Source organism: Lynx canadensis, chromosome E3 (genome assembly GCF_007474595.2).
Source record: "Lynx canadensis isolate LIC74 chromosome E3, mLynCan4.pri.v2, whole genome shotgun sequence".
Lineage (NCBI taxonomy): Eukaryota > Metazoa > Chordata > Mammalia > Carnivora > Felidae > Lynx > Lynx canadensis.
In genome coordinates this window covers 21,763,007-21,902,961 of record NC_044318.1, presented here as the reverse complement: position 1 = coordinate 21,902,961, position 139,955 = coordinate 21,763,007, and the positions used below count along the sequence as shown (strand labels likewise).

The 139,955-nt window shown below is 53.4% G+C and overlaps 3 protein-coding genes across 13 annotated transcripts in view; 1 reads left to right on the top strand and 2 right to left on the bottom strand.

The window, feature by feature from the left end:
• Nucleotides 1–13,204, top strand: part of GTF3C1 (general transcription factor IIIC subunit 1) — a 74,816-nt gene extending 61,612 nt beyond the window's left edge. Inside the window, exons 28-38 of one of the 2 annotated variants that reach the window (XM_030301242.2) lie at nucleotides 1–48; nucleotides 887–980; nucleotides 4,946–5,118; nucleotides 6,483–6,770; nucleotides 6,941–7,200; nucleotides 8,185–8,465; nucleotides 9,632–10,121; nucleotides 10,779–10,830; nucleotides 11,624–11,816; nucleotides 12,197–12,410; nucleotides 12,700–13,204. The exon at nucleotides 1–48 is cut by the window's left edge and continues 15 nt beyond it. In XM_030301242.2, the coding sequence (XP_030157102.1) occupies nucleotides 1–48; nucleotides 887–980; nucleotides 4,946–5,118; nucleotides 6,483–6,770; nucleotides 6,941–7,200; nucleotides 8,185–8,465; nucleotides 9,632–10,121; nucleotides 10,779–10,830; nucleotides 11,624–11,816; nucleotides 12,197–12,409 (2,092 nt within the window). In that variant the 3' untranslated portion in view covers nucleotide 12,410; nucleotides 12,700–13,204. Of the gene's footprint in view, nucleotides 49–886; nucleotides 981–4,945; nucleotides 5,119–6,482; nucleotides 6,771–6,940; nucleotides 7,201–8,184; nucleotides 8,466–9,631; nucleotides 10,122–10,778; nucleotides 10,831–11,623; nucleotides 11,817–12,196 lie in introns of both variants that reach the window. The other variant, XM_030301241.2, reaches the window with a different exon arrangement.
• A 7,695-nt stretch (nucleotides 13,205–20,899) lies between these two features.
• IL21R (interleukin 21 receptor) lies at nucleotides 20,900–55,323 on the bottom strand. Of its 4 annotated transcripts, none has more exons than XM_030300829.1 (10): nucleotides 54,765–55,323; nucleotides 33,581–33,645; nucleotides 30,653–30,755; nucleotides 28,539–28,738; nucleotides 28,325–28,435; nucleotides 26,565–26,710; nucleotides 25,517–25,694; nucleotides 25,141–25,234; nucleotides 24,056–24,137; nucleotides 20,900–22,423 (listed from the first exon to the last, which is right to left on the bottom strand). In XM_030300829.1, the coding sequence occupies exons 2-10, from the start codon at nucleotides 33,627–33,629 to the stop codon at nucleotides 21,659–21,661; spliced, it is 1,728 nt and encodes a 575-aa protein (XP_030156689.1). In that variant the 5' UTR covers nucleotides 33,630–33,645; nucleotides 54,765–55,323; the 3' UTR covers nucleotides 20,900–21,658. The 4 variants fall into 4 exon arrangements, with proteins under 4 accessions (XP_030156689.1, XP_030156690.1, XP_030156691.1 ...); XM_030300830.1 differs by having other exon boundaries at nucleotides 28,325–28,423; XM_030300831.1 differs by lacking the exon at nucleotides 28,325–28,435 and having other exon boundaries at nucleotides 54,765–55,320.
• A 30,049-nt stretch (nucleotides 55,324–85,372) lies between these two features.
• Nucleotides 85,373–128,907, bottom strand: IL4R (interleukin 4 receptor). 7 transcript variants are annotated; one of them, XM_030301442.1, is made up of 12 exons: nucleotides 128,821–128,900; nucleotides 110,829–110,980; nucleotides 108,791–109,165; nucleotides 106,165–106,252; nucleotides 104,998–105,136; nucleotides 103,580–103,731; nucleotides 102,294–102,445; nucleotides 97,176–97,332; nucleotides 93,682–93,778; nucleotides 91,680–91,758; nucleotides 90,247–90,296; nucleotides 85,373–88,910 (listed from the first exon to the last, which is right to left on the bottom strand). In XM_030301442.1, exons 4-12 carry the CDS (start codon nucleotides 106,232–106,234, stop codon nucleotides 87,350–87,352), a joined length of 2,457 nt encoding a protein of 818 aa, XP_030157302.1. In that variant the 5' UTR covers nucleotides 106,235–106,252; nucleotides 108,791–109,165; nucleotides 110,829–110,980; nucleotides 128,821–128,900; the 3' UTR covers nucleotides 85,373–87,349. The 7 variants fall into 7 exon arrangements, with proteins under 7 accessions (XP_030157302.1, XP_030157301.1, XP_030157304.1 ...); XM_030301441.1 differs by lacking the exon at nucleotides 110,829–110,980 and having other exon boundaries at nucleotides 128,821–128,907; XM_030301444.1 differs by lacking the exon at nucleotides 110,829–110,980 and having other exon boundaries at nucleotides 108,854–109,165; nucleotides 128,821–128,907.
• Nucleotides 128,908–139,955: the final 11,048 nt, after the last annotated feature.

Below are 139,955 nucleotides of genomic sequence, written 5' to 3'. Positions count from 1 at the left end.
GATTGGAGACGAAAAGGATCTGACCAGGAAAGAGGATGAACTTAATAGGTAGGTACTGATTTACTGAGTGCCTTTCCCTCAGCCCATGATCCCGGCTGCCTGTGGCCTAGCACAGGAGTCACCCCGGGCCCTACCTAGCCTGCCAGCCGTCTTTGAAGGTGAAGTTGTGTGCGAACGCGGCCTGTTCTGTGGGTCGTCTGTGCTGGTTTCATCCTGCAACATCAGGTCGAGTGACTATGGCAGAGACCACACAGCCCTCGAAGACTGAAATATTTATTATCTGGCCCTTTCCGGGAAAAACTTGTCCACCTGAGTCTCACATAGCAGTGGCTCAGCCTTAAAGTGAGTTGAGGAGACAGTTACAATTCTCAGCCCGTGAGCTTTCCACGCAAAGCTCTGGTTAGAAAGCTCAGCTGGTTTTTCTCATGTTGGATAACCAAGATTCAGTTTGATTTTAGCTCTACATTTCAATGAGAAGCCTCTCCTTTTTGGAGAAAAACTTGTTAGAGGTTGGATGAAAATGGGGCACGTGGCTGGGCCGGTCAGTGGAGCGTGCTACTCTTGATCTCGTAGGTAGGTAGGTAGGTAGGCGCACTGAAAAAAATCTCAGCCCTAACTACATTTGTCAGTTGTCACATACACCTGTTTCCAGGGTACGGCACCACTTACCCACTAGACTCAAACGTTTTTTCCTGCAAACATGGAGCAGTTAGTAAGGCTTAAAAACCACCATGTGTTTTGTTTTGGTTTATGAATAGTCTAGGCATTCATAGCACTTTCATGGGAGGCAGCACTTTTTGAAAACAAGAACTGAATCCACCCAAAGTGAGCAGTGCCCGTGGCCCGCGGCCTCACGTGCTCTGCCGCCCACCCCACTGTCTTTCAGCGTGGATGACATCCACTTCCTGGTGCTCCAGAACCTGGTCCAGAGCACGCTGGCCCTCTCAGACAGCCAGATGGAGTCCTGCCGGTCATTTCAGGTGGGTAGTGGGCACCCGGCGGCAGCTTTGCGGGAGCGCTGTGGGGCTCGCCCTGTCAGAGGCGGGAGCCGAGGGAGGCCCTCCTCGCTCACTCTCTTCTCAGCTGTGCGGTCTCGGGGGGTCCGATTTCCCCTGAGACTCGCGCCCTCACTTCTTTGATCTTGGAAGTGTGGCGGCAGGATCCAGTGACCATCCCCCCAAATCCTTCCTGTGCTGAGGTTTTCGGTCTGATGTTTAAGGCAGAAACTTAGGCAGAAGAGGAGGTGAGCCATGACAAAGGACTGAGGCAGCAATTGAGCTGTATAGCTTATCTTCTCAAATCAGAACTTCTAAATGTCGAGATACTTTGATCTCTGGAGATCACCGTGCGGGAAGCCTGCCTTTCTCTGGGCCGAGAGCTTAGATCTCTCCTGAGAACGTCTTAGAACGTAATGCTGCTTTATCTTGGCTGAGTGAGGGTGGAGGGCAGGCAGGCGCTTCTCCTTGAACCCCATCCCGAGCCTGGGGAGGTGCTGGTATTAATTAGCACTCGCTGCAAACAGGAAACTTGTGTTTCCCAGGGCGCGAAAAAGCAAATGCCCACGATCGCACGACTCTCCGTCGACCCAGAGTCCATGTGGCTCCAGGGCCCCAGCGGAGAGGTGCTCAGAAGGACCTGCCCCCCGCCCCAAGCCAGTGCCTCCCTTGTTTTTGATGGTCGCACAGGTGTATTCCAAGTGGAACCTATTCACTTTTGTATTTAACCTCCAAATCTGAAACTCGGCGCTGGTTTACATTACCAAATCAGCCCAGTTTGGAACACGAGAGGGACAAATATGAAAAAAGGGGATGGTATTATTTCTTTCTTTTTTTTTTATTTTCTTCTATTTTTTTTTTTTTTAATTTTTTTTTAACGTTTATTTTTGAGACAGAGAGAGACTGAGCATGAATGGGGGAGGGTCAGAGAGACAGGGAGACACAGAATCTGAAACAGGCTCCAGGCTCTGAGCTGTCAGCACAGAGTCCGGCGCGGGGCTCGAACTCACGGACCGCGAGATCGTGACCTGAGCCGAAGTCGGACGCTTAACCGACTGAGCCACCCACACGCCCCTATTTTATTTTAATGTTTCTTCATTTTTGAGAGAGAGAGACACAGAGCACAAGCAGGGGAGGGGCAGAGAGAGAGGGAGACACAGAATCTGAAGCAGGCTCCAGGCTCCGAGCTGTCAGCACAGAGCCTAAAGCAGGACTCGAACCCACAGACCACAAGATCATGACCTGAGCCGAAGTCGGACACTCAACCGACTGAGCCACTCAGGCGCCCCTGTTTCTAATCCCACTGATGAGTTCAGACAGGTAGTGTCCCAAACTTTGGGTACCTCCTCATCCACCAGGGAGCCCTTGCAGCATGTGGCCCCCAGGCCCCGCGCCCAGAGACCGCAGAGGGGGTGGGATCCTCACAAGCATGCTGCCGGCCCCAGGATTCTGACCAGGGTCCTCGGAGCACCCTGGGGGAAGACACAGTGTAGACCCAGCTTGGACACTGCACGTATTTGGCCACAGAGGAGATGAGGAGCACTGGGGGGAAACGGAGCGATTTAGGGAAAATACGTGACCCCATGTGACCTGGTAGCGCTTCAGAGCACCACCCCGGCCCGAGTCCTTTTACAGCAACGGCCAGGCCTCTGCAGACTCAAGACTGAACGCTCTTTCCATGCCTCTCTCAATTCGTCACCGTGAGATGCAGCTGTGGTGGAGGGGTCCCCAGTCATCCTGTTCTTGCCCCCCTCGGTGCCACGCAGCACTTGAGCCACGTTTATTCACACAACGTGTGTACGTCTCGGAGTGGGAGGCTGGTGGTGGTGCCTCGCCCCTCCTGCATCCCAGCACTTTACAGATAAAGAGGGCAAAGCCTTGTGGGAGCCTCAACACACAGAGAACAAGAATGGAACGGGGGGCGGGGGGGGCAGAAGTCCCAAGCAGACGGCCCTGGCTCTGTCTCGTCAGACCCAAGCTTGTTTAAAAAGAAAAAAAAAAAATGTTTTTAATTTACTGCCAGCATTGCCCATAAAGATCCCAATTTCCGACTTTGTACCTGTGGCCATGGAGGGACCTTTTGGCTTTTCTGCCCAGCAGGGATTCGAGCTGGACGGGACCTCGGGGGTCAGTCCAACCGCTCATCACACAAGCAAGCCCAGCCCCAAAGTTAATGGCCAAAGCCAGGTCCCCGCGTTCCAGCCAGGGCCTCGTCCCCCGCGTCATCCTGCTGCTGTCCCTCCTCCGGTTCCGTTTGCAGGCGGCGTCTGGGTTCTGGTGGGTGGTGCCGAAGGCCTCATCACTCTCCTTGCCCCCCGGGGGCGTGGGAAGTTGCGTGAGGCAGTGCCTGGGCCACAGCAAGAGGCGGGTGCTTCGTCCGTGACTGCCCCGCTGGCACTGAACGCTGGAGGGCCATCAGGGATGAGGTCAGAGGCCTTATATGGGACCCCACAAGGCTCCCTGCAGCCGCAAACTTCCGGAGGTGCTCTGCAGGGAAGCAGCCACTCCCGGGGGGCCGTGGTCGACTGTCTGCCTCTCGCATATCTGGCAGGCTGGGCCACACTCGCTCACTCCCCAGGCTTGGTGTGAGTGCTCCTGCACCAGCAGTCATCTGGGGAGCATGCCCATCACACAAGGCTTTTCTTTTTTTCCTTTCTTTTTTTAAATACAATTATCGTCGAGTTGACTAACATACAGTGTGTACAGTGTGGTTTTGGGGGTAGGTTACAGGGCTTTTCACAGGAAGTGGTGGCCAGCTCCTCCCTCCCCAGAGGAGAGGAATGATGGCAAATTGGCCCCTCCCCCGCCTCTTTCCCTCTGCCCCATGCAGTGCTTTCCCTTCAGGCCTGATGGTCTGTGCACCATGCCTGACGTCGACGCTCTGTCTAGAGACATCGAGGGTGGTCTGTGGGCCTCAGACTGACAAGACCCAGTGTGTGCCCAGATCCCCCTCCGGCCAGCACCCCGACTGACTCCTGCCTTGGCTCTGCTGATCTCCTAAGTCCCTCTGCCATGGCACAGTGGTGAGGTCACTGGACTTGAGGGCGAGGCCTCGTTCTCGCCTCTTCTTGGTCCCACCCCTGCCCAGCAATGTGGCCTCGGAAGCTCCCTCGAAGTCCACAAGCCTCTGTCTTCTCTGGCACTCGTGGTTCTGGGGGCGATGTGGCAGAAAACCTTCCGAGCCTAAAATGCTCAGACTGTGACCATACTTTTTCCTGGCCAGCACTTTTGAGGAGACAGGCCTAGCAGGAACTGTCCTGGGGTCTAGTGGATGCTGGACATTTGCCATTGGGCCAGTTGGCCAGATGGTGTGGACGGAGTAAAGCGGACGTGTTTGGGAACATACTGTGTGGGCGGAGCCAACCAGACGTACTAATGGGCTGAGTGAGGAGTAGGGAAAAGAGTGATATCAGAGATGATTCTGCGTTGACTCCCACTGTCTTTTTTTTTATTTAAAAAAAATTTTTTTAACGTTCATTTATTTTTGAGACAGAAAGAGACAAAGCATGAATGGGGGAGGGTCAGAGAGAGGGAGACACAGAATCTGAAACAGGCTCCAGGCTCTGAGCTGTCAGCACAGAGCCCGACGCGGGGCTCGAACTCACGGACCGTGAGATCATGACCTGAGCTGAAGTCGGCCGCTTAACCGACTGAGTCACCCAGGCGCCCCAACTCCCACTGTCTTTTTATCCAAGACTTAGCTGTGGGGTGCAGAGCAGTCCTTTCTCCCAGCTGCCTGTCCCTCTCTGTAGTCTCTGGGGTGAGACGTGATGGGAGGGAGAAGTTTGAGGGTCGGAACTGCTGGCTTCCTCTGGGCACTCTCGCACCACACCCCCAGGTGTCCTTGTCCCCCTGTGGGCCCCTCCTCTACAGACCAGCTGTAGCGTCTGCTCCCCCCACCCCCCAGCTGCGGGACCACCTTGCTTACCCGCTGCCTTGCTGTGTCGCAGACTTTCCGCCTGTACCGGGAATACAAGGACCATATTCTGGTGAAGGCCTTCATGGAGTGCCAGAAAAGGAGCTTGGTCAACCGGCGCCGCGTCAACCACATGCTCGGCCCGAAGAAAAACCGGGCTCTGCCCTTCGTGCCCATGTCCTACCAATTGTCCCAGACCTACTACAGGTGAGCCCCCCGGGGGGGGGGGGGCTGGGGGGGGCGCAGGGTGTCACCTCCAGGGGGTGCCACCTCCTGGGGGGGGCGTCACCTCCAGGGGGCATGGGGCCCTCCCGTGGCCGCAAGTGCCACTGGGGTGCAGCTTCTGGAACGAGTTTCCTTCTCTGCTCCTGTGCCACCTGCTGTGGGGATAAGGGCAGTGCTCGCAATGGTTTGTTCTGGGACATTTACCAAAATGAGTTTCTAACGTAACAATTCGACTAACGGCACAGCCTTGTGGTCAGGCCTAATCAGTCATTCTCACAGCTCAGAGCTGCTCCGGGCTTCATCTTGAAGCCATCCCATATTTTCCAGACTCCGTTTGCAGCACACCAGCCACCTGAGTGGTGGTTTGGGATGCTGTGAGTCACCTTCCGGAGCGCCTCCTGACGGGAGCACTCCTCACGGCGTGGCTGGTCTTGATCACCCGCTCCACATTTTGTGCCACTGGCCTCCTTAACCACACACATGGAGAGGGAATCTGTGGAATAGTCCCAGGAGTGTCCTCTCCTTGGCAGCCCTCGGCCTTGGCTGGCCTCCTCTTCCCCAGGCTGTTCTCCTTGTCCGTCCTCAGATCTGCACGGAGGTCGTCAGAAACAGAAGAGCAGCAAAATGGGGGGGTTTGGGTTTTCTTAGGCGTCCCTTTGCCCGTAACTCCAGACGCTCACGCCTTTCTTGAAGGCCCCTCCCGAGTGACCTGCGTCCTTTGCCTTCCTGGGATGCTGCCTGCTGCAGTAAAAAGAGCCGTGGCTGGGGAGGCAAGAGACATGGGTCCAGGTCCAGCAAGGCCACTTCTCGACCGTTTTTCCCCTGCAGCATTCTAGTCTGTGAGCCAAGGGGTGGTGTTCACATCAGGAAGACCTCTGGGTCCCTCCCTGGGACCTGGGCCCGCATTACAGCGATATGGGAAGGCACACTTGTGGACAGAGACCAGGCCTTGACTGTGCAGCCGCCTCATGGAGACAGTGAGACGGACACACTCGTGTCCTCTCATCTCCCCGTGGTTCAGGGCTTGCCTCGCGTAAAGGTTACCGTTAACAAAACGTGCATCCGCCTTCCCCAATTCGGCGCCTGTTCATAGCGAAAGGCCGCGAGGCGTGGAGTAGAGGGTTAGATGAAAGGCCACGGCCCCTCCGTGCGGGTGTCCGGTGAGCAGGGAAGGCGCATGCAGAGGGGATTGGAACGCGGCGCCCTCACAGGCGGAAAAGAGGGCTTTGCGGGGGTGCTGGCGTGGCCAGTTTTGGCGAGGGTCTGAAGCGCCCATAGCCCATCCACGCGAAGCCCTCCAACATCCCGTCCTCAGTTTGGACCTTACCTCCGTTTCGTCCGCACAGGATTTTTACTTGGCGATTTCCAAGCACCGTCTGCACAGAATCGTTCCAGTTCTTCAAGAAAATCCTGGCTGCCGGCAAGTTGGACCAGCCTGATAATTTTTCCTTCAAAGACCAGGATAATAATGAGCCTGCACACGACATGGTGGCATTTTCTCTGGACGGCCCCGGAGGACACTGTGTGGCCGCCCTGACCCTCTTCTCTCTGGGCCTCATTTCCGTGGACGTCCGGATCCCGGAGCAGATCGTGGTGGTGGACAGCTCCATGGTGGAGAACGAGGTCATTAAGAGGTAAGGGCTGGGGTGTAGGCAGGTGGGGCACGCACGCTGCTCTGAGCGCAGCCGGGGCTCCGGCACCGGGGGCTTCCTCTCACGGCCACGGCGTCACAGCGGCCACGCCCTGGGGGAGTGGCCACGCCCCGGCTCTTGCGCGGTCCCCTAGGTCCGTTTTCCTCTCCCAGCCTGGGGAAGGACGGGGGCTTGGACGAGGATGACGACGAAGAGGAAGACCTGGACGAGGGCTCTGGGGGCAAGCACCGGGCCATCGAGGTGAAAGCCCGCCAGGCCTCCCACACCAACTACCTGCTGATGCGGGGCTACTGCGCGCCCGGCATCGTCAGCACCCGCAACCTGAACCCCAACGACAGCATCGTGGTGAACTCCTGTCTGGTGAAGTTCCGGCTCCGCCGCACCCCGGCGCCCACCCGGCTCTGGCCCATCGGTGAGTGGCACCGGCCGCCCCACGCTCCAGCCCCCCTCGCCCACCCCCAGGCCTTGCGGGGGAGCCTCCGCTGGCCAGCCCTTCCCCTCCTGGGCCACCCCCCCAGGGGCCAGGGGCCGCGTTAGAGCGGACCCCATCTTCTGTTCCTTTCCCTCAGTCCCACGTGCAGGCCTACACCCTCAGGTGGCCCCCTGGGCCCCGTGTCCTGGCCCACTCGCCACGCAGCCTTGTCATACTGCCGGTTCCCTCCATCGCTTGAAATCACATACTTTCACAAACTGCTTACGTGTCACTTCTGACCTCTTGCTAGGACAGTCGGGTGTTCGGCTGATATTCATTGTCTGTCACCTCCCTCATTTACACTTTTTATACTCTTTCTGTCTCTTCTGTTAATTACGTCTGAAGCTCTAAGTAGCCTGCTTAAACCTTCCGTTCCCACATACCCTGAACGTGAGGCAGTCTCTTCCTCTCCCCCCACAGAAAGTGAACACGTTCGGGCCCCTTCCCACCCCTTTCCTGCCTCCGCCTTTCCTTCGCCTTCCCCCGTCGGGCTGCACGGTGTTTACTTTCAGTGTCAGAACCCCAGTTAGTGTTCTGTGCTCTGTCTGGAGTTTGGCTTGGGCGAAAACGTGGTCTGTGTGACCGTGGTCGTGGCAGAGACAGCTTTTACGGGAAGAACGCACACCGGCCCCGCTTGCGAGAGCACACGTGGGAGTTTGGGGCGGGGGCCCGCGATGTCTCCCGGGGTCTGAGGAGCAGGGAACACGGGAGCACCGACAAGGCAGGGCCCCCTCCGGGGCTCCGAGGCTGCACTTCTCACACCCTGGCCCCAAGGGACATCAAGGGACACGTGTCGGGAGCCCGACTGCCAGGGGCCGTGCCCTGTGCAGCCAGAGGGTGACCCCTTGCTGTCCGGGGGGCAGTGAGCTGGCGTTGGAGCCCGTGCTCCGGTGTGGGCTGATTCGGGTCTCCCTGTCTTCACAGTCACATCTCTGGAAGAGCTCCCCGTGGGAATATCCTGCCTCCCCGACACGTTCACCAGGCTGATCAACAGCCAGGAGGGCCCCTGCAGCTTGGATGAGTTTGTCCACCAGGTGGAGCTGTCCGGGTATGAACCTGGAGACGTGTGCGCGGCCCTGGAGGTCCAGGGGGCCATTGCAGCCACGGGGTGCTTCGGGGTAGACCGAGTGGAGCTGAGCAGGTGGTTCTCCGCCTTCGAGGGGACAGATGGCGAGCGCACCAGGACCTTCGCAGACTACGTCCAGGTGAGCCGTGCTCTCGGGTCACCTGGGGCAGCTGCAGCTCGGGGGCCGGATGCACACAGTGGGTGGGCGTGGCTTGGGATGCGTGGTGGAATTACTTGCCAAGATTAAAAATAGGAGATTTTGCCTAAAACCCAGCTTTGGGATGTTAGAAGGTCTGGCAGCCTGGGCCCCGTTGCTTCAGCCACACAGCACGGTTGGACAGAGCCAAGTAGGGCCATGTCCGCGGCCGTGACTCCTGGGGATCCTGCCCCTGGCCCCGCGTACTCACCCCTCTACCTGCCTGGGCCCAGTTTCATCAGGCACCCTTGAACCCAGAGAATGTCAAAACAGATGGACCTCTTAAATCAAGTGCCGTGGGGCCTGGCTCGCCCTCCTGTGTGTCGTCCGTAGTTGGAAGCAGTGGGATGCACGTCAGCTATCGGTGATGTCACAGAGATGCCTGCCTTGCAGCGTTCATGGTGGGGGAGGAGAGTAGAGACCAGTGTTCCTGGTTATCAAACCAGTTTTTAGGAGCACAGGACAGGAGAGAGGGGTCGTGACGACCATTCACGTGGTGTTTCACTGTTCACATAACTCCTGCCTCTGGAGCTCTAGGAGGTAAACCGACACGGGTCAGGCGGCTCCCTGTGTTCCCTGCTGCCCAGCCCCGGGCCCCAGGTGGCGAGTGCCCACATGACCCTTCCCACCAGTCCTGCCTGACCTGGTTTCGGGACATGAACTGGGGCAAGTTTCTTGAACCCTGACCTATGGGTTTTCGAATCTGGAAATGAAAAGAAGGACCACCCAGCGTTGGTGCAGTGCCTAGATCAGAACAAGGACCTCGGAAGCAGGGCTTGGCATAAGTACGAGAGGAGTTCCCATCATTCGTGTGGGAACGGTCATGGCCTTTACAGAGCTCGGGGTGTTGAGTCCCCTGGGAGGATGCTTTGATGGCCGCGTCAAGGGCACAGCTTCGGTTCCCCGAAGTTTACACCAAGCCTAGAGAGGGCCACACGGCCAGCTGGCACCCACCTGGGGCTGGAAGGCAGACCTGGGCCCTGAGTTGTCCGTCCTGGAGGGACTGGGCTTGCCGTTTGCTCAGGGCATTCAGACACATCGGGCAAGGGAAGCGGGCGTGAGGATCGTGGGGTCCCCCACAGACCCAGTGTGTCCCCCGCTTCTCCTAGGACCTCTTGGAGTACCACCAGGTGGTGGAGGTCGGCGGCAACACTGTTCGCCTGGTGGCCATGGCCTCTGCCCAGCCCTGGCTCCTGCACTCGGTGCGGCTAAAAGGCAAAAAGGAGGATGTGGACGCTCAAAGAGAAGACCCCCGGAGCCCCCGGAGCACCAAGAGGCGTGCCAGCTGGACGAGCAGCGATGTGGCCCATCAGGGTGGGGAAACCGACCTGGAGAGTCCCCAGCAGCCCCCCGCTAAGAGGCCCGCGCTCCAGGATGTGCGCTTGGCCCTGAGCCCCAGGCCCAGAGCAGAAGAGGAGCTGGAAGCCCCGGCGCCTGCTCCTCCAGCAGCTCCTGGAGACGCGGGCGTGAAGGAGCCTGCCCCGGGGGTGCTGGAGGCCGGGCGAGAGTTCCAAGAGAATCTGAGGGCAGCCAGCCCTCTAGGCCAGGAGCCGCTGAGCTGTCAGGCCCAGCTTCCAGAGGGATCTGAAGACCCCAGAGGTACCGAGCCTTGTCGCCGGCCCACCCCCCCCCACCTGCCCATTCTCTGCCCTCGGGTCGAGCAGTCCCCACATGCCGCTGGGAACCTGCCCCCGGCCACAGAAGGCCGTTGCCTCCAGCCTTTCCTGTCTCCGCGTAGAAAGGTCTCGCCTGCGTCCGCTTACTGCTTCCACTAGAGGGCTTCAGACTCCTGAGTGGGGGTGGGGGTTCTAAGCGTGGTCACCGGGGTGCTTCTGGAGGGCTGTGTGTGCCAAGGTGTCCCGTGCGAGGGAGCGGTGCCTGAAATAGGAGGCGTCTCGCTTTCCGTTGGGACCGGCTGACGCACGGGGACTGAAACCTCCCCCGTGGCGAAAGCGCTCCTGTCTGGGCTCAACGCGGGCCTCTTCACGGGGCTTCAGAAGGTCTTTGCCTGGGGTTTATGCACAGAGCTCTGCGGTCAGGGCTTCTGGGCAGGAGGGGCTCGCTTGGCTCCCCTTGTGGGGGCTCCTCGGGGCCCTGGGAACACCCCTCACACTCCGTGGCCCAACCCGGCTTCGTTCTGGGTGTGCCGGCTTTGTTCCCTCAGCCCCAGAGCCCGCACGTGCGTGTCGCACGGAGGGAGGAGGAAGAGGCGGACTCCGCCCCTTAGTCTCCCTTGTCCTTTCCCTCTCCTGTCAGGTTCGGCAGAGAGTTCTGTGGCCGGCAGCCTGTCCCAGGCAGCATGGGAAAAGTGAGTGTGTGCCCAGATTCGGGGGGCCTGGGCAGGGCATGGGTGCGACGGTGGGGAGTATGCCCCAGGGTCCCCGTAGCGATCATCACGTGGAGGTGGTTCACAGTCGGGCACAGTGGTTCTCGGCGGGGGGACCTGCAGACTCATGGCACGTTGTCCCGCTTGCTGGGGGCACAAGGCAGGAGCTTCTCGCGTGCGGTGGGCGAGGGCCCGAGGTGTGGGCTTCTGTAGTGTGGGTCCATCTGGAACCGTGGCCTTTCTGGTGGGGGGGCACCCCCACAAGTGCGTACGCGGCCCTCAGCTTGGTGGGGCCGAGCGCCCCCGGCTCAGATGCAGCCCTTCCAGGGCCCAGGCAGGGCGGGCAGAGCCAAGTGTCCAGCCGATGCCAGGCCTGTCCTGTGCCTGGACCCCGCGTGGCAGACCGGTCCTGGGGATAGAGGGCGGGGGGGCTGCCAGATATGACACGGAAGTAGAGCTTCCGCATAAGGACCCCAGCTTGGCCCAGTGTGCAGGCAGCCATTGCCTCAGGGTCCGGGATGGAGCTGGTGAATCCAGAAATCGAAGCTCTTTTCCGTCCCCAGCCAGTGGGGGTCCGGCGGGGGGCTCATCGAGGCCTCGGTTGAGGCTGAGGGGGAGCGGGTCCCCTCAGCCAGTGATCCTGGGCCCCGGGGCCGGGACTCCTCCGTCCAGGTGGGAAGGGCCTCGGCGTCCCATCTGTGGAGCGGGGGGTCCGCGCGTCAGCGAGCCTGTCCCCTCGCCCGCCAAGCCCGACAGCGGACTGCCGTCCCCGCAGGGACTGCGAGGGCATCTCGTTCGTCGCCCGCCCGTGGCGCATCGTGGACGGCCACCTGAACGTGCCGGTGTGCAAGGGCATGATGGAGGCCGTCCTCTACCACATCATGACCAGGCCCGGCATTCCCGAGACCTGCCTGCTGCAGCACTACCAGGGCGTCCTGCAGCCCGTTGCCGTGCTCGAGCTGCTCCAGGTGCGGCCGGGCTGTCGGGGGGGGGGGGGGGTTTCTAGGATGGGCCTGAGGGTGCCGAGACTCCCCCCCCACCCACCCCGCCCCAGAGAGTCCTACCCCCCAGCCCTGCCGAGAGACATGTACTCCCCACCGTCCCATGAGCCCCATGCCTGTGTCCTGTCCCAGCCCTGGGGCCCTGTGTCCTGCCCCGGCCCTGGGGCCCTGTGTCCTGCCCCGGCCCTGGGGCCCTGTGTCCTGCCCCGGCCCTGGGGCCCTGTGTCCTGTCCCGGCCCTGGGGCCCTGTGTCCTGCCCCGGCCCTGGGGCCCTGCAGCTCCCAGGATGGGGCAGAGGATGCGATCCACAGGTAAGCCCGCCAACCTGGGTGTCCCGCTGTCTCCAGGGCCTGGAGTCGCTCGGCTGCATTAAGAAGTGCTTGCTGAGAAAGCCCGCGGCCGTCTCTCTCTTCTCCAAGCCCCGGGTCCAGGAGGCCCAGGCGCCCTCCAGCCTGAGCGACAGCCCCACGGTATTCTACGAGCCCACGCTGGACTGCACCCTGCGACTGGGCCGCGTGTTCCCCCACGAGGTCAACTGGAACAAGTGGATCCACTTATGAGGCGCGTGTGGTCACCACGACCCCCCCTCGCACCACTGGCTCCTGAGGAGGGGGTGACCGGTGGGGGGGAGGGCCCCACTTCGCCCCCGCGTGCGCCCCACCCTGCCCAGCGCACAGGGGCAGGTCAGCGCCAGGCCTCCCCTCTGTCCCGACACTCAGAAGAGGCCCGCGCGCCTGCCCGCTCCGGGGCTCCCTCCGGCTGGCCTGACACCCCGCTGGGTCCCAGCGGGAGCTGTCGGGGAGCAACTGCCAAGAGACTCCGGCCCCCACTCTCCCCCTCTTGTTCCCAGGGCATCTCGGCCCTTGCTGCCCGCACAGACACTGCCCTCGACGCCGCAGCCTGCCTCCTCTGGGGAGGCCGGGTCGTGGCGAGTTTGAGCGGCCCTCGTGGGCCTGGACTCCGAGGGCTTCCGAGTTGTGGCCGCCGTTGGGGAACAGAGCCGCCTGCCCGGGCCCCTGGATCTTCGGTGTGGGCCTCGGCCTCATTGTCCTTTGGCCAGTGAGAGATCGGGAGCCCACGCCGCTCATGCCTCCGACGCAGATGACAGCCACCGTGGCAGAAAGCCCGAGTGCCCCTGAGTGGCAGGGCCCCAGCGGGGACTTCCTCCGCTCCAGGCAGGACATCTGACCCAGCCACCCAGAGAGGACCCTGCGCTTCCCTTTTTATTAGCCTGGCGAGCCGCCCGGCAAGCCTGCAGCGGGATGGGCGCCCCTTCCTGCTGGCTGCAGCCCAGCAGCCAGGGAGGCCTTGGATTTGTTTGTTCTTTTCACCTCTTTTCTCTTTAAAAAAAAAAAAAAAAAAAAATATCTCTTGGCATGTATTTATTTTGGTGTTTTTTTTTTTTAATTAAAGTGAAGTCAAATGCATTTAGTTTGATGTGTTTCCTAGAGACTCTCTGATCCCCTGGGGGATCCCCTGCTTCCACTTGCAGAACAGCCAGAAATAAATGTTCCCAGTAGAACCAAAGGAAGAGGGGGTGGCCAGCCCTGGGCACCGCCTCGCCCGCCTGCCTCTGCCCTGAGAGCCTTCCTCCTCCTCAGCTGGGCCCGGGCCTGTCCTTGACAGAAGTGACTGGAGGTGTGCCAGGCCAGCGGGCCGCAGAGGTCACAGGCCTGTAGTGTGGGTTTAGGGAATGAAGTTCTCTTTCGCTCTCTTCCCTCCACTCCCCTTCTTCCTTCTGTGTGTGTGTGCGCATGTGTTAATTGCCAACATTTTTAAAAAATTGGGCATTTCACATTTTTTAAAAATCCAGAGTTTTACTTCAAAAAAATGGAGAGATCCAGCAACAACTGTATCCACAGCCAGAAGTGTGGCACGTGCCCCCCTGGTCCCCAGGGTCCTGGCCCGGGCCCGGCCACATGCCCACCAGCTTCTCCAACTTAAAAAGCAGCCCATCTGGGCCATGTCTGACCTGCAGCACCTGACCTGGCCCAGTGTCTCTATCCTGGGACCTGGACCCTGGACCCTGGTCACTCCGGGCCAGACTCCAGGGTGACAAAGGGCAGGATGGGGCACAGGGTGGGGAGTCAGGGTGAACCCCAGCACAGCCAAGAGCGGGCCATGTCTTACCATCATTTTTTTTTCTTTTCTCATTTTTACTCAAATGTAAAAGAAATAGCATTTAGGGGGATTTTTTGAGATCAAATAGAATAAGAAGTGTTATCTGCTCTACAAACAGAAAATACTTTACAAATGCCAGGTGCTTCCCTTGGGAACACATCATGTGGTAGAAGGAAGGTGGGGTCGTGGGAACCCAGTGTTGACATTCACATCTCAGAGCCTTAGTTTTCTCACTTGAAAAATGGGGTAGACTACCTCTCTCATGGGAGGACCAGATACACTGAAGAACTCCCAACCATGAGCACATGGTAGGGTTCAGCAAAGTTTATCTTCTCTTTTGTTTCTCTCCTGCCCCCTGCCCAGATGAATGATGGTTTGGGCCTGTGTTTGGGGGTTAGCACATAGGGATGAGGGGTGCAGCCCTCTGGTGGAGAGATGGGCTTTTGTGACCACTATTCCACATTCCACAGCCAGCCATTCTGTGCAAGGATGATCTGTTCCTCCCACTACCTACCTGTGCATCTGTCCATCTGTCCATCCACCCATCCATCCACTTGCCCACCCACCCATCCATCCACCCATCCACCCACCTACCCATCCATCCATCCACCCATCTATCCATCCACCCATCCACTTGCCCATCCTCCCATCCATCCACCTATCCACTTGCCCATCCTCCCATCCATCCATCCATCCACCCACCCATCCATCCATCCATCCACCCATCCACCCATCCATTCATCCATCCACCCATCCACCCATCCATCCATCCGCCTATCCACCCATCCACCCATCCACTTGCCCATCCTCCCATCCATCCATCCATCCACCTACCCATCCATCCATCCATCCATCCACCCATCTACCCACCCACCCATCCACCCATCCATCCATCCATCCACCTACCCATCCATCCATCCATCCATCCACCCATCCACCCATCCATTCATCCATCCATCCATCCACCCATCCATCCATCCATCCACTCACTCACCCACCCAGTCATCCAGCCACATCCATCCATCCACTCAAGGTAGCTCTGCCCTTCCAAGTTCTACAAAGTGTTCTAGGAACCACAGCAGAGACCAGAAGGTCTGAGCACAGATGCCTTCAGGGGTCAAGCAGGTAACATAAATGACAGGAAGAGGAGCCCTGTGTTAAATATGAGCACTAGGGAGTGGTAGAGGCTGTGGAAAACTAAATTGTGTGTGAAGGGTGGGAAAGAGTTCACGTTTGGACTGAGCAGCAAAGGCGGGGGTGAGGAGGGACGCTGAGCCCAGAGGGCAGACATCCTGTTCACCCTGGCCTGCCCCTCACTGGGGGCTGGCACCACAGGGCCCGGACACCTGTGCCTCTGTCTTCTTGGTGTCCCCAACCTGCAACATGGTAATCCAGTCTCTTTAAAACACTTAAAACAGTACAGTAAGACTTAAGCCTCCGAGTTCCTTTCCCCTGAAGACCTTTCTCTTTGTGCTTCCCTTTTATGCGCCCCTGGAACACGGGCCTGTGATGCCATTTTTACATAAAATGTCCCAGGGATAAAGCTCACTCCGCTCCCCCCGTGGGGTCCCTGGCACACCCACACATCACATCTTCCGCTAACCGGCAGGAGTCCTCGGCACAGGCCCCCATGTCCTGAATGTCCCCCCTCCTTTCCCTGGGGGTGAGCACCGTCGTTCCTGGTTTCCCCCACCGAGCACCCTGGCAGCTGCCTCCCCGGACTCCGCCTCCCTTCTGTCTTGAGTCCTCAGATCTTGTCCAGCCCTCCTGGGTGCCTCCACCTGAGTCCTTCTTCCTCCCCTTCCTGCCTCGTTTCTCACCTGGGCTGAGAGTGATCTCTGCCTTCTGACCCTTGACGCACTTCTGCCAGAGATTTTCCAGTTGTGCTTGTATGCGTGGATCTGTGTGCAGACGTGTAGGTGTGTGGACGTGCATGTGCATGGGTGTGCGTGCACACGTGCGATCTCCCTGCTTGGTGAGATTTCACCACCCCCACCCTCCCCGTGCGTGTCCAGCCGCCCAACGCGTAGCAGTCAGCCCGTGTTGAATTAACGAAAGAACCCCATCAGCTCACTTTGTGTCCTCACCACCATATTCCCACTGCGGAGGGTTGCTGTGTCCATGGTACACAGCCATATAAGCCACCTGACCCCAGCCTGAGGCCGCTGCCCTCCAGGGAGACGTCAGCCTAGTTCCAGTGGTCACCAGCAGGTGGCAGCACTGTTCGCTGCTCGTTCAGCGGGCTCTCCAGAGGTCTGTCCAGCCTGGGCTGCGGTTGAGATCAAATCTCAGCCTCAAATCTCTTGCCACTAAAGATGGGGGAAAGACCCCATGGTGTGAGCAACAGGGGAGGGTCTCCTGCTCCATTTACAGACTTCCAAGCAGGCCCCTGTCTTCATCTCTGTATCCCATTCTGTGGCACTTCCAGGGTCGGGGCCAGGTGGCCCTCTCTTGGTCTCAGTCCCCTCCTTCCTCTCTGCCCACTGCCTTGTCAGCGGATATTCTGCCTTTGATTGATTCACTCATTCACTCATTCATTCATTTACTCAGTATTTGCTGAGCACCTGCTCTATGCCAGGTGCTATTCTAGACTCTGAGACATAGAAGTGAATGAAACAGACAAGACCTGGGGCGCCCGGGTGGCTCAGTCGGTTAAGCATCTGACTCTTCATTTTGGCTCAGGTCGTGATCCCAGGGTCATGGGATCGAGTCCTGCGTCGGGCTCCCTGCTGAGCATGGAGCCTGCTTGGGATTCTCTCTCTCCCTCTCTCTCTGCTCCTCCCCCATCCTCTGAAAATAAATAAATATTTTTAAAAACTTGTAAAAGAAAGCAAAGAGCAAAATTATCTTTAAAAACAACAACAAAAATCCCAAAAAACAAACAAAAAAGACAAAACCCCTGTGCTAGTGGGATAGACAGTAAATAAAATAAATCAAAGATATAGTTTAGAGCTTAATAAAAGGTTATGGAAAGAAAGAAAACTACGTCAGCGGGGGGTGCTTTGGCTTTGAGTGAGGGGCCCTGGGCAGGTCCTGCTGAGAAGGTGACATCTGAGCGGAGACGTGGTTCCTCTTGTTTCCCATTCCAGGGTTGATGTTTCTTGACTGCCGAAGATCCCTCTCCCGTTTCCTTCCTGCTGAGAACGCAGCTTGCTTCCTCCTGCCTTCTGGGTGTGATGGGCTCCCGGGACGGGAAATGCATGTGCTGACTCTCCCATCTTTCCTGTCCCCGGTTTTCCGAGAAACGTCCGGAGCAGCCGCGGTTGGATGTGCCCTACACGGTTCCGGTGGCCAGTCCCAGGTGGGAAGGGGGCAGAGGCTTCCCCTGCAACAGGGAGCCTCCAGGAAGAGGCTCTGCCCCTGCTCTGCTTTCTTGTGTGTTGGCCTCATCCCAGGTGAGCGGCCCCTCCCAGCAAGCTGAGGGACTGATGGCTGTCCCCCACCCCCTGCCCAACGACGACGGGGAAATTGAGGCTCAGAAACAGAGAGCGACAGCCCGAGGCTGTTCGTGAGAAGGGACGGAACCTGGTCCTCTGGTCTCAGAATGGGAGGGGAGTCCTCACGAGGCTAGGACACTCCCCACTGCAAGTGACACAAAACCATCTCAAACCCACGGAGGCCAAAAAGGGAAACTCACGGCCCCTCAGCCCAGTCGGGCCAGGCTGGGTTGTGCTGAGCTAACAAGCAGCCCCCTAATCTTGGTAGGTTACAACAGGGATTTATTTCTCACTCACGACTCGTGTCCCTCTCGGGGGGCCTGGAGACTCCGCTCTCCGTGTCTCCTGATGGAGCAGCCCCCAGCTTACCCGTCACGGTGGCAGAGAGGAACAGCGCTCTGGAGGACATCACGATGGTCAGGGAAATGCTCTGGTCCAGAAGTGAGACGTCACCACTTCTCCTTACGACTCACTGGCCAGTCCCGGTCACGTGGTACCACACAAGAGGAACCAGAGAGGGAAGAGCTGGAAATACTTGGTCAACAGCATAATGACTTCCGTACCCGCGGTTTCAGGCATGGCTGGATCCAGGAGCTCAAGAGGTATTACCAGGAATCTCTCTCCACTCCCGGCTCTGCTTTCTTGGGGGTTGGCCTCATCCCAGGTGAACTGTTCCTTCCTGGTGCCCCCCACCCTGCCCCGCGGCCCCAGGCTTTGTTTAGTCCGTCCTATCGTTCAGCGGTTCCAGCAGAAAGAGCACACAGAGCTGCTCGGGTCATGTGCATGTCCCTGAACCAGCAGCGTGGCTGGGAGGGGCACAGAATGCTCTGTCAGCCAGGCCCGGGTCATGCAGTGGCCACTCCCAGAGTTGGGGTCAGCAGCCCCACACGGACGCCGCACAGGCAGGAACAACAGGCAGCCTCGGGTGTTTGCTGAGAGTTTGTTACCTCTTGACCTCGGTCCCTTCCAGCAGAGCAGAGCTATGCTTGGGACCAGGAGACTAGAGTCCAAAGTGGGGCTCGAACACAAGAACCCTGAGATCGTGACCTGAGCCGAAGTCGGATGCTTAACCCACTGAGCCACCCAGGCGCCCCGATCCTCCTGACTCTTAAAAGAGTCTTAGCGGGGTTGAGTGTCTGACTCTCGATCTCAGCTTGGGTCATGATCTCGTGGTTTGTGGGTTCGAGCCCAGTGTCGGGCTCCGTGCTAACGGGAAGGAGCCTGCTTGACATTCTGTCTCTCCTCCTCTCTGCCCCTCGCTTGTTCGTGCTCTCTCTCTCTCAAAATAAATAAATAAACTTAAGAGAGAGAGAGAGAGAGAGAGAGAGAGAGAGAGACTCATTGGCAATTCTGGCCCCACCTTCCCCAACTGCAGATGCTCAGGGCTCCAACATACCTCCAGGTCCTTCCTCAACCTCTTCCTTCTGCCTGAAGGGCTGGTGAATCGAACAGCTCCTATTCGTGTTTCAGAGTGCAACAAACACCACCTCCTCCCTGAAGCCCCCCAGCCCCTCCTGATGCCCCTCTGGGCTCCCATCAGTGGGGCGCGCTGCCGGGGCTGGCCCGGCCCAGCCGGGAGAGTCGATGGCACGCCCCCCTTTCCCGATCCCGTTTAGAGTTGTCGGGTGAGTAGCTGGGAATCGGCCGTCTACACCATGGAAACAAGCACATGCCGCACACTATACAAATCGGGCTGTTTTGAGGGGTTCGGGTGTGCCGGGCTGCAGATGGAACAGTGAACAAAATCGAGCAAGTCGCCCTCGTGGAGCTTAGAGTCGACTTGGCGTCTTTGTCTCCAGCTCCTGTTTCCAGAGTTCTTCCTTCGAGGCTTTCACTGTCCCTGTCTCCACCCATCCGTGCCCCCACCGGCCCCTCTGTTGTCCATCCACCCACCTCTGCTCATCTGTCCTCCCAGGAGGGCCAGCTCTTCCTCTCTTTTGCACCCGAGTTTAGGAGCGGAGTCCCCTTCAGAGACAGAGGCAGTGAGGAGCCGTGGCAGGGCCAGGCCCGAGCCCCCCACCAAGCCCCAGGCCTGGCCTCCGTGACCCTGGTGCCCCTCCCCTGCACCCCGGCCCAGAGCTCTGTCGGCTGGAGAGCTGGGCTGCCTCCCCAGGGAGCTGGTGGCTCAGGTGGCCCCTGGACCCCATTGCCCCCGAGAGGATGTGAAAACCACAGCACAACTTGGCCCAAGTGTCCCCGGGGGGATGGTGGGGGATGGTGGGGGGTGGTGGGGGATGGGGAGGGCTGCTCGCACGAGCAGGGCCTCCGGTTTCAGACTCCAGCTCCTGTGTGAGCCTCGCTCACTTTGATCCCGGGTCCGCAGCCCCACGGTTGAAGCCATCAATGTTCTAGAACTTTCAGCACCAAGGAGTCGCATGTGTGACTCTCTCGGGGACTTCCCCAGTCACCCCGTCTTACAGATGAGTCACAGCGAGGCTTTCAGCAGGACCGACTGACATCTACCAACTTGTAGGTCAGATTCATCCAAGAGGAGAGACAAACCAGAGCTTTCTCCTTTAGAAAATGTCACCCTGCGGCCTGGCCTCTGGGGACAATGGCAGGAGGACGGGCTCAGACAGTTCCAGGCAGGAGTGGGGATGCCCCCAGGGCTCTGAGAGCAGGCCAGCTGAACCCCACTCTCTGCCTCCTTAACCCTGCTTGGTGGTCTTGAGAAAACCGTCTCTAGGGGCACCTAAGGGGCTACGTCTGTTAAGCACCCGACTTTGGCTCAGGTCATGATCTCGGTCTGTGGGTTCAAGCCCCGCATCAGGCTCTGTGCCGACAGCTCAGAGCCTGGAACCCACTTCGAGTTCTGTGTCTCCCTCTGCCCCTCCCCTGTTCAGTCTCTCTCTCTCTCTCTCTCTCTCTCTCTCTCTCTCAAATATAAATAAACATTTAAAAAAAATTTTTTTAAAGGAAAAAGCCATCTCTAAAGGTGAGCACCCTTATTGGAAAAACGATCTATGCTCTTGTGGGGTTTTTTGTTGTTGATGTAAAAGTAGGAGGTGACTGATACCCAGCTCCCGTGCAAAGCTCATGTTCAGGAAGGTGCCTTCAAACGTGGCTAAGAAGTGTTTTCTTAGCTTCTTAATTCACATTTGAACAGGCTCTCTGACAAATCATCAACAAGAACTTGACTTCCCCCTGAGTCCCCGGAGGGGAACGGAGGGCTACACCATCACTGCCGATTCCTGCCCGCCCCTCCCCCAAGGGAGGTTTCCACCCCCAGCGCTCCCCCCACCCCGCCGCCGGGTACCCCAGAACCCGGCACGTACTTGTGCCCCATGAATATTTCTTGGGTGCGTTAAAGGAATAAGTGGGCAGCAGGAACCAGAAACAGAAATCTTGGTTGGTGGGGGCTGTTTCTAAGAGACAGGCTGATGTTAAGCCTGGAAACCCCCCGTGTGCCCCTCAGCCTGATGGGACAGCCCACAGGCGCCCGGGCTGTGGCTGATTTCTCAACCCCGCCCACCTCCAGCACCAGGCTTGGTCTGGGCAGCAGAAGGAAGGAAACTGAGTTTATTGAGGGTCTGCTCTGTCGCACCCTGTACCCTGGGTGACCTCACCCATTTCTCCCCAAGATGGGTCACGCACCCCCACACCCTAGTCCAAACGGGAAACTCCAGCCCAGAGAGGGGAAGCGGCTGGCCCAAGGCGGCACAGCCCAGAGGCATCACAGTTAGGAAGCAGATCTTGACCCACCAGGCTCCCCCCAAACCTCCCCACACCCAGGATCACGGTGGGCCCCCTCCATCCTCTTCCCCGCCCCGAGAAGTGAAGAGGAACAGTATGGACGTCCTGCGGCTCCTGGAGGCCGGATCCGGAGGGCTGGAATTCGGACGCCGCAGGCAGTGGCCTGATCCCGGCAGGGCCGTGAGTAACCCTGGACCAGCCCCTCGGCACACGACCTGGGGCCACCCCACGTGTCTGGCGAGGAGCGAGGCTGGCATCCCGTGCACACAGTCACGGACACGTGCTTCTCACATCCGTACACACGGGGACCTCGTGTGGGCACAGACGTGTGTGGCCTCGGGCACGTGGCTTCACCGCGGCACGCTCCGTGCCCTCTGGCAGCTGTGCTGGTCACACACGGACACAGCAGTGTGCACCTGGGTCGCCGTAAACACCGGGCCCGGGGGCCCCGTCGGGGGGACGGGAGGTTGCAGGCCGCTTCACCCTCCGGCCCAGGGGCCCGCAGCTCTGGCTCAGGGCAGAGAGGCTCGGCCGGCCCCGGACGGCCAGTCGGCCTCGCTAGCTGGCCTGCGGCCCAGATCCCTCAGGTGGAGGGGTCATGACGACCCACTGGCGGAGGTAGCTCCTGGGGGGCCCTGCGTCCCCGGGGCCGGCGAAGTCACACTCCACAGGGCTCCCGCAGTCAGAGCCCGCGAAGCCGCTGTCAAAGGTGTCCATGTCTAGGCCGGCCGGGGGCGAGCCTGCCTCGCTTCCAGGCACCCCTCGGGGTGGCCCGCCGCTCCAGGGCGGCCCCGGGGTCCAACCCGCCTCATCTTTGAGGGGCAGCTTCAGCCTGTCGAGGAGGCTGCCCAGAGGGCTGTCCGGCCCGCCAAGGCCACCAGTCGAGACGCAGCCGCAGGACAGGACTGTGGTCTCTGTGTCCAAGAGCGGGTCCCCAGTGCTCGAGCCAGGCTCCAGACTGGCGTCCAAGTTCAGGGCTGGGTAGCCATCATCTCCGCAGGTGCAGGACCAGGCACAGGGCCCCTCGGTGCCCGCCACGGTCACCGTGTCAATGGACACGAGGCCGTATGGCCGGTCCCTCTCCTGGCTGTAAGCTGAGCCACCGAGGCTGCTGACGACTGAGTGGGCTGGGCCCCAGAAGCCCAGCTCGGGCACCCCGTCCACCTCCACCAGGTCCGCGGGCTCCGGCAGCTCCGTGGGCTCCGGCCCCTTGCTGGCACCCTGCGGCGGGCAGCCGGTGTGCATCTCCAGGGACGAAAGCGCCTCTGGGCTCCAGGGCACCAGCTCCAAGCTGGAGGCAGTGAAGGGCGTGCCCACCCATTTCTGTACAAGAGAAAAGGGGCCGGTCATGACGGGACACGGGCGAGGACGGTGTGAACAGACACAGAGACCAGACAGAGACAGCAAGTGACGGGGACACCAGTAGATAAAGAGAGTGACGGCGGCCAGAACCCTGGTGTGCCCCGTCCAGACAGGCTCCTCACCACCGTCCCCTCCTCCGCGGGCCTCGGTCTCCCCACCTGCAGTGGCCTGCCAGACCACTGGTGTTCAGAGGCCCGGGGTCTGCGTAGGGCCTGGGTAGCGGGGGCCAAGACTCCTGAGTGGCGGGGACATGGGGGCGGGAGGGCCTGAGTCCAGGGTGACAGAGCCATGGCCTGGTCCCCCGGTTCACTTCCTCCGGGACGCTTCTCGATAATGACCATTTTCCTGTTAGTGTCCCCACTAGTGTGGACGCTTTGGGCGCCAGCCTCGATTCTTCCGGTCGCAGCTGCGTCCCTAGAGGCTCACACAGCGCCTCGCACACAGTAGGTGCCTAATAAATGCTTATTAACTAAACGAACGCACAGAGTGAATCAGTGACAAGCCGCTTGGAAAGGCCTCTGTGCGCTTAGTGAGTGAAGGATGTGGGGCGATGATAAACCGAGGCGGCAGCCCCCAAGCTTTGAGAACCCCCCTGCCCTCGCTGGCCGGGGGTCCCACTCATGACACAGGGCCCCCACCCAATGGGGAGTGAAAATCCCTGAGGACCCGGGGCTCCCAGCTCGGGCACCTTCTGCCTCAGAAAACCCATCTCAGGACCCGGCTGAGGCCCCCGCGACTGATTTGAAATTACTTTGGCCTTTCTGTGCCTCAGTTTTCTCCTCTGCAAAACGGACCTACCAGTGGCACCGACCCCACGGGGTTGTTGCAAAGAGTGAACGGGTTCCTATCTCTGAAGCTCCTGAGGGTCGGTCGAGGGAGCACCAAACAGGTGCTCGAGCTTCAGGGCAGGTGCAGAGGGGAGACGAAAGTCTCTCTCCCGTGGGGGAGAGGGGGGGAGCCCGGGCCGCTCCCCTGCCTCCCTAAGGCCGTTTCCCCACCCCGAGCCTCAGACGGAAGGGGCAGGGGGCAGAGAGCGCTCAGTGCAGTGCCAGCCAGCCAGCAGGGGCTCAGCTACTGCTCTGGTCCGCGTTTCCTGACATCCAGGTTCAGACGGAGGAGGCGGGCTGCTCCCCTCCCCACCCCCCCCCACCCCCCGCCCCGCCAGTCACCACATCCTCTGTGCGGCGGGCCCTCCCACGCTGGGTGGGTGTCGAGCGGTAAATGGGCACAGAGCCCCGTGGGCGCCAGCGGGTGCCGGGTGGGTGGGGCTCAGCGGGAGATCCGCGTGTTTTGCAGGTAGCGCCAGAGGCTCCCCAGAACCCGCTCCCCGTCTACCTCCCTGTCAAGGGCTCCCGACAAAAGACCCAGGAGGCCAGCTTGTGGCCCAGCTGGGCTCCCCGGTCGGGAAATGCCGCCCGGTGTCGTGTCATTCTTACAACAGCTCTGCCCCACCGGAATGATTTCCTGCACTTTGCAGGTGCGGCGACCGAGGTCTGGCTGGGGCCCGGGGGCTCTGGGCCCACACCTGGTGCATGTACGCCCCCAGGGGACGAGAGGTTTCGAGGGGCCTGTCCCCGGGGGCAGGGCACTCACCCTGAAGTCTCCGCTGTGGCTCACGTAGAGGGGCTGGAAGAACTGCTCTGGGCTGGGCACCTGTACCCACTCTTTACACAGCCTGGGAGGGCAGAGACAAGGTGAGAACCCAGCTCCCCAGCCCCCCGGAAGGCAGCCCGGCCTCCCACTTAGGTGCCCCCCCCCACTTTGTCCCGCAGGAGACTCAGCCCCTCCCAAAACACACCCCGGCACCTCCCTTCCAGTCCTCTACTCCCGGGCCTCAGTTGCCTCATCTGTAAAATGGGGGCAGGGAGTCTCGTGAAAGTGCCCAGAGTTTAAGTGCCTGACTGCCTATTCTCTGCAGGGCTGGTGCTGCCCCTTCTGAGCCTCGACTCCCTCCTCTGCCACCAGGGACGCCACAGGGGAGTGAGGAGCGGTCGGTGGGTGCCCGCACGGCACCCCGGCTCCCCGGCAGCCAGACAGTGCTCCGTGCTCTCCGCTGTTATTCGTGTCGCTCTCTCTCCCCCTCCAGCTTCCCTGCCTCTGGATGAAGACGAACGAATTGAACCGCACCCGGGGCGGGTTGGGGGCTGTGGGGGCGCGGATCCCCTGCCCAGGGCTCGGCACGCGGCACCTGCATTTCCTGCCTCTGCCAGCAGCACTCATGAAGGCCAAGGGCGTTTAGGTTTTAACGTTAATCGGTGGCGACCTTCAGCAGAAACCTTTCACCCCCACCTGGCGGCCCCACGTGACCCCCCGCCCCCAAACCCCGGACTCAAAGCTTAAACTTCACCAGACGAGATCATAGCCTACGTCACCGTCAGGAGCACAGGCTCAGCCCCTCTATTTCAGAGCTGTGCGGCTTTGGGCAAGTTCTTTGACAGCTCTGCGCGTCCTCGGTTTCCCCATTTGCGCAGTGAAGGCTGTCACCGAATATCCAGCTCATAGGGCTGCTGTGAAGGGGTGAGTGGGCACCCCAGCTGCACCGTGCCCAGTCAACAGGAGCCGTTTCCTATCTCCGTCACTGTCATTATCGCTGTCGCGATGACAGGTTGTGTCCCCCAGCCGTGGGTGGGCACAGAGAGGCCGAACCCCTCCCTGCCTCCCCGAATCCCTGGCCTCACCTCCAAGGCAGGTCGATCTTCAGGCCCAAGAAGACTATGACTACAATGACCAGGAAGATATACAGCAGGTAGATGTGGCCGTCTCCCTTTAGCTCTAGGAAGGAAGCAGACCCTGGGTAAAATGGAACCAACCTCCAGCGGAGGCCACAGGGGGCTCGGGGGGGGGGGGGTGGTCGACGGGTCGGGGCTGGTGTGGGGGGGCATTGGAGGCTGCCGGTGCCTCGAAGTGAGATGGGCTGGCGGCCTGCTCCCACCCCCGCCCCAGACAAGCGACTTCATCTCTCTGAGCCTCCGTGTTCTCAGCTGCAAAATGGGCAGATGCCCCTAGCATGGAGTGACTAGGAGCAACCGGATGCCTCACAGGAGTCCTACCCACCTTCTGGCAGGGTGTGAAAGGTGACTGGGTCACTCCACTCGCTCCACGTCCCCTGGAAGGAAGAGCCGGGCTGCGGCCCCGAGCGCACCTGGACCTCGTAGTCCGAGTCAAAGCGGAACTCCAAGGGAAGGAGAGAGACGCTCCTCGCGTCCACGGAGACCAGCTTTCTCCCCGGACTCTGCCGGCACAGAGACAGGATGCACCGGGTCAGCCCAGGCCAGCCCCCACCGGCAGCAGAAGCACCCTTCACCAGCTGCCACGAAAGGGTCCACGTCTCTCCTGCAGAGTCCCTGCCCCTCTACGAGGACCAGGCTCAGCCTGAGTCCCGGCCACTGCAGGGTGGGGGCAACACGGAGCCACGGGCACTGCCTAAACCTTGCATGTCATACAACGCCTTGTTCTGTTTCTCTGTGACCCCAGCTGTCCTGGCAGGGGACCCTCGCCGCAGGGGCTGGGGACGCCCCAGGAGCAGCGGTGGCCCCCTCCCGGGAATCTCTACCCAGTGGGCACTGTTGGGATTCTCCCACAGAGGGCCTTCTCAATAGCAGGCATTTCTGGAAGCCTTCAACCACAGGCCTCCCAGCAACGGATGCCTCTGGACGTCTTCCCCTGGGGACCGTCCAAACGACCGCACGTATGGAATTCTTCAACTGGGACCCCTCTGAAGGGTGGATGATTCTAGAGGTCTTTGGTCTTTGGTCTAGATGGTTCTGAAGAGAGGGCCATTTGGGATCTCTCCAACACTCTAAACAAGGACACCTCCAGAAGCCTTCAGCTGGGAAACAATGGTCCCTCTAACACTGGACGTTCTCGGTTATTGAAACTTCCAGCGTTCTTCAATTGTGGCCGTTCTAAGCCCAGCGGGAAGGTTCCGGATGGTGCCCATCTCTGAAACTTCCTCTACTGTGACCGGGCTCAAGGTGGAGCCCGGGGAAATGCCAACCCCTTCCTCTCTGGCACGCTGTCTCTAGGAGCCCCCTCCCCACCGCCAGCACCCAAGCTGCTCAGCCCTGTGCCTCCCCTCCCCTCTGTCCCCCGAGAGCCTCACCAGCGCCCAGGGGTCTCCCTGCCTCCTGTACCGCAGCTCATGTTGTAGCTTGCCCTTCAGCGGATAGGAATCGTGATTGGAGTCCCAGGAGACGTTATAATGTTCCGAGAAGGTCACGGTCACATTGAAAGGGGGGGATGGCTTGACTTAAAGGAAAAAGCCAGAAAGATAAGAAGGGGTGAGACTGGGCAGCCGCCGAGGAGGGTGTGGTGGCGGGAAGAAGTTCCCCGACCCCGGCTGGGCGATGGTGAGGTCGGGATCCGTGTCCCCCCCACCCCAAGTGACTCTGGGGGAATCAGCCCCTGTCTCCGGGCCTCAGTTTGTTCCTCTGGAAAATGGGAGGTTTAGACTAGCGGGGGGCTGCAGCCGCAGGGGCAGGAGGGTGACAGGAGTGGGCAAAGCCTGTCTGGGGACTGAGGCCATGTAAAGGGCCCTCCCAGTGTAAAGGGAGATGCCATCACTCAGGCTGGGCAGGACTGCAGACCAGGGTGGCCAGAGAAGGACAACCTGGAATCCCAGACGGGGGAAAAGCTCTCTCAAGCCCTGAAGGAGCCACTAATCCAAAACCTTGCTAAGCAACATGTGAGCCAGAGGCACCCGTGCCTAGACGATGACATCATTTCCGTTCTAAACGATGACATCATTTGCTCTTAGCTCCAACTTCCCTGAGAAGCCCAAAGATTCTCCATTAGCATCAATGCTAATGAGCCATCGTTAATATTAATTGATGCTAACGTGCGATCGTTAATATTAATTAACGCTAATGACAAAAGCGATCACTTCTGTACAGGAGCAGAGGCACCACCCGCCCCTTCTCCAGGATCTTAGCTGCGTCGGGCAGAGGTTGTCCTCTCCGGGGTCAGTGTCGCTCCCACGGCTCCCAGGACAGGGCAGGAGCAGGATGTGCCCTTGAGAAATCTTTGTAGATCAACAAATGAAACTTGCAGGGGCCGCAGGAAGGAACCAGAAAGGTGGGTTGCTGCCTCTCGCTCAGAGGCCGGAGGGTGGCCCTGCTCCTTGAGCTTGCCACGCTGAGATCCAGAGGGCCCAATGAGCATGTGCGTGCCCGTATGGGCGTGTGTGGACATGCACGTACACGCGTGTGCATGCATGTGCACGTGTCTGAGACAGTCTCTGTCCATGCTGTCCAGGCCAGGGTTGGGGGGACATCTATGCATTTGAGGGTGTACTTATGACTGTGTGTGTGTGTGCACGTGTACAAGTGTGGGTGCATCTGGATACGTGTGAAGCTTTGCTCACCGCTGTGTGCCAAGGGGTGCAAACATGGACCCCCAGAGTGTGAATGACGATGGCCTCTTATCTTCTTGTCCCACCGCCGGGAATCTGGGGACAGTAACTCCCAGACCTCAGGGGCTGAGCCTTCCCAAGGGCAGGTCCCTCTTGGCGGTCTGTCTGCACGCCTCTGGGCACGGGGCTCTCACTCGCTCCCTGGACCCTCCACTTTGGGTACACACGCACGCACACACACACACACACACACGCACACAGCTGCTTCCTATGCCCTTCCCCACCCCACCCTATGGGTTCTGGACCCATAGAAACAACAGTTTCCACCAGGGTCCCTCCCTTCCTCCAGGGTGGAGGGAAATTCTGGGCCTCATAAATGGGAGAAATCTCAGGGAAGTTTTTCCCTTGTGACAGTCTCCCCCGCTCGCCTCATGATGGGGGCAGAATCCCAGAGAGTTGGGATTTAAAGGGCCCTCATTCCACAAAGAGTGAACAAGTCCAAGGTCACCTACAGGCAGGTCCTGGGCCCCGGGCCAGGCCCATTTCGTGCCTCTGCTCCCTCTCTCTGGTTAAGGCCCAAACCTGGTTATCAACCCAACACGACTTCACATCTGCAGAACAAACTGTAAGGTCAATAAGGACACAGGACAGGTTGGTTTCGATGATGGGGGAGGGCCGGCCCGGGGGGCAGGGGGACCTGTGCTCCGGGTCCCGAGGGATACTCACTGCTCTTAGCCAGGACAAAGCTGCCACACTCCTGGGAGCGATTGCCGGACTGATCTGTCATGTTGACACTGAAAATGTCGTCGGCCATGAAGTGGAACACATCCATGTGGCACGTGTACTCTGTGTGTGTGGCATTGTGGGTGGACCGGCGGAGGCTGCAGGAGGTGACCTCGTCCACTAGTTCTCCGTATAGGTCTTGCCTTCAAGGACAGAGCAGCCGATCATGGCTGGAAGCCAGCGGGGCTCAGTGCACAGGGCCAGGGAGGAGGCCCCGAATCTTGGGGCTGGGCGGGATTTGAGGCGAGGCTGGGGGTCACCTGGTCTACCAACACTTTCCCAGGGAAGGTATTCCTTCCCCTGCAGCATCCCCGATGGGCTGTCTCCAGGCTTGGCTTGCATGCCTCCAAGGAACCGGGAACTCACCGTCTCACATAGGGCAGCAACTCTCAGCTTGCCTAGACTGAGCCTAAATCTGTCCCTGTCGATTCCATCAACTGGATCACTGTCCTACGGGAAGGAGGCTAAGGGCCAAATGAACCTCACCCCCTGCTCTGGGTGAATTTCCAGGGAGGCTGTGGAGAATGGGGTTGTCGGGGGGGATGCTCTGGCTTTTTAACTCCCACTGGGCAATAAACAATGGGTCTTGAAGTGTGCATAGGAGTTCGGCAGATACTTGTTTCCCTGCCTACACCTTCAGGCTCTGAACATGACCACCCTTCAGGGCCAATGAACATGACCACCCTTCAGGGCCAATAGGGACGTGTGGACTCTGTTCTTTGCTAAATATTTCTTAGAACAGAAACGTCCGCTCTGGCCTCTGCCCACCTCTCACCTTCTTTGCTTGTTATTCTCGCTCACACTGACTCACTCTACTCGGGCCACACTGACTTCCTCACTATTCCTCAAACTCGGCCGCTCTCCCTCCCTCTGGGCCTTTGCACGGGCAGTGCCCTCTGCCTGGAATGCTCTTTCGCCAGCTCTCCGGCTGCTTCCTCATCCAGAGCGGCCTGTCCTGACCACCTGCCGCCATGTCACTTGCTCTGTACCCCCCTGGCCCAGGTTCCCGTTCCCTTTCATTGTTATCAGAAAGCAGCCTGACGTTGTTTGTGTGATTATCGTCTGTCTCCCCAGATACTTCCCACACTGCAGAGCTTCTGGGACCTCATTGGTCTTGCGCTCTGCTGAGTCCCCCAGGGCCTGCAGGGGTGTAGCATTAATTATGGCAAGACCCCTGCTAAGTCAGGTGAGCCAGAATCCCCCGGCCCTGGATGTCTGACGAGGCTCCTCACTTCCCACCATCCCCCTGGGCGACACCCGACCAGCCCGAGCTGCCGTCAGCAAGAACCCTATTAGGTCATTTAGCCAGAAACCCCCTTACCCTGGCCTCGTCCTATTGGTAATTTTCTATCCACTGACCCCACCCCTGCTCCTTGGCTCTAAATCCCTGCTTTTCCTGTCCCACCATTCTTAAACGAGTGTCGTCAATGAGCTTTTCTTTCACCATACGGACGGATGGGGGCCCCGCGGATTTTGGAATCAAGCGGCCTGCGTTTCAACCCCAGCTCCACCAGTCACCGGCTGTGCGACCTTGGGCAAGTTGCATAACCTCTCTGAACCCCGGAGTCCTCGTTTGTAAAACGGGAGCAATAATCGTGAGGACTGGAAGGGATCATTCACAGGAAGCCCGGAGCAGGGAGGCACGGAGGGCTCAAAAAAAAAAAAAAAAAAAAAAAAAAAATCACGTGGGAGTCTGGTCATCCGCGGGTCTCAAAATTACAATTGGGCTTCCGTGGGCGAGAGAGTACGGCCTTTGGAGCTGGACCGAACTGCCCCGTTCATCTCTCAAGGGCATGCTCCGGACACATCGGTGGGCCCCGTGTGGCCGTCCCTAAGACCGGCACGGTGATTCCGGGCTCACAGTCTTTCTTGGGGCTACACCACATGCTGCTGGTGGCATTGCTGACAGGACTGTCCGGAGGTGGCGGCTGTTATCTTAATTGCTAAGCCACGTGCCCGGCACACAGTGGGTCCAGCTCGGCCTGTGGTCTCCCGCGGTCCCGCTCCACCCAGGCAGTCCCAGGGCCGGTGAGGCCCGGCGAGGCCCGGCCACTTACCAGGTAAGGGTGAGCGTGCCAGGGTGGAGGGTCCATGTCTCCAGGGTGCAGGTGACTGTCTTGAAGTAATCGGTGTAGCAGACGAGGTCTAGGCAACCCCAGGCTGGAAGGTTAGGAAGAGAGAGGCCGTGGTGGGGGGCGGGCCGGAGGTCGAGTGGAGCCTCACTCCTTCACCCCCTCGAGGGCTGGAGGGCGAGTGGAGGCGGGGATCCCGGGGTCAGGACGAATATGGCAACCCAGGAGCCACTGAGATGCGGGCTTGGGGAAGGGGGTCCCTGCCACCTAGGAGTCCCTTGTGTGACCCCCGAGTTTCAAGGCTAGCTATGGAGACAGGACACTCTGAATGTGAAACGTAACAAACGAAGCGGCCCCCACCCCCCTCAGCCCTCTCTCCCCTGAGCCCCGTGTCCAGCCACCAGCTCTGTGTCCCTCCTGGCCAGTCCCCTTCTCGGTGGCAAATCCTGAACTCCCCAGACGCAGGGGTGAATCTGCAGGTCCTGCGAGAGGGATTTGTGAGGTCACCGGGAACACAGCTGGAAAATGCCCCCAAGCCCCCAACAAGGAGGAGCCCTCTGTTTCACAGCAGCTGGTGCGGGACAGGGCGCGGACCTCCGTGGGGCCAGAAGGGCGTCGAAGGAGTAAGAAAACATCCCCCCAAACCAAGAAGCCTTCAAATACTTTGGCCAAAACGTATTATCCTTCTGGCCACACCGCTGCCTCCGCCGAGTGACGTGGGCCGTTTTGTTGGGAGATTTCATGCTCTCCCACCCCCGACATGAATCGCTCCCCTTTATTCTAAAGGCGTAGGTGCAATCGTAGTCTAAATGCACCTAAACGTTTGACAACACATCTAATAACCTTTAGCTTCGTTTTGTTTCGTAAGATCAAGGGCCAAAAGTCCTGTTTCCCCTGCCTCCAACCCCCCAGCTATTTACCAGAAATTTGTTCCCCTTTTTAAGCGGATTCATTCTTAGTGGCTATTTTCCTATGTGTCCTTCACTAATGAAGGCCCAAGGGGGTGGTGGGTACATTCCCTTCCTGGGCCTCACTTCAGGCCAGAAGCCAGATCTGCAGCCAAGGAGGCTGTTGCCAGAAAACCCTTCTTCGGCTGCCCCTGCCATCTTATAGATGAAGACCTGGAGGCTCTGAGACCGGACCACACCTCCAGCCACTCTGGGTCCGGGTCCGGGTCTGGGTCTGGGTCGCGGGGACGCTCACCCAGGAAAGGAAATTCTCATCTGAGCTACCGACTGACATCCGCAGGCACAGCAGACATTACTAATCGATCACGGCACTCTCTCCCCTGGGCGACCCTCAGAATCCTCCTCAACACAATTCTCCGTGTGGCCATCACCGAGGGCGCTGAGTTGTGGCGGGGAGTCCAGCTCTAGGAGGAGGCATCCCCCCCCCCCACCCCGGGGAGGAACCCAGGGGCCCCGCGCCAACACTTGGTGGTGAAAACCCCTTTTGTCTTGATCTTGGCAGGGCCTAGACCCCGGGGCCTCAGAAGCCACCGTGCTGGCCACGTTCATATACTCCTTGTTTATGCTCGGGTTATTCTCCCTCAGGGTTCCAGAAGTTGGAGGGGAGCTGCCATTCTCAGCCAGGCTCGAGGTCACCAGGGGACAAAGTTTGTCCCAAACTTAACATGAGACACTGGGGAGGGGACAGCAGCCACGAAGCCAGCGTGGATGTGCTTTCAGGGGCCCAGTGGCCTGGTCGGTAGCCCAACCCCCGGGCCACCCCCTGGCCCGGGTCAGCAAAGCGCGCAGGAGGCTGCGAGAGGCCGGAAAAGTGGACGTGTGACTCATGACTGCTCCGAGTCCCTGATTGTAAGCTGGGGACACTGGCCCCCGTGGAGGGTGTGGGAGTATGCGGGTGGCATCACACCAGCACAGACCACGCTGCCTGCCCGGGGCACTCAGTTAAAGCAGCAAAGCAAAGAGGCTAAGCCCACGGGGATGAGACAGACTTAGGGTTCCAGCGGCCTGGCTGTGTGGCTCTGGGCCTATCCCTCAACCTCTCTGAGCCTTGGTGTCCTCAAGTGAGAACCGGATGTCCGGGCAGCACGGACTGCACGGGGCGGTGAGGTGATTCCCGGCACCCAGTACGCAGGGAGGGATTATTATTTGCACCCACGGGGCGTGGCCCCCTGGCGGGTGACCTAGCACGGGTGCTGGTCACTCAGAAGAGGAAAATAAAAGAGGCAGACATCTGTTTCCTGAAGAAACTATTTGAAGCTCTGGGTCTTTCGGTAAAAACCAGAGAGAAATTCAGAGTCAGCAGAGCAGCGGCCGAGGGACCCCTGCTTCCAGTCCAGCCCCGCTGTTGAGCCTGGATGCCGCGTCCCGCCTCCTCCGGGAAGGCTTCCTGGATCTCTCAGCCCCGGCTGTGCCTCCAAGTCTAACCTCTGGCCTTTCCCAGCGCAGGTCTCTGACTTCTGTCCCTCCGAACTGCAGCGTCCTCTAGTCCCCTGGGGCGCCTTCCAGGGTTTGGCTACTTTGGTCTCCACCTCCCCTCCTCCCCCCCAGCTGGGGACCAACCGTGCCTACTGGGGATCCTGTGGTTGTTGAAAAACATCTCTCAGGAGAGCCAGTCCATCAAGACAAAAGGAGGTTAGCCCAAAGGCAGGACTTCCTCACTCCGAGGAGCGGCAGCTGCAGAGACGAAGGAGTCTCTTACCCCCTCAGGGGGACCCGAAGACCCCAGCTGTTTGCTGCAGAAGCCGGGCCGCCCGCGGGACTCAGCACCAACCCCTTCCGGCTAACGGAGCCCTGCGGTTGCACGGGTTCAGCGTGACAGAGCGGGCTGGTCCAGCCCAAGCGGGCAGACACCGCAGCCCCTGCCCCGGAGCTTCCAGCCATTCCCCGGATCCCACAGGCCGGCCCGGTCCTCCCCACCCGCAGGCCTGGGGGCGCCCCTACTCACCACCCTGGAGCATCAGCAGGGACAGAGGGGCCGCCCAGCCACACAGCATGCTGGCTCTCGGGATCCTGGAAGAGACGCACAGTGAGAGGGCGGGCCCAGGCCTGAGGACCCAGGGACCCCGAACAGCCTCCCTGTCTCTGGTCCTTTCCCTCCCTTGGAAGCCTTGCCTCGGATTCTTGCAGAAGCCAGAGTTTGAGGAGCCCGTGGACGCTCCCAGGGGAGGGGACGCTGGTATTTGACAAGCAGAGATCTTGAGTCCTGTTCTCCACGAAGCACCCGTGTGGATGCTAGTTGGCTAGTTGGCCGGATGCTAGACGGGCTCCCCACTGAATAGCAGATCCAAGGGTTAGCCCACGAAGGAGAGCCCTCCTGGATTCCAAAGATAAGGTGAGCCCGGAACGAGACTTCCGCGTCGGTCACAGAGCCCAGGTTAGTGAGTACGCCAGGAAGCTTGCGGGGAACCCAGGCCGGACCCCCCGGAGGACCCACACCCTGACTCCGGGACCCGGACGAGACGGCGGAGAGGCCTCTTTGGAGAACTGCACGGACCTGCCCGGGAGGAGCGACCCACCAGGCTGACGCCGCAGGCCTCTTGCGGGCACTTTGCCTGCTGCATCCCAGCTCTGTGTCTGCTTAAGCAGGTGCCAGCCAGAGGCCCCGGGGTTCACCTGCCCAGGCCCGGGAGCCCCATCCACACTGGCCCCTGGGGTCAGGATCGTAGCTGGAACGGGAGCCTAGAGGGATGACCCATGCAGGGGCTGAGCTATACACGCGGCTTCTTCCAGACACGATCCCTGAGCCCACAATGGGAAGACACCCCCCCTGCCCCGCCATCCTGGGTTTCCCCCCACCCTACTCTGGCCCCACTAAGAGCTCCCTCTGAGCTCCCTAACGAGTCACCAAGCAGGCAGTGGCTAAGCGCACTCAGAGGTTGGGATCACCAGCTGCGTTGCTCTGGGCGGGTCACTTCCCCTCTCTGAGCCCTAGAGAGACGGTAAAGCCTGCTTCCCAGATTCTTGGGAGAGTTCAAAACAGCATTTTGCAGACAGCCCTGGACGTGGCCCCTGACACATAAACACCCAACACACAGCTGTGACTCATACAGACTTTAGAGCATTCGAAGTAGAGGGACCCCGGAATGCTCTAGCCAAGAGGTCCCTAAATTTCTCACTTTCAAAATGTGGGCCATATTTGTAGGTCGTGTGTACTTCATTTATTTAATGTTTTCTATAAATGAGCTCCCTTAAAAAAATCTAACTCCAGCGGGGCGCCTGGGTGGCTCAGTCGGTTAAGCATCTGACTCTTGGTTTCAGCTCAGGTGGTGATCTCACGGTTCGTGGGTTTGAGCCCCGCATCGGGCTCTGCACTGGCAGCACAGGGCCAGCTTGGGATTCTCTCCCTCTCTCTCTCTGCCCTTCTCCTGCTCTCTTTGTCTCTTGAAACTAAATAATACACAAAATTGTTTTAAAAAATCTAACTCCAGACTCATCCTAAGCAATAATATCCAGAGCTCTTGTGTTTTTTCCTCACACACCTTAAAATAAATAGCATAGCTATGAAAATAAAATAATGTTGGCTGCTGAGCGCTGGCTGTTGTACGTACGTGAAGATAGAACCAGATAAAATAGTGTTGAAGACAAAAACTTTTCAGTTTTTACCAGCCTGCAGGAAGCTGGTAATCTTTTTTTTTTTTAATTTTTTTTTTTTTTGAAAGACAGAGAGAGACAGAGCACAAGCAGGGGTGGGGCAGAGAGAGCGCAGGGGACGCATAACATGAAGCAGACTCCAGGCTCCGAGCTGTCAGCACAGAGCCTGACGCGGGGCTCGAACCCACAGACCTCGAGATCATGACCCGAGCCGAAGCCGGACGCTCAACCGACTGAGCCACCCGGGCGCCCCTGGAAGCTGGTAATCTTTATCACCTCTTAAGGACAGCCTGCCTGAAACTTTCTCAAAACCTGAGAAATACAAATCCAGAGTCCCCATGGCATTATTTGAGGACCTGGATCCAGCCGTATCTGATGTCCACCTCTGGCCTTTTCATTTATACAAGCTGGAGAAAAAACACACCCTATTTGGCTCAACCACGTTGAATTATATTTCTCTTGCTTGCCCCTAAAGATATCTGGTTACAGTGGAATAGAGCAAGGGGCCCAGAATCTGAAGCCAGCGTCTCTCGGAGCAAATAACAGCTTATCTCTGGTGTTTCTTCTCTCTGACCTCGGTTATCATCTCTAAAAGGGGGACAATCATGCCCACTGCACCTGGCAGTTTGGGTCAGTGGAAAACAGATGTGACAGTGCTCCGTGGAGTGTAAAATGCTATACAAAGGTGTTGGGTTCTTGCAATTACTGGCCAGCTTCTGTGAATTACTCAGCACCCCCTTAGCCCTGAGGCCCCATCATGCCTCTCTGCCTTTGCATGAGGCGAATTCGTGTGCTGAGTCTCCTCCTCGAACACCTTTCCCCCTCCCGACCCTCTAAACTCAGTCTTCGTGGCCCCCTTCCTCTACCTTTGTATCCGTGAAGCCTCCTTGGAATGTTCCAGAACGCCTGCCACTTAACTGCCTTCAAGGTTTTCACGGGCGCTATTATCTACTTGCTAATGATCTTTACCTTGCCTTCCATTTCTGGCTCCAATAAACATGTCCCGAAAGGAAATGAATCCCTGCAATCAACAGGTAACTGGTATGAAATGGAGAGACCGTGTCACCGTGGTGGTTACAACACAGGCTCAGGGCCAGCCTGCCTCAGCTCAGACCCCAGCACTGCCGTTTATAGGCGGTGTGACCTCAGGGAAACTTCCCGGGCCTCAGAGTCCTCATCAGTGAAATGGAGACAATCCTAACCGTACCCACCTCGGAGGGGCCCTGGGAGAAGTACGTTACTCAGTGTTTGTAAAGCCTCGGGAACAGTGCCCAACATATTTGTAGATGTTCTGTTGGTGTTTCTGAAACAAAATGGTTGCTCGGCTGTACAACTAAACGCAAGGAAACAAAAGAGAGCAACTGAATTTGAGTGAGATGCCATCTCCAGCCTGACACGTGCAAGTGGGGCAATCCCGCCCGCGTCCATCAAAAAGGAGGATTCAAGAGCATCAGAGGGGTGTCGAGGGCCACATAGCGCCAAACTGAGATTCTCACCACTTCCCGGATCAGAGGACCAAAAGAAGACTGAAAAAGGCCTAACCCTTTCATTCGGGGGTGCAGGGATATTTCACACCTAAAATCAGCCCCTCCATTTGGGAAACAATAGCCCAGAATGGTAAAGGCCTCCTCCCCGGTCCCATCGCGCTCTCCCTGCGCCAGAATCTGCCCCTCGGTGGGTCTTCATGCTCAGGCTGAGTCGTAGGGACAACAGCACTTTCTCCCCAGGTGCACACCAAACCACCCGTGTGCTTTCTGAGCGAAGGGCAGAGGGTCCCCTAGGCGCCTTCCTGCGGTGGGACCCCCTGTGGAAGGGCCTACCGCTGGGATCTCCTACAATGGAGTGAAGGGCGCCCGGATCCCAGCTGTGCGTCCTTGGGCAAGTTCCTGGCCCCTCTGATTCTCTGTGTTCTCATCTGTAAAATGGGGATGGACCGGAGCCCTGGAGGGGTGTTTATCCACCAGGCTCAGAGTTCAGGGGTTGTAGTAGTTCAGACTAAAAGCCGAATTCCAGGAGATTCTAGGGAAGTAGAGAAGCTTGGAGGTCGGAAATCAGAAGCAGGAGAAGGAGGGGCCATGGGATCAGAAAGTGCTTAACCTCACAGTCAAGAAAGACATGCAAATGAAAACCACAATGACGTGCCGTTCAATTTTACTAGGTTGGTGACAATTCAAAGTCTGACAACATCGCGTGGCGCTGAGGACACGGTGTCATGGAAACACCTATTGACGGCCATTCGCGTCTGGGAAATAATGTGGATACCCTTTCGCGAGAGAATGGAAAGATGAGTTGCGGTGTGATCGCTCCGTGTGAAAATGAATCGTAGCTCCGCACCAACAAAGCAAGTGACCCCCCCAAGCAAAATGCATGATGAAGATAAAATAAAATAAGCAGAAATTCATGTAAGACCATCTCTGTCACAAAAACACTGTGTAAAACAGCGCTCTCTCTATCGTTTAGGTGAACATACCTGTGTCCTGGCCGTATAAGGAAATTCAAGGGGACGATAAAAAAAACATCAAACTGTGAATAGTGTAGAAAAGGAGGGGATGGGATGGGGGGGCGGTGGTATCCAAATGTGTCAACAGTTTGGTGAAACCGAGCAAAGCTCCCATGGGTGTTGGCTCCATTATCTGATACACCTTTTTGTACGACCAAACTGTTTCATAAAAGGTCACATGTCAGTTAATCTCGTATTTGTAAAAATAAAACGTGAAGGGGGACTTCCATTTCTGGCTACGGTGGAGTAGCTGTTATCAGATGGAAGCCCTACAGTCGAGAACAGCTACTAAGCAAGAAAAAAACGTGAGAAGACACGAGAGACAGCGACCAAGTTAGAGAGTAGTTGGGAGGCCGGGGTTCCAGAGAGAGAGCAAAAAAAATGCATTGGGATCCTGCACGCAATTTCCCCTCAAATCATTTGCCAAGTCATTGCAAATGACCCAGCAGCAGAGAGAATCTGGCAAGAGGCCGAAAACCGAAGAAGAGATTTTGACAATTTCACAAGGCTGAGGGAAGTCTTGGAGTTCAGGGCCTGACAAGGAAGATGGGACCTGGTAAATACCCAGTTATTCGGGAAAGGGTATACCTTGGGAATAAGGAAAAGTCAGGACCTGTTGAGCTGTGACTGCATCCAAATGACCTGCCTGTCTGCTAGGAGAAAGTTAGGACCTATGTGGAAAAGGTTAGCTTCACTCAAAGCCTCTATATTTTTCATGCACAATGTCCAGCATTCAATTAAATTGACAAGGCAGACCAGGAAACAGTACCAAATGACCAAAAACCAAGAGGAAAATAGAAACGGACACATGGGTGATTCAGAAAGTGGCATTATCTAACACGATTTAAAAGAACCCGGATGAGGATGTTCAAGAATTCCACCAGAAATCTAGAACCTATTTAAAAGTAGAAGCCCCAGCACTAAGAAAATTCAATTAATCGCAATTTATAAGAATTGAATGAATTTAGCAACAGATTAGTAACATTAGAAGAGAGGATTGGTGAGCTGGAATGGAAAGCACTCAGACTGAAGCATGCAAAGAAAAAGAATGTTTAAGAATACAGAAAAGAGCAAAAGAGACATATCCATTGCGAAAAGGTCCCACGTACATGGATTTAGAACATAGAGGAGACAGAACAAGTCGGAAGCAATAACAGAGACATTGGTTAAGAATTTTTCAAAAGTAGAAAAAGACATTAATCCAAAGATTTGAAAAGTCTTACAAACCTCAAGAAGGACAAATACAAAAACGATCAAACAAACAAACAAACAAAACCCACACTCTACACACATTATAGGAAAACTATTTAAAATTTTAAAGAAAAATACATACTAAAAGCCAACTTAGAATTTTATATAAAAGAAAATCCTTCGCAAAAATAAGGCAAGCTCAATATGAAAAAAAAAAAAAAGATCTACTAAAATCCCACAGTTAACATTATACTTAATGGTGAAAAACTGAAAGCTTTTCCTGTAAGATCATAAACGAGACCAAGATGTCCACTCTCATGATTTCTATTAAACATTGTATGGGAAGTTCTAGCCAAGACAACCAGTCAAGAGAAAGAAATAAAAGTCATCCTGATTGGAAAGGAAGAAGTAAAGCATTTCTGTTTGCAGATGACATGATCTTGTATATACATTCTGAAGAATCCACACCAAAAAGCCAAAGTGAAACAAAACAAACAAACAAAAACTATTAGGGCTAATAAGTTTAGCAGGGTTGCAGGATACAACATGAAAAACAGGATACAACATGAAAAACCAATTGTATCTTTGTACAACAGGAATGAACAATCTGAATGTGTGATGAAGAAAGTAACTTCAGGGCTCCTGGGTGGCTCAGTTGGTTAAGTGCTGGACTTTGGCTCAGGTCACGATCTCGTGGTTCGCGAGTTCGAGCCCTGGGTCGGGCTCAGTACTGACACGTCGGAGCCTGGAGCCTGCTTTGGATTCTGTGTCTCCCTCTCTCTCTGCCCCTCCCCTGTTCTGTCTCTCTCTCTTTCAACACTAAATATTGCATTTTAAAAAAAAAGAAAGTAATTTATTTCACTTACAATAATATCAAAAAGAATGAAATAGAAATTTAACAAAAGTGCAAGACTTGCACACCGAAAACTACTAAACATTGTTGAAAGAATGATAGAACACCCAAATAAATGGAAGGCTATCCCACGTTCATGCATTGGAAGACTCAGTATTGTTAAGATGACTTCTCCAAACGACCAACGGATTCAAAGTTATCCCTATAAAAAGCCCAGCTGGCTCTTTTGCAGAAGTTAAAAAGCTGATCTTAAAATTCATATGGAGACATGGAGGGCCAGCATAGACACAATAATCTTGAAACAGAAGAACAAAATTGAGGGACTCAGACTTCTCCATTTCAAAGCCTACTACAAGACTACACCAATCAACAGAGTATGATATTAACCTGTATATAGATCAATGGAATCGAATTCAAAGTCCAGGGAGAAACTTACACGTTTGTGTTCAAGTGATATTTGACAAGGGTACCAAGACAATTTGCTGGGGGGGAAATAGCCTTTGAAACCAACAGTGCTGGGACAATGGGACATCCACATGCAATAGCGTGAAATTGGACTCCCATCTCATACCATATATGAAAGCTAACTCAAAATGGATTGAAGACCGCGCTGTAAGAGGGAGAACTATTAAACTTTAAAAATAGAACACAGGCGGAACTCTTGGTGACCTTGATCACATAGTAGTTTCTTAGCTATGACCCCGAAAGCACAAGCATCAAAGAAAAAATAGATACATTGGACTACTTCAAAAGTTAAAACTTTTGTGCATCAAAAGACACTAGCAATGGGGCGCCTGGGTGGCTCAGTCGGTTAGGCGTCTGACTTCGGCTCAGGTCGTGATCTCACGGTCCGTGAGTTCGAGCCCCGCATCGGGCTCTGTGCTCACCGCTCAGAGCCTGGAGCCTGCTTCGGATTCTGTGTCTCCCTCTCTCTCTGACCCTCCCCCGTTCATGCTCTGTCTCTCTCTGTCTCAAAAATAAATAAACATTAAAAAAAAAAAGACACTAGCAAGAAAGTGAAAAGGCAATATACAAAATGAGAAAAAAAATTGGATTTTGTTTATGTTTGTTTATTTTTTTTACAGTTTCTTTAGTTTTGAGAGAGAGACACAGAGAGAGGGAGTGGGGGAGGGGCAGAGAGAGCGGGGAGAGCAAGAATCCCAGGCAGGCTCCCCACTGTCAGCAAAGAGCCCGACGTGGGGCTTGAACTCACAAACCACGAGATCACGACCTGAGCCAAAACCAAGGGCTGGATGTTTAACTGACTGAGCCACCCAGGCGCCCCTGAGAAAAAATATTTTTAAATTATATATTTGTTAGGGCTCTAGTATCAGGATATTTAAAGGGTTCTTACAACTCAAGACCTAAAAGATAACACAATTTTAAATTGTACAAAATATTTGAACGGACATTTCTCCAAAGAAGTTATACTCATGAGCAATGAACATATGAGAAGATGCTCATCATCATTAGTCATTAGGGAAACTCAAATAACGCCCACTAGATGGCAATTTTAAAGACAGAAAAATTAAAAGTGGGGGAAAAAGATGTAGCGTTTTGGAATCCTTATACATTGCTCATGGGATTGTAAAATGATACATTTGCTGGGACGCCTAGGTAGCTCAGTCAGCTGGGTGTCCGACTTCAGTTCAGGTCCTGATCTCACAGTTCGTGAGTTCGAGCCCCACGTCGGGCTCTGTGCTGACAGCTCAGAGCCCGGAGCCTGCTTCCGATTCTGTGTCTCCCTCTCTCTCTGCCCCTCCCCTGCTTGCTCTCTGTCTCTGTCTCTGTCTCTCTCTCTCTCTCAAAAAATAAATAAACGTTAAAAAGATTTTTAAAAAATGGTACATTTGCCATAGAAAGCAGTTTAAAAGTTTCTCAAAAAGTTCATATGGGGGGGCGCCTGGGTGGCTCAGTCGGTTAAGCGGCCGACTTCGGCTCAGGTCATGATCTCGCGGTCTGTGAGTTCGAGCCCCGCATCGGGCTCTGTGCTGACTGCTCAGAGCCTGGAGCCTGTTTCAAATTCTGTGTCTCCCTGTCTCTCTGACCCTCCCCCGTTCATGCTCTGTCTCTCTGTCTCAAAAATAAATAAACATTAAAAAAATTTAAAAAAAAAAAAAAAGTTCATATGGGGTTACCACATGGCAAAGCAAACTGACTTCTAGGTACAGAGTAAAAAGAATTGAAAACATACGCCCATTAAAAAAAAAAACCTCTGTATCTGAATATTCACAACAGCATTATTCATAACAGTCCCAAACTTGAAGCAGCCCCAATGTCCATCAGTTGAATGGACAAAGCATAGAATATCCATAGAACAGATTATTATCCAGCCATAAAGATGAATAAAGTAGTAATACATGCCTCAACACAGATGCATCTTGAAAATTTATACTGAGGTAAAGAAACCGGGCACAAAAAGCCACATATTGTATGACTCCATTTACATGACATTTCTAGAACAGGCAGATTCATAGAGCCAGGAAAGAGATTAGTGGTTGCCAGGGGCTGGAGCTTTGGAAGGAGAGGGAATGGCGGATGATGGCTAATGGGTATGGCTTTTTTTTTTTTTCTTTGGGTGATGAAAATATTGTGTAGTTAGCAGGGCTGATGGTCGTACAACTTTGTGAATGTACTAACAGCCGCTTAATCGTACACTGTTAAAAAGTGAATAAATAAATCCGTGAATTAGATCTTAATTGCGATTTTTAAAAAACGTGAATCTTTAAAAATAAAGATATTTTTCAAAGCAAACCAAAGCAAAACACCTTAGAGAATTTGTCACTAATAGACCCTAACTTGTCACTGATAGGCTGATAAGGTCTTAGGAAGGTTAAACTTATGCAGAATTAAAACACATTACCATGATGCCCCAAAGGTAAGGAGTGAATAAAGTTAAAGGTTACTGTATTGTCTGGGAAATGATAAAAGGACCAACACAAAGTAGACTCAAAAAAAAAAAATCAAATATGCATATTGTAATCTCTAAGATAAGCCCTAAAAAATTATGAAAGAAAATAGAAAAGAAACATATAATACTAATGTTTTAAATTTTATTCTTCCAAAAAAGGAAACAAAGAAGAAAAAAGGAATAAAGAATAGATAGACAAAAGGAAAACGAATAGATTTAATCCCAAACACGTCAGTACTTTCATCAAATGTAAGTGAACTAACCCTAGAATGAAAGACATAACTTTGTATCCAAACTTGACATTAAGGGGCACCTTGGTGGCTCAGTCAGTTGAGCATCTGACTCTTGATTTTAGCTCAGGTCATGATCCCAGGGTGATGGGATTGAGCCCCATGTTGGGCTCCCCAGTGAGCTTGGAGCCTGCTTAAGATTCCCTCTCTCTCCTTCTGCCCCTCTCCCCTGCTTGTGCTCCTTCTCGCTCTCTCTCTCTAAAATAAAAAATAAATAATAAAAATAAAATTTAACACCTTGACATTAAAAGAAAGTAAAATTTGGGGCGGCTGGGTGGCTCAGCCAGTTAGGCGACCGACTTCGGCTCAGGTCATGATCTCGCAGTTTGTGAGTTCGAGCCCCGCGTCGGGCTCTGTGCTGACAGCTCAGAGCCTGGAGCCTGTTTCAGATTCTGTGTCTCCCTCTCTCTGACCCTCCCCTGTTCATGCTTTGTCTCTCTCTGTCTCTCAAAAGTAAATAAATGTTGGGGCGCCTGGGTGGCTCAGTCGGTTAAGCGGCCGACTTCGGCTCAGGTCATGATCTCGCGGTCCGTGGGTTCGAGCCCCGCGTCGGGCTCTGTGCTGACAGCTCAGAGCCTGGAGCCTGTTTCAGATTCTGTGTCTCCCTCTCTCTGACCCTCCCCTGTTCATGCTTTGTCTCTCTCTGTCTCAAAAAATAAATAAACGTTAAAAAAAATTTTTTTTTAATAAATAAATAAATAAATGTTAAAAAAATTTTTTTAATAAAAAAAAGAAAGTAAAATTATAGGTCAATCGTTCTCATAAATATACAGACAAAATATTAACAAATCAAAGGTAACGATATACACAAAATGTGTATATGTGTATATGTGATACACATCATTATCACGTGAGGTTTATTTCAGGAATACAAGGTTAGGTTGACATTTGAAAGTCAGTAATCTATGTCATCACATTAGGAAAATAAAAAACAAAATGTGTATCATAATTTAATAGGTCCAGAAAACACATTTAAAAAATTGTAACACCCATTCGTGATTTTTTAAAACACTCTCAAAAAACCAGGAATAGAAGGAATCTTCTTTGATCTGATAAGGAGCGCACAGACATGCATGTGTGCATAATATACACAACCAACATCATGTGTAATGGTCAAATACTGAACATGATATACTTGAGGGCAGGAAAAAGACAAGTGTCTTATCCTGGAGGCCCCAGTCAATGCAGTAAGGCAAGAAAAATAAATAAATTTATAAAGATCAGAAAACTATAAAGAATAAAATGATATAAGGACTGAGCACCTAGAAAAGTCCAGATACTTAACAAACTATTAGAATAATAACCATTGAACAAGGATACCGGATATGAGAACAATATAAAAAAAATCTACTGTATTTCTAAAGATCAACAAAATTGACAAACTTTTAGCTAGACTGACAAAAGTAAGAGAAGACTCAAGTAACTAAAATCAGAAAAGAAACAGAAGACATTACGACTGATGCCACACAAATAAAAAGGATTGTAAGAGAATACCACAAATAATTATACACCAACAAACTCAATAATGTAGAAGTGGATAAATTCTTAGAAACATACAACCTACCAACACTGAATTACGACGAAATAGAAAATCTGAACAGACCTATAAATAGTGAGGAGGTTGATTCAGTCACCAAAACTGTCACAGCAAAGAAAAGCCCAGGACCAGATGACTTCACTGGTAAATTCTACCAAACATTTTAAGAAAAATTAATGCCACTCCTTCTCAAACTCTTTTGAAACATTGAAGCTAAGAGAACAATTCCAAACTCATTTCATGAGGGCAGCATTATACCGATATCAAAGCCAGACAAAGAAAACTCCAAACCAATATCCCTGATGAATACTGATGCAAAACTCCTTGATAACATACTAATAAATGGAATCCAACAACATATTAAAATGACTATATGCCACAATCAAGTGGAATTTGTCCCTGGGATGCAAAGATGATTCAGTATACAAAAATACACCACATTAATAGAGCAAAAGACAAATCACATGATCATTTCAACTGATGCAGAAAAGGCATTTGACAAAATTCAACATCTTTTCATGATAGAGACATTTAACAAGCCAGAAACAGAAGGAAATTATCTCAACCCAAAAAAGGTCATATATGAAAGGCCACAGCTAACCTCTTAGTGGTAGAAAATTGATAGATTTTCCTCTAAGGTCAGGAACAAAGCAAGAATGCCCATTCTCACCACTTCTATTTAATATAGAACTATAAGTCCTAGTCAAAGGAATTAGGAAAAAAAAAAAAAGGCAGTCAAATTGGAAAGGAAGAAGTAAAATTATCTCTGTTCATAGCTGACATGACCTTATATAGAGAAAACTCTAAAGATTACACACACACACACACACACACACACGTTAATTAACAAATACATTAACAAATTCATTAATTAACAAATTCACAAATTCACAAATTAATGAACAAATGATATAAAATCAACACTCAAAAATCAGTTGCATTTCTATAGGTTAACAATGAACAATTCAAAAGGAAATTAAAATAATATCATTAATAATAGCGTCAAAAACAATCAAATATTTGGGAAGAAATTTAACCAAGGAGGTGAAAGACTTGTACTCTAAAAACCACAAAACATTGCTAAAAGAAATGAAAAGAAAGCACAAATAAATGGAAAGACATCCCATGTTCATGGATTGGAAGACTTAATACTAAAAATGTCCACAGCAATCTACAGATTCAAGGCAGTTTCTGTCAAGATCCCAATGGCATGTTTTGCAGAAATAGGTTAAAAACCATCCTAAAATTCACATGGAATCTCGAAGGACTCTAAATAATCAAAGCAATCTTTGACAATGAAGAACAAAGCTACAGACCTCACACTTCCTGATTTCAAAACGTATTACCAAGCTACGGTAATCACTGTAGGTATAGACATAAAGGCAGACAGGCACATACTGCTGTATAGACAGACAAAGTAGGTATTGGCATAAAAGCAGGCATACAGATCAATGAAGCAAAATAGAGAACCCGGAAATAAACCTTTGCATACACGGCCAATGAAGAAAGGACTCTTTCTTTGAAGAACTCCTTCGGTGAAGAAGGACTCTTCAACAAATGGTGCTGGGAAACCTGAATATGAAGCATGGACTCTTCCCTCATACACAGAAATTAACTTAAAATGGATTAAAGACCTATAGGTAAGCCTTGAAACTATAAAACTTCTAGAAGAAAACATAAGGGAAAATTTCAGAACATTGGGCTTGACAATGATTTCTTAGCTATGACACTGACGAGAAAGACACAGACAGCAAAGCAAACGTAGACAAACAGGACCGCGTTAAAAGCCTCTGCGAAGCACAGGAAATAATCAATAAGGTGAAAGGACAACCTAGAGAATGATACCAAATATTTTGCAAACCATATACTGAATAGATTCAGAATTATGAACTCCTAGCATTCAGTAGCAAAACAAAACAAAACAGAGCAAATGGCCTGACTGAAAAATGACTAAAGGTCTTGCATAGATATTTCTCCAAAGAAGATTGAAAAACATGGCCAACAGGTGTATGAAAAGATGCTCAATATCATTCATCATCAGGGAAATGCAAATCAAAACCACAATGAGTTATTACTGCACGCCTATTAAGTTGGATACAATGTTGGTGAGAATGTGGAAAAACCGTAAGCCTTATGCCCTCTTTGTGGGATTAGTAAATGGTGCGGGCGTGACCGAAGACAGTGTGGAGGCTCCTCAAAAAATCGAACAGAGAACTACCATGTGATCAATCCAGCACCCCACTTCTGGGTAGGTATCCGAAAGAATTGAAAACAGAGTCTCAAAGGTACTTGCACGCCAATGTTCACTGCAGCATTAGTCACAACAGTCAGGACCTGAAAGGCACCTAAGTTTACCAACTGATGAATGAATAAAGAAAATGTGCTACACACATACGATGGAATATCATTTAGCCTTAAAAAAGAAAGAAGGCTACAACGTGGACGAATGTTGAGGACATTACGCTAAAAGAAATAAGCCAACCACTAAAAGACTGAACACTGCATGATTCCACTTATACGACAGATCTGAAGTCATCAGACTTGTAGAAACAGAAAGCAGAATGGTGGTTTTTCAGGGGAATGGGGGGGTGGTGGTGGGTAACGGGGAGTGGTTCAATGGGTATGAAGTTTCAGTTGTACAAGGTGAAAAAGTTTCAGAGATCGGTCATACAACAACACACATACGCTTAACAATACTGTCCTGTTCTGTATGGTCCCTGCAAAACTTGTTAAGAGGATACAAAACATGTTACTAGTTTATGAAGTCCACAGCTGGGATGCTCTGTCTTGCACTTATGACCTCAGCAGATGGGGGGGGGGTGTCTGCAAACCCCCCTGCAAACCTTACAAGGTAAGAAACAAAAGAAAGCTACAAAACAAAGGTAAGAAGTCCCCAGCTGGGGACTGGGTTTGGTAGCTATTTCTTTCTATATCTGAAGCTCCAGTTTGAAAAAGCGTGTTAACAAAGTTAAGAAAGTGTGAAGAAGATCTGGTGTATTTCTATATACCAAGAGCAAGCATGATTAAAATGATACCATTTGCATCAGCATAAGAAATCAAATACTCTAATGAGCCCCAGTGAAAGACGTACAGGACCTCTACACAGACACCTACAAGATATTAGTTACATAAATTTTTAAAGGTATCAATAAATGGAGGGAGATACACGGTCACGAATTAGAAAATTAAGCAGTTTAAAGATGTCCATTCTCCCCTCGTTGGACTAAAGTTTCAAATGAAATCTCAAGTTTCAAGAAAATCCCCAGCAAGATTTCCTTTGGTGGAAATTGACAAGCCAGTGCTCAAATTTATACAGAAATGCAAAGACCTGAGAAGAGTTTAGAGAATCAAAAATAACGTGGTATTGTTGCAAAGGAAAAAAACCTTGCCAATGGAAAGGAATAGAGTCCAGAAATAGACTGGTGTTTATAGTCATTTGGTTTTCAAGAAAGGCACTACCGAAAAGTCACAGGAAAAGCATGATTAAAACAAACAAACAAAAAAGATGCTAGATCAATTGGATATTCACATGAGGAAAAATGAACCTTGACCTTCCACTTTATATCATACACAAAAACACATCCAGATATTTTGCAGACCTACTGTCAGAGGTGAAACAATAAAACTTCCACAAGGAGACAGAGGATAATATTTTCATGACCTTAGGGTCGATGACGCTTCCTAAACAGCACATAGAAAGCTCAAGCCATAAAGAAAAAGACTGATAAATTGAACCTCATTAAAATTAAGAATTTTTGTCCCCCAAAAGATTTCATTAAGAGGATGGAAAAGGGAAATGGGAAGAGATTATACCTGTATCTATACAATATAGGTTTCTTTGATATAATTATATATATAATTCATATATTTTATATAGTTACATATAATATGTAATATATATAAATTATAAAATGTTATATATCATTTTTATGTATCTGTGATATATATATAGCTTGTGTGTGTGTGTGTGTATACACACACGTATAGATCTGTATCCGGAGTATGTAAAGAACTCCCACAAAACAATAAACAAGGGCACCTGGGTGGGTCAGTTGGTTAAGCGTCCGATCCTTGATTTCGGCTCAGGTCACGATCTCACGATTTGTGAGATGGAGCTCCACGTCCGTCTCTGCCCTGACAGTGCAAGAACCTGCTAGGGACTCTCTCTTCCCCCTCTCTCTGCCTCTCCCCGGCTTGCTCTCTCTCCCTCAAAATAAATGAATACACATTTAAAAAAATTTATTTAGGGGCGCCTGGGTGGCGCAGTCGGTTAAGCGTCCGACTTCAGCTCAGGTCACGATCTCGCGGTCCGTGAGTTCGAGCCCCGCGTCGGGCTCTGGGCTGATGGCTCGGAGCCTGGAGCCTGTTTCCGATTCTGTGTCTCCCTCTCTCTCTGCCCCTCCCCCGTTCATGCTCTGTCTCTCTCTGTCTCAAAAATAAATAAACGTTAAAAAAAAAAATTATTTAAACACAACGATAAACAGCACAAAACTCCGTTTGGCAAGAAAGGAAAAGAGCTTAAAGAGACACTTCAGCAAAGAAGACCTTCCAAATGGCCAAGAAGCATAGTAAAAGTTGCTTGAAATCATGACTCATCATGCAAATTTACATCTCTGTGACACCACTACGTCAACCCGGAAAGGCTAAAATGAGAAAGGCAGACACCATGCCGCGTCTACGAAGGACGCAGCGTAACCCAAACTTCTCAACCTCCCCTCAGTCTTCTGGGGTGCGTGCCATTCGGCACGGCCACCCTGGGACGCTTCTGCTGAACAGAACCCCACTTCTAGACCGGGCATCGAAGAGAAACGTGTACACGCGCAGACGTGGGCCGGAGGGTCCCCGCAGCGGCATTCACAACCTCCCCAAACTGGAAAGAACCCAAGCTTTGGTTACCCCGTGTCTTTCCCTCACTGACGCTTCAGGAACGGGACTGTGGAGGGTCACAGGTCAGCCGTCATCTCCAGCGGGGCTCGGGCGGGGATTGGGGCTGGAAAGTGAAAGGTAGGTGAGGAGTGTGGTAAAAGCAAAGTGGCCCGTTTCCCAGAGGGACCGAGGAGAAACGAGGTGGGTGAAAAGGGACTCCCCAGCCATGCCAGAAACAAGAGCCAACGGGTCGCCAGATGGGGAAGTGTCAAGACTGAGGGACTTCCCGAAAGGGAACATAGGCGAAAGGGCTCCCAGCTTACCCCTGGTCTTCAAGGACTTCTGCCCACCTGCCCTCCGGCCGGCCTCCTCCCTGATCTCTCCGGCACCCAGCTGTGGCCCTCCCAACCACGTCCCCGTTGCAACTGGATCATTCGGTGGCTCCCCATTGCCCTTCAGGGAAGACCCCAAATTTCTTAGCGCAGCATTCAACACATTTCGGGATCTGCCCCCCCCAACATTCGTTCCCTCTGGCCCCCGGCACCCATCCTGAGCTGCAGGTACCCCAGGCTCCCGACAGCTTCACCAACAGTCCCCATGCATCTGGCTTCCACACCTCTGCACGAGTTCTTTCAGCCACCGGAACGTTCTACCCTCCGGGGCGGACTGACAGCCTCCTACTCAGTCTTCAAAATCCAGTTCGCTTGTCACCTCCTCTGGCAGTCTCCCACCCCTCCAAAGAGTATGAGTCACTCCTTCCTCTGGGGTCCCTCCCTCCACCAGGGCACCCTGCTCGGGGTGCTTTCACGGACGTTCGCAGCAACAGGCAGGCAAGGACCGTGTGCCTCTTGGCTACCGCTGAACCACGCCAGGGGTGAACCGGTGCCCGACACGCAGTGGAGGCTCAAAACACTTGTGACACGGGCGGCCACGTGAAACGGTAATGGGTTTGGAGGCCCACCCTCAGAGCTAAAACCTACATAGACCGTGCACTCCGAAATGAATTGCTATTCTTTTCGACTCCACTCTCTTAAATGTGGTGCCTGGAACATCTTTACGTAGTCGATAAGCGTAAAATCTCCAGTGCTCCCACTCTCCTCCTCCACCCCAGGGCCTTGGCACATGCCTCTGTCCAGAACGCTTTTCCTCGTGCTTCTCTGCTTCCTCATCCTCTGGTTTCAACTTCAGTGTCGCCTCCTCCAGGAGGTGATCGCCACTGGCTGGTCTGGGTCTCCCCTGCAGTGCTCTGGGCCCCACATCCTTCTGTTTCCTTCTTCACGGTTGTAATATTAGGGTCAGGTCAGTAAACGCTTCTGTTTTTGTGTTTACGACCTGTCTCTGTCCCGGAGCATAAGCCCCGCCCCCACCCCCACCCCCACCCCCGGAGGCTGGGAAATCATCTGTTTTGTTCACCAAAGAAAGTATCCTTAGTGCGCAGAACGGGGCCGGGAACTCAGTGGGTGCTCGACGAGTAGCTGAGGAGTTGGCAAACGAACGAAAGAGGGTACGAGTTGCCGTGTCCAGTTACACGAGGAGCGAGGAGTGGGGCCGCAGGCAGCCCCCGAGACATCTGTTTCCCCATCAGCTTCATCACGGTGCCCAGGAACTTCCCTCCACCCTGAGCAACACCCTCAGCTCCCGGGGTCTGAGCAGTCACGACTGCTGTCATCGGATTAGTAACAAGGAACCTTCAGAGAGGGATGGCGGGGCGCCCAGGGTCATACAGAAAGTTCTTAGCCAAGCAGAGCGCTCAGGCTGGGGGAGGATCAGCCTGGTGGCCCTGGGGGACCCTGAGGCATATCCATTCCTTTCTCTGGGACTCAGTTTTCCTCACCCATAGAATGGGGCAGCGCCCTGGCCTGGCCGAGGTGGTGTGGGGTGGGCACACTGTAGGCGAGTGGGTAACGTCAGTTGTGTTTTCACAATTTTTTGTGTGTGTGCCAGTGGCAAGGGGTGGGTTGTGGGTGTCTGAGGACAGATGTCCCAGGACCCTGGGGTCATAGCTTAGGCAGTAGGAGCCGAACATGAGGGGAAGGTCCCATCCCAACCTGTCAGTCTTCCTCTGTCTCCCAGCCGGGCCGGGATCCCGGTCCACGAAGCCTCTTTTAGCCTGAACGAGCTGTGCCTACTGCACAGCCTGGGCAACCGTTCACTCCAGCCGCCTTCCCGCCAGACCAGGAGAAAGAAGAGAGGTTTGCAGCTGCGGGGTGAGGGGTGGGGGCAGGGCTGGCAGCCTGCCTTCTGTCCGGCCCCCTGCTTGGCAGGCCCCCCCCCCTCCAACCAGGCTGCCCTGGCCAAAGTAGGCTGAGTGTCACGGATTCGTACAGGAGAAGCTTGGCAGGCCCTAGTCCCAACGTACACCATCAAGCCCCCTTGCAGATGAGGAAATAGAGGCCCAGAGAGGCCCAGTGCTTTGCCTATGGTCACACAGCAAGGAAGGACTGGGGCCTGAGCAGGGAGCCAGGTTGGGGTATTTGCCCCACCTCTCTGGGGACACTTCGGGTGGCCGGACCCTTCCTGGGGGCTGTGGGGACCAGCAGGCGAGGCCCCTTGCTGCAGGTGTCCCGGCCATCGGGGGGCATCAGCAGGGCCCCTGCCTGCACCCTGGGGAATATTCTCAGGTTGTTTCAGAAGTTCCAAGTTTACTCAGATCCTGCATATGAGCTGTCATCAAAAGTCCCTTTGGCCAGGCGCCCAGGCAAGGAGTGGGGGCGGTGGCACCTGTGAGCCAGGGGTGGGGGTGGGGCTCCTCTCCGCTCCCCCCCCCCGGCCCCGCCTCCGCATTTCGGGGTGCCCTAGAGGGCAAGGGAGAAGGGGGCGAGGAAGGGGCCTCTCCTCGAAGTGTCTGTTCCCCCCTCTCTCCCCAGTTTCCTTCCCTCTGCTTGCGAATGACTCCCTGGGTGACCCTGAAAACCCTACCCCTCTCTGGGCCTCAGTTTCCCCAGCTGTGCAAGGGATCGTAAAATCACCAGGCGAGCTATCGTTTATTGAGGGCTTAGTGTATGCCGGAAGGGACGCCGTGCGTTCTAGCGAATAACAAGGCAATTATTACCAGCCATCCCTAAGGTAAAGCGTAATCGCTACTATTTCTTGTGAACCACTGCTCATGGCGCTGGCCCTGTCTCCGCCACTGAATCCCCAGGACCTAGGACAGTGCCTGACGCCCCAGTGGGTGCTCAAAAACTACACATAGAATAAAACCTCACGACAAACCGGAAATGGATGTTAGAGACGGGGAAACGGAGGTTCAAGGGAGGTGAAGTGGTTTACTCAAGGTCACCCCAGAACTAGGGGGCGGAGCTGGGTCTCCACCCAGTCCTGGCCGCCTCCAAGGCCCCGGATCGCCCGTGGAGGTGTGTTGGCACGCGGGTCACGGGTCCCACAGCCCCCCACCTGACCACAGGGGGACCTCCCAGCCATCACTCCTGCCTGCAGGGATTCTGAAGGCACTGGCTCTCCTCCCTGCGTGGAGGATGCCTTCTTCCCTTCCTTCATTTATTTATCAGGCACCAGGGAGGGAAATGGTGCCTCCCCAAGCTTCTGGTGTCTTCCCTCTTTCCATCTCCTCTTGAACGGGCCTCCTCCACCTGCCCGCCCCCACTGCCCTCAAGCCTCTTGCGGTCCCCAGCCCCCACCCCCACCCTTCACTGGACAGGTGGGAGCCTAGGGCTCAGGCTTTGTCTCGTTCACCCCACGCCTCCGGGCCCTCGATTTTGTTCTTCTCCTAACACTCGGGCGCTTGGTTTCCTCCACTGCGGGGTGGTAAGGATCCAGACACCCTCCCAGGTTGTGAGGTGGGCAGGACCAGGGCTCCCTCGAGTCCACCATGGGGAGCGGGTCGTCAGGCCTGCCCCTCCCCTTCTCAGAAGGGTTCTCGAGACTATGAGCCTTGTTTTTATGCCATCCTGTCTGGCAGGTGTGGCCCTGCAGCCAAGCGGACCGGCGGCCCAAACCCAGCTCCGCGTCTCACGGCCACGTGGTCCTGGGGTCCTCGATCTCATCTGTGAAATGGGCTGAATGGGCTCCAGGCCTCACCTGATGTTGTAGGGATAACGGGAGCCCCTCAAGTGCCAGCGGCGGGCTGAGCCCCGGCGCTCGGAGGACCAGAACCGCGGGGGCTGAGGGAAGCCGATCGCGGGTTCTCAAATGTGCCCCCCGCACCTTCCACCGCTCTTGGACCCTGGCCCTCCTCTGCCACGGGCCCCCCTTCCTGGTGGAACAAGCTGTCTTCCTGGGCGGATCTCCAACCGGCAACTTTCATATTTTTATGCCCCCCAATCTTCACAACTAGCCCCACGGGGATGGAGCTGCCTTCATCCCCATTTTAGAGATGAGAAAACTGAGGCTCCATGAGGTTGGAAGAAGCACAGAGACTTGCTCAAGTTCACCCAGCTAGGGAGTCGCATGGCCGGCTTTTGAACCCGCCAGGTTTTCCCCACTTGACCATGTGCTTCTAAACCCATGCTTTCCCCCCCGGGGGAATACAAATGTCCTCAGGGGGGCAGCCTGTGACTTTTGAATGCCCCCGGCCCCGGGGTCGCTGCTCCCACTGCGCAGGCCGGCCGTTCCTTCTCGAAGTCCAGGGTTCCCACCAGAGGCCTCTCCCCACCCAGCTGCTCTGCCGGGAAGGTGTCCGCCTCCTCCTTCTTTCCTCTCCTGTCCACATGTCAAACTTCAACCCATGCCTCCAGACTCAGCCTCCCCGCGCCTCCCGGCTTCCCTCTCTTCCACGCACACAGGGCCCTTGGCCAATTCTCACCATCGGCCCATCCCCTGTGCTTTGGTGAGAAGGAGACAGCGTGGAGGACGGGGCCAGCCTCCGAGTCACCTGCCCGCCCTGCTCCGCGCTGTTGAGTCTCCTTGGGAAAATCGCTCTACCCCTGGAGCCCCTGTTCTCTGTCTGTGAAGTGGGCACAGAAATCCGTGTGGAGGGGTTACAGGACACAAAGACGCTAAAACCCAGAATCTGCCCCCAAAATCGACGCCCCTCCCCAGAGTGGGCCCCCTAGAAATGCCACACCCTCACACCGTCACCCCCGTGCCCACCCCTGCCCTCCTCGGCTGCCGGGAACCACGGTGACTGTGGCATCCCCTTTGGTCTGGGACCGGCTTTCCTCCCGCAGCCCCGGCCTTTTGGAGCTGGTTTCCACAGACAGCTCATGGGGTCATCTCAGCCGTGTCCCAGCCTCCAGACCTCCAGGCCTCCTGCAGACGCACAAAAAGGCACTTTGGGCGTCCTGGGCTGGGCTGAACAGGAGACTCCAGCCCCAGCTCTGCCGGCCTCACTGTCCCCAGCTGCGAGGAGGGTGCGAAACCCCCCTGTGTCCTCCCACCTCGGGCAGAGAAGGCGCCAGACCCCCCGCAGAGAACAGTGGCTGGAGCTGAGTTACCTGCTGTCCCAGCTTCTCCCTCAGGAATCCATTCTGTGTGCTCGGGGGGGAATCCAGTGGCCTTCCAGGGGTGGGGGCGCGGGACGGGAGTCAGAGGGAGCAGGCAGGTGTGGGGGGTGGGGATCCACAGCCTGTCCTGAGTCACCAGCCAGACAAGCCTACGACCTGTCACCGGGACGGATGGCCCCGGGCCCTAGGCAGGCAGGCCACACAGAGAGAGCCAGCCGGGGTCACAGGCAGTGGTCGGTCACATCCCAGGGAGGTCACACACAGACAGAGGACAGAGATCGACTGCACCAGGGAGAGACCCACAGCAGACCAGGGCTGGTCAGACAGGCAGACGGACAGACAGGGGAAGGGAAGTCGAGCAGACAGGCAGGTGGCCAGCCGGGCAGACGCAAAGAGAGACAGGCAGGCAGGCAGGCAGCCGTGTGGCTGTCAGTCACACTCAGGAAGGAGCAAACAGTCGGCCCCGGAGCCCATGGGTCACTCGGCAGAGCCCCATGGGTCTGTCAGAGCGCGGCTGCTGCCCTGCCGCGTGCACAGGGTGGGGAGGCAGGGGAGGATGTGGCGAGCAGCAGCTCTCCCCGCAGGCCCTGCCCACAGAGCAGCTGGCCCCTCCCTGAGGGAGTGAGAAAGAGGTGGGAGGGGGCCCGGCCCCTGGCAGAGCCCTCGCTCACCAAAGGTCACCTGCTAGGAAGACATTTGGGGCCACCAGGGTGATGGTGCCTCTTGCGGATGGGTGGTGTTACCCGCCCCCCCCAGGTCTCACGGTCATGACCTATGAGGCAGGCAGGGCCCGTGAGCCACTGCTTCTCACAGATGTGGCGACCGAGGCTCAGAGGGGTGTGGAGGTAGGTTAGAGGACCCAGGGGGCCCCGGTGGTCCTGAGAGCCCAACTCTGAGTTCAGAGAGAAAGTTGAGGGCCCAGGGCCAGAGACCCCCCCCCCCCCCCCCCCCCGCGGTCCCATGCTTCACTCACGCACACCACCTGCCTGGCCCAGGACGGGGCTGCGTTTGGACCCCCCACCCCCACCCCAGGCAGACCCCTCTGACTTCCCTTCCTTTGAACCCAGCTTTCCACTGCAGGGTTGCAGGGAGCAGGACCCTGTCCCCAAGCCCTTCAGAAGACAGTCCCTCGGGCGTGTCACATCACCTCTCTGAATGCCTCTGAATGTCAAGCGGGGATGCCTAGCCGAGGGGAGACGGCAGCCATGAGGAACACATGAGAACTCAGGCAAAAAATAGAGAAAAGCAATTCTCAAGAGAGTTTTCTTTCATCTTGCGGACGAGCCGGGGGCCCATGAAAGGGTCAGACGTCTCTCCCTGGCAGAAGTTTAAGAAATCAGAGACAAAATCCAGCAGGCTCCTGCCCAGCAGCCTCACAGGGAGAGCCAGAGAACTTACCACAACCCCTACCGTTACTCTCTTGCATTTTTTAGGCCCCTACACGATCTCAGATTGCTTCCCTTTTAGAGATGGAGCAAACAAGGCTCGGAGAAGTGAAATGTCACACAAGCTACGAAGTGTCATAGCCGGCGTTTGGACCCGGGGGGGTATCTGATTCCTAAGCCCGCACCAGGCGGTGACGACGAGTCTGAACCGGCACCAGATGCTATCAGGGTGGATGGGGGCTCCTTTGTGCTGTGTTGATGACACAGGTTGGCTTGGAAACACATGCCATCTGCCCCCCCAGCTGACTCATTTTTGGGAAACGATTTGCAGCTAACCCACATGACCGCTCCAAAGGAAAAGAGAAAGCATCTTACTATTTATTTCTTCTATTTTTTTTTTCTTTTTCTAGCTGTTTTTGAGGAACTTGGTACAAATTCCCCTGTGGTTGATCTGAAGGATGTTTGCCCTATAGAAATTCTCTTCCTCACTGCTGAAATATCTTGTGTTCTCTGGAGAACCCACGTTAGGAGGAAGCCAGATTTTCTTTTTCTCTCTCCTGATCTTCAGGGTGAGTTTTACGATGCCATGCATCAGTAATCTGAGTGGTTGAAAGATCAAGAAAAGGAATAGTGCACTGGACCTGATATTTGCTGAGAGTTGACTCTGTGCCAGGTTGTTTTGGGTTTTTTTTAAAGTAAGGTTGTTTTTTTGTGTTTTTTGTTTTTTGTTTTTTTAGTATATGTGCTGCCGAAGGGAGCACTTTTTTTGTTTTTTTAAAGTAATCTCTACACCTAGCGTGGGACTTGAACCCTCAACCCCAAGATCAAGAGCCACACGTTCCACTGACTGAGCCAGGCGGGCACCCCTGTGCCAGGGTTTTTAAGGACTTTAAAGATGTATCATCTCACTTAAAACTTATCGTCATTGTCCCTATTTTACAGGGAAGGAAAATGAGACTCGGAGAGGGTAAATGACTTGTCCAAGGTCACACAGCTGGTGAGTGGCAGAGTTGGGATGAGTGAGTGGCAGACTTCAAGCTCCTATGTTCTAGATCATTCACAGCACTGTTTCTGAACGTACGTTAACCCAAGGATATTTGATCTCTCCGGCCTGCCTCCCTTCTACCTGCCTGCCTGTCTGCCTCCCTAACCTTCTCTCCACCCACCCATTCACCCACCTACCTACTCATCCATCCTTCTAACCACCTGCCCACCCAGCCATCCATTCTCCCATCCCTGCCTTCTGGCCACCAATACTGAGCAAGCCCTTGGCTTTTAACTGGGGGTGCCCCGCAGAAATATTCACAAGCGACAATCCTCATGTGTTCTAACGGGGAGAGACAGACAAAACGAAGTGATGGGCAAATGAAATGCAAACTGTACTAAGCGTCACAGAAAACTGATGAGAGGTCAAGGCATCAACTCAGCCATAGGGGAAATATTTTAGGCAGAAGACACTGGACGTGCAAAGGCCCTGAGACAGGAAGGAATGTGGCCTGCTCCAGGAACACTGAGGTCAGTGGGGTGGAACAGAGCAAGGAAGCAAAGGCATACAAGGAGGCGGGCCACAGAAGTCACACCCTGCACGCCGCCTAGGACCGTGCAGGACAGGAAGGAAGGTAGATTGGGTTCCAGGGGAAACTGGAAGACATCCGAGATTTTCATCAGAGGAGTGGCTTCATTCGATGAACCTTTTCAAAGGATTGCTCTGGCCATGACTTAGGGAGGGGGTGGGGTGCAGCAGGGGCCATTTAACCCCTCATGTTTAAAAAGCAGATACTAGCCTGTTTCCGATTCTGTGTCTCCCTCTCTCTCTGCCCCTCCCCCGTTCATGCTCTGTCTCTCTCTGTCCCAAAAATAAATAAACGTTGAAAAAAATAAATAAATAAAATAAATAAAATAAAAAGCAGATACTTTTTTTTGGAGGTGGAAATTGAACAGCTACCACGTCCCCTGGGGTGACCATGAGTCCCCTCAGAAACAGATGTGTGTTGAAGGAAGGTTCCCTGGGCGGAGGGAGGGCTTAGGGCCTGTCTCACAAGCGTGGCCCCCAAGGTCCGGAAGGAGAGTGTAATTGGATGTCTCAACATCACCCAACCCCCCCCCCCCCCCCCCTAGTATTCAGAGCTGGTCAATGGAGAGGAAGTGGTTAAATTTACATTTCAGCCAGAGGCCTACCGGGGAAAAATAATTGAGACAACCCCCTTCAACTCATTTCCTCTTTTTTATTTTTATTTCAACAGCTTTATTAAGATACAACTTACCTAGCATCAATTCCAGCCATGGAACGTGCATAATTCAGTGATTTTTAGGTAAGTGGTGCAACCATCCCCACGACCCAAGTTTAGAACGTTCCCGAAAAAGATCCCTTGTACCCACTGGCAAGCAATTCCATTCGCCCTCCCGGCCCAACCCATCTCCTTTCTCTCTTTGCTGATTCCCTTTTCCCTTGCTGGGTGTTTCATATATAAACTGAATCGCGTGTGTGTTCATTCATTTGTGTTGCTGAGTAATATTCCACTGCAATGATATTATTGTAACGTAATATAATGTAATAATAATGCAATGATGTACCCAATGGATCTGTCACATCCATTCATCAGCTGGTGGACATTTGGAATATGTTCACTTTGTCTTTATCCTAAATAATACTGCTGTGAACATCTCCATGCAAATCTTGGCACAGACACGCATTTTCAAACCTTTTGGGTGCACGACTGCCAGGATTGGATTGCTGGGTCTTAGGGTCATTCTATGTGTCATTCCCTGAAGAGCTAACGGTTTGTTTTCCAAAGCAGCTGCACCATTTTATATTGTCACCAGCAATGTACGAGAATTTCAGTTTGTCCACATGTTTGGCGACACTCTTATTTTCCTTTTTTTTTTTTTTTTACTGTGGACATCCGAGTGGGTATGAGGTAGTATCTCACTGTGGTTTTGCTTTGCATTTCCTTAACAGCTAATGATGGTGAACATCTTTATATGGGCTGGGCACTCATTTGTTTATCTCCTTTGGAGAAATGTCTATTCAAGTCCTTTGCCCATTTTTTTTTTTTACATTGGGTTGTGCTATGGACAGAACGCTGTGTCACACAACCGGTCCTCCAATCATATGTTGAAATTCTAACCCCCAGTGTGATTGTAACAGGACATGGGGCCTCCGAGAGATGATTAGGTCATTAGACCAGAGCCCTCATAAATGGTGCCTTTATGAGTATCCTTATAAAAGAGACCCCAGAGAGATAACTCACCTTTCCTACCATGCGAGAACACAGTGGTCTCTGACCCAGGAAGCGGGCCTCACTGGACATCGAGTCTGCTGGAAACTTGATCTTGGACTTCCCAGTCTCCAGAACTGGGTGAAATAAATTTTCGTTGTTTATAAGCCACTTAATCAACTATATTTTGTCGTAGCACTCTGAATGGACCAAGACAGGTTGTCATTTTGTTGTGGAGTTGTAAGAGCTCTTTATATATTGTAGATACTATCAGATATATAATTTGGAAATATTTTCTCTCATTCTGTAGTTCCCCTTTTCACTTTCTTGATAATGTCCTTTGATGCACAAAGGTTTTTAATTTTTATGAAGTACAATTTTTCTCTTTTTTCCTTTGCTGCTCCTGCTTTGGTGTCATTGTTTAGGATCCATCACCAAATCTAAGATCATGAAGATTTACCCCTATGTCTTCCTCTAAGAGTTCTATTGTGATAGTTCTTATATTTAGGTCTCTGATCTATTTTATATTAATTTTTGTATATGATGTGTGATAAGGGTCCGACTTAATTATTTTGTGCGTAGATATCCTGCTGTCCCAGGGTCATTTGCTGAAGACACTGTTCCTTCCCACTGAGTCGTCTTGGCATCTTTGCCGAAAATCATTGGCCATCGATGCATAGATTTATTTCTGGACTCTCAAGTCAATTCCATTGGTCTCTATTTCTACCCTGAGCCAGTATCGCTCTGCCTTGATTACTGTAGACTTGTAGTAAGTTTTGAAATTGGGAGTTTGAATCCTCCAACTTTCTTGTTCTTTTTAAAGACTGTTTTGGGTGTTCTGGGCCCCTCGCAATTCCACATGAATTTTAGGATCAACTTTTCCATTTCTGAGCAAACAAAAGGCTATTGGGATTTTGATAGGGATCGCGTTGAATCCATAGGTCGCTTTAAGGAATACCTGCCACCTTAACAACACTAATTCCTCCGTTAACCTGAACACAGGATATTCTTTCATTTATTTAGATCTTTAATCTCTTTTAGTAATGCTTCGTAGTTTCCACCATGCACACCTTTTACCTCCTTGGTTAAATCTATTCCCAAGGAGCCTATTCTTTTTAACGTTATTGCATCTGGAATTATTTTCTTAATTTCCTTTTCATCTTGTTAGTTCTAGTGTAGAGAAGCTAATTTTTGTATGTGGATCTCGCACCCTGCCCTTTTGCTGAGTTTATTAGCCTTGATAATTTCTTTGTGAATTCTTCAGTATTTTCTATTTTAAGTTTACTTTTATTATTTATTTTGAGAGAGAGAGAGAGAGAGCACACAAGCGGGGGAGTGGCAGAGAGAGAGAGAGAGAGAGAGAGAGAGGGAGGGAGAATTCCAAGCAGGATCCGCACTGTCAGCGCAGAGCCTAATGTAAGGCTCAAACTCACAAACCGTGAGATCATGACCCGAGCTGAGATCAAGAGTTGGACGCTTAACCGACTGCTTCACCCAGGCACCCCCTTAAGCATTTTCTAGATATGGTATTATGTCATCCGTCAATAGAGGTAGTTTTACCTCTTCCTTTCCAATTTCCTTTTCTTGCTGACTTGCTCTAAAACTTTCAGTACGATGTTGAACAGCGGTGGTACAAGCGGGCATCCTTGCTCCTGGTGTTGGAAGGAAAGCCTTCAGCTTCGCGTCCATCGAGTGTGATGCTAGCTGTGGGTTTTTTTATATATATAACAATATCACCACGATCATGTTGAGGGATGTCTCTTCTGTTCCTAGTTGGCGGAGCATTTTTAGCACAAAACAAAATGTTCGATTTTGCCAAATGCTTTTTCTGCACCCATTGAGATGATCACGCGGCTTTCTTTTCTCCCCCCCTTAATTTTATGAGTGTGGTGTGCTACGTTGATTCATTTTCTCATGTTGAATCTCACTTGCACACCTGGGATAACTCCTGTTTGGTCATGGTATATAATCCTTTTAACACGCGCTAGGATTCGGTTTGCTAATGTCTTGTTGAGAATTTTGCACCGTTATTCATAAAAGATATTTGTCCATAGCATCCTTCCCCCCTCCCTCCCTCCCTTCCTTCCTTCCTTTCCTATTTAAATTAATTCTATTTATTTCACTTTTGGGTATGGTCCATAGTGTTCTTTTCTTCTGATGTCTGGCTCTGGTATTACAGGATGATTGAGGAAATGTTCCTTCCTCTTCTATTTTGGGGAAGAGTTTGAGAAGGATCGGAGTTCATTCTTCTTTATTATTTTTTTTTTAATTTTTTTTTAAGTTTATTTATCTATTTTGAGAGACACAGACAGAGCACACGAGTGGGAGAGGGGCAGAGAAAGAGGGGGACAGAGGATCCAAAGCTGGCTCCTTGCTGACAGCAGAGAGCCTGATGCGGGGCTCAAGCCCACAGACCGTGAGATCACGACCCAAGCCAAAATCAGAAGCTTCACCGATGAGCCACCCAGGTGCCCCTATTCCTCTGTAAATGTTGGGGAGAACTTACCAGTGAAGGCATGCAACTCTAGATTTTTGTTGTTCTTAGGAGGTTTTTGATTACTGATTCAATTCTCTACTTCTTATATGCCTGTTTAGATTTTCTATTTCTTCGTGAGTCATTTTTGGTAATTCGTGTCTTTCTAGGTATTTGTCCATTTCATCTAGGTTATCTAATTTGCTGCCTACAATTGTTCGTAGTATTCTCTTATAACCCCCCTTTTTTTTTTCTGTAAGTTTGGTTAGTAATGTCCCCATTATTTCCATTTCCAATTTTAGTTGCATTTTTCATTTCTTCTTCTTCTCTCTCTCTCTTGCTCTCACCCTTGCTCTCTCTCTTTTGGTTTTGCTTAATTCAGTTAAAGGAGTGCCAACTTTTTTTTTCAATAAATAATTCTTAGTTGTGTTGGTCCTCTCTATTGTTTTTCTATTTTTTATTTCATTTGTCTCATCTTTATTATCTCCTTCCTTCTGCTAGCACTGGGTTTAATTTGCTCTCCTTTTTCTAGTTCCTTAAGGTGCACAGTTAACGTTACTAATTTGGAATCTTTCTTATTTTTTAATGAAGGCATTTGTAGCTCCAAATTTCCCTCTTAGCTCTGTTTTCACTGCATCCCATACATTTTGGTATGTTGCGTTTTCATTTTCACTCATCCTTAAGCATTTTCTAATTTCTCTTGTTATTTCTTATTGTGTTCCTTAGTTGTTTAAGAGTGTGTTGTTTAATTTCCACTTATTTGTGAGTTCACTGGTTTTCCTTCTGTTACTGATATCAAGCTCCATTCCACTGTGGTCAGAGAAGATATTTGTATGATTGTAATCTTTTTAAATGTATTGAGATTTGTTTTGTGGCCTAACGTATAATCTATATAGAGAATGTTTCGTGTGCACTTGGAGATCACTGCTGGGCTTGGATGCTGTGTTCTATACGTGTCTGTTTGGTCTCTTTGGTTTATAGTATTGTTCTAACCCTCTATTTCCTTAGGAGCCTTCTGTCTAGGTGTTCTATCTAGTATTGAAAGTGGGCCCTGAGGGGGCGCCTGGGTGGCTCAGTCGGTTAAGCCTCCGACTTCGGCTCAGGTCACGATCTCACGGTTCGTGAGTTCGAGCCCCGTGTCGGGCTCTGTGCTGACAGCTCGGAGCCTGGAGCCTGTTTCGGATTCTGTGTCTTCCTCTCTCTCTCTCTCTCTCTCTCTCTGACCCTCCCCCGTTCATGCTCTGTCTCTCTCTGTCTCAAAAATAAATAAACATTAAAAAAATATATATTAAAAAAAAAAAGAAAGTGGGCCCTGAGGTCTTCAGCTGTTACTCTAAACTGTCTATTTTCTTCTTCGGTTCTGTGAGCATTTGCTTTATTATTTTGGGACTCTGTTAGTTGGTGCATACCTACTCACAGTTGTTATACCTTTTTGATACATTGACACTTTTAGCAACATATAATGTCCTTCTGGGTCTCCTGTAAAAATTTGACTTACAGCTCATTTTACTGATATTATTAGAGCCTCTCTGGCTCTCTTCTGGTTACCATTTGGACGGAATATACTTGTCTATCCTTCCTCATTCGTCCTCTTTGTGTCTTTGGATATGAAGTGAGTCTCCTGTAGACAACATAAAGCTGGACCGTGGTTTCTATCTGTTGTCTCAGTGTGTTCTCTGTTCTCTCAGAGACAAAAAGAGGAGTTACAAACCAAAAATATAGTAATACTGGCTTTTACATTACCTGTGTATTTACCTTTACTGGTATTCTTTACTCATTCATATGGCTTCGAGTTACTTTCTAGCTAGCATCCTTTTATTTCGGCCTGAAATACTCCCTTGAGCATTTCTCATAGGGCAGATCTCCTGGTGATAAACTCCCTCAACTCTTGCTTATCTTGGATTTTTTTTTTTTTTTTTTTAATGCAGATTCTGTGTGTGTGTTCGTGGGCGGGGGTTGTGGTGAGGCTCTGCATGTCTTTTCTTTTCTTTTTTTTTTTTTAATGTTTATTTATTTTTGAGAGAGTGCAAGCAGGGGAGGGGCAGAGAGAGGGGGGCAGAGGATCCAAAGCAGGTTCTGCCCTGACAGCAGAGAGCTGGATGTGGGGCACGAAGTCACGAACCAGCCGTGAGATCATGCCATGAGCCAAAGTCGGACACTTGACTGAGAGGTAACAGATATCTTTTTTAAAATTATTATTCTTTTTTTTTTTATTTTAAGTAGGACCCCTACCCGACATGAGGCTTGAACTCACAACCCTGAGACCAAGAGTTGTGTGCCCCACCAGCTGAGCCAGCCAGACACCCCAACAAAGACCTCCTTCATGTTGTCTTCTATAAGTTTTACTGTTTAAGTTCTCATGTTCAGAACTATGATTCATTTTGAGTTACTTTTTGTGTGTGGTGTGAGATAATGATCTAAATGTATCTTTTTTGCTTGTGGCTACCCAAGAGTCCCGGCACGATATGTTGAAAAGATTATCCTTTCCCCACTGAATTACCTTGGCGCCTATTTTGAAGATTAATTCACTCTTACATGTATGGGTTTATTTCTGGACTCTCTGCTCTGTCTCATTTCTTTATGCCTATCCATATGCCACTACCGCATTGTCTTGATGAGAGCCTCGTAGTTAAGTTTGGGAATTGGGAAGTGAAAATGGTCCATCGTTGTCCTGCTTTTCCAGAATGGCTTCGGCTACTCTAGGTCCTTTGCATTTCCATAAAAGTTATTAGGATCGGCTTGTTAATTCCTGCAAAATTCCCTGCTGAGAATTTGACAAGGAACGTGATGACGGTAGGTCAGCTTGGGGAGATATTGTGTCTTCCAGTTCAGGCAGGTGGACCAGCTCTCCATTTATTTAGGTCTTTAAAATTTTTCTCTCAGGGGCGCCTGGGTGGCGCAGTCGGTTAAGCGTCCGACTTCAGCTCAGGTCACGATCTCGCGGTCCGTGAGTTCGAGCCCCGCGTCGGGCTCTGGGCTGATGGCTCAGAGCCTGGAGCCTGCTTCCGGTTTTGTGTCTCCCTCTCTCTCTGCCCCTCCTCCGTTCATGCTCTGTCTCTCTCTGCCTCAAAAATAAATAAACGTTAAAAAAATTTAAAAAAAAAATTTTTTCTCTCAGATCCCTCCTTCCTCATCCATTCCCTATTGTGGCCCAGCATTGTGGGGCTCCTCTGATGGTTCAGATGGTCTACTGAGGGTCACAGTAGACCCAACAAAGGGCAGGAGGCGTTTCACTGGGAGCTCAGCTCACAAGAAGGCAACATCCAAGAGGGTCATTACGGAGGGCTGGGCTGTACACACATGTGGCTGAGATTGGAAACCCCGTTTCACCCAGTTATCTTGACACAGTGGGTTCATTGCAAGATCAGTGGCTGAATATGAAGGCAAAATGAAGACATAGTACCCTCAGTTATCAGCAATGCAGAAGGGATAGGATTATCCTCCTTCAGAGACTCACCTTGTTTGTATCAGGCTCTGGACCCATAGCTGTGTCATTCAAGATGATAAGAATGTTTTCGGATTTTGTTAATCCATGCCTCAAATTAAGCTCTCTGGTGGGCTGATCAGACCCCCCAGCCATTGATGACATTGACTGCTATTTGAGGATGAGGGCTGTGTTGGTCGGGTTCCCCAGAAACAGTTTCTAATTAAGGCTTTCAGTGCAGGTAGTGGATTTGGGAGGCGGTCCCAGGAACCACTTGTAGGGGAGTCGGGAAGTGAGGCAGGGCAGGGAAGAAGGACAAATAGAACGTTCCTCCAAAGTGTCCCAGATGTGGAACAAGGAAGCCGGGTTATTTCTTCACAAAGACCCAAGACCCCCTCTGCCAGGAGTAGAGGGTTGCTCCCTGAGGCAGAGTTCTGGCATTTCCAGATGGCTAACCATGTGTACCTGCAGCCAAAAATAAACCCTGAGGCAGAGAGTTGATGGTTTTTGCAGTAAGAATGCCTCAGTGTGTAGAGCTGAGAGGGTAAGGGTGAGGCTCCGACACCTACTACGATGCAAATGGCAGCAACCAGTTGGCTCCAGTCTCCCACGATGCCCTTCTTTCTCCTATGAGAACCAAGGTGTAATTCTGGACAGCGACGTGCCCAGCTAACAGACTACTCCCCAGTCTCTGTTGCAGCTAGCGATGGGAGTGTTCAGATGGAGCTTCTGAGAGCACCCTTGACCCCTTCTCTCTTTCCCTTCCTCCTTTCTCCTGCGTAAAGGGTAGATGTGATGGCTGGTGCTCAAGCAGCCATTTTGGAACCAAAGGAAAAGACCAAGAGAATCACAGAGAACTTGGCCCTAATATCACAGGCCGTGCACCAATGTCAGTAGCTACTTGCCTCCAGGCTTCACATTCCACAGGAGAATAAACCCTTAAGGGTTTCAGCCACCAGAGTTGGCCTTGTGACAGCCTCTGAAGGCAACTTCCAACCACACGAGGAGCTTGAATGACTCTCAAAAAGACAAAGGAGCTTATTTGTATGCCCAAACTGGTGAAGCAAGTCATTTCAGGTACGATTAAAACTACCGACAAAGTCTAAATGAACCAGGAAAAGAGGGTTGAATTCATAATTTATAAAGCATCTACAAAACGGAATACTCTGCAGATATTAAAAATGGATGATTTGTCTATAAACATTGATGATAATAGAAATGGATATCCCAGGGGCACCTGGATGGCGCAGTCGGTTAAGCGTCTGACTTTAGCTCAGGTCACGATCTCACGGCTTATGAGTTCGAGCCCTGCCTTGGGCTCTGTGCTGACAGCTCGGAGGCTGGAGCCTGCTTTGGATTCTGGGTCTCCCTCTCTCTCTGCCCCTCCCCACTCACACTCTGTTTCTGTCTCTCTCAAAAATAAATAAACATTAAAAAAAAATTTTTTTAAAGAATAGAATAGAATAGAATAGAATAGGGGTGCCTGGGTGGTTCAGCCAGCTAAGCGTCTGACTTCAGCTCAGGTCACGATCTCATCGCTTGTGAGTCCGAGCCCCGCATCGGGCTCTGTGCTGTCAGTGCAGAGCTGGCTTTGGTTCCTATCTCCCTCGCTCTCTGCCCCTCCCCAGCTCGTGCTTTCTCTCTGCCTCAAAAATAAATAACCACATCAAAGAAAAATTTTTAAAAAAGAATAAAATAAGATAAAATAAAATAAAATAAGCACATTTTCTTGCTACCTGGAGCGTGGGTGTGGTGGTGGTGGGCATCTTGGACAATGTAGATGAAGGCAAAAATCCTAGGGAGGGCAGAGCAGCCGGCATGGGTCCCTGGGTGACCTTGTGGAGCACCACTCAGCCTTGGACGCCTACCTCCACACTGTGACAAGGGGGAGGAACCTCTCTTACTTGGGCCACTGTCAGTTTGGGGCTCTGTATGTGCAACTGAGCCTACCTTTGAGCTCGTGCTCACAGATACAGATTTAGACACGCACGTGGAGGTGGGCACAGGGGTGGGTGGAGCCATAGCTATAACCCCGACCGACGGCTAGACGGCTGTCGGGGTCTGTACAGACTGAAGAGGACGAAGGACAAGGCTGATGCTGGGTAGGCAGCTAAAAATCGCTGTCACATCCCGGAAAATAAAGTAAATCACATGCGATCCCTCAGTGCCCGTGAGTGACGACAATTATTTCAGCGGCAGTCCTAGAAAACCAAATCGAGTACGCTTAGCGAAAATGGGGCTGTGCTGCAGACAAGGAGGAGGTGCCCCAGGATACCGCCGGGGCTCAACAGAACTGCCAACTCACCGGCAGTCGGGGGGGGGGGGGGGGCAACGGTTCCCATGGCCTCCCGCCAGAAAAGTCCCAGGGAATTCTTTGATTGGCTTGGATTGCCTCACAAGCCAATCTGCGCACCAGTCTGGGGTCAATGGTGGCTCAGCGTGAGTAACCTGGTAATCCCTGGACCAGGGCCCGCGGCCACAGGGAGGGGGACTCTGGGTAGATGCCAGCCCATCTCTGCGGCTGTCACAAAAAGAAGGCAGCGAGGCAGTGCGGGGTCATTCTGTGCAACATTCCGTGCAAAGACAATAGCCACTACATATACTGATATTGTCGTGACGGACAGAACTGTGTCTCCCTCCCCCCCACCCCACCCCCAAACGCATATGTTGAAGTCCTAACTCCCAATGTGATGCTCTCTGGACACAGGGCCTTCCGGAGGTCAGAGTTAAAGATCGTAAACGTAGAGCTCTGAGCCAACAGGCCTGCGGTCTTTGAAGAAGGAGAAGAGACACCAGGGTTCTCTCTCTCCACCGTGTGAGGACGCACCAGGAAGGAAGAGGGCCCTCCCCAGAAAATGACCATGGTGACACTGTGATCTTAGACTTCCAGCCTCCAGAACCGGGAGGACATCGGTTTCTGTCGTTTCATACTTTGTTCTGGTGGCCTGAGCCGACTGAGACAGACTTAATCTGTATTAGTCAGGGCTCTCCAGGGAGACAGAGCCAGCCCTGGTTTCTACAATTATTAGTAACATAGCCAACAAACTTGTTTACAGTTTTAAGGGGCTTACCGTGGAGCAGGTCCTGCGTAAAGCTATCCTAACCACGTATTAATATCCACATTTTAGACAGGGGGAAACAGAGGTACCAGAAATTGAGCAACTTGCCCGTGACCATAGATCATAGGGAGTGGAGTCAGGATTGGAACGTGGACAGTCTGTCTCCAAGTGGTAACAAGGCTATTTGTAGGTCATGGGGGTTTTTATGGCTAATTTTCTTGTACTTTTCTGTACTGATTTTTTAAAGTGATGTATTGTTTCTAGAACAATAATAAAGCTATTCAATTTTGGAAATTAAAGGAAGGAAGGTCACAGTGTACCTGCGTGCTGGGGAAAGGGTACAGCAAGAAGGGAAGGCATTAAAAAAAATCTATGGAGATGTGAGTCAGGGGTCCTTCCAAAACCACTGACCAAGGTTGAGTGCCATGCCCTTTACTTTAGGTCCAGCGGTCAATTTCACAGGTATGAGGATTCGAATCACTGAAGCAACATGTGCTTGGGGGCTTTTCCCCAACTCAAGAGTGTCTCATGGCCCAGAGAAACTTGAAGCCCCCTGGGACTGCATTAATAGAGGTATGGAGCACAGAGTAAGGGAGGTTATCCTCACCACAATGGCCAGACCAGCAGCCAATGTCCAGTTCTGAGCCCTCATTTTAAGAACATTGGTAAATTGGAGTATATTTAGGAGAAGGAACCAAGAAGCCGGGGGGTGGGGGGTGGGGGAAGGGGTGTGGAGAGGGTCTGAAAACCATGAGCGAGCAGAGGTATGGAGCTTGAAGAAGAGACGATCCAGGGTGGGAGACATGAGAGCTGACCTTCAGGCTCAGACCAGTGCAGTCAGAGTTGCCTCACTGAGGGACAGTGAGCTTCCTGTCTCTGGTGGTATGCAAACCAAGGCTTGGCCACCTGTTGATGTGGGTATATGGTTGGATTGATTGTGTGGTTGGACCACAGGGCCATAAAGGCTCCTTTCACGTTTAGTGTCTACGTGACTCTGATTTCTGGAAAGATGTGGGAGGGTTTACCCTGGAAGGCAAGTGCTATGCACCAAATCGTGTTCGTGTCTCCCCGGAAAATTCCCGCGTTGCAACTCTAACCCGGCTGTCACTGTCTTTGGAGATGGGGCCACCCAGGAAGTCGTGAAGAATCGGATTAGCGTCCCCGTCAGAAGAGCCACCAGTGAGCTTCTGCCCTCTCTCCACATGCACGGAGGAAATACCACGCGAAGACACAGCAAGCAAGTGGCTGTCTGCACACGAGGGAGCGGGTTCTCACCAGACACTGAATCAGTCAGCACTCTCTCTTGGCCTTTCCTGCCTGCGGCACTGCGAGAAAGACGTGTCTGTCGTTAAAGCCACCCCGTCCGTGGTGTTTTGTTACAGCAGCCCGAGCTGACTAAGACAGAGAGTTACCGCAGCGGGTGCACACATCAGATGCCTCTGCTTAGCCTCCCCCAGGGGATCCTGGGGCTGAAGCCCCAGCCTCAGGGTGCCAGCCTCCAAGGTCCGGGGGGGGTGGGCTGATCAGGGGAGAGGAGGAGTTGCCCATCTCCCCCCGCCCCCCCAACCCCCCACACACCCAACTTGACGTTTGGTTTTTTTTCAGTAGGTAGAACAGATCTTCTCTTTACTGTTGAGAGTCTCAAGTCCAGTGGGGAAGGGACACACAGGACTGAAAACAAGGCACTTGGGATAATCGCATGTGGCAAGTGTAAGCGGGCCCTTTAGGAGTTGTTGTGGTTAGTATTGGGCAGGATTGCCTTGTTTTTGGCTTTTCAGCACTGGAAATGCTAGCATTGTATCCTGGTAATTGTATCCTGATTTTTTTTCTGAGATGCCACCCCTCCCCCTTGCTTAGTTTCTCTCCCCAGGAGGGCACGTGACCCTGCCCTAAGTCGATTCACTCTATTCTTCAGGCCATGTTCATTGATCCCATTAGAGTAGGTGACCCAGTCAGAACCAATGAGACCCCATGAAACTTTTGATTGGAATGACTGGGGCAAAGACTGGGCTCGGAGCAGAGAGGATATGCTATCTGCAGCGACTTTAGATTATCTTGTGGCCACAGTGGGAGAACTTGCCTCAGAATAGAATGGAGTCAACATACAAGAAGTGACTCATGGCAGGAATTGAATCATCGGGCATTAGGACCCCTTGATCCAGCTGTGCCTGAAAGCCAGACTTTTTAGTGAAATGAGACAATAAGTTCCCTTTTGCTTTCAGCCAGCTTGGGTCAGTTTTCTTTCACTTGAAACTGAAAAGTTCTTGACAGATATATCACTGTGTGCCTACCAGTGTTACACAATGATCTGTACAAAGTGCCACGGGAAAAGAGGGGAGGCAACTAATTATATGCCTGGAGTGGTGTGGAGGGAGTGTCCAGGGAAGGCTTTGCAGAGGAGGGGTCACTTAAACTGGATTTGGGAGGAAGAAGAGCAAGCGGTTCATCTTGTCAGAAAGACAGAAGTGACCGTTTCAAAAACATGGGCGGGGAGACCAAGAAATACACTTATAAATAATCTAAGGGATAATGAGAAAAACCACAGTGGGAAAGTCAGAAAACATGTTGAACTGAACGACATAGAAAATGCCTATCAGGGGCGCCTGGGTGGCGCAGTCGGTTAAGCGTCCGACTTCAGCCAGGTCACGATCTCACGGTCCGTGAGTTCGAGCCCCGCGTCGGGCTCTGGGCTGATGGCTCAGAGCCTGGAGCCTGTTTCCGATTCTGTGTCTCCCTCTCTCTCTGACCCTCCCCTGTTCATGCTCTGTCTCTCTCTGTCCCAAAAATAAATAAACGTTGAAAAAAAAATTTAAAAAAAAAAAAGAAAATGCCTATCAAAACTTAACGGGTGCAGCTAAAGTAATACTTAGAGGGAAATTTGTAGCCTTAGAATTTGTAAATTACAAAAGAAGACACACTAAGAATGAATGTTCTGAGCATCCCTCTCAAGAAGTTAGCAGCAAGATAAACAGAAGAAAGTAAAAGAAGGGAAATCATCGTGATAGAAAACAGACCGAAAGAGGAAGGAAGCAGAGCCTGGGGAGGATCAACAAAGCCCCAAGTCTGCCGCTGGTGAGCCAGAGACTCAGGGGTGTGACCGCATGGCCTATTTGGGGAACAATACCCCCCCCCCGGTGCCAGAATGGGTGGACTGGGCAGAGGAGGCCGCCAGCAGGAGGGAAATGGTGAGGCTGGAGACTGGAGAGGTCAGTGGTGCCCAGAGCCCAGAGGAGCAGGACCAGGACCCCGCCCCGTGGGCCGTGGAAGACACGGAAGGTTCTCAGCAGGTTACTGGGCTGGGGACGTATCTGGCCCTTGGGGACCCTCTGCAGATGAGAGCGGTGTCTCAGATGCTGGGGCTGATTGAAAAGGAGAAGAAAAGCCACAAGGATGCCATGTTCAGGTTTCCAGGAACCAGCCTCCGTCACGGGGAACTGTCACCACCACTGTCTGCTCCCACGGCCACCTTGCACGTGGCACAGGCTCACTTCCCTTTCAGGCAGGGGCTGCCAAGCTCCGAGGGTGGTCTCTGAGAAGGCCCTGGAAGGTAGGGAGAGTCTGGTTTTCTCAACCTCAGCACCTCTGACATCCGGGCTGGACAATTCTTTGTGTCGGGGGCTGTCCTGTGCATGGTGTATCCTGGGCCCTAGGCACTGAGGGCCAACAGCACGTCTTCCCAGTTGTGACAGCCGATGGTGTCTCCAGATGTTGCCAAGCACCCCCTGGAGGGGCCACTGATTTGCTGTTGTGGTGGAGGGGCGGGCTAGACCCCCTGCCAGTGACATTTTCCCCCCACCTGCCGAACGGGGCTGAGGAGACCCGCCGCACAAGATAATAACGGGGATGCGGCGGGGTCACCGAGCCTGGCAGAGGAGGGGCTCAACACACAGCAGGGCTCACGATTACGCGCCTGGGTGACAACTATTTCGCCTGCCTCTGCGGTGGGGCCAGAGGGGCTGGACCGTGAGTGCGGCCGTGTCCCCAGCACAGCCACTGAGCTGGCTCAGCCGTGCCTGCCGCTGTCTCTCAGGACCCTACACCCGGCCTCAGGAAGCCTCCAGTTGAAAGATGCCCGGAATCCACAGCGACGGCCACCGGCGTCCCTCAGCGACAGCGGGCCGCTAATTCCCCACCTCCATTTCTGGGTCTCCAAAAGCCACTGTTCTCCTCACTGCAGCGATGGTTTTCAAGCTTTTTTCAAATGTTTTATTTTATTTTTGAGAGGGTGCAACTGGGGGAGGGGAAAAGAGACAGGGAGACACAGAATCCAAAGCAGGTTCCAGGCTCCGAGCTGTCAGCGCGGAGCCCCATGCGGGGCCTGAACCCACGAACCCTGAGATCGTGATCCCAGCCGAAGTCGGACGCTCACCAGACTGAGCCACCCAGGGGCCCCTGCAGTGATCTTTTTAAAGCAAAACCTCCAAAGTCTCCCTGCCATTCTCGAAGAAACGGGAGTCCTCACTGTGACAGGACTGTCACCCATCATCTCATTTCTGCCTCCCCAGACCCCAGCGAGCTGGGCAGGCAAAGACTGGTCCATCCAGCCTGGGAGGGTGGAGTCAGGTGACCAAGTCTGGTTCGACCAGGTTCTCTGGTGAATGGGTGGGAGAGACGGCTGAGGGACAGCAATGCCCTGCCCACTCCCGCTCCAATCACCTTCGAGCAGGAGCCTCTCAGTTCCCCGTAACCCACATGTGAATCTCGGTGCCCAGCAGAGACAGGGTCCTCGTTTCTCCAGGGCCGGGGCGGGGGGCTTGTCGGCGGTGACAAACGTGCATATCCAGGTGTGTGCAACGCAGAAATAAAAACAGCAGCAGGTGGCCTGCTGGGAGGCTGCTGTGTGCCAGGTGCTGGTATCTGATTTAGTCCCCAGAACAGCTCTGGGAGGCAGGTGCTGTTCTTACCGCCACCGCACAAAGAAACGGAGGCACGGAGAACGTAAGCTGCCCGTCCAGGGCTGTGCAGATAGGAAGGAATGAAACCGGAATTCCAACCCCGGGCAGTGTGGCACCAGAGCCTGGGCTGTCACCCACCGCCCCGCGATCTCGATCACGAATGCCCGCGCGGGACCCTGTAGGAACACAGCTCACATACGCACAGGTGCACATGAAACGACACCCTCGCTGGCGCACTCACGTGCCGCTCCCGCTCAGAGGCGGAAGTTCCCACCGGCGAGAGGTCCACCGCGCGCGGTCACGCAGGCCTGGGAGGCCCCGCCCTGCTTGCTCGCGCATGCTCTTTGAACACAGCCGCTCGCGCATGCTCTTTGAACACATCCGCACACGCCTGCGTAGAAAGCGTGTAACACCGCCGTCCCAAGGGCACACGTGTGCAAGCACACGCTCGTTGTCCTGTCGGCGCAGACGTATATACGTGCACATGGGCGCACTTGCTCATGAGTAAGTATTCGCGGAGCACCTGCTAGGCGCCAGACGCTGTGCCGGGGAGACGGCGGTGAGGAGCACAGTGGCCGCCTTCCCAGGGCGCGTCCTTCAGCGGGGGCACATGCCTGCGTAGGTCCGCGCCTGCGATGGTCCCAGCCGGTCGATCGACCCTGGCTCTCACGTATTTACCGCGTGTCAGATGCAGAGCTGAGCGTTGGGAGGCCGCGGGAGCACCGTCCTCCCGTGTGCACACGCGTGAGTCCAAGCCCCTTTTTGGCAGGAGCCGCAGGGCACAACCTGGGTCTTGGCAAGAGGCGAATGCGGTGCAGGGGACAGAAATCAGTGTTACTTTCAGCAGCCTCTGTGGTCTGAGGGTCCCGGAGCCTCCTTCAACCCGTCTGAAGCCAGACCGTGATCTGAGTGACAAATGCCATGTGCATTTGCAGACACGGGCACACGCCCCCGTACGCTGGTATATGGGCACATGTGTGTGCCAGCCCCCCAGCCCTCTCAGGGCCCCCCGCCCCATCAAGAGCCTCCTCCCCAAAGTTTCCAAACGCCCCCCCCCCCCCATCTTACACCTAAGGGAGCCACAGCCCAGAGCCACTTGGGTCCTCCAAGAGGCTGCACACACAGGGAAGAAGGGCACCGATGACTCCACTTCCAGGCAGCTGTGGTGAGTTTCTGCAAAGACTCCCTTCCTCAAAGAGGCTCCTCTTTACTGAAAGTTCAGGCTGCTGTGGTTTCCCGGCACTGACACAGAGGAAAGGTCAAACTCACAAAAATGTTTACCAAAAAACTGTCCATCAGTCGATCAGCAAGCATGTACTGACAGCTGCCGTTTGCACCCTGGGCCGCGTGCCCGCCGCGGGGAAAGAGGGAGAGGAGTACGCACTGTTTGTCCTACGGAAAGGTCAAGGACCACACGGGAGCTGTGGTTGGTCCAGAAGAGAGGGAGCTCCATGCACAAAGCCGGGTGGTGGTGGATGGGGGGGGGGGCGGGCTAGGGAGGGGAAGCATGTTCTGGGCAGACCAAAACAGGTGTTCCTTTGGCCCCCCCAAATCACAGCTGGCAGTGGACCGCTAAGCCAACCATCAAGAAGCAAAAAACAAAAACTTTACATGTGGCATTTGCTGCTGTCTGTGGTGTGAACAACACCCCCGCCCCGGCCAGTTTCAACCCGAGCCGCCAAACGCAGGGTTGACAGGGATGCGCACAACGGACCCGCGGGAGGGAGCCGGTGCGAGCCCGCCTCGGCACCCCGCGGATCCACGGCCTTCTCTTTCCAGCGACAGGTAGAGGACGGAGCCAGAAGTCCCAGTTACAAAGGCCAAGGTCGGAAACAAAACCACTGCTCGTTCCTCAGTGCATGTCCTGGTTTGCCCTTTCGTTAACTCGGCACCCACCCTGCGCTGGATGCCGGCCCCCCACCCCCGGGGGTTGCCTCAGCCCATCCTACCTGTGCTGATGGGGAAGCACAGGTGCTGAGGAGCCCGGAAGACTTCTCAGAGGAGGCAGCATCTAAGCTGAAACATAACGCAGTGAGATCGTGAGCGAGGGGTAAGAAAGGGCTCTTTCTGAGCAGAGGAAATAGCCTGAATGAGGGCTTTAGTGATGTCACGCACTTCTTGGGTAACCCAGCCAAAGCATCCTGTTGAACAGACTTCTTAAATGAGCCAGCGTAAGTGCCATACGGGTCCTCGCTCATGTCGTCCTCAGATGACCCTGCGAGGTACTTACTATTTTTAACCCCCTTGTACCTATGGGACAACGGAGACCAAGAGGAGGTGAGCCAACAGATCCGCGATCACTGGTTCCCTCTGCCTCTGCACACACCTCCTCTGAGCATCTGAAGTGGGTGCAGCTTGGGGAAATTTTCGGGGGTACCCAGACACGGCAACCACCTGTAAGTTCAGTTTTGGGTTTAAATGTCAGCGTGTGGGAAGTGATCTGTTCAGCTCAAGCGTAGTCCTCGCCCCCCTTTACACACAAACAAGGCAAGAGTGCGGTCCACGGTCGAAGTGTTTCCCGGAGACGTCAGTCAGCCAGTCAGCACACGCTGGTCAGCATCGGCACATCTTGGCCTGGCCTGGGGCCGAGACGTTTAAAGTGAGCCCTTGTTTACTCTCGGTCTTGTCTTTTTCCACTGAGCGTTTCGTCTGGGCCGGGCCCGGGGCTGGGGGCTGGGAGTCACAAGAGGAAATAGATTCTAGTCCCTGTTCTCCACGTGTCTGGTGGGAGAGACGCCCCAGCAGTGACTTCCTGTATGTTCGAAATATTCCATCATCAAATACAGAAAATAAAATTGACAGTTACAATAAGTGATCGTAAAGGGGTATGTGCTGAAGAGAGATCAATTCTGCCCTGTGTTTAGGAACGGGCTCAGAGGGAAATGTCCACTGAAACGAGGCACTAGAAGGTGATATTTCATCAATTACTGGGTGGTTGGGGGTGGGGGGGGGCAAGTTGGGAGTGATGATATCTAGGGATGGCCAGGTCGCGGGGTCTAGGGGTGCCCAGGCCATGGTGTCTGTGGCTGGCTGAGTCACGGTATCTAGGGATGGCCAGGTCATGGGTGTAGGGGTGACAGGTCATGGTATCTACGGGTGACAGATCATTGGTCTGGGAGTGACAGGTCATGGGCCTAGGGGTGCCCAGGCCATGGTGTTTGTGGGTGGCCGGGTCACATTGAGTAGTGGTGCCCAGATCCCAGTGTCTAGGGGGCCCCGGGTATGATTTCGACACTAATTTCCACGTGTGTGGGTCTCTACACCACCAAGCCGTTAACTCCATTCTAACACTACCTGCCTGGAGATGCACCAGATCCCGCAGGTTGAGGGCTCAGTCCTACCAGACGGCCCCGCCCCCCCCCCCCCCCCCCCCCCCCCGCTTCAGACACCAATGTCAAGTCCGGCTGTCACCTGCGCTTCCGGCAGACCAGCAACCGATCAGAGGTTCCACTTCTGCTCCCCGGACTCCTCTCGTTTGCTAGAGCCGCTCAATGTCACTTACTAGGTCTTCGGTCTATTACGAAGGGATAGAACTCAGGAACAGCCAGATTTAGGGTTCTCGGGCAAGATACAGGGAGAGCCCAGAATTCCAGGCTTCGCTGGAGCTCGCCATTCTCCCAGCCTCTCCGTGTTCACCAACCCAGACGTCCGTCGCCCTGAACTTAATCCTTTTTGGGTTTTATGGAGGCTTCGTTACCTAGTCGTGATTGGCCATTGGTGACTGAACTCGATCTGCAGCCCCCCTCCCTTCCCCAGAGGTCAAGGAGGTAGGACCAACGCTTTCAACCGAAGGACACAGTTGGTTCCCCTGGCAACCAGCCCCATCCTAAGGTGGCCTAGGGACTTCCCAAAGGTCACCTCATTAACATAACAAAAGACACATTATTGCTCTAATCACTTAGGAAATTCCAAGGGTTTTAGGAGCTCTGAGCCAGAAAGGGGACAAAACCAAAGATACATTTCTTACCGTAAATCACAATATCACACCAGCTTGCAGATTCTAGGGTGCCCAGGTCATGTCTCGAGGCGATAGGTCAAGGTGTCTCGGGGTGACCAGGTCATGTCGTCCAGGGGTGACAGGTCACAGTGTACCCAGGGCCAACAGGTCATGCTACTTCGGGGCGACAGGTCACGATGTCTAGGGTGTAAAGTAGGCTGAAGGGACAAGAAGAGAACGAGCCACGACCCAGGTGGCAAAGGAGTTTGGACTCTGAGCTGTAGACCAGTGTCTACGTGAACACCGCCACAGGCCATTTTTTCCATGCTTCCCTTTTCTCCTCCACCATTGTGTCCTTAAACTTGCTCTCATAGGGCCTTGCTTGTTTTCTTTAAGTCATTTTATTTTAAAAAGAAATGTTGTCCTCCTCACACATGGAAAACAAGAATCCTGTATCACAAATAGAAGGGAACTGTAAAAACAAAAACAGTGAAACCAAAACTGAGTTACTAAATTCTAGCGACACGCTGCGACCGTGGAAGGCTAGTCAGATGAGGACAGAATTGAAAAAGGATTCGTTTCCTCGGCTCACGGCCCTTTTACGCCACACCCACGTGCCACCTAAAAGCATCTTGGCTTTGTGTCCCCCACCTGGGTTACCCTGGGGTGAGTGCCCCATACTCCTGCCCTACTGGGAGCCAGGAGGTACTGGGAGCAGGGAAGGGAGGTGACTAGCCCGAGTCTTGGGAAAGACGGAGTAAATGGGCCGCCTGGGGCAAAGCCTGCTCTGGCCTTAGCAACTGGGACCCAGAAGGAGGAGGTTTGGGGAGGGTGATGGAGAGCCCACGTGGGATATGCTGATTCTGAGATGTGGGGACGTCCATGTGGGGATCCATTCCTTTGTTCGGAAAGTATTTACTGAGCACCTACTGTGTTCTAAGGCCCTGGGGATAAAGCAGTGAACCAACCAAACAAAAATCTCTGTCCCCGTGGGGTCTACGTTCTTGTGGGGGAGATGTGGGAGCCCTGATAAGAAATAAGGGAGTTAATAATACCTCATAATAGGGGCGCCTGGGTGGCTCAGTCCGTTGAGCGTCTGACTCTTGATTTTGGCTCAGGCCATGATCTCACGGTTTGTGAGTTCGAGCCCCACATCGGGCTCTGTGTTGATGGTGCAGAGCCGGCTTGGGATTCTGTCTTCCCTTCTCTCTGCCCCTCTGCAGCTTGTTCTCTCTGTCTCTCTCTCAAAATAAATAAGCTTAAAAAATTGTTTTTAAATATGTCATAATATATGTCACATTAGATAGTGATGTGTACTGGGTAAAACACGTGTGTCTGGGTGGGAGAGGTGAGAACTGAGATGGATGTATGGGTCTGGAGTTCAGGCAAGAGACCTGGGCTGGGGAGACCTATTTAGAAGACATCATTCATTCATTCATTCATTCAACAAATGTTTGTGGAGCGCAATCTATGTATCAGCCACTGTGCCGGTACACACAGCCTTCGAAACTGTAGTCCAGTTATAGTTAACTCGATGGTGATGGGGTGCAGGGGAGGTCGCCCCCAAATGCCCCAAATAATCAAAATACTGATTATTTTGAATTAAAGTTACTTAAGACAGCGTGTGCAGAAAGGACACTGTGACCCTCCTCTGTCCCCCTGAAAGCAGGGAATAAATCTCTTGGGGGAGAGGTCCCCTCCATGTACCAGGTGGTAAAGAGATGCCCTTCTCACCAGAGAGGGGACGTTCAGGGCCGAAAAGGCTGTAGAAACAAACCTTGTTACTTTTACCACTTCATCGCCTCAACCCAAATTTTGCTTACAACTCCTTACTAGTCGAAGCTCCCAAGCATAATTTTCCTTTGTCCTGTCCGTTCCTCACGGATTTGCGTTTGTCTACAGCATATCAAAGCTGCATGCTTTTTCGTCGTTTCTTGGGTCTCAGTTTTATCATTGGATCTCCCTGTGCACCTCATTACACTTGGCTTTGTTTGTTTTTTCTGCCATTAGTCTGGCTCATATCAATTTAATTCTTAGACCAGCCCGAAGAACCCTTGAAGGGGACAAGAAAAGTTTTCCTCCTCAACAATGGAAACAGATGAGATTGCCCATGGAGCGTGTGGGTAGGTGGGTGTGGTGGGGGGTGCTGGGGACCCCCAATGTTTAAGGTGGGGCAGAAGGGAAGACCCAAGGAAAGGAGCCTGAGCAGGAGCAAGCGGCCGTTAGCAGAAGAACCAACAAGGGCAGAAAGGTATGGACTGAAGCAGACCTGAACTTGGTGGCTGGTCTCTGTGAAGGCAGTTTTGCAGCTTCTGCACAGAGAGGGCTGGGGAGTGGGTGTGCAGGGAGGAAGTGGAAACAGAGAGGAGACAGCTTTCAAGAACGTGGCTGGGGAGGGAAGGAGACAGAGGGAAAGAAGGAGAAGTAGGAGGGGTGGAGGGAAACTTTGACGGCTTGCAGAATGAGGGGACTTGACCAGAGACCCGCAGGGATGGGCAGAAGGCGGCAGAGGGAAGGAGGTGAGAACACAGGGGACGGTGGTGTCTGGGGTCCAGAGAGAGTGGTGGGCTCAACCTTGGAGCCAAGGGCCGACCCTATTTCAGGAACGTTTACGTAACTCGAGGGGCTCAGGGCAAAATGCAAGTGAAGGTCTTCTTCTTTGAAAAGTACCAAGAATTCAAAATGGTGACTCTTGGTACCCAGATGGGTAGTGGAGAAGAGGCTTGACTTCTTGGCTTGGCTGAGTTGACAGAATCCACTGGATGTGCAAACTGGGTGCCGATCATGAGAGAGAGAATGGAGATGTGGGGATAGGGCTCGAGGAAAAGGCCGGGAAATATCCGTGTATTCGTTCCCTATTGTTGCTGTAACAAGTTGCTGCGCATCTAGTGGCTTGAAACGAACATCCATTATCTTACAAGTCCTGGAGGTCAGGAGACCAAGATCGGTCTCGCTGAGCTGAAAATCAAGACGTCAGCCGTCCTGCATTCCTGCTGGAGAAATCTAGGGAAGAATCTGTCCTTGTCTCTTCCAGCTTTTAGCGGTCACCTGCATTCCTGGCTCACGGCCCCTTCTTCCGTCTTCGACGCAGGCTGCATAGAATCTTCACCTTTTTCTGGGACACTAACTCTCCTACATCCCCTTTTCACGATTTTGGGGACCCTTGTGATTCTAAGAGCCTTGGGCCCCTCCAAATAATCTAGGATAATCTTTCCATTGCAAAGTCAGTTGATCAGCTGACCGGATTCCACCTTCAACCTTGACCCCGCCTTGCGCTGTAACATAACAGATTCACGGTTTCCAGGGACTAGGATGTCAATATCTTTGGAGGTTCATTATTCTACCTGCTACAATCTTTAAGGCTGCTTTATGGCTGCAAAAGAAACTCCACAGTGACTTAAACAAAAGCAGGTTTATGGTTTATTTAAGAAGCCAGAGGTTGGGGCGCCTGCGTGGCTCAGTCGGTTAAGCGTCCGACTTCGGCTCAGGTCACGATCTCGCGGTCCGTGAGTTCGAGCCCCGCGTCGGCCTCCGCGCTGACCGCTCAGAGCCTGGAGCCTGTTTCCGATTCTGTATCTCCCTCTCTCTCTGACCCTCCCCCGTTCGTGCTCTGTCTCTCTCTGTCTCAAAAATAAATAAACGTTAAAAAAAAATTAAAAAAAAAAAAAAGAATCCAGAGGTTGATTTGATCACTTGATGATGTAATCAAGGACTCATGGTCTTTTCTTCTCCCACGTGGCCATATTCAAGACACTAGCTTTCATCTCCGGTCTTGTTCCCTCATGATCACGAGATGGTTGCCAAACCACCAGACATCACATCCAAAGCAGCATGGATGATGGCAAAGGGACCTTCTCTTACTGCCACTCTCTTTGGTTAAAAAAGGAGAACTGCCAGCTTGCCCTGCGGTTCCGTGGCAAAAAGGAAGGACCAGATACGTTGACCAACTCGAGCTGAATTTACCAGCTGGAAATCAGGAAATGCCAGTTCCTGGTTGGGGTGGGGTGTCAGTGTATAGGAGTGAGGAGTCCAGATGGCCAGAATCACAGTCTACAGCTGGGGTCAAAGATTAGTTTGTGGCCAGGGAAAGGGGTCAGCATGTGGCTGGGGTCAGTGTGCAACCAGGATCATGATGAATAGGTCCATAGCGTGGGTCAGGAATCTTTCTATGGCTTGAGTCAGAAGTCATTCTGTGGTTGGAGTCAGGTTTCCAACTGGAGCTAGGATCAGAAGTTTGGGGGTGTGCCTGGGTGGCTCAGTTGGTTGGGCGTCCGACTCACGGTCTGTGGGTTCGAGCCCCGCGTCGGGCTCTGTGCTGACGGCTCGGAGCCTGGAGCCTGCTTCGGATCCTGTGTCTCCCCCTCTGCCCCTCCCCTGCTTGTGCGCTTGCGCTTTCTCTCGTTCCCTCTCTCAAAAATAAGTAAATAAACTTAAAAAAAAAAAAAAGAGAGAGAAGTTTGGTTTAGCATTGCACTCTCTCTCCCTGCATCTCTCCCGTCTCATTCTCTGGATTATTTACACTGATGTGAGTGTATTTAGTCGGGTCCAGGAGACGAGGTGAGCTTAGGGCCCTACTCTGCCATCTTCCCAGCCTCTCTCGTCTCCTTCTCCTTCTCTGATGAGATCTGCTGAAGGCTTGGGGACTTGGGTGCAGAGTCTGGGCAAGACCCTTAAAGACAGGCGGGGGGGGGGGGGGGCGGGGTATGGAGGAGGAAAAGACTGCAGTAAAACATCGATGGCGGGAGGGAGAAAATACATACAATGTGTATGGACAGATGGGGAGAGATACGTGAGCCAAACAGAGACCTACGCATCCCGCATATGAACAGCACCCAGAAGTGATGTGCGGACAGCTACAAACACGAATTGGTGAGGTGATGCCATCGGGACCGTTTCTGTCCTTCTGGTGTTCTAGTCTGACCTCTTGGCAATAAATTAGCATTAAATTTAGAATGCCGTTGTTTCTTTGAATCATGTTTCGTGCCTTCATTTCCACAATACCCACGGACCCGTTCGGTCTGACGAGAAGAGTGCTAGCAAGCCCGTGGACAGCGTTGCCCGTGTGCAGGCGCCATTCTGAGCCTTCCACCTATCGACATACACGCCAATATCGGGTTAATTTTTAACAACTGGTCCATGAGGGCGGTGCTATTATCGTTCCCATTTTACAGATGAGGAAGCAAACACAGAGAAGTTATGTGGCCCCGAGCCACACCACCCTTCCTTGGAGCACTCTGAGGTCCTAATGTGTGTCAGGCCTTTTTGCCGGGTGCAGAAGGGGACAGGGGACAAAGGCAGGTGCGCCGAGATCGCCCACGCCTACTTTTCTGGGCGTGGCATCGCCTCGGAGCCGCCGAGGCAGAGGCAGGCGCTGGGGCCAGAGCCGGTCACTAGGGGGCAGCAGGGACCAAGGAGCGAGCCTGCAGCCCATCTGATGCTGCCGGTTCCCCCCACTGGGCTCGTCAAAAGACACGCGGGAACGGGTGGGATTCTAAGGAAGAGCTGGCGCTGTCCAGCGGCCATCAGGTAACTTCGGCAAATGATCACAAGGGCAGCTGGGCATCCATCACCACCTCTGCTGCTCACCCTACCACTGTGGGCCGTGGGCTGTAGGCTACTTCTTTCCGTCTTTGACGGGGTGGGAATCGAGGCCCAGAGTGGTCAAGCACTTTGCCCGCAGTCACACAGCCCCAAATTGGCAAAGGCAGGTTTAAACGAGGCAAGATGAGTGCAGAGCCCTTGTTTCCCGGAGCCTGTGTTCTCCCCTGGAAAAGGGATATGCGAGGACGGACGAATGGTGGCCGCAAGCGACCAGGAATCAGGGCTCCTCACGGGCAAGTCCTGCCCACGTCATAGCCTGGGGATCCTAGCTGTGGGGATCCGCTGAGATCAAGCCTCTCTCTTGCAGTGGGGGCTCAAAAACTTCTTGCTGTTTTTTTCTTTTTCTGATTAATAACTTTCGTGGGAAAATAATGTCAGAAAGGTTATTCAACAGGATATGCACGGAGATACACCTTCAAAAACAAACATTCATTTTTGTGACCTCCCACATGGTTCCAGGAGCAGGGGCGGGGGATGGGATTTCCGGTGGTTTTCACTTTCCTCTTTATACCTTTATGTTTTCTCTGAATCAGAGAATCCTGGCATGTGCCAATTTAGTAATCAGAAACAAACAAGCAGGGTTTTTGTGTGAAAAAAAAAAAAGAATAAAAATATAAAGTAAAACAAAACAAAATAATTTTAAAATAAAATAAGATAAAATAAAGCACAGGCACCCCCCCTCCCCCCTGCCGCCGGGGGGGAAATCTTGGTAAAATCGAGGCTGGGGGTGTGCAGGGCCGGAGTGTGAGGGGGGGGGAACCCTGGAATCAATGCATCGGCAAGCCCAGCCCCTTCACTCTCTGCACCTCTAGTCCTGTCCCGCGGGGGGGCGCTGGGAAACTCCAGCCTTCGGCATCTCGCTCCGCCCACACCCCTGCCGCCGGCTTCTAGTTCTGGGCTCCCCGGATCTGCCAGACCCTCACCCCTCTGCGGCTCTTGGGGCAAACATTAGGTGCAGCCAATCCCTGTTCTTCCCCTCATCTTTCCGGATCGTTGCCTCTCCCCTCCACACCAGGGCAATGGATGTCTAAAACAGCAGGGTCCATTCGTTTGCCTTGCCACAAAATCCCTTTCTACAGTTATCTTTTCTGAGCCGACATTTTCTCTTTCTCTTTTCTTCTGATTTCCTTCCTGCAGATCTCACCTGAAACTTTGGTCCACGCTCATAATTTGAATTTTTGTGTTTCCTTTAACAACTGACTCCCAGGGAGTAGTTACTGAACATTTGAGTGAGGGAGTGTTCTGCCAGGTGGGGAACTCTTGGCCAGTGAAGGAGTAGGCATGAGCCAGAGAGCTTGGGGACCGAGAGAGGGCACAGGCAGGGGAGCTCCCACGTCAGGAGCCATCAGAGACCCACCGGGGAAGCTTGGAAGGAGCTTAGGGGATGATGAAGGTGAAAAGGGACTCGATCTCCAGGACAACCCCAGGAGGGAGGTGTTATTATCTTTCCTGTTTTACAAATGAGAAAGCTCAGGCATAAAGGGGTGCAGCAGAGAAGGGGGCTGGGGCTCCCTGACCCGAATACCCTTGGGGTTTCTTGCCTAATGTGGAGACCTGGGAGGCCCAGAACCAGATTTTAAGGGGATTTTTAAAAGTCCTTTGTTGAAGAAATGTCCAGAAAGGCCCTGGCAGCCAGCCATTCCCTGGGGGAAGTCACTTCAGTCCTGAGTGAGAATATCAGCAATGAGGATTTTTAAGCCGCCCCCCCCCCAACTCCCCTTGGCTGTAGTCAGGAGGGCTGTAGTCCCCTGCTTATGGGTAGCTTAGTTTGGGGACTGGCTGGTTTCTTTCGGACCATGTATCTCAGTGCATGGGCTAATGTGCAGTCGAGCCAAGATAAAGATTCCTCACTCCAGCCCCCATCCTGCCTGATCTTATCTCCCACCACTGTCCCTGGCTCACTGCGCTCTAGCTGATCTTTTCTGAACTATGAACAGATCGAGTTCATTATGCCGCAGGGCCTTTGCACTTGCTCTACCGTCTTGCTTGATACATGCTCAGTAAATATCGGTGGGGAGTGCAGCTTCCCTGCCCTCTGCTTCCTCCTTCCTGGTGTTAAGCTGGAGAAGAAGGTTGGGGAAGCAAGAACAGTGGCCTTGTCCCAGCTTCCCTGAACCAAAGAGGGTGGGTTCAAATCCACGTAAGAAATGCGAGGTGTCTGATTCTCTACTCCCGCTTCCCAAAGCCCAGACGACTCTCTGTTACGAGCGGAGCCTCAGCTGACCACCTGGGTCCCTTTTCTCTTAAGATCCTGGCGGGGCAACGAAGAGACCAGAGTCAGGTCTGTGTCAGACTTCCATCCCGACCACCCCTCCACCACTCGCACATCTTTTCTGTTTGCTGCTTGCTTTTAACAGTTGGTTTTCTGAGACGACGCTCAGGCAAAATGGACTGGAGCTGGTATTTGAGTGGCTGGCATGCCATGGCGGCTGGGAGCTCTGCAGCCGGACCTGGGTTCAAGTCCTGCTCCGGGATGTCCTCGCTGTGTGGTCCTAAGCGAAACCTCAGCCTCTCTGGGCCTGCTTCCTCATCTATAAAATGAGGGTAATAACTGAACCTGCCCGCGAGAGACGTGATGTAGTGGACGTAGAGCACTCAGCACATTGCTTGGCCTTAAAGAGAGATTTTTATTAAAAATTATATATATAATTTTTATACAGAGCTCTTGAAGGCAAAAAGTCCAGAGGGCTAGTTCAGGCTCCGTCCTTCACTGTGTGACCTTGGGCAAGTCCCTTTTCCTCTCTAGCACAAAGTTCCCCCATCTGTAAATCATGGGGTGGTTGGGGGGGGGGATGACTTAGGCCTCTAAAGGGGTAGATTTGGGCTCAGCACAGAGGAAGGATTTCTAACAAACATCAGGCTGCATGTGAGGTAGTGAGCTCCCCATCACTCCTAGCGCATGGTACAGAATGCCAGAACAGAAGGGAACCTTATGCAGCCAAGCCGCTTCTTTTGCCAAGGGTGGCCATCCGGGTAGCTACTCAGGGAGCAGACTGATCACAGACACAGAGCTTACGTCCCCGGCCTGCGTCTTCATGCCACCTGCCCGGGTTCAGCTACGGGCCTGCCACTGACTAGCCGGGCCACCTTGGCAAAGTGCAGCAGCTTCCGGTAATCCTTCGTACCTCTCCGTCTGGGGGCTTGCTTCCTGGAGCAGCTGGACGTGCTGGAGAACTAATGCCCTTGACCAAACGGAAGCTGGTGGCCCAACACCGGGCTCCCTCACCCCTGCAGGGATAGCTTTGGACAGGCGCTGTGCATGGTTACCCGAGGCTCCCAGCGGGTGGAAGGTCAGTTGCCAGGGCTGGCCCCGTTGGATAACACACCGTTTACTGCCTCCTGACCTTCCCCGCCTCACGTCCCCACTCCCGAGCAAGGTTTCCTGGAATCACCACCTACAGCAGCTAACTGCACTTGAGTCCTTGGCTCGGGGGGGGGGGGGGGGGGGACCCAAACAAACAGAGACAGAAAGTTAACCTCTTGGACCTCATTTCCTCTGGATGGAAAGATCCAATGAGTTAACAGAGATAAAGAGCTCACCACCACCTCGGCCCGGATGTTTGTTTAATACACGGAGGGGGCAGGGAACGGAGATAAAGAGGCTTTATTTACACAAAACACCACGCCCTGCCCTCCGATTCCACGCTTCTCAGCGAAGACAAATACCAGGCGATAAAATAATCTTCGGGATGCAAACAAACATTACACAACCAGAGGGGCAGGTCGCCGTGCCGGCTGAGGGTGTGGTGTGGGCCGGCGGAGCGCCTAGCTCGGCCAATCCCTCCCTCCCTCCCTCCCTCCCTTCGGCTGCTGCGGCTGCCAGCAAAGCGCCCGCGGGGGCACAGACTGGCCCCGAGGTAGCTGGCTGTGTTCATTCTGGGGCTCCTGTGCTTAACAGGAGCCCCCGGTCTCAGTGGTTGTGTGGGAACCAGACAGCAGCCAGTCGTGGCTTGGTGATCCCAGTCTTTCGGGTCCTTTTGTGTCTGTTACCGCACTTGACTTCGCGCCCCGCCACGGCCCAGGTCCTGCCCCCAGGGTCGACCTAAGGAGGGTCTGTTGAACGAATGGGCACCTCCGGGCAAACGACCACCCTTCCAGGACCACGACGTCCCATCCATTTCCCAAGGTCTCCCAAGTCATTCCCCGGTGGGCTCGGCCTCCAATCCGGTGAGACAGCGGCAGCCGATCCCAGAACCCGGCAAGACAGGAGTAACAGAGTGACGAGCGGACAAAGCGCACCCAGGGTGAGCGCGGCAGGGAGGGCGCGTGGACCCACGAAGTGGCCAGTGGCTCGTGCACAAGCCGAGGCACCCAAGGAGCTCCCGATCCCCGCAGGGGCCTCTCCCCCGTGCCCTCCACTCCCTTGGGTTGTGGCGAGCCCAGGCCAAGGCTGGGAGCTGGGGGAGGGGCAGGGTGGAGCCCAGTCTCTGTACCCCCAGGTCAGACCACCTCCCAGCTTCATAGCAGGGGTCTCCAAGTCTTTTGCAAATTCTCCAGCCTAGCCGCTTTCCGGGGGAGGCACTTCCCAGGCCGGGCTAAGGCCCAGCCCTCACTCGAAGATGGCAGTGACAAGCGGGCACGCGCCTAGGAAGCCATCGTGCACGTGGGCTCTGGGGAGAGCATGGCCACCTTTTTGGGGGTCTGGCTTGAGCTGTGAGCATGGCTCGGGGCAGGCTGGAAGCACAGGGAGGACGGGCCCTCCTCTGAGACAGCCAAGGGTGCCGGGGAGGCTGGAGAGAGGCTGGCCTCCAGGGGCACCCCACCTGGCAGGGGGTCCGGGGCCCTCAGAGGGCTCACCAGCGGCGAGGACCTGTCTCCACAGCAGCAGCCGCAGCAGGGGCTGGCCACGGGGTGGGCCTCGCCACCCTCCTCCTGGCCGTGACACTGCTTCAGGTGGCCACACAGGTGGCAGGTGAGGGCTGAGTAGACAATGCCGCTGGCCAGGTCGTCCCGGAGGGGGTCTGCGGCCTGCTCCGGGGCCGGCGGGGTCTTGTGGCTGTCCTGCGCCTTCCCCGCTGGCTCTGGGGAGCTGCCCGGGAGGGGGGAGTCCTGCGGGCAATGAGGTGGCTCCGCGTCCAGTCCGAAGGTGAACAGGGGGACGGGGACTGGGGCGGGGGCCCCAGGGCAGCCAGGAGTGAGGCTCTGGAAGGGCTTGTAACCCCCGTCCCCACTGCCGGCCTCACCCCCGGACGTCTCTGGGCAGACGGCACCGCCAGTGAGCAGACTCGAGAAGGCCTTGTACCCGGCCTCCTCCGAAGGGCCGAAGCCCCCCACCCCGCTGTCCTGGGTGCTGCCCTGCCTCACGGCGCACACAAACTCTCGGTAGCCGCTGCCGGGGGCCGGGGCCGGGGCCCCCCTGTGCTGCAGGACTCGCTGACGCAGAATCTGCTCCCAGGTCTCTGGCTCGGGCTGGAGCGCGGAAGGCGGCTCCGAAGGCTGGGGGGCAGCGGGGAGGCCGGGGTCCGCCTCCCCCAGGCGTCCCGCCAGCTCGGGGCCCGAGTCACACTCGCCGGGACCTGAGGACTGGCCCTGGAAGGTCCCGAAGCTGCGGTAGGCGGGGTTGTCTGTGACGACCGGGGGCGTCTCTGGCAAAGTCGGGCTGGCTGGGCTCTGGGGCAGAGTGGCCAGAGGATCGGACCGGGGGTCGAAAGGCTGCTCCTTGCCCTGGGGCGATGCCTCCTGGGGCCCCGGACCCGGAAACTCAGCCCAGGGCATCTGAGCACCTGCACTTCCCGAAGGAGGAGGAAACCACGATTCCAGCGAGCCCTGTGGGCCAAAGCCCCCTTTCTCAACCCCGAGAAGGTCCAGGAAGAGGCTTTCTGTCAGCCGGGCCGCGATGCCCTCCCGGCCCTCCTGGAAGCTGTCCTCGCGGTTCACAGGCGATGGGCAGAAGCTCCCTTTATCTTCCTCCTCCTCCTCCTCCTCCTCCTCGCTCTCCACCGGGGCCTCCAGGAGCTCCACACATTTCACCACGCTGATGCTCTCGGGCCAGAGGATCGTCTTGCTGACCTCCACGGGGCACCATGCTGATTTTCCAGAACCCTGCGAAGGCCCATTTCTGGCAATCTTGGAGGGATCCTCCTTCCTTTCCATGCCGTGCTCCAGTAAACAGGGCAGGAGCTTCCTAAGACAAGTCTTCCAGTGTCTGCAACAGCAAAGAAAAGTTTGGTTGGATTCGCTTTCTCTGCTGGAAAAACTATTCATCCTTCAAAGCCCAGTTTAAAATCAGCCTGGACTGACGTCTATCTAATGCAGACAGGCCTCCTGACTTTAATTTTTTTTTTTTTAACATTTATTTATTTTTGAGACAGAGAGAGACAGAGCATGAACAGGGGAGGGTCAGAGAGAGAGGGAGACACAGAATCCGAAACAGGCTCCAGGCTCTGAGCCGTCAGCACAGGGCCCGTCACGGGGCTCGAACCCACGGACCATGAGATCATGACCCGAGCCGAAGTCGGACGCTTAACCGACTGAGCCACCCAGGCGCCCCTGGCCTCCTGACTTTATAGTCAATAATCTGTCAGTCTGACTTCCCTACTAGCCCAGGAACTCCTTGAAGGCAGCGCCCGTGTCTCACTTTGAGATTTCTGGAGGCCACACATACACACAACCCGGCACCCGACGCAAACTCAGTCTACTGAATAAGGAAAAGTCTCCGTCAGGGACGATGACATTTAAAAGTACTTATCAGGTTGACAATAAACTTCATATATTGAAAAAAAAAATACTTATCAGGGGCACCTGGGTGGCTCAGTCGGTTAAGCGTCCGACTCTTGATATCAGCTTGGGTCATGATCTCACGGTTTGTGCGTTCGAGCCCCACATCGAGCCCCGCGTAGGCATGAGACCTGCGTGGGATTCTCTCTCTGCCCCTCCCCCACTTGTGTGTGTGCACACGCTCTCTCTCTCAAAAATAAAAATAAAAATAAAATAAACTGAAAAAAATACTGATCAATTTAAAATATTTATCAATATCACAGCACAAGTAATGACCGGGGCTGTGGGGTCCTAGGCTGGGGCAGTGTCCTGGGACCCCCGTGCTGTGCCAGGTACCAACTCTTTAGTTACTGGACTGTGGGTCATCCAGGGACGAGCTAGGGGAGGCAGGGGTGATGGTCAGACACTCAGGGGTTCCAGAGTTGGCGATTCGCCAACCTAGCATGCGATGCTGTTGACATTGTAACAACCGGCACAGCCGTCCGGCTTGTAACCTCTACCAGCCTGGCTCAGGCCAGACTGCGCACTTCCGAGGGGGTTCGGCCTGGGCCTGACCCCTGGGGAAATTCAGGGGGCTTAGCCAACATGCCCACCTACCCAGACCTCCTCTCCTCCTGCCACCCTCCAAGCCCAGTGTCCCAGGGCAAGTCCTGAATGCTCAGGAGGAAAAACAGGCAGGTGCGGGGGTGGGGGTGTGGTCCTACCGCCCCACTTCCAACATCCTCCAAATCCACACAGGCTGTGACCTGAGTTCATATACATACGGGCACTTGGCTGGTTCCTGGCCTCGGGACCGCTTCCCCCACAGCGACACCTAAAATACAGAGACAGCCAATGAAATGGAGTGGAGAGGCCTTGCGGCCCAGCCTGGCATACGGCACAGCTCAGGGAGTGTTTGCTGCAAAAGGAGTGTTCGACGTGACATCACAAGGCCGGGGGTCTAATCGAGGTCACTTCAGTTCTCTGAGCCTCAGCGTCCCGCGGGATCGACGAGACTGCCCAGATATCAAGTCGCCGGGGCGGATGGTAAAAATGGCCACACTGCTCTGAAGCTCCTCCCACCCTCTGAATCTGGCCTGGGCGTGTGACTTGCTTTGACCAACAGGATGCCGCGGAGTGACATCGGGTCGGCCAGCTCGAGGACGTCGCCACTGCTCCAGCGGACAGTCAGCCAACTTCCAGACCTGTGACTGAGGCCACTGGGAAGGGGCCCATCCCAGAGCCTTCCACCCCCACCACTGCATGGAGCCCAAACTACCCACCTGCAGAAGCAAGTGCTAATTTAGAGTGTTTCAGCTCTCTAAATTTGGGGCTGATTTGTTACACAGCAAAGCTCACTGATACATGAACAGCACTTATTACGTGCAGGACCCTGCAATATACACTTTATACGTGTCGCCTCCATGAATTCCAGTATCAGGTAAGCACTACAATAACCCACGTGAAGAAACTGGCTCAGAGAGGTTAAGCAACATGCCCGAGTCCACACCGCAGGTAAATGGCGAAGCCAGGGTTCCAAGCCAGACCACTGGACTCCAGAGCCTGCCGGCGGGTCCCTGGAGAACGGAGGACACTTGGATGTTCTGTTCTAGATAGGGCTTGTGTCCTCCCTTCCCTCCCTCCTACAGAGCCCTGAGATCACCCAGGAAACCCCACGTGGCCATGGCATTGGAGAAGCTCATCCACCCTTAGTTCAGGGGTATCCATCTGGCTGGTCTCAGAGCATCCCCACTCCCTTACTGGTGAATGCTTTAGGAAAGGGCATGTGGTACAATTCAGACCGATGAGAATCGAGGAGAGATTTGCTCGTGCTTTGGGGGCAGTTTTCTGCTCGTAAGAGGAAGACACAGGAAGCCTGTCCCCAACCCCCTCACCCTTTGGCTTCTTGCCCTGGTACAGAGACCTTTCCAGGAGATGACACGGAGGTGACCTCAAGGGTCACCTCCTCCCGGGGGAGATAAGACGCCAAGCAACCAACCCAGAGGAACCCGGCCCGTCGGGAAGAGTAGCCGTGGAAGCTAGGGGGCAGGGAGCAAAGGCCTCTGGGCTCCTAGTGACCACACGAAGCTGCTGCTGAAATCCAGAAACCTTCCTGGCTTGTCATGTGCAGTTCCAAAGCCAACAGCCTCCCAGGCATTTTGAATCCTGCTTCCTGATGCGTGCGGTCTACAAAACGCTAACCGACCCACTCTCCTACCTGTGGGTCCTGGATGACTATCGCCACTAGGTGGCTGTGGGCGGGGTTGGGAATCTGGTCCCACCATTCTTTCTTAATCCTGAAAAAGAGAAGGGAGAGTTATTGAGGGGCGCCTGCGTGGCTCAGTCGGTTAAGCGGCCGAATCTTGAAGTCGGCCCAGGTCACGATCTCACAGTTTGTGGGTTCGAGCCCCGCGTCAGACTCTGAGCTGACTGCCCAGGGCCTGCTTGGGATTCTCCGTCTCCCTCTCTCTCTCTCTGCCTCTCCCGTTTGTGCTCTCTCAAAATGAAAAAAAAATAAACATAGAGTTATTGGGTGCATGAACAGGTTGATGTTCTTTCCGCGAAGGGGTCAGGGACCACGTTGAGAGGGTTCGTGGATGCCTTGCCCTAACCTCATTCTACAGATGAAGACACCAAGGCCCAGAAGTGAAGTGACAGCTGGACTGTGGGCAGAACAGCCAGGTTCTGTTAGCCAGGATGGAGCTCCTGATGTGGCCACCTCTGCCCTCCGCGGGAATAAGCCCCGGGGAGTTAGGAGACACCCAGGCAGCAGAGAGAGAATTCTGGGTCTCCCCATCAGCAATTCTGCCCTCCCCGGGGCAGCCGAGACCAAGATGCCGGGGTGAGGCCTGGAATGGCCAGAGCAGTTGAGGGAACCCAGAGAGAACCGGAGTCCTTCTCTCCGCCTGGTCTGTCCGGAGCCACACGGCGTCAGTGCTGGGAGGGAAGGTTCTCAGATCACCTCTGACTGGCTTCTTCCCGCTTCACTCAGTCTGGCAACACATATTTATCGAGCATTTGCTATGCACCATTCACTGGTCCAGGCGTCGGGAACGCAACAGTGAACAAGACAGACAAAAATCTCCGCCCTGGCGGAACTGACCTTCTAGAAGACAGCGACCTCAGCCATGGCAACTTCAGTGTCATGAATAAAAACACAGAAGAAAGGGAATAGAGAGGAATGGAGGGTGTGCTCGCGGAAGGCCTCTTGGAGGAGGGGACTTCTGAGTGGCCACGGACGGGGGGGCAGGAGCCACGGTGACACCCGGGGAAAGGGCCTCCCTGGCAGGGAGGGACCGCCGATAGGGAAACTGAGGCTCACAGAAGGGGAAAAGACCAGCCCAGGGGCACGCAGAGCCATCCGGAATAAGACACGAAGGGAACCTGTATTTGCTGCACGCCTACCGTGTGGCCGGCAAAATGTAGGACCCTGCTCGCTCAGCGCCCAGTCGTCACTAAGCCTCACGCAGTGAGCCAAGGCTCGCTGGTCCCATTTCAGAGATGGAAAGATGGCCGCTGCGAGACACCACGAACCCAAGTGCCTGAGCTCACTGGAAACAAGGCTCCTTCTATCCCCCCCGCCTACTGTGGCCCGGGACTCTCTCAGGACTCTCAGCACTCATGAAATAAGCTCCTTCCACCTGCAACAGAGACCCAAGGCTGAGAGGTTCGGCCTCTTATTGGCCACAAAGCTCCCGAGCTCCAAGGCCAGGATCCAAACGCAGGTCTCCGGGACAACTATCTAGAATTCCTCTGTCTCCTGCCACGTGCTCTGAGTGTCTGGACCTCACCCTGGGGACCCAGGGTGACCCATCTTCCTTCGGCTGGAGGAAAGTCCCTCCCCAGCTCATTCTCCCTCCAGAATATCCCTCAGCTCGAATATCGCCTCCTCAGAGGGGCCCGCCTGGCCTCCCGACCCAGCAGCCCGCACATTTCTTCCCTTCGCCCCGGCAGATTCCCTTCAGCGCACGGATCACTGTGCTGTGCTGTGATTATTGGTTGTGGTTATTGGTTGACCGATGGCTTCGGTCTCCCCACAAAGAGCACAGACAGGGTCATCGTCGGCCCTGCTCTCAGCTGTTGCCCCTGGGCCTCGCGCATAGTAGCTGCTCAATAAATACGTATCGTGAGAGCGGACGGACCCGAGGGGGGTTCCCTCCCTCCGCACACCCCAGCGGGGCCGGCTCGCGGGCCATCCCGTGGCGAAGCCCCGGACTCACTTGATGACGCTGAGGTAGCAGGACAGGCAGACGGCCAGGATGACAAGGCAGGAGATGCTGACGCCAAGTGGGAGGTGCTGCTCCCAGGGCTCGTAGTCTGCAAGTGGGAGGGAAGCCGTGAGCCTGCGCCGTGCTGGGTGCCACCCGCTGGTTCCCAGGCCGCTGAGGCCTCAGGAAAGGGTCCACTCAGACCCTGCGTGGGCCGGCCTCCACCCAGCGCTCCCGCCTCACCCACTGCTACTGAGCCCTGGCCACACGGCCTCCTCACTCTCCCCTGCTCCTCCCAAGCTCTGTGGCACCCCAGGATCTTGAACTCGCTGCTGCCCCTCTCCTGAAGCCCAGAGGTGAAGAGCGGGGGGCCTGCGGAGCCCGACTACCTGAGTTCAAAGCCTGACTCTGTCATATCCTTGCTGGTGACCCAGGACAAGGCCCTCAGCCTCTCTGTGTGCCTCAGCTTCCTCATCTGTACACTGGGGTTAACACAGCACTGAGGTCGCAGGGCAGTTGTGGAGATCACACGACACGGTCAGCAGTGCCCGCATGTCCCATAAGCCTTTGCCGTTGTTGTCTGTGCACAGCTGGCCCCTTCTCATTCACTTCACCGTCACCTGCTCCAAAAAGTTCCCGCACACCCTCTCCCCTGCTGCCCCTCCCATCTCTCCGTGCCTGCACCCTGATTTTCTCCCCAGACTTAATGTCATATGGGTCAAGGGCTATCTGACTTATTTTCCTGTTTACTTGTTTGTTCTCTGTCTCACCTCCAGAAGGTCCGTCCCACAAGATCAGGGATTTCTGTCTGTTTCGTTCATGGCTGATGCCCCAGAGTCTAACACAGAGCCAGGCATGCCGTATGGGCTCAATACATATTTGTGGAAATAACAAATGAGCGTCCAGCCCATCGTACATGCTCCATACATGCCATTTCTCTCCCCTTTCCTTCCCTTCCCCAGGGCAGTGGTATAATCGAGTGAACGGGACGAAACTTTGCCCAGCACTATACCACGTGGGACACTCAGTGGGAGAAGATCCTACCTATGGAGTGGAAGGCAGATGGGTCAGGAGACGTCTGCAGGGCAAGACGAACAACACAAGAGGGCTGAGGTCGGGGTCGGGGGTGGGGCGGGTGGGGTACCCACCCGCGGCCACTTTGCCCGGCACTTTGAAGACCCTTCTCCCACTGGGTGTCCACAACAGCCCTGCTCCTTCTCCATGGTACAGACCGGTGCCTGAGGCGGCCCCTTTACCCAACAGCTAGCTCCCCTCCTCCTTGCCAGGGATCAGTGTGCCCACCCTGAGATTTGGGTCAATCGTAATTATCTTATTCTCCTTTCCAGGCATGAGTTCCCAGCCTCTCTTGCAGCTGGGAGAGGCCCCGCGACAGTCCTGGCCAATGAGATGCAAGGGAAGTCCACTAGGGAAGCTTCTGGAAAGATTTTTGCTTCCTGATGAAAGAGATGTCCGAGGAGCACTTGTTTGTGGCAGCCTTTCATTTCTTTTAGGCTTTGGGGCATGAGGGCGTGTGCAGCAGCAGCTTGGGGCACAGGGTAACAAGTCTAAGGATAAAACGCTACCATGCTTAGGAGGGCTGAGGGAAAGAAAACAAGCCTCTGGGGCCACATCACTGAGCTGAGGTATAAACCAGGGAAAGGTCCACTTGTCAGACTTCATTTTATGTGAGATAAATCAATGTTTCCGTTGCAAAAAGCCATGAGTAACAGTGTTGCAAAGACCTCTTGTGGGGGCCGGTGGGGGTAATGCAGCTCCCGTATGAGGGACTACATCTCCCAGAATCCCTTGCAGCTCTGTGTGGCCATGTGACTAGTTCCACCAATAAAACTGGAGAGGAAGTGGTGTGTGTGTGTGTCACTTCTGGGCTCAGGTTTTTAAGAAGCGCTTTCTTACGCCATAAACAAAAATAAATTCAAAATGGATGACCTGAATGTGAGACCTCAATTGAGACAGGAAATCATAACACAGGCAGCAACCTCTTTGACCTCGGCCGTGGCAACTTACTAGACTTGTTGCCAGAGGCCAGGGAAACAAAAACAAAAATCAGCTACTGGGACCTCATCCAGATAAAGAGCTTCTGCACAGTGAAGGAAACAATCAACCAAACTAAAAGGCAGTCTACGGAATGGGAGAAGATATTTGCTCATGACATATCTGATAAAGGGTTCTCCTCCAAAATCTATAAAGAACTTATCAAATTCAACATCCCGAAACCAAATAATCCAGCGAAGAAATGAGAAGACATGAACAGGCGTTTCTCCAAAGAAGACGTCCAGATGACCGACAGACACATGAAAAGCTGCTCACCATCACTCATCATCGGGGAAACACAAATCAAAACCATAATGAGATACCACCTCACACCTGTCAGAATGGGTAACGTTAACGACTCAGGCAACAACGGATGTTGGCGAGGATGCGGAGAAAGAGGATCTCTTTTGCACTGTTGGTTGCAATGCAAGCGGGTGCGGCCGCTCTGGAACACAGTGTGGACATTCCTCAAAAAGTTAAAAAGAGAACTGCCGTAAGACCCAGCAATTGCACTGCTAAGTATTTACCGAAAGGAGACAAAATTGCAGATTTGAAAGGGTAAATGCACCCCAACGTTTATAGCAGCATTATCAACAATAGCCAAAGCACGGAGAGAGCTCAAATGTCCACCGATGGATGAATGGATAAAGATGCAGTGCGCGCACGCGCGCGCACACACACACACACACAAACACAGGAATATTTCTCAGCCATCAAAAAGAATGAAATCTTGCCATTTACAATAATGTGGATGGAGCTAGAATATATTATGCTAGTGAAATAAGTCAGAGAAAGGCAGATACCATGTGATTTCACTCATATGTGGAACTTAAGAAGCGAAACAAATGAACATAGGGCAAGGGAGAAAAAAAAGAGGTACACACACCATACGAGACTCTTAATGACAGAGAACAAACTGAGGGTTGACGGAGGTGGGGGGGGGATGGGCTAGATGGGGGATGGGTATTAAGGAGGGCAACTGTTGGGATGAGCACTGGGTGTTGTACGTAAGTGATGAGTCCCTGAATTCTACTCCTCCGACCGATACCGCGCTGTATGTTAACCAACTAGAATTTAAATAAAAATTTGAAAAGAACAAAAAATAAATTCTCTTGTTCAAAACAAAAAAAAAAAGGATCTTCGTCCTAGAGAATGATGGAAACCACAGGAAGAGAACCATCCACAAACCAGCGATGTTTACGCCGGACCGTTACGTGAGTGAGTCATACGTTTCGGCGGTGTTGAGCTGCACGTCTCGTGGGCTTATCTGTGACCGCAGCCTCACCCTGGCCACCCTGAGCAGTACACCAGGTCAGTCGGGAATTCCGTTACCTGCGGTTAGAGGGACTCTAAGGGACCCATAGGGTGGGCGGGTGGGGGGGGGGGGGCTGGCCAATAGAACAAATGGGAGCGGCCCCGGCTCTAACTGCCCATGGCTCCCAGGAGATACTCACGGTTAAGCCACTTGGTGCTGGGGCTCCACTCGCTCCAGGTGCTGTTGTAGCTCTGAGCCCAGGCCCTCACGCGTGCGCTGTAGGAAGCCCCAGACTTCAGGGTGCTGGCTGCCACGCGGAGGGTGGGCCCCACGTAGGTCACATTATAGATTCTGGACTGGTAGAGGAAAGGGACACGTTAACGCGCCAGCTCGGGGCAAAGGAGGTACCGGCTCCCACCCTGGCTGCTGTCCTTGGCTGACCCCCCACAGTGTCGAAGGGCCACCAGCCTCGGGTGTTTGGTTGTTCCTCCAATTCAGGCCTGTGGCTGCCACCTCCCTCCACAGCCGTGACCAGAGTCAGGCGGGAGGGGTCAGGGAATGCCCTCCCCCCACCCCCGGCCCCGGCGCCCTGACGATCAGCCATACAGCATGACTGGGGCCAGCCAATTAAGCTTTGAGTTGTAATTTCCTCCTCTGTAAAACGAGGGTAGGAGTCCCTACTGCCACTTTTTAGCTGTGTGACCCTAGGTGAGTCACATAACCTCTCTGGACCTTGACATCCTTCTTCCGCAAAATGGTAATAAATAACGATTTATCTTTTATTAATAATCGTTATTAACAATGATTTATTTATTTTATTATGATTTATTTATTCCTGGCACGCAGGAAGCATGAGAGTGACCTTTCTACAGCACAGATAAGGTCCCCGGTGTCTCTCTCTCTCTCTCTCTCTTTCTCTCTCCTTTGTGGGCTCTCTGGAGCCTTCACAGTCAAGCCCAAACTCTGGCCTAGAATCTCAGCCCTGCTCCAACTGCTGGGAAGGGACTTCTGAGACCTGTTATCAAGTGGAAAAGGTAAATGAAAAGTAGTATGTGTTGACTACTGCTTTTTATGTTTAAAAAAAAAGGGGGGGCGCCTGGGTGGCTCAGTCGGTTAAGCATCCAACTTTTGATTTTGACTCTGGTCATGCTCTCACGGTTCATGAGTTTGAGCCCCACAAGGGGCTCTGCGCTGAGGGTGTGGAGATTGGGATTTTCTCTCTCTCCCTCTCTCTGTGCACTCTCTCAAATTAAATAAGTAAATAAACTTAAAAAAAAAAAAGACAGACTCTGGGATGGCCCTGCGATCCCCCACCCTGTATCACGCCCCTGTGTAATCCCCTCTTCTTGAGTGTGGCCAGGGCTTGCGACCCACAATGGGATTATATTCTGTAAGGCTATATAATTCCAACTTGCTAGGAGACTCTCTCCTTTGCTGGCTTTGAGAAGACAACAGGGAAGGAACTGAGGGCAGCCTCCCACGAAGGGCCAGCGAGAACCCGAGGCCCTCAGTCCAGCAGCCCGTAAGAAACGATGCTGCCAACAACATAGCAGCTGGGGAGTGATCTTCCCCAGTCAAGCCTCAGATGAGACCGCAGCCCCAGCTGAGTCCTTGACTGTGCCCTTGGGAGAGCTGAAGCTGTAAGCCACACCCAGACTCCTGGCCCCCAGAAATGTGGGTCAATAAAATGTGTGCTGTTTAAAGTCGCTACACTGGGGCACCTGGATGCTTCAGCTGGTTAAGTGCCTGACTTTGGCTCAGCTCATGATCTCTTGGTTCGTGAGTTCAAACCCCGCATCGGGCTCTGTGCCTCCAGCTTGGAGCCTGGAGCCTGCTTCGAATTCTGTGTCTCCCTCTCTCTGCTCCTCCCCTGCTCATGCTCTGTCTCTCTCTCTCTCTCTCAAAAATAAATAATAACATTAAAAAAAATAAAGCAGCTACGTTGGTGGTGATGTTATTACATAGCAAGAGAAAACTGACATGGCGGTGCATGAACACACATGTTTCATGCTTGCTTGTACAGGTACACACTCTCTGGAAGGACTCAACAGCCTTCACGACCTCTCCTGGCTCTAACCTGGCCTTCCTTCCCCTCCTGGCAGGAGACGGGAGCAGTCAATCTCTGGGGGTTGGGGTCACAAGAGAAACATATTACCATTCTAAGTGCTTTCAAGGCATCTGGCTTTTTTTACTACACGTAAATATTACTCGTGTTTAAAAACCTTTAAGATACGGAACGAAATCTGTGTTCAGGATCGATCTGACGACAGGGGAGCAGCCCGAATCCTCTGCCCGCGGCTCCTCTCCCTGCCAGGTCCGTCCCTTTGCAGACCTGCTTCCACTCACGGGTTGGAGCAGAGGTCAAAGAGAGAGTTATGGGAGGAAGCGAGGAAGGACACTCACTCACAGCCCTATTTGCTCTCTAAATATGAGTAAGCAGGAAGCAACAGCTGGACCTAGGTTGCCAAAGGAATCGTATACCCCAGAAAGGAGTGGGGGGTGGGGTGGGAAATGTTTTACCAAGAAACAGAACAGAAATTGGGAATTCCCAGGAAACACTTGTGGCTTATAGTTGTTGTTGTTGTTGTTTGGGCAAAAAGGGCCAAGTGTTTGGGAGGCCACCCCTGAGAGAAGGATCCAAGGGAGAGGAAACAGCACTGGCTCTGGAGTTCAGATCCTGGCTTCCCAGCCCGGCTCTGCCTTTTCCAGCCGGGGGGCCCTGGGCAAGCCATTCCATCTCTCAGGCCTCAGTTTCCTCATCACTAAAATGGAGAGACCAACACCCTCCCACATGCAGGGCTGTGTTGTGCCTAGCACATTTCAGGCACACAAGCAATGGTAACCGTTCACGATCCTGAACGGACTGGTGGCCTCCTTTTCTGCTGACTCACTGCACTCACTGCCACATCTCTGTAATCCCCAGACACGCCATGAATCTTCATATCCCCCAAGCCTTTGCTCACGTGGTTCCCTCTGCCTGGCCTCCTACTCTTCCCTTCCTTCCCCGTCTAGAAAACTCTTCTACGTCCTCCAATGCCCGGGCCAAAACTCCACCTCCATTATGGACCCCTGTCCAGAGATCATCCAGGACAATAGGTAGCTCCACTCCCCAAATTCCACTTCTAAAGTGTCTTCTAGAACTGATCCCATCTATGTCATCCATGGGGAACACAGTTGCTCATATTCTTTTCACTCTGTATGGTGACAGATAGTAACCAGACTTACTGTGGGTGATCATTTTGCAATGTGTACAAAATGTCAAATCACTACGCTGGGGTACACCTGAAACTATTACAATATTGTATGTCAATTATACCTCGAAAAACAGAAAAACAAAAAAATCGGTCCCACCCAATCTGAGCTATAGCTGGCGTCTGCAAACAGGGCTGGACGCCCATCTTTGCCGTTGGAGACACGTCCTCAAAGCTCAGGGCAGGTAAGCCTCTGACTCCAGCTCCAGGGTTCATCCTCATTGGCCAGGACCAGTTGTGCCCACCCCATTCTCTAGCCTGTGATTGGTTAGAGATCAACTCCGGCCAATGAGGAGTGAGGGAACTTCTACAGGCTGGGTCCAGCCCTGGGAAAGGGAGAGATGGGCGAGGGGTGTCCCCGTGGCGTCTGCCCCACCGACAAGGGAAGCTGAGCCAGGAATTCTGAGGCTCCGGGCAGCGCCCAGCACGTCCATGACAACCGAGCCACAGCTCGGGTACACTGATTGATTCTACCTGCTGGTTGGGAGTCCAGGGCCAGGTCCCAAGGCTGGCTGTTACAGCCAGCCCTGTCCCCACTTCCCCTTCCCTGGAGTTTGCTCCGGGGAGCCACCCCTCCCTCCTTCCCAGCCCTCGTGGCTTGGGTGGAACTGACCACACCTACGCTCCAGAGGTGGGCGTGTGACTCACCTCTGGCCCATCAGAGCACAGTACGAGCACCCTCCTTCCTGCCCGCAGCCTGGGCCGGGGTCAGAGACATGCAAGTGATCCGAGCCAGGCAACCGGGCGTCGGACCCAGAACTTCTAACGGAACTAATTAAAAGTGGGACTCTCCCACTGTGGCGTTGGCACGGAGCCCCGGAGGCGCTGGGGGGGGCATGCTGGCCACCACTTAAAAATGAAGCTAACCCAGGATAAAGCCGGGCCGAGGGAGGGACAGATTCGGGAACCTGGATGCAGCCACGATAAGCAAATGAAGAACACTTCTCTCCCCTCCGGACTTCACCCCTCTGAAGCCCTGCACAGGCGCAGCACGCGGGGAGGGGATTCACCTGCGAAACGGGATCCACCTATCTCTTTCGGCATCAGAGCAGCCTTGCCAGTGCGTTCTGAGCCTCCGCTGCCACACCCCGGCCCCTCCATCCCTGCTCCCACCTGCGCCGTGGCCCAGTGCCAGGGGGGAAACCACACCTGAGAAACCGAGAGACGTGAGCCGATACCCGCCCCCTCCCTGGCTTAGGTGGGAAGGACAGAAAGCAGAGCAGAAGCTGATGTGAGAGCGCGAGACGAGTGGGGTCTGCTCCCCGGCAGCGGAAGCCAGGCCAGCCTGGGTCCCAGGACACAGGACACGGGGCGTGGCACCGAAGAGGCCCTCGGCGACGCTGACGTAGCGAGTTCTAGACCAAGGTGTGGGAGGCCAAGGCCGCCGGGGCTTTCCAAGGCCTGCGGCGCCCCGGCGAAAAGGAGAACAGAGCTTACGACACATTGAGAGCCAGGCCGGGGGAGCCTGTGTCACACGCTTGGCGCCCTCAAGAGCTGATGGAGCGGGGACGCTTATCCCCCCCATGTCACAGAGGGGGAAACCGGGGCCCCAGGAGGTTAAGCGACAGGGCTAGGGCCCCGCAGCCGGGGAGCGGAAACAGGCATCGGGAGCCTGCTTTGTGGGAGGCTGGGGCCCAGGGTGCTCAGATGTGCCTCCCGTGGGGAAGCCTGAGGGGAAGACATGGGTGGCAGGAAATGATCTCCAGCCCCGCCTGAAACTAAACTCGGAGGCCAAGCCATCCCGTGCGCAGGCCCCTGCCAGTATTGACCCGATGGTTTGCTGCCAATCGGCTCTCCCTTTTAAAAACCGTCAACGCGTCATTTAAGAAGGAAACTCACAATCAGTGCTGTGATCGCAAACCAGGCGTCAGCCTCCATCGGCCGCCTCTAGAAGTAAGTGCTATGAGGACCCAGCGACGGCATGAAATGACGGCACACTGGGAACCAGGCACACGGCGGGGGCGGGGTGCACAGAGCCGGGGTGGAAGTCGGGCTCCAGGGGCCCCGGTCTCCACCCGCCTGAGTCCCAAGAGGTGGCAGAGAAACCCCGAGGCGCACACACTCACATCCGTGGGGTCGTCTTCACTCGAGATGTTGACCATGTAGGTGAGCTCGGCGTGCAGGTGGTTCTCAGGGGGGTAAGGGTTGCTCCACCTCAGCAGCCACGTGTGGGAGACGTTGGGGTGAACCGTGAGGTTTCCGGGAGCCCTGGGTTTCACTGTGGAGAAGCAGTGGCTGGTGAGGCGCTTGTCCAGGTGCGGGGAGGAGAAGGGTCCACAGGGCACGGGTCATTTAGATGCTCTCGGTCGAGCACACCTCCGTGGCACATTTACGGAATAGCGTGTGGATATCGTCTCAGCAGAGAATGACCGTCATCATACTGATTACAATGTCGCTAAAACTCCGCTTCACACGAGTGGGGACTAAGCGACTTTCTACAGTGAGTGCAGGAAGCATAAGGCAAAGGAACCCAAAATGTGGCTTTTTCACTTCGGTTCCTGCACACTTGGGGCCACAGCTATGCGCTGTGTTATGACTCAGAGTTTTTGTTGATCTTGACCCGCGTGTTTTAAAACTCAGTCTCCTTTTAAGCGATCCTATCCAGGAGACTACAGGTATATAAAGTCGGCCCACCCGTGCAGAAACGATTTTAATTCATGGGTTCGTTCTTGGGTCTATCTCAGCAACCCCCCGACCGTGGGCGGTAACTGCTGAGCTCTGAGCTCGGCGATACTCTTGCAAGAATATCCCTCTGCAGCTTTGTGGCCGTGTGACCCGGCGCAGGTTACGCGCCTCCTCCGTATTATACCCGATCGTAAAACGGGGATAGCTCTCTTCTGGAAAAGGAGGCCCAGAGAGGTGATGTGACTTGCCCAAGGTCACACAGCAATAAATGATGTCCGAACCTCCCGTCACTGTACCGCGGCAGAATCGTGGTGAATTGCTGCGGGGACTCTGGCTACCAGGATGACGTCAGACTTCTGAGGTCAGACTGTCCGAAGAAGCAGCAGCTGACCAGTCCACACAGCGGGGAAGGAAGGTTCCCAGCTCAGTCTGTGGCCTACAGCGATGCCTTCTATTAAGCACGCCTCATCTCAGCACCCCAGGCTGGGCACTTACATTCAGGCGGCCGAGACGCGTAGACTGAAGGGGACCTGACGTCCTAGGGAGCCCAGCCCCATTTCAAAGACGGGAAGCCGGAGCCCAGAAAGGGGCAAAAATCCCGTCACGTCTGGGGACGCGCAGAAGACTGCTTGCGCCTCCCTCCCCCTCCTGGAGCCTGCCGCCGCCCCCCCCGCCCCAGAGCCCAGCCGGGGTTGGGGGTCCGGGAAGCCCACCCCGCGCCCCTCACCGTGACTGCTGGGCTTGAAGGAGCCGCTCCACAGCAGCTGCGTCCCCGCCCACAGGTGCAGCTGATACACGTCCGCGTCGACCAAGTCGTCCATCAGCATGCTGCACGCACACGCCGCGCCTCCTCCGTTCTCAGGGACACACGTGCGGTTTCTGCAGACACGGGTGTCGCGTTAGGCTGGCTGTGACCCACGGGCATCCCTGGAACGTGCCTCAAGGAACACGCGCTTGGAGGGCCACGCTGTGTGTGTCTCAGCCATTCAAGTCTGCTCTCCTAGCACAAAAGCAGCCACGGGGAATGCAGGAGCGAACGGGCGTGGCTGTGTGCCGAGAAAACTTTATTTACAAAAGCAGCTGGTGGGCCAGATGCGGACCTCGGGCCGTAGTCTGCAGAGCCCTGGTCTAGGCCAGCGTACCACATTTAGAAGCAGAGCCCGTCTGCCTCGGTAGGTAGGGGAAGGCCTCTGGCAACGTACCCTGCACTCTGGGGTGGGCACACCCCAAAATGCCCCCGTGACTGCGTGCCTCGTGTACCCAGCCGCACCCTCAGCGCCGCCTGGAAGAGCACCCCATGTGCCAAGGCTGTCCCGGTGGCCCACCCGGAACAACGCACCCCAGGCTCCACGGTCCCCCAAAGAACACCGTGGACTCTACCGCTAACGTGCCCAAACAAGCGGTCTAGCCAGCGGTTCTCAAAGCGGGGTCCGGGGGGGGAGTCACGAGGTCAAACTCTTTTCATAATACCAAGAGACCGTGTGCCATTCTCCACTGTTTCTTACAAGCGTAAGGTGGAATTTTCCAGACGCTACACAGTGCGCGATCATTGCTCCGACGGCTTAGCGAATGTGGACCGCGTGCTGTTGTGATCTAGTATCTCTGTTTTAATTACTAACAGGGTAAATAGCAATATTACGAGCCACCGAGACAACAGCTTTGGTCTAACTTTGAAGCAGACGAACAAACCCCGGGACTCCAAAGTCTAGTCCAACATTCCACCACACCCACATGCCACGCGCCTCAGTGACAGTGCACTTAGAGCACCGTGACATGCCCACTGAGCCCCAGGGCGCCTCCCTTTTTTTTTATAACGTTTACCCATGTTTGACAGAGAGAGAGAGACAGAGAGACAGAGTGCGAGAGAGGGAGACGCAGAATCCGAAACGGGCTCCAGGCTCCGAGCCGTCAGCACAGAGCCCGACGCGGGGCTCGAACCCACGGACCGCGAGATCATGACCTGAGCTGACCGACCGAGCCACCCAGGCACCCCAGGGCGCCTCGCTTCGAACACCACGCTCAGTCAGCTGCGGGGAACCCCATTCAGCACCCCGCGCTCCAGGGCACCACCGGGACCAAACGAACGCCTGGGGTGAACGCTCTGGGCGCAGCCTCCCCCAGATCCCGGCTCCACTCGTGGCTTACTCGGACCCCATGAAGTTCAGCTGGTAGGACAGGCGGAGCTCAGCGCTGCAGTTCGTGGGCGCATCCATGTTCCACTGGCAGACGGAGGTGCTGAAGTAGTCGGAGAAGCAGGTGGGCGCACGCAGGACCTTGACGCTCCCTGGGGAGACACAGGAGCGCCGTGTGCGGCCGGAGCCAGACAGCAAGGGGCACGTGCGGCAGCGGGACAAGCAAGAAAGCGGGACAAGCGGGACCGAGGGGCCAACGCCACGCAAGGGAACCACAGTCCCAGGCACAGTTGTGGGCCAGCGTCCGGGGAGCTGGGGGCAGGATGGGGCTCTGCGGCGTCCCGGCTGGCATGGGGGCGATTCCCGATGTCGAAGACTGCCCCCCGCGGCAGGCCTACCTTGCCTCACGGCACCTCCACTGCTTGCCCTTGGCCAGATGAAAGGACGTTTCTGATCTAAGGCATTTCTAGTCTTTTCCATCACCACGGGCATCTGCTCCAGAGCCGTGTGAGCAGGACGAGGGCTGCCGTCCATTTGCCCGCTCCCGGACCCCATCCGTTCTGCACCCCTCTCTGGCTCAGGCGGCTGACCGCCATGGTCTTGGCACTCAGGTGCCCCTGTCCTCTGGCTGCCGGTTGGGTTCAGCCAATGTCAAGGGCAGCATGAAAGGCTGGGGTATTTCTTCCCACTGGCCAGTGGCAGAGCTGGGGTGTGAACCCGGCAGGGCGCGTACTGGGTTTGCCAAATCGTTCGAGAGCCCGACAACAGACAGGCAGGTGCCTTCTCGCTCTGATGCCCAGCACCAGCCTCCACAGCGGATACGTTTGCACACGCTCGCCGGATAAAGGACTTAACGTGTCAGGCAGAGTCTTAGATACCTAACAAAGATCTCAAACTCACCTCGTGTCCAAAAATAACGTCCGATTCCCCACCCCCCGCAAATACGTGCCCCCGACTCTGTTCTGTGCTGTGTTTTTCTATCACTTTCTAACGCTCTTTACAATTGACTTATAATTGGGACCCTCTGTCATTGGCCGTCCCCTCCCACTACAATGTAAGCTCCTCAAGGCCCGGAATCTGTGTTCCTTTCGCTGATTATCCTGGGACCCTGGCATCTAAACAGCCAAAGAACATTTGCTGAATGAATGAGTGGATGAATGAATGAGAGGTGGTGACTTACCAGAGCCTGCTGCCCACATCAGGATTAGACAGCTCACAGGGAACGTGAGCCCAGAGCAAAGCCACCCCATTGGGAGATCCTAAGACACCTGCTGAGTGAAAGCGAGCCAGGTTAGTGCCAAGAATGAGCCCTCTGTGTTCACTAGAGCTCACCCTATATCTATCTATCTATCTATCTATCTATCTATCTATCTATCTATCTCTCTACCTATTATCATCATGAAACGGTTGTGTTTCAGATGCACAAAGTCCACAATGCTTGTCCCCAAGAGACACTTCTTGAAAAAAATCCCATGACCTGCTAAGTTTAAGCAGCCCCTTGGACTTACGGGAGACCATAATGCACATTTGTGTGTAAAGGCTCTGATAAGTCCTGCAGCAGAGAAACTTATTTTTCTTCATTTAACCCAACACTTGCCAAATTTCTTTCCCTACTCAACCTTCATCTGTATGTGTGTGTATGCTAAACCCCCAGTTAAACCCCCAAGAGATTTACAATTCCTTGAAATGTACTTTGGAGACGTTAATCTGTTTAGCCTTACGGGGCTGGTTCAGTAAACGGTAGACCCATGCAATGCAGTATTAGGTGGCCACTAAAAAGGATGCTGTTGAATGTGTTAGACTTACACCGATGGCCCCAATTCTTCCCAGTCCTCCTGGATCCATGTAACCTTGCAGTGCCCACCGCCTCCTTCCCCTCCCCCCTCCCCCACCCCACTGCCCCGGGGCAGGGCATTCTCCCCTGGCCTTCGAGTTTGGGCTCAACCACGTGACTAGCTCTGGCCAGGAGAATATGAGCAAAAGGGATGCACTGAAGAAGCCTGCTTTTGCACGACCACTGTCTTAAGAACGCACGTGCCAGCCTGCTGGAGGATGTGGACACGTAGCATTCTGCATTGGGGAACAGGCAGCCACCCCCAGTCATGCGAGCGAGATCAGCAGATCGGCAGAACTGTGTAACCGACCCCAGGCTGACCACAGGGGCACAGGTGACAACCTCCAGCGAGGTTGGCCACGCCCAGGTAAGCCGGCTCTCCCGGACCTGAGCTAAGTAAGCCTCTCCTGCTACATGCTCCTGGGGTTTTGTGCTTTATTGCCCACCACCTGGACTTCTAACCCCATAGATGACCTCTGTGTTTTGTGTTTCAGATAAATGGGATCATACACTGCCCCTGTTGTGTTAGATGCATCCCATATAATACATGACTGGGGAATAGAAGTCAGCAAGCACAGACACCCAAAAAGAAAGCACAGTTCAAATCCCTCCAAATCACAAGGCCACGTACACATTCGTATCAACTCTTCCAGATTTGTACCTATACAGACAGGGAGATAAGTACGAATTTTGTTTCCCCAACTAGCAGCACCCTCTTCCTACTGAAACTTAAATTTTAAGCTTAATATATCATTAAATATCATTCCATACCGCTATAGATTCAAAGCATCAAACTAGTGGGATCTCACTGTGTGTCACTGGATTTTAGCCTTTATTGATTACTCTTAGTGCTTTGTTGTTCTTTGTTTTGGTTTTTTTTGTTGTTTTTTTAAAAATTTTTTTTTAATGTTTGTTTATTTTTCAGACAGAGAGAGACAGAGTGCAAGTGGGGGAGGGGCAGAGAGAGAGGGAGACACAGAATCCGAAGCAGGCTCCAGGCTCTGAGCTGTCAGCACAGAGCCCGACGCGGGGCTCGAACCCACGAACTGTGAGATCACGACCGGAGCCGAAGTCAGATGCTTAACCAACTGAGCCACCCAGGCGCCCCTGTTTTGTTTTTTTAAGGTATGATATTGATCTTTTTTCCTATTACGAAAGCCACACGGGATCACCGTAGACAATTCGGAAAAGAGAGACATGCAAACGTACAAGAATGCCTGTAGGGGGCGCCTGGGTGGCTCCGTCAGTGAAGCCCCTGGCTGGCTCTTCACTTCTGCTGGGGTCCAGGTCTCCAGGTCTGTGGGACTGAGCCCCAGGTCGGGCTCTGTGCCGACAGCGCGGAACCCGCTTGGGATTCTCCGTCTCCTCTCTCTGCCCCTCCCCTGCTCACAGGTGCACGCTCTCTCTCTCTCAAAACTAAAAAAAGTTAGTGGGGCGCCTGGGTGGCTCAGTCGGTTAAGCGTCCGACTTCAGCTCAGGTCACCATCTCGTGGTCCGTGAGTTCGAGCCCCACGTCGGGCTCTGGGCTGACAGCTCAGAGCCTGGAGCTGCTTCAGATTCTGTGTCTCCCTCTCTCTCTGCCCCTCCCCCGTCCATGCTCTGTCTCTCTGTCTCAAAAATAAATAAAACGTTAAAAAAAATTTTTTTTAAAAACTAAAAAAACTTAAAACAAAAAAGAACGGCTGTAATTCCATCACCTGGAAAAACGCCCCTGGAGACATCTGGCATCCATCTCTAGTCCTTTCCACGCGCACCTAGTTTGACAGATCGGGCCGGTACAATGTCTTCTGTTTTGGAGCTTGTGCTTACATCCTGCCCCCCTCCCTCCTCTCCCCGCAATGGCTGTGCAGCGTATTCCTGAAGTTTTAACACCTGCTCTGTCCCTTACTCGTTATGAACCTTGAGCAAACCGCTTAACCCCTCCGTGCCTCAGTTTCCCTTCCTGTGAAGTGGCGCTAGGAATGGCCCCCGCCTGACCAGGGTGCTGACCAGGGCACTGAATGGGCTAACACACGCAGTGTCCTCAAACAGTGACCTGAACACAGCCACGGCCCAAGGAGTCGCTTTCGTGAAGGGAAATGCTCCGGAGCGGGATCTCGCCGGGTCAAGGGGCGTGCGCTTCCCCCCACGACACTCGCGGCACGTGGCGCCCTCTAAAACGCGAGGTGTGGAGGCGGCAGGTTTCCCGGCGGCGATGCTCACAGCATCCGCTCTCCCTGTCCCCGTGTGGGTCTCGACCTCGGCGTCGCATTCAGCCAAGCGGCGGCCAGGCTTCCTCCTGGGGCTTGGGAGCTATGTGCGGTTCAAGGCAGTCCCGCGGTCATCATCGCAGCGTGGGCCTCCTTACCTGCAACGTGCAGATGAGACGGAGCCTAACCTCGCAGCTGTACTGCAGAAACGAAGAGACGCGCGGACCTGAAGCCCTCCGCGCACGGTGTCTGTGCAGCATGGGGGGCGGGGAGGGGGGCTTTGTGTCCCTGCGGGAAGCTCCCCAGGGACTCTGTTCCCCTTGCAGGGCCTCCCCAGCGGGGCCCCACCCCCCTCTCCACCTGGCCCCAGCACCTGTGCGCGGTGCTCCCGCCACCGGCCACATCCTCGCTCCTTGCTGCTCGTGAAACACACGAAACCCATTCCCGAGTGCACACCTTCCCTCTCGCTGTCCTTTTCATTCACCTTCCCCCTCAGTCTGTCTCTGTTTTATTCATTTTATGTATTCGTTTGTTCACAATGAATAAATCACTCCTTAAGGCTCCAGTGTATATTTCGGAGAACGAGGTCATTCATTCTCCTGCAGCCACAATGCAACCGCCAAAATCAGGACATTAACACTGACGCGTGACTGTCGGCGGGTCCGCAGACCCTGTTTCGGTCTTGCTCATTGCCTCCACAGAGCTCCTTCTTTTTAAAAATTTTTTTTTCTTAATGTTTTTATTTATTTTTGAGACAGAGAGAGACAGAGCATGAGCAGGGAAGGGGCAGAGAGAGAGGGAGACACAGAATCGGAAGCAGCCTCCAGGCTCTGAGCCATCAGCACAGAGCCCGACGCAGGGCTCGAACTTGCGGACCGTGAGATCATGACCTGAGCCGAAGTCGGACGCTTAACCGACTGAGCCACCCAGGCGCCCCTCCACAGAGCTCCTTCTAATGAGTCCAGGATCCGAGCAGGGAAAGTGCATGACAGGCCTGGAATCCTTGTGTCAGAGAGTAAGGACGCGCTCCAAGAATGATGGGCTCTCGTCAAAAAAAAAGACACAGGGGCCAGCTAAACTGTGTCCACCGGCCCACATGGGCACAACTGAAGCACCCCAATAAAGGTACAGTAACCAACTGTAACCCCTGGAGTTCAAAGGGGTGCGGGAGTCTGTCCCGATTTAGATCTATACGCGGGGCAGAGAGAGCGGCTGTATTTCAGCAGGGGCAGCCTCTAAGCATCTGCCCACAAAATTCGTATTGTCTATTGACTAACGAATCAAAACGCTTGTTAACTTTACCGCATCCTATGCTTCATACACATGTGTGCGTAAAATCAGAGATGTGCAGAACCCTGGGAGGCACCACCTTCAACCAAGTGGTCAAAGGTAACATCTCCAGGAACGGGACAAAGCAGGGTCATGAGCTCTCTGAGACTATCCCCTGAGAACACAGCCTTCCTTCTCTGGCGATGCTGCCCCAAGGGCACAAATCACAGGGGAGTGTCAGACAAATCTAACGGAGAAGTCCATAAAAGAACCAGCCTGTGGTTTTCCAAAAATGCCGGGGGCGGGGGGGGGGGGGGAGGGGGGACAAAAGGCAAGCAAAGTGCAGAAGAGCTGTTCTTTTTCAGTTGCCTGTCATCCTGAGAGCTGTCATTTGTCTCGTTCACTGCCAAGTTCCTGGTGCCTACGTTGGGTGCCTGGCGTATAACAGCTGCTCAGTTAATGTTTGTGGAATAAAGTCATTTTGGACATGATGTGGGGCCTCTAATGGGCTCAGCACGGGTCTGGAAACCCTCCCCAGGGGGAACCTGGTACCTGTTCCAAGCCCCAACTCGCTTCCCTTCAAGAGTCACAGTGAAGAACAAGGAAGAAGGGGCGGGAGTGGAGTGGTGGACCCGTGACTCTGGTGTCCTCCACGAAGTCCTGGTGACGCTGCCTCTGACAAGTTCACACGGGGCCACAGCCTCCTATGGCAGAGACAGCAAAGGTGTCACTTTTGCCCCGATTTTGAATGAAGAGAAACAGAGAGGGCAAGACGTGCGTACAAGGTCACACAGCAGCTATGGCAGCCCGGTTGCTATCTTTGATCTGTTTCAGAGGGCGTAGCCCGATCGCCCCCCACCCCCAAAACACACACCCCAGCTGGTTTCACAGGGACCCGCAGGTGCTGCGTTTCAGAAGTCACAGCCCAGGAGCGCTGTCAGAAGAGCCTCCCTGAATATCGCAAGGGATGAAGGACAGGGACGCAGACGAAGAAAAGAATGAAAAAGAACAGTTACCAAGTGCTCAGGTCAAACCTAAAGCAGGAAGAAATCATCTCACGGCCACACTCTCAGTCATGGGATTCCTGACCCTCTGAGCCGGCAGGCAACCCCTGACCCAACTGCCGACCCAAATAGGGATGCCACGCACAGTGTATCCTCCCTCTGACCGGCTGCAGCCCCGTGTCCGTTTGCACTCCTCCACGGCAGGATGCTCAGCTCCAGGTCATGGCTGAGCAGAACTGAGACTGGAAACGGTTTCCTTAGATCGAGCCAAAGATTTGTGTAAACACAACCCCTCTTGTCAAGTGCTCACATTGTGCCTGGCACTTAGCTGAGTATGTTAGGAACATTACCTTCTTGAATCTGCCCCAGAGCCCTGCTACATGGGCGGTTACTTCAGCTTTCCACCTGAGGGAACTGAGGCCAAAGAGGTCAAATAGCTTGCCCGTCAGGTCCCACAGAAGCAAGAGGGGAGCGCTAGACTCAGAAGCCAGTCTATTGGCCTCTGAGCCCCAAGCTCATTCTGGCATCATCAGTGCCTTCACCTTCTCCCAGGACTGCAGAAAGGGCTCAACTGGGTGAATGAAATAAGCCAGGAAGAGCTGGCTCCCCTGCTTGCCAATTTCTTTCTTTCTTTCTTTTTAAAATGTTTTAATGTTTATTTGCTTTTGAAGGAAAGAGAGAGCGTGAGCAGGGGAGGGGCAGAGAGAGAGGGAGACACAGAATCTGAAGCAGGCTCCAGGCTCCGAGATGTCAGCACAGACCCCGACGCGGGGCTTGAACTCACAAGCCGCGAGATCACGACCTGAGATAAAGGTGAACGCTTAACCGACTGAGCCACCCAACGCCCCTGTCAATTTCTTTTTTTTTTTTTTTTTAATTTTTTTTTTCAACGTTTATTTATTTTTGGGACAGAGAGAGACGGAGCATGAACGGGGGAGGGGCAGAGAGAGAGGGAGACACAGAATCGGAAACAGGCTCCAGGCTCCGAGCCATCAGCCCAGAGCCTGACGCGGGGCTCGAACTCACAGATCGCGAGATCGTGACCTGGCTGAAGTCGGACGCTTAACCGACTGCGCCACCCAGGCGCCCCATGCCCCTGTCAATTTCTAACGTCAGCTGCCCAAGCGAAGAACCAGAAACAGCAGAAAAGACTCAGGGCTTTTGATGTCTACAAACGCCCCACACGCCGAAGGTGAAGCAGCACCTTAAAAAAAAAAACAAAACACAAAAAAGACAGTGAAAGTCATATTAACAGAGATATGAAAGCCAGGACAAGGGAGGGGACAGTGCCCAACCACACCTGTGTATCCCTTTGGAAGAAACCCTGCTGATCTGAAGCTTGTCTAGAGGATGATTGATAACTGACACAGAGAGGGCCTGAAAATCCCAGAGGGCCTAGGAAGTTTTTGCCTAAAGGTTCTGCCCCCCTACACCCTATAGGCTCATGATTCACTTAACAAACATATAATATTTCCCACGTGCCAAGTTTCCCTGTGAACACAGCACTTTGATTAATTCATTCAATACTCAACGCAGCCCTATGAAGTAGGTACTATTCATTCTTTCCCCCATTTTTAGATGAGGCAACCAAAGCACAGAAGGAATAAGTGACTTGTCTGAGGGTACAGAGCCGTGGAGGTCACGAGATCTGAACAGGGGCCATCAGGTTCGGGGGCTTCAGCTCCTAACCACTATCTCTGTCTGGAAGGCACAGTCCTTAATGTTTTAGAGATCACCGATCCGTCTGAATATGTGATGCAAACTCCAAACCCTCCTTCTCGAAAAGTGCACACGTTACATTTTGCATCCCATTTTAGGGGCTCACAGCTCCCCCACAGCCCAGGCTAAGGGCTCCAGGTCAAAGACCCCTCCTCTAGGCAATGAGTGGTTTTTAAGGGTCTTTGAATTAAATTTCTTTTAAGTTTATTTTGAGAGACAGAAACGGGGGGGGGGGGGCAGAGCATGAGTGGGGGAGGGGCAGAGAGAGAGGGAGACACAGAATCCGAAGCAGGCTCCAGGCTCCACGCTGTCAGCACAGAGCCCGACGCGGGGCTCGAACTCACGGACCGCGAGACCATGACCTGAGCCGAAGTCAGACGCGTAACTGACGGCCACCCAGGTGCCCCTTAAGGGTCTTTGAACAGGGTTGTGGCAAGATTTTCCAAAGGGCTAGTCTGGGGCTGAGAGAATGATGGGGCAGGGGCAGGGGCAGGGCGGGCGGCAAGGAATTAGCAGTTACTGCAAACATGAGTCACTTCGTTTCTTCGCCACACTGCAGGCAGAATCATTTTTTTTTTAAGTTTATTTATTTTTGAGACAGAGAGAGAGAGAGAGAGAGAGGGAGAGAGGCAGAGAGAGAGAGAGAGAGAGGGAAACACAGAATCCAAAGTGGGCTCCAGGCTGTGAGCTGTCAGCACAGAGCTCGACGCGGGGCTTGAACTCACAGACCATGAGATCATGACTTAAGCCTAAGTCAGACGCGTAACTGACAGCCACCCAGGTGCCCCTTAAGGGTCTCTGAACAGGGTTGTGGCAAGATTTTCCAAAGGGCTAGTCTGGGGCTGAGAGAATGATGGGGCCGGGGCAGGGGCAGGGCGGGAGGCAAGGAATTAGCAGTTACTGCAAACGTGAGTCACTTCGTTTCTTCGCCACACTGCAGGCAGAATCATTTTTTTTTAAGTTTATTTATTTTTGAGAGAGAGAGAGAGAGAGGGAGAGAGGCAGAGAGAGAGGGAGAGGGAGAGGGAAACACAGAATCCAAAGCGGGCTTCAGGCTCCGAGCTGTCAACACAGAGCCCGATGCGGGGCTCAAACCCACAAACCATGAGATCATGACCCGAGCCAAAGTCAGACGCTTAACCTGCTGAGAGCCCCTCAGGCGCCCCGGCAGAGTCATTTTAACATCAGAAGCCAGGCCATGAACTGCCTGCTCAAGCCCTTCATTAGCCTCTGGCTCCCAAAGGGTGTCTTCGCCCAGGAACAGGGATGCCTGGAGTTCATGGCCCATCCAAGAGGAGCATCTCTGACTCAGCATTCAACCCAAGCCCGGGAGTGAAAACAGCCAATCCAAAAGGGTGCACCCTGTGTGATTCCATTTATGTAACATTCTTGAAATGACAAAATTATGGAAACGGAGAACAGATTCACAGGCGGCGGGTAGGAAGGGAGGTCCATGTGGCTATAAAAGGGCAAACACGGGGCTCCTCGAGTCGCGGCGGCTGTGCTGGCGAAACAAACCCGCACACGGGGTAAAACTCCTCAGAACCAAACACCCGCAAATGGGTACAAGGAAAACAGGGGTGCTCAGCGGATCCTATCAATGTCAATATCCCGGTTAGGCTATTGTGTTTTGTGAGACGGCACTCTTGGGCAGAAACTGACTCTGTTATTTCTTACAACTGTGTGTGAGTCTACAATCACCTTAAAATAAGAAGTGTAAGAAAACGCAAAAACCAAAACCAAAACCAACCAAACAAAACCTTAAGCCCCCTGATGATCTGGCCCGGTACACATCCACCGTTCCCTCCCACCCCGTCCCCGTCCCCCACGAGCCTTTGGTCCCACTGGCCTCCGAGCACCTTGACGCACTCCTAAGCCCTCTTCTCCCTCACAGCCTTTACACCCAGAAACCCTACCCACTGAGGGTGCCCCCCCGTTAACTGCTCATCACAACACCCTGTTTATTTCTGTCCTACACTTATCACCATCTCTGTTCGTATCACTGAGGTTACACGTGTGAATGTTTATTTCAGAATGTAGCCGGCAAAGACTGAGAGATCTGACTGCAAAAATGTTTTCAACTTCCCCAGTTCAAAATGCACCACTTAAAAAAAAAAAAAAAAAAAAAAAAGCAGGACGCCCCCGGGGGCTCAGGGCGTTGACTCCTGATTTCAGCTCAGGTCATGATCCCAGGATTGTGGGATCGAGCCCTGTGTTGGGGCTCCATGCTGAGTGTGAAGCCTGCTTAAGATTCTCTCTCTCTCTGCCTCTACCTCTCTCCACCCTCCCCTCTCTCAGATTAAAAAAAAAAAAAAAAAGCAAGCAAAGACTAGACAAAGATAGCAATCTACATTGTAGACAGCTAATGACCTTCCTATAAAGAGACCTTACAAATCAGTAAGACAAACATCCCTTTAAGAAAACAGGCAAAGGGCATAAATTATTCACCCAAGAACTATTCCACGTTGGCAAAACATGAAACAGCCCCTCTCATTCTGCTGCTAGTTCGCAATGTTCTGAGTGTAGAGGATCACCCATAACATTTAAATTATTTGTCTGTATATGTATTGTTTGTCCCCCCCTGCCCCACACACCCCATCAGAAGGCAAGCCCCATGAGGACAGAGCTTTATGGTCATTGTTTTGCCCCCAGGACCTGAATAGTGCCTGACACATACATAGTATATGCTCAGTAAACATCTATTAAATGAGTGGCTAAAAATCAAGAATGACAGATTCTGTAATCTATTTTCAAACACGGGGTGCCGAGCTGTTGCTTATGATGATTGCTATGCATACACCTCTATAAGGCAGGCTGCCATTGAAACCCCCATTTTACACAGGAGGAGACAGAGGCACAGAGAAGTTACACAGCTAGCTAGGATTTGAGCCCAGGCAGCCTCACTCCAGAAGCCACGTGCCTGACCACTTGTTTTTGCCGCCTCTTGAAACGCCATCCCTGCCACCCTGGGAATGCGGCGTTATGGCCAAAACTGAGGCCTAGAGACGGGCAAGTGACAAAACCAAGGTCAGGGAGGTAGGAAGCAGCACTCAGTGAAAGCCTGAGCCAGGAAGAGGTCAGAAGTGCTCTGAGTGGGAAAACCCTCCTGCTGGCAGTGAAATACACTTAACTCACTCTTTCTGTTGGGGAGGAGGGGAGTGGAGAGTCTTGAAATGTCAAGGCCGGCGGCAGTCAGGCAGTGACCGGGCAGGCTCTTCCTGAGCCCAAAAGGGTTGCCAGGCCGCCCACACCGGCTCCTCTTTCCTCTCTTGACCGCAAACCGGCTCGGAGGGGGGCTGGACGGGCAGACAGGATGCAGCCAGTCCCATGAGGAGCGAGCGCATGTGAAGAGGAAGCCGATGACAGCAGGGGCTGACGGTGGCCTCCCTGGGGGGAGCCACCGGCCCCTGAAGCTCCACAGTCTTAAGCCAGCCTGGAGCTTCCTCTGGCCTCCGAGACAGCTAGGCCAGTCTGGCGGGGAGCCAGGGGCACACTTCTCCTCCCAGCGGTCGCCTTCCCAGAAGCGCTGCCCGGCAGAGCTTCCCGGAACCGGCAGCCGCGTCAGCAGCCCCGCCTGGCCGGCAAGGCGGGCCAGGCCGGGGCCCCAAGACCGAAAGCGGAGTGAGGGGTGACGGCAGGCTGCCTCCACTACTGCTGGAGGCAAGAACCGGCCACCTTGGCCAACAGAGCCCAGCGGGCTCCCCGTGCACCTACTGTGTGCTCCCAGCCCTTGCCCGCGTGTATTCTCGCGGCGGGGGTTACTAAGCGCCTACTACGTGCCGGCGACCGCAGACGCGGGAGAAGCCATTCATGCATTCGCTCATTCACTTCCTCCCTCTGACAAGTACTTGAGAAGATAAGTCACTGGAGGTTTTTGAGCAGAGACGTGACATTATGAGACGTTTCAAGCCATCTCTCCGGTTATGTGGTCTACAGGGCCCACGGGGTGAAGGGCAGAAAGCAGGTACCGGTGAGGAGCCTCCTGCGCTGGTCCAGGCAGCAGGTGCCGGGAAGGGTCTGTAAGAGCAGGCTGGATTCTAGATCTGTCGAGGGCACAGCCAACAGCATTTGCTGACCGCACAGACTTTGCCGAGAGAAGAGAGCCATCAAAAAGGCCAGATCTGGTCTTGTCAGGATGCCACGCAGTGTGGGAGGGACCCATGCGGGAAGCAGGCCTGCAGAGGGGCTGTGCGAACAGCATCAGGAAAGGTACGACGAGGCTGTCGGCAGGCAGCCGTCAGGGAGGATCCACGCTGGTCCTCGAGGGTCAAGTGTCCCTAGAGGGACCCCCCAGGGGAGGGCAGGGGTGCCGTGTGCAGAGGAAGGAAGACCTTCCCACGCACAGGAGGCGCCGTGGGCTCCGTGAGGGCAGGCCACGTCGCGTCCTCTGTAAGCAGAAGGCCAAGCCCGGCGGCCGGTGCAGGGTACCCCCTCAACAAGCAACCCTGCGTCTCCCACCTTGTTCTTATTTCTACACTTACACGGTGCCCCCCCAGTGCCAGCCGCTGTTCTAGATGCTCTAAGTCCTCACTGTGAGGGGGCGACAATGATTAAGCCCATTTTTGATCCTGAGGAGTCTCGGGAGAAGGAAAGAGACGGGGGAAGTGACGAGTGAAGAATGAGTGAATAGCCAGGGAGGATGGAGGGCATGGCCCATCCCCCACCCCGCAAGATAGGCCGTGGGCTGCAGGGACGGACAGAAGGAGAGGTCAACACTGCCAACCAGGCACAGTGCGTGATTCAGACCCCATCCATCCCCAGTGCAACGGGGAGCCACTGAAGGTTGTTAGGCAGGGCAGGAGCAGGTGCACCTGCCAGTAAGTCCACTCCACCTTCGGTGTGGAGAAGGGCTGTAGGTTCGAGGCCGAGGTGGCCGGGCTGAGGGGCGTGCTGGGTGCTGCTGGAGACGAGGGGCAAACTCAGCCCTGCACGGGAGGTAAGGGTGGTGAACTTGCCGATGGCTGGCAGTGGGCGCCAGGAAGATCACGTGCCCCCCATGCCGGGGACACGGGGAGTCGAAGCAGGTGGTGGGGAGTGGGCATCCAGTCCGGGAGGCAATATATTCTTTTTTTTTTTTTTTTTTTTTTAAATGTTTATTTTGGAGACAGAGAAAGACACAGCATGAACGGGGGAGGGGCAGAAAGAGAGGGAGACACAGAATCCAAAACAGGCTCCAGGCTCCGAGCTGTCAGCACAGAGCCCGATGTGGGGCTCGAACTCACAAGGAGTGAGATCATGACCTGAGCTGAAGTCAGACGCTACACCAACCGAGCCCCCCAGGCGCCCCACGGAGGCAATACATTCTACTGGCCTGGAGCTCAGAAGGTAGGCTTGGGCTGGAGACAGGCCTGAAGGTCATTAGCCGTGTCGGAACCCACGGGGTTGCGCAGAGTTAGGGAAGGCCTTGTCTGAGGGGGACAGGAGAGGGTTGGAGACCGTGGACCTCCTTCACAGGACATGGCTGGGCCAGACCCGCTGGAGGGGGCACCATCTTGGGGACAGGCTGGCCACTTTATGGCAGCGGGGACACTCGTGCTGGCTGTCCCAAGTTGCCAGTGGGAACCCAGGGGAGGCTGGACCTCAGAAGGTCCTGGAGGCCCCAGGGAAGAGGCTGAGCCTACGGGCCCCGTGTCCAGATGCCACAGAATCAGGAACGGCAGCTGACCCCCGTCACTCGCAAGGCCATTTCTCTGTTTAGCACTTATCCCTTGAGGCTCACCACATGCACACACGTCCTGTACCTCGTCCAAGGGCCCCACGGGGACCCCAGCTCCCACAAGACCCGAGGCTGTGTCCACCCTGTTCACTGCTGGGACCCCAGAGCCAATAATACACTGCTCGGCACACAGCAGAGGGGCCACGGGTATGTGCTCAGTGCAGGAGGGCCTGGACGGCCATCCCTCACGAAAGCAGGGACACAGCTCCACAAGCTGGAATTTTCCACCTCTCACAGCTAGATAAACACTGACCAATTCTGGCTCCGAATTTCCTTAAATACCTTAATGCAGGCACCGATCTTGGCCACCCCGGGGGAAGTGACTGCAGAATGCTGGTAATTGGGGCATTACCATGATTATGACATCTGGCCCCAAGATGCTGATTAGATTTTGCTGGTCCTAGGGACAGTCACGGCTCCCAGTGGGCCTGCTTCCCGAGGTCCGCAGAAGTCACCATGATTGCCCCTGTGTGTCCCCAGTTCCTCCAGCCATTAGAGACCATGCCCTGGGCCCTTCTGCCCATGGGTGCCACCCCACCCCCCAAACTGACCGGCCACAGCCTTGGTCATAGCAGACTGTCGTGCACTTACAACTTCAGCAACTCATTTAACCCTAACAGCAACCCGAGGAACATGGCAGGTGCGGTGAGTACCATCCCCACGGCAGACACGGGGGAAACTGACACCCAGAGGCCCAGGAACCTGCCTAAGAACCGCAGAGAGAGGGAAGCCGAGGCTCGGAGGCGTTCAGGGATCATCCAAGGTGACCAGGCAGGAAGCGAGTGAGCTGGAACTTGGCTTCTGTCCCTGTTTGCCCAGCCCTCATCTGTGAACTTGTCTCAACAGTGACCAGGACTTTGCCCCCTGGGCAAACCCACAGCCGGTAGGTAGCACGTCAGCATAGGCAAGATCTCCCTGCTCACTTTCTGCCTGCAGACAGGTGCTGGGGGCAGAGGTCTCTCCCTGGAGTCCAATCTGCTGTCCACCCTGCCCTGCGCCAATATTATTCCTGGCACGGTGAGGGACACACGGACGCGTGGGGCCGCCCACGTGGGCAGCGACCTCAGAGCATCTGACACACAGAAGCATAACTCTGGGCCTAAGTGTGCAGGCCCTGCCCTGACCGGCTGACAGGCCTAGGCAAGCCAGGGGCCCTCTCAGAGCATCAGTCTCCTCGTCTGTGACGTGAGGACAGAACCACTTGCCTCGCCGGTCGCACAAGGGGACGGAGAGACCACAGAGGGGTGGAAGAGGCACTAGGGACAGCGTGGATGGAGCAGGTGGCAAAAGCCCATCTTCAAGCACCAAGGAAACGCTCCGAGACCCTGAGTAGCGACAGCTGCCATGCCAACCGTGGTCAGGTCTCACGGGCGCAAACTGAATGGAGGAAGCCGGGTTCCAAAGGGTAAAACTGATTCCACTTACAGCAAGTTCCAAAGGAGACACCCCTTGATCCTGGGGTCAGAAGTCAGGGAAGTGTCTTTGGCGGGGCAGGCAGGAGGGAACCTTCTGGGGGGCCGGTCAAGCTGGGTTACACACGCAAGTGCACGCTTTGGGAAAATGCACGGAGCTGTGCACCGGCCTGCATGTAAGCTCACTAAGGAGGAAAAGGGAAAGAGATGGGTGAACGGGTGTGCGATCCGGGCTGAGGGGGCACGGCCGCAAACGTCTCAGCCCATCCATGCTCAGGGCCACGAGGGTCCCCAAAGACCCCGCAGTCCACTCCCCAGCCTTTACAGGGGCCCCCGACTTCAGCCTACCTGCTTCTTCACTCACTATCTCGGTGGGGGGGTCGCACAGCTCACAGCCGCCTGCCCCAGACGACCCAGGTGTCTAAGGGATCACAGACCCAAGACCTCAACGGCAGAGAAGGGACAAGCCGCAGCGGGCGGGCACAGGCCCAGCCCTAAAGGGCAGCCGTCACTCTGTGTCAGCCGCTTTTTGCCACATCAGCGAAGGCCTGGGCATTGCTAGGTCTCCTTATTTTTCAAAAGAAGCTAGAAGTCCAGATTTCTACGCATATTTTCCTGATTTTTAAACGTTGGAAAAGAGTTCCATTTTCAAAAACCACACCACACATCTATGGTCTCCCTTTGGCTTCCGACGACCAGCTGGCGTCATCTGGGGTGGGTGGGTGTCCTGAGACGCCCCCAACAAGAGGCAAGACCCCCCCCCCCCCCCCCCCCGGCCTCCTGGTGCACCGGCCCCACCCCCACCCCTGAAGGTGTAAGGCCGCTACCTTTCCCTCCCTTCTGTCCCTAGTTCCTCTTATTCATTATGGGATGTGGTTGTTATGGTGACGAGGAAGGGGTGGGGCTGGAGACCCAACTTTGCCTGCTCTTTGGTGTCAAGGACCCTCCAAATTCTGCAAGCCCCCTGCCTTCCTCCTTCGTAGGGGAGGACCAGGAGCCCAAGAGCGGTCCTTACCAACCTTGCGCTCTCCCAGCGCTGCCCCCCACCCGTCCCCAAATGTGCCCCAGATTCCCCTCTCAGTGCCCACCTCCTAAGCCACCCCCTTGGGACACTGCTACTCAAACCCCGCTCCTTCCTCAGCCCTTCCCTGCCTGTCCCTCTGTCCTATGAGCAGTGAGCTGCACCTTCTTCCAGACCAGAAGCCCCTCCAGGCCAGAGACTTGTCTTACTCATGTATCTGTGAACAGCCCAGGCAGCCAACCAGGGGCAGCCACCATGAAGTCGGCCTTCACCCTCAGGGCTCTGGCACGGTCCTCCCTGCCCCTCCCTCCCTCTCCATCCCTCCCTCTTCTCACCGTCTGGAAAGCCAGCCCATATTCACACCCAGTGACTAACTCGTAGGGATGTAGGCAGCAACTTTTCTATTCTCCACTCTCATTATTTTTACAGAAACCCGAGAGGAGAGGCCAAGTGAGTCATGTCCCCATTTTACAGATGAGGAAATTAAGGTAAACAGGCAAAAGGACTTGCCCCAAATTATGCAGCAAGTGGGTTACAGAGCTGAGTCTGAGAGGTAATATATACGTGTGTGTGTGTATATATATATATATATATACACACATATATATATAATTATTTTTAATTTATGTGGCTACAAGACTGTAGTCAAAGAAAATTCCTAGAAAAGTCCTTCAACTTTAGTGTTGAAGAAAAGAAGACAGAGAATTGGTCAAGAGACCAATGCGCATAAAGATAAGAGGTATGGGAATGAAGGAACACTGAATAAAATAAATTCAAGACAGCAAAGTATTAAAAGAGAAAGGTGGCTCTTTTATACTGATCCAAGGAGCAATTCACCAGAAGGAATAAATATCATGAACCCTTCTTCTATTCACGTTTTGTTTTTATATGCACTGAACAACACAGCTTTGAAAATAAAGCAAAAAAAAAAACAAACAAGAAAAGGTCAAGGTGAAATGAGTAGATCCTTTATCAGAGCGGGAGAGAAGTCAGACAGAGAAAAACACATAAAAACATAGAAAACATGAATGATGTAATTAGCAAAATTGATCCAAGAGCTCTATTTCTGAAACGTTACACCCACCTTGGGGAGTGTGAGTTCAAGCCCCACATCGGGCTCTCTGTTGTCACTGCGGAGACTGCTTCAGATCTTTGGTCCCTCTCTCTCTCTCTCTGCCCCTCCCCCACTTGCACTCTCTCTCTTTCAAAAATAAACAAACATTAAAAACAAAACAAAAACCTCCACACCCACCAGAAAATATACATCCTTTCAAAGACAAGTGGGACATACAAAAGAAACTAACCAGAGAATCTTACAAAGATCTTCACAAATTCTCCATCACTGATATCATACAAGCCATAAATACTGACCATAATGCAACAAATTGAGACTCCAAGAACACAAGGATAACTTCAAAAAAAAAAAATCCATTCATCTTTAAAAACGTTTGAAGTGCATAACACTTTTTTTTTTTTTCAACGTTTATTTATTTTTGGGACAGAGAGAGACAGAGCATGAACAGGGGAGAGGCAGAGAGAGAGGGAGACACAGAATCGGAAACAGACTCCAGGCTCCGAGCCATCAGCCCAGAGCCTGACGCGGGGCTCGAACTCACGGACCGCGAGATCGTGACCTGGCTGAAGTCGGACGCTTAACCGACTGCGCCACCCAGGCGCCCCTAAAGTGCATAACACTTTTAATCAAAAGGGAAACTAAATTATTTTTGCATTGTGTCACAAGACCTGTGAAATGAAGCCAAAGGAGTACTCAAAGAAAAAAAAAATTATAGCCTCTTAGCCTGAAGTAGATTTACTAGAAAACAAGAAAGACTAAAAAACAAGTGCTAGCCTCAAATAAGGAGTCTCATAACGGAATATACTTTGACAGACAGCAGCTCGTGCAGAAGAGAGATCTGGAGGTTTTAGCTGGCAAGCCCAATGTACGCTCCAAGCGGGATGTGGTCACTATAAAGTATGACTGCAGGTTGTATCAACAAAGATATGGGTCCAAATCCAAGGAGGTGACAGTCTTCCTCCTCTGTGACTGGGCAGACACTGGGGGAAGCAATGGGTTTTATGTGAGACTTTGATGAAACTGTTCATGTCTAAAGCCAGGCTGAATTCTCTACAATTCCTTGAGTCAGGAAGAGCGGTTGAAAGGACTATACCTGTGTAGTCTGAATAAGGGCTAGGGTTGGGGGGAGCTGGTTACTACCTCCAAGGGGGCAGAACCAGAGTCAGAAAGTGAATGTTACCGGAAAGTTAGTTTGGCTAAATCTCCAGAAAGATTTTCTCCCAGTTAGAGCTGCCCAGCTACGAGGATCTGCCTTCCAGAAGGCCCGTGCTCTATGGCCAGGGGCAAGATCGTCAAGAGGCTAAGGCTCCAAGAGCCTGGAGGACCGCCCGTCCAGAGATCTAGTTAGTGTCTCCCCTCTCCAGAGAGATTCGTTTCCCCTTTTGAAAAGGCAGAACGCTCTCCTGGCTCCTTCAGGAAAACCTCAGGGCCTCCCCAGTTCCCCAAAATGGCTCTGGGTGACTGTGGTCCCCTCATTTCTGACCGTGAAACGTAGTTCTCTACTCCTTGGGCTGTACGGCTCAGAACAGTGGTTAAATGCATAGGCTCCCAGGTCAGCAGCCGTGGGTCTGAATCCAGACTCTGCCCCCTTGGAGCTGTGCCACCCAGATCGGCCACTTACCCAGAGCCTCAGTTTCCTCCTCGGGGAAACGGGGAGGCGCCCACTCATCTGCCCGTGTTCACCCAGTGCCGTGCCTGATCCTCACTGTGTGCTCTGTGCTGTGGTGGATGTCACAGTCACGGTCACAGGCCGGGAACGTGCTCGTCGGCAGAATGATCTGTAAAACGATCTGCATGATGACTGAATCACCCGTAACACCAATCCGGGCCTGACCACATCCAGGTGTTTAAACACCGTGGTAAAGACTGGAGATGCTGGAGCTGCTGGGTGCACGGCCCTGCGCTGCCACCCGTGTGACCTTGGACGAGTTACTCAACTATTCGGTGCCTGTTTCTTCATCGGCGAAGTCTAGATAAGAGCAGTTCCTTCCTACTTGGGAAGGTTACTAGGTTACTTTACAAGGTGAACGAGACACTGCAGGGATCTGGTTCCCGTTTTCCTCCCTGACCTATGCTCCTACCCCTCGGTGTCTGGCTCACTTCCATACCACCACATCAGCTTCCTTGTGGGTCAGACGCACCAAGCCTGTTCCCGCCTCAGGGCCTTTGCACCTGCTGTTCCCGCTGCTGGAATCACTCTCCGGATGTCCATGTGCCTTTTTACCGCAGGTCTCACCTCAAAAGTCACCTCCCTCGCTAGACTGTCAGCTCTAAGAGGGCTCTCGCTTCTGTGTCATTCACTGCTGTGTCCCCAGTCCCTAACACGTCTGCTGAGCCGGTGGAAGCCTGGTGCTGACCCTCGAGATGTGTGTGTACCTGTTACTTTCAGGTGTGTGGTTAGTCCCTTCATCAACCCGCTGCTCAGAACTACAGTCCTTCCGCTAATATTAGGAAGGGTTACACCAAACCCAGGAGGCCACGCTCTCTTCCCCTCACACGGACCCACTTCCTTCCTCTGTCCCTGGAGGAGGGAGGAGGGAGGAGGGAGGACTCAGATGCCCGCCCCGCTGCTGATCCTCTCCAGCCGGCTGGCACCCGGGCCTGCTTGAGACACGTCCCAGAATCTCTAAAGCAAACTCGGAAATGCCACACAGGCCCCCGTGGGTGAGAATGAGTCAGTCAGAGCCAAACCCGGAATCTCAGACTCACGGCCACATCTTGGAAAGGCAAGGACATGCGAGTTTAGACAGAACTGTGCGCCCAGAGCCAGGGACAAGCAGCGGGCCGGGAGGCGGGGTTGGTGGGGTGGACGAGACCTTCCCTGCGGGCTCCCTACCCTCCCCCCACCGGCCCATTCTTCCCTGGGGCCTCTGCCCCACATCGTCCTAAACGTGGCTCCTCGGGAGAGGCTCCCGCAAAGTCCACCCTCCCCCGGCTTTCGTTTTCCTCCCCGGTCCTGACGGGGTCCTGAAGGTCCCTGTCCTCTTGTGTGAAATCCCGGGGGACCAGGCATGTCTCAGAAGTCACAGTAACTCAGATTATAGACAGGTCATTGAGGATAAAATCCCACCAGGCGTAACCACCCTGCCCCCCCTCCCCCCATGGGTCCAGCACTTCCCCCTCCCTCCCCCCCATCGCTCACGTCAATTTCTCAGCCTCCCCCCCCCCCCCCCCATCGCTCACGTCAATTTCTCAACGTAAGCGTTGGCGTCCAGGGGGATTAACAAACACACCAAAGAACGCCCTGATTAGTTCCCCTCGGTTCTTGCTTCCAACTGAATGATGGAAAACCTTGTCGGTTTTCAGAACTTGCAGAGTTCAGAATTAGGAATAAGGGTGATAGATGTGAATGTGTTTGCTTAGTTGCGTATCGCCCGTCTTCAAACTAGAATTTAAACCCTAGGAGAGCAAGGACTTTGTCCAAGACTCTGTCAGTAGCTCCTGGAACATATAGGTGCTTGATGAATATTTGAAGACGTGAATGCGCTAGCCAGGTGCTGGATATGGAGAAGCGATTGTCCTAACCAAGAAGAGAAACCGCCATCACTGAGCCGTGGGCAAGGTGCCTGTAAAACCTATGCCCTGAACACCCCCCAATACCCATTTTCGTGACAAGCAAACCGAGGCTCACAGAGGTTAAGCAAGTGCCTCACGATCACACAGATAGGAAATAGCGAGGTCAGATCTGAACCCGGGGCCCCTGTCTGCAAGCCTGTGTCCTTCTCTCTGCCTCCTGCTCAGAGAAACAGAATGACTCGATGGCAGTCAGAAAACAGGGAGACAGCCCTGTGTGACGCTGGTTGCCCTGGCCTCTGCAAGAGCCTTCAGTCTCCCCTGGGCTTCCTGTCCACCCTCTTGCAAAGGGCAAGTTCATACACAGCCAGGCGAGCCACTGGCCTGTCTTCTAGCCGAGCCAAGGGAATTCTGGCCAAACGTGACTGGGCATGTGGAACGCTCAGAAAGATGTCCCTCTTGCTAACCTGAGCAAACTGACATAGCGGGAGAGAACTCAGGCTGGGGAGAAAGGCAGATTCAAATCCTTCCCTGTGGCTCCTAGATAACATGGCCTTAGGCAAGGCCACTGCACACATCTCTGGGTCTCAGTTTCCTCCCTGGCAAAATGGATCGATTCGATCCCATCCAATGGGGTTCCTTTATTTATTTAACAAATACCGAGTGCTCAGTCAGTACCAGGCACTGTTCTGGAGGCTCGACATGTATCCGTTCACTTAATCGTTGCTACAACGGTATAAAGCAGCCACTGTAATTTCATAAACGGGGAGACTGAGGTCCTGACAAATTAGTAAATTGGAAATCCAGCATCTGAACCTCGGCAACCTGGCTCCAGAGTCCACACTCGTCACCCCACGCTATACTTCCTAACGGGTAAAAACAGTCATGAACATTTGTTGTGCATGTACGACGTTTTGGAAACTGTGTTAAGTATCTTATAAGACATGATGCCCTTAGCCTTCGTGAAAGCCCAGCTTGACACATGTGAAGCACCCCGGGGGGCTCTGTCCCTGCCTCCCTTGCAGATGCCATCAAAGGCAGCTGAGGGCAGAGGGCAGCACCTCCATTCCGGGGGGTAGGGGAGTAGGGGTGGAGGGAGAGGACGGGTCCAGGACAGGCCCTCTCCTCACTTCTCCCACAGTGCATTTCAGCTGCGTTGCTAAATCAGAGCATCTGGAAACTGACTGCCTTAGGGGACCACCTCCCTGCCCCTGCTGTGTGGTACAAAACACATCAGTCACTGAGCTGCTGCCCGGAATGTGGAAATCTTCAGGTGATCCCAGATCTGCTGGTAACTGGGCGTGTGGTAACCAGAGTGCCTGACTCACGAGTGGTTTTCCCTCCCTGCTGCCTTCCCAAGGCCTCCCTCCAGCCTTGGCTTCAGGGATCCGGGGGCACCCAGGAATCTGCATTGTGATTTTTATGGCTCGGGCTGAGGTGAAGTGCACTGGGCCACACTCTTCAGCATGGCATTCAAGGCCTTCCACAACGTGGCCAGACGCACCTTCCCATCCCTGTCTGGCTGCCTCCCCCTCCCCCTGGCACCTCTCCCTCAGGCCTCTCCCAGCTGCTCCCAGCTGCTCCCAGTGCTCAGCATGCCTTTCCCTCCCATTCTCCCGCAGCCAAGCTCCCCCGCCCCTCTTCCAAGGCTGGCTCAGGGGTCCCCGCTCCATGAAGCCTGTCCCTGCCAGGTGATCACCCCTACTTGCGCGAGCCCCCCCCCCCCCGAAAGGCAAACACCAGTGCTATTTAGAGCAGTGTCCTGTAGGAGCCCAGCGGGTGCTGATTAATGAATGGATGGCTGCTGCGGGAGGTTGCCCCCCCCCCCCAACCCCTTGCTCCCTGCCAACACCATAGCATCCACATCTGTAACCACGGGGCAGGTGAGCTGCTCTTGAGGAGTCTTTGCAGGACTCTGGAAGCCCCTGACCGTGGGGGGACACCCTGGACAGAGGTACACCTCACCCTCAGTTTCCCCATCGGACTTTAGGATTGTAATCAAGGCACTGATGTCCCAGAAAATGCCCAGGCTTCTAAAAGGCCACCCTTAGGGAAGGAGCAGCAGGGGTGGAACCTGGAAGGCAGCTGGGGAAGAGCAGAGGCTAGGACCCCCACCGGGATGAGTGCTGGCAGGGGAGCCATCTGCAAATCCCAGCAGCAGGACCGCTGAGGGTTGCTTGGTCCCCAGTCGTGCTTGATATAAGAAATCCAGATGTTGTGGGTTTTTAAAACTCCAGGTTCCTAGATTTACCGAATCGGAACCTCACTGAAGACAGCCCGGGAATCTGCCTTTTAATAAAATCCCTTGGATAATTCGTTTATGGGGTAGTTTGACAAATATTGCCGACGGGTGGACCACGACAGGCTCTGGCGTCAGAACCGCCTGGGTTCGAATCCTGCCGCACCCTTTCCAGGCAGCTGTCCACCTCGGGCAAGTCATTTAAATTGCCTGTGCCACACAGCGTCCTCCTCTGAAAAACGGACGGACACACGGCACCGACCAAAACAGTTATTGTGCGATTTAACTCAGAATACGTTCAATGCTCAGGACAGAATCTGTACAAAATGAGTCCAGTTAAATGACCGCTATTGTTACTGGGTCTACCCAACATTCAAGTAAGGAGAACAAGGAGTCGACAGGGCCCCGTTTCCCCAGATGCCTCGACCGGGTAACCAAGTTCAGTTTTCGGAACTCCCCCTCCCCCCCTCCGCCCCAATCCTCACCCATTTCCTGCGCGCGGGGCAGGGGGTGATCGCTGGGACACTGGCGCTGCATGGCCCGAGCCCCGCCTCACCCCACGCTCACGACGGCCCCGGGTCCCCGAGGGGCGTCCCCGCTGGCGTCTCCGGGCCAGCACGAGTTTGGGGGGCGCGCCGGGGTCCCCGCTCCGCGCGTCCGCCGCCCCCGGGGGCGCCCGGGCCGAGCCGGCCGCCGCTCGGGGCGCGGGGGGGAGCGGGCTCCGGGCGACCCCCGACGGGGTCCGGTCGGCCCGGGGGTCCCCGTCGCCTGGAAGCCCGCCGGCGGCCGAGCCCGTCCCCCGGCCGGTCCCCCGTCTCCGCCGCGCGCATGGGCCCGCGTCCTACCTGCGCGCCCCGGGTCCATTCGCCGCGCCGGCGCCCGAGCGGGATGTGGGGGACCCCCGGTCGGCCAGTCCTGCCCGCGCCGCGCGGGGCTTTCCTGGGCGCGCGAGGCGGCCCGCCCCGGCTTCCTGCGCCCCGCCCCTCCGCAGGCCCCGCCCCGTGCCTCCCGGCCGCCCACTGTCCGGGCCCGGCTCCCGGGCCCGCCTTCTCCCCCGCGCGGCCTCTCCCGCCAGAACCCCGCAGTGCTTCCCCCTGGCTCTCCGAATGACGCCCCGGCTCCGGCCCCCAGCCTCGCGTTGCAGAGGGGCAGGTGCATGTGGGGCTGGAGCGTTGGGCGGCTTTCATCCCTCTCCCCTTCCCAGCGGCCCAGCTTCTGCGAGGTGCCCCTGTGCGTTTGTTCCTTCAACGTTTACTGAGCGCCTGCCATATGCCGGGGGCCCGAAGAATTTAGGGTAGTGAAACAACTCTTCTGGCAATAGCTGGTAAGATCTGGCAGGCTCTGTTGTGAGGCACTGCATGTAGTAATTTATTTAACTCTCACAACTACCCTAGGAGGGAGCTATATTACTATCACTCGTTTTACGGATGGGGAAACTGAGGCACAGAGGGGCAACTTGGTGAGAAGCGTGCAGCAGGTGTGGGATTTGAGCCCAGGCTCCGTAGACCACTAACCACTGGACACCATAAAAACCCCAATGGAGCCAAGCAGTAGGGAAGAATGCTAAGAGAATAAAATATTTCAGGTGACAAAGAGGTCCGGAGAAGAAAATAAAGCAGAGAGGGACCTATTAGGCCAGTCGGGGTCGGTGGTTGAAAGGTGTCCCCGATGAAGACACGTTTGAGCTGATCCTGAACAGAATATGGGGGAAGACTAGTTCAGGGAGAGAAAACAGCAAGTGCAAAGGCCCTGGGGTGGCATGTTGGAGTACTTGTCTGAAGGCTAGCTTGGCTGGAGAGGCTTGAGGAAGGGAAAATGGAAGGAGGTGAGGCAAGAGGATGTGCTCACTCAGGCTGCGGAGTGCTGGAGACCCAGAGGGTAATTTGACCCCATCTTAGGCTCAAGGAGCTCCTGGTCTTAGAGTAGAGGCAGAATCCTCACAGCCAAGGACAGCCCGATGGGCTTGCTGTGGTGGAGGGTGAGCCAGGGAAACAGAGAAGCCTCTGGGAGGGGACACAGTACTTCAATTCTCTTTCATTATTTTTCATGCACTTATTTTTTTCTCGGCCCTACTGTGTGCCTAAGCCTGTGACAAGTGCTGAGGACACAGATATGGAGATAACGAAATAAATATGGACCCTGCTTACTGAGACCTTACAGTTCAAGTATATGGCAGTAGACAGTTTGGGGGGAGTCAAGGGTGGCTTCCTGGAGGACATGGCCTCTGACGGTCTCTCCAAAGATCAGTGCAGAAAAGGGAGGGAGAAGGGAAAGGCATTCAGGCAGAGGGGATGGGGCGAGCAAATACCTAGAGGTGAGAAAAGCTACAATAATTTAGCATGTATGTATTAATGCCTCCATGTGCCAGGGCCTGCGCTGGGGGCAGGAGAGAGTGAGAAATACCCATCCCCTGCTTTCTTCGCCCCGGGGGTCAGGCGGGAGCCCTGACAAGTAACAAACGCAAGCAGTTGTGTGTGATGAACACTGGATGGGGACAGCCAGGGCAGCCAGGGAGAGGGGCCTCAGCAAGAGCCAGGAAGCTTGGCCAGACAAGCTGTGAATTCCAACAGGAATTCAGGTCAGATGGGAATTCTGCATTTCTCTTTTTTTTATGTTTTTATTTATTTATTTTGAGAGAGAGAGAGAGACAGAGCATGAGCAGGGGAGGGGCAGAGAGAGAGAATCCCAAGCAGGCTCTGCGCTGAGCCCGACACGGGACTCGATCTCGTGAACCGTAAGATCACGACCTGAGCCGAAATCAAGAGTCGGACGCTTACCCGACTTAATCACCCAGGCGCCAGGGAATTCTGCATTTCACGTGAAATCCGCCAAGAGCAATGGCAGGGGGGGTTGGGGGCAGGTGTAGGCATTCCTTCACTGACACAGGTTTGTTCCTGCCTAGAAAAGCTTGCACGCACGTTCACACCCACCCTCACACCCACTCACTCACATTCTCCAAACACGTTCACGTGCATACATTCACACTCACGTACTCACACATCCACTCGCACACCTGCATACATTCATACCCTTCCACGTACACTCACTCACCCACCCATATGTTCACACTGACTCACGCTCATCCACACACTCCACGTGTTCACAGGGGTGCACACTCACACGGCCACACACATTCACACCCACACCCAGGGACTCAAACTCATATACAGCTGACCCTTGAATGACATGGGGGGTTAGGGGTGCAGACCCCGGGGCAGTAGAAAATCCACATGCAACTTTGACTCCCCAAAAACGTAACTCCTAATAGCCTACTGTTGACCAAAGCCTTACAGATAACACAGTTGATTAAACCATATTTTCCATATTGTACAGTATTACATACTGTATTTTTAGAATACAGGAAGCTAGAGGGGCTCCTGGGGGGCTCAGCTGGTTAAGTGTCTGGTTCCTGGTTTCTGTTCAGGTCATGATCTTATGGTTCGTGGGTTCGAGCCCTGTGTCAGGCTCTGGGCTGACAGGGTGGAGCCTGCTTGGGATTCTCTCTCTCTCTCTCCCTCTCTCTGCCCTTCCTCCATGCTCTCTCTCTCTCAAAATAAATAGACATTTTTTAAAAGCTTTCAAAAAAAATTTTTTTTAATATTTATTTTTGAGAGAGACAGAGCATGAGCGGGGGAGGGGCAGAGAGAGAGGGAGACACAGAATCACAAGCAGGCTCCAGGCTCCGAGCCGTCAGCACAGAGCCCAACGCGGGGCTCGAACCCACGAGCTGTGAGATCAAGACCTGAGCCGAAGTCGGACGCTTAACTGACTGAGCCACCCAGGCGCCCCATAAGTTTATATATTTTTTGAGAGAGAGAGAGAGAGAGAGCACAAGCGGGGAAGGGGGCAGAGAGAGGCACACAGAATCCGAAGCAGGCTCCAGGCTCCGAGCTGTCAGCACAGAGCCCGATGCGGGGCTTGAACCCACGAACCACAAGATCATGACCTGCTCTGAAGTCGGATGCTCAACCGACTGCGCCACCCAGTCGCCCACAAAAGCTTTTAATAAAAATAATAATAATAATAAAGTAAGCTAGAGTAAAGAAAATGTAGGGGCGCCTGGGTGGCGCAGTCGGTTAAGCGTCCGACTTCAGCCAGGTCACGATCTCGCGGTCCGTGAGTTCGAGCCCCGCGTCGGGCTCTGGGCTGATGGCTCGGAGCCTGGAGCCTGTTTCGGATTCTGTGTCTCCCTCTCTCTCTGCCCCTCCCCCCGTTCATGCTCTGTCTCTCTCTGTCCCAAAAATAAATAAACGTTGAAAAAAAAAAAAAAGAAAGAAAATGTTATTAAGAAAGTCATAAGGAAGGGACAGCCTGGGTGGCTCAGTCAGTTGATCGCCTGACTCTTGATCTCGGGGCCTGTGCCGTCTGCCCTCCCACACTCCCAACTTGGCTCCCACCCTGTTTTCTGCGGTTTTAAGTCAACCTCACTCTTCAATTGTCACCAAAACACCTGCCTCCGCAGACCAAGTCCACCACTTACTGACTGTGGAACTCTGGGCCGCAGGGTCACCGTCCCTGTGCCTCAACTTCCACATCTGCCAAGTGGGATCCCGACGGGCTGCTTCCTGGGGCCAGGTGAGGGGAAATGCCAAAAGGCCCGTGAAGTGCTTGCAACGATGCCCCGCACGTAGTAGGCGCTCAGTGAATGTTCATCATTGTTCCTAACAGAACGAAGATGAAAATGGGGCCTTTCCCTCAGCTTGTTTCTTCCTTGGGAAATGGGGGTGAAAACACTGGAAAGACAGGGAAGGCCACACCACATGGGGTCCTCTGTGAAGTCTTCGGGGGGGAAATCGGGGGAAGGGAACACCGGGAATTCTTTGGACGATTCTCGCCACCTGCCTGTAAGTCTGAAATGATGTCAAAATAGGAGTTAAAGAGAACAGGGAATTGTCGTGAGGCCCCAGAGGCAATAAATGGGAAGCTTGTCACTTTGCATACGGTTTCATTATTCAAATTCACCTGCCCTGCGCTATGCAGCCTTTATCGGCTCTGTGTCAGGCCTAGGGAGGAGCCTGGAGACCCCCAAATAATAAAAACCCAGTCCCTTCACCCAGGGGGTTCCCAAGTGTGGCTTCAATACAAATTCAGCTCACATCACATCGTAACTCACTTGTTTTAAGCCCATCTCTCAGGTTTTAAAGGAGTAGTAAAGGTGAATAAAATTGTTCAATAAGAGGTGTAGATTTACAGAAAAACGGGTAGCGCAGACCGGTCCCACACACCTCCCTTCCATGAGCACGACTTCCCCTGTTACTAGCGTCTTGCCTTAGTGTGGTGTATTGGTTCCGGTTAGTGACCGATATTTACGCAGTTGTTATTAACTAAAGTCTGCAGTTTACGTCCGGGTTCACTCACTCCTGTACGCTTTTGACAAAATTGGGTTTGGACAAATGCGCGATGACTTGTGTCTGCCAGGATAGAGCAACGTGAACCTTGGAAGCCACTGATCTATTTACTGTTCCTGTTTAGTTTTCCGCACTTAGAATACGCTTTTAGGATTCCTCCTTGTCTTTTGGGGGCTTGATGGTTTTCTTTTTCTTTTTTTCTTTCTTTCCTTCTTTTTCTTTTTCTTTTTCTTTTTCTTTTTCTTTTTCTTTTTCTTTTTCTTTTTCTTTTTCTCCTTCGTTCTCTTTTTCTTTTTCTTTCAGCACTGAATACTACTCCGTCGTCTGGATGTACCACATTTTATCCAAATCAGTCTTGGGCAGTTAGGAATAAAGCTGCTTCAAGCCCTTGTGCGCAAGTTTTGTGTGGACATGTTTTCAACTCCTTTGGGAAAATACAGAGGAGTGCGATTGCTGGATCACATGGTTAGAGAATGTTTCGTTTTGTACGAAACTTTCAAACGCTTTTCCAGAGTGTCCCTACCGGTGTGCATTTCCAGCAGCGATGAACGAGGCTTCTGCTGCTTTGCATTCTTGCCAGCATTTGGTGTGGTCAGTGTTTTTGCATTTTAGTTCGTCTGGTAGATGTGTACTGGCATATTGTTATTTTTAAAAACAATTTTAATGTTTATTTATTTTTGAGAGAGAGAGAGAGCGAGAGAGCGAGCCAAGCAGGGGAGAGGCAGAGAGAGAGGGAGACACAGAATCCGAAGCAGGCTCCAGGCTCTGAGCTGTCAGCACAGAACCCGAGCAGGGCTCGAACCCCTGAACGGCGACTTTGTGACCTGAGCCATAGCCAGACGCCTAACCAACTGAGCCACTGAGCGCCCCCTATCATTGTCATTTTAATTTGCAATTCCCCTAAGGACATACTGTGTGGAGCATATTTTAATATGCTTATTTTTCATCTCTTAGGTTACTGATTTTAGAGTTTGCTTTATTTCGGGGCACCTGGGTGGCTCAGTAGGTTGGGGGACAGACTTCAGCTCAGGTCATGATCTCATGTTCCGTGAGTTTGAGCCCCATGTTGGGCTCTGTGCTGACTGCTCAGAGCCTGGAGCCTGCTTTGGATTCTGTGTCTCCCTCTCTTGTGTTCTATCAAAAATAAACAAACATTTTTAGAAATCTAGTTTTATTTCTTTTTTTTTTTTAATTTAGAATGTGAGGGGGGTGCTGGGGAGAAGGGCAGAAGGGGAGAGAGAGAGAGAGGGAGAGAGAGAGAATCTTAAGCAGGCTCCACACTAAGCGTGGGCTCGATCCCACAATCCTGGGACCATGACCTGATCTGAAATCAACAGTCGGATGCTCGACCGACTGAGCCACCCAGGCGCCCCAAGATTTCTTAAGTTCTAGTATCTGTGTTCAATGCTATAGATTTCCCTCTAAGCACCTCTTTCACCACACCTCACAAATTTCGATAAGTTATGTTTTTATTTTCATTTATTTAAAAATATTTCAGGGGCACCTGGGTGGCTCTCAGTTGGTTAAGTGTCCGACTCTTGATTTCAGCTCAGGTCATGATCTGAGTCGTGAGATTGAGCCCTGCATCGGGCTCTATGCTGACAGTGTGGAGCATTCTTGGGATTCCCTCTCTCTCTCTCTCTCTCTCTCTCTCTCTCTGTCCTTTACCACTCATGATTGTTCTCTCTCTCTCTCTCAAAATAAACTTTAAACAATAAAAATAAAATACTTAAAAAATTTCTTCTCTGATGTATTCTTTGATCTATGTGTGCTTTTTCTTCTCCAATTATTTTGGGATTTTCCAGGTTGCTTTCTATTATTGATTTCTAGTTTAATTCCGTTGTAGACTAAGTATGTATTTTATATGATTTCTAATCTTTTAAATTTGTTACAGTTATTTTACAGTCTAAACTGTGGTGTGTCTTGGTGAATGTTCCATGTGAGCTTAGAAGAAAGTATAATCTTCTGTTGTTAAGTTATGTGAATGCCCATTAGATTCAGTTGACTGATAGTGCTATTCGATTTAGCTATACGCTTACTGAGTTTTGCTTAATGGATCTGTCAATCACTAAAAAAAAAGGTGTTGAAGTCTCCAACTTCCAATATTATTAAGATCCAATGATATTATTACCCAAATAATAGTGGATTTGTCTATTTCTCCTTGCCGTTCTATCAGTTTTTGCCTTATGTATTTTGACACTCTGTTGTTAGGTGCATATACATTAAGGGCTGTTATGTCTTCTTGGAGAATGGACCCTTTTATCATTTTATAATTTCCTCTTTAATCCCTGCTACTATTCCTTGTGCTGAAGTCTGCTTTGTCTGAAGTTAATACGGCTACTCCAGCTTTCTTTTGATTAATGTTAGCATGGTATACCTTTCTTTATCCCATTAGTTTTCATTTAAGTGCATGTATACAATTAAGATGGGTTTCTTGTAGGGGCACGTGGATGGCTCAGTCAGTTAAGCATTCAACTTTGGCTCAGGTCATGATCTCACAGTTTGCAAGTTCAAGCCCTGTGTCAGGCTCTGCGGACAGCTCAGAGGCTGGAGTCTGGAGCCTGCTTCAGATTCTGTGACTCCCTCTTTCTCTTCCCCTCCCCCCCTTACACTCTCTCTCTCTCAAAAATAACATAAAAAAAATTTTTTTAATGGGTTTCTTGTAGACAAAATGCAGTTGGGTCTTACTTTTTAAGCCACTCTGACAGTCTCTATATTTTAGTTGGTGTATTTAAACTATTCAACTTTAAAATGTTTATCAGTATAATTGGGCTAATATCTAGCTTGTTGGTAACTGCTTTGTATTCATTGCACGTTTTCTTTGTTTCTTAAAAAACGTGCTCTTTTTCTGATTTTTCTGGTCTTCACTGAGCATTTTATAGAATTAAGTTTTCTCTCCTCTCTCAACATATAAATTATACTTCTTTTTTTTTTAAAGTTTACTGATTGTCATAGAGGTTGCAATATGTATTTACAACGTAATCTAAATTTATTTTCGAGCAACACTGTTGTGTTACAGGTACTACAAAGTTTTCCCAATTCCTCCCTCCCATTCCCTGTAACTTCGTTGCCATTCATTTCACTTATTCGTATGTTATAATCACCCAACATGATTATTACTTTGAATAGCTATATATCACATCAGTTCAGGGTTTTTCGTACAATTTCATTTTTATTTTCCTTAATTTATCTCTTCTCTGACACTCTTCTTTATGTAGATCTGAGTTTCTAACATTATTTTCTCTCTCTCCAAAGAACTTTTAACAATTCTTGGGAGGCAGGTCTATTGGCCACAAATTTCCTTGGTTTTTGTTTGTTTGAGAACATCTCCTTCACTTTTGAGGGGTAATTTCACTGGATGCTAAATTCTAGGTTGGTGGCTTTTATCTTTTGTTTTTTTTAGTGTTTATTTATTTATTTATTTTGAGAGAGAGGGTGAGAGAGTGATAGCACGCACTCAAGCGGGGGCAGGGGCGGGGGGGGGGGGCGGCGGAGAGAGAATCCCAAGCAGGCTCCACACTGTCAGCCCTGAGCCTGACTCCGGGCTCAGTCTCACGAACCGTGAGATCACGACCTGAGCGGAAATCAAGAGTCAGAGGCTTAACCAACTGAGCCACCCAGGTGCCCTGGTGGTTTTCTCTTTCAATACTTTGAATACTTCATCCCACTCTCTTCTTGCTAGCCTGGTTTTGACAAAAAGTCTGTTTCTTTATAGATAAGGGGTTTTCCCCCGCACTTGCTCCTTTCAAGATTTCTTCTTTGTCTTTGGTTTTCTGCAGTTTGAATATGGTATGCTCAGGTACAGATCCTTTGATATTTATCTTGTGCCTGGTATTCTTTAAGCTTCCTGGATCTGTTCTGCAGTGTTTGTCGTTAGCGTAGAAAATTCTCCACCACTGTCACTTCAAATATTCCTTCTGTTCCTTTCTCATTTTCTTCCCCTTCTGGTTTTCCCATTATGCACATGCAACGCCTTTTCAGTGGCACCACAGTCCTTGAATATTTTCTCCCTTTTTTTTTTTTTGTCATTCTTTTTCTGTCTGCATTTCAGTTTGGGAAGTGTCTGTTGACAAAACTTCAAGCTCACTGGGCTGTGTCCAGTCAACTCACGTGCCCACTAAGACCGTTACTCTTATCTGTGTGGCGTATTTTTTTTTTTCCCTGACGGTCCTTTCTGAATCTTCCATAGAGTGTCCTTTTCTGTGCTTCCACATCGTCTACTTTCTCTGTGAGGTCCTTTAATATATCCGTTTGTAGTTACTGTCTGATTAAGTCTCGAACCTGTATCATCACTGCCTGTGAGAGTTGCTTTGTCTTCTCAGGCTGTGTTTTTTTCTTGCCTTTCAGCGTATCTTGGCAATTTCTGTTGAAAGCCGGACCCGATATAGTGCATAATAGGAAACAAGATAATTAGGTTGCTAATGTGAGGTTAATCTGGCGAGAAGCTGGCTGTGTTTGATATTTGCTGTAGCTGTAGGTCCTGAAGGCTTTTGTTTTCTCTAGTTTCCTTTTTTTTTTTTTTTTTTTTTTTAACCCTCTGTGGTCTTTGGGTTTCTCTAAGAACTCCTTAGTAAATAAAATCACTGTCTTTCTATTCTCAGTTGTACTCCACTGGTACACCAGAGCCCGTGGATAGGGTGGCAGGGTGTCAGAGGAGAAGCCATCTATTATGCTGTTACTGGATCTCCATTTTGTAGGACCTGAGTTCCCAGTCTGACCTTCAGAAGCATTTCTTAGACTTTTTTTTTTTTTTCTTGCCTTACTAGAGATGGGAAGGCTGGATGAGGCTGGAGTTGTCTTAATTTCCCCTTTCTCAGCTCAGATGTGGCTCTGGAGGCCTCCCTGAGAGGGCGGACCTTTGTTATGGAGAATGCGTTCTGCGTATTTTAGAAGGGTTACTTCCCCCTCTCCCTACCCCCAAACAGGAGGGGATTTCTGTCTGGTATTAGCTGAGAATGTGGTAGGCTCCTCACGTAAAATCTATGAAAATCTATGAAATCTATGAAAGTAGGGGGTCCTTCTAAGACTGGGCCCCCAGGATTTATCTCCCGAGCTAGTTCGCAGTCGACTTCCTGCAGTTTATCAGAATTATCTTGTAAGTGTTCCTACCGATTATTAGCTAAGGTGGTTTCTGCACCTAGTAAGCTGGTCTTCTTAGCTGTGAATCTCTGTGTTCACCTTGTCTCTCCAGATTTCGGGGTGGCGGCACGCCCCATGACCTCCATTCCCGGAAGGGTCTACGGAAAGTCCTCGGTCTTCACTTTCTTCAACTTCTCTCCTGTGAGGGTGGCAGCGATGATGTCCAAGCGCTTTCCGTGGCAGAGCTGAGACTCCGAGTCCTGTCCTCCAAGTTCTAAACCTCGTTGCCTTCCTTTGTTTTCCCTGGAAGCAGACTCTGAGACTAGGATTCTCATGCCAGCAACTTATCTCCACGGCGGTCCCAGGAAAACCCGAGAGAGGTATGGGAAGCACGACTGGGAAGGGAAAGAGTGAACACAGTCTGCATCACTAAGTAGGCAGTCCCTGTGGCCAACTGAGGGCTTAGCTGTGCCGCAGAACTCTTGGAAGAGGGGACCGAGCACGGTAAAGTCATCTCACCAAGGGGGAGGGAGCTGGGGTATTTATATGCCTCCTCCTCCCAGTCATTCGCCCAGAGCCCCAGAGGGTGGAAGTAGGAGAAGGAGCAGAGGGGGTGCTGAGCAGGCTCCAAAAGCCGGGAGACAAGCCCCCAGGCAAAGAGCTGCACGTGCTGGAGGTCAGAGGTCAGGAGGTGGCAAGGCTGACTGGACCAAGGCCAAGGTGGGAGGAGAGTAACTGCCACAGGGTTGCTCTGCCTCTAGAATGAGGAATACTGGGGTCCGTGGGCGGCTCAGTCAGTTACACAGCCGACTTCAGCTCAGGTCATGGTCTTGTGCTTCATGGACCCAAGCCCCGCGTCGGGCTCTGTGCTGATGGCTCGGAGCCTGGAGCCTGCTTTGGATTCTGTGTCTCCCTCTCTCTCTGCTCCTCCCCCGCTCGCGCTCTGTCTCTCTGTCTCTCTCTCCCAAAAATAAACACTAAAAAAGTTAAAATTAAGTGAGGAATTACTTCCTTTGCTGAGCAGACCCCACTCTGATTCTTCGGCGAGCAAACCGCTGTAAGTTTTCGGATCTGAAGAGAGAAAAGCGTTTCGAAGCATTGGTCAGCTGTCCTCTTAATTCTCCACCCAACACAGTGCTTTACCGTCTGTTTTTTTTTTTCTAGGTCTCTGTCATTGGTACGTAGATGTGACATTAAAACACGTCCAATTATTTATCTCCCTCCCAAAAGATGGAGTCTAGTTCCCCTCTCCTACTCGTGACCTGGCCTCAGTGGGCCTCTCCTTTTTTCTTTCTTTCTTTTTTTTGATGTTTATTTATTTTTGAGAGACAGGGAGAAACCGAGTCAGAGCAGGGGAGGAGCAGAGAGAGAGGGAGATACAGAATTTGGAGCAGGCTCCAGGCTCTGAGCCCGATGCGGGGCACGAACCCACGAACCGTGAGATCATGACCCGTGCCAAGGTCAGACGCTTAACCAGCCAAACCACCCAGGCGCCCCTCAGTGGGCCTCTTCTAATAAATAGGATGTGGTGGAAATAGGATGCAGCGATTTCT

Excerpts from the sequence above, each read along its gene's own strand:
- IL21R (XM_030300829.1), bottom strand. The coding sequence starts at position 33,629 with ATGCTGTGTGGCTGGGCGGCCCCTCTGTCCCTGCTGATGCTCCAGGGT. Across the intron at positions 30,756-33,580 it reads CCTGCTGATGCTCCAGGGTG|CCTGGGGTTGCCTAGACCTC; the intron begins GTGAGTAGGGGC and ends CTAACCTTCCAG. Across the intron at positions 24,138-25,140 it reads AAGATCGACCTGCCTTGGAG|GCTGTGTAAAGAGTGGGTAC; the intron begins GTGAGGCCAGGG and ends CTGCCCTCCCAG.
- IL4R (XM_030301439.1), bottom strand. The coding sequence starts at position 105,539 with ATGGGGTCCGGGAGCGGGCAAATGGACGGCAGCCCTCGTCCTGCTCAC. Across the intron at positions 102,446-103,579 it reads CTTCAAGCCCAGCAGTCACG|TGAAACCCAGGGCTCCCGGA; the intron begins GTGAGGGGCGCG and ends GCTTCTCCACAG. Across the intron at positions 93,779-97,175 it reads CAGCACCAAGTGGCTTAACC|ACTACGAGCCCTGGGAGCAG; the intron begins GTGAGTATCTCC and ends TCCCACTTGCAG.